The sequence below is a fragment of the Cololabis saira genome, chromosome 2 (assembly GCF_033807715.1).
Source record: "Cololabis saira isolate AMF1-May2022 chromosome 2, fColSai1.1, whole genome shotgun sequence".
NCBI lineage: Eukaryota > Metazoa > Chordata > Actinopteri > Beloniformes > Belonidae > Cololabis > Cololabis saira.
The window spans coordinates 51,138,609-51,282,787 of NC_084588.1; the positions used below are offsets into that span (position 1 = coordinate 51,138,609).

The 144,179-nt window shown below is 41.7% G+C and overlaps 1 protein-coding gene and 1 long non-coding RNA gene across 2 annotated transcripts; one reads left to right on the plus strand and one right to left on the minus strand.

Annotated features, from left to right (window-relative positions):
• Positions 1-11,025: 11,025 nt before the first annotated feature.
• Positions 11,026-100,782, plus strand: LOC133456739 (NT-3 growth factor receptor-like). Its single transcript, XM_061735300.1, has 3 exons — positions 11,026-11,414; positions 89,967-90,041; positions 100,707-100,782. Exons 1-3 carry the CDS (start codon positions 11,173-11,175, stop codon positions 100,780-100,782), a joined length of 393 nt encoding a protein of 130 aa, XP_061591284.1. The 5' UTR covers positions 11,026-11,172.
• Positions 100,783-126,233: 25,451 nt separating this feature from the next.
• LOC133464860 (uncharacterized) lies at positions 126,234-128,153 on the minus strand. Its single transcript, XR_009784499.1, has 5 exons — positions 127,737-128,153; positions 127,538-127,631; positions 127,243-127,323; positions 126,548-126,604; positions 126,234-126,341 (listed from the first exon to the last, which is right to left on the minus strand). It is a non-coding gene; the product is annotated as an uncharacterized LOC133464860 (long non-coding RNA).
• Positions 128,154-144,179: the final 16,026 nt, after the last annotated feature.

The following is a 144,179-nucleotide window of genomic DNA, read 5'->3' on the forward strand; positions in this document are numbered from 1 at the left end:
ATACATCATTTTGAAAAGACGGGGGGACATGTCCCCCCTGTTGCGCCGGGGAACTCACGGCGTTTAGCGCAGCAACGGCGTGCTGCCACTCACTCGCTTTATTTTATTGTATAGCCTACTATTTATATACTTATTCTAACTTTTACTGTGACCACCAAATAATGTGGTTTTCCTGTCCTCCACATCATATCTAGGTCTCCGTGAAAGTCAGTGTCACGGTGGCTGCTACTTCTCATTCTGACGCCAAACTATGGATCTGCGCCAAACAGGCTGCAGAAAGCCACTGCGCATGCTCAGCAGGCTCATCCATATGCATTTCTGGGCGTGATAGGAGGCGGATTCAGCTACGCAACCTTCCAGCTGGACTGCGTGGAAGTCTGCGTGCACATGGTTTTATTGATCCGGATTTTTTTTTGCGCCCGGCATTTTCGGCTTTTGAGAGTACGTGCACTTTTAGTATGAATTCTACGCACTCCATTTTAAATGAGGCCCCAGGATTCCTTGTTAACAGAGCATGTGCAGAAAACAAATTCATGTTCCGTTTGATGGGGATATTCCGTTTGGCGTTTACATGACCCAATATTCAGGTTTTAAAAGGAGTAACCCAGGGCTCATATTCAGGTTTTTAAAAACCCAAAGGTACTAGTGTAAAAGCGCCATAAGATCACTGATGATGTCTTTCCTCCTTGACGTTGTATTTACACACAAGACAAGACAACAGCAAATTCGGGTTATTCAAAGGGGTGTTTACATGGCCGTGCAAATTCAGGTTATTGCTAAGATTCGGGTTTTAAAAGGGTTATTGATGCATGGAAACGCAGTCAATGTTAAAAGGCTGTGTCCGACACATCATGAATAGAGAAAAAAACATAGCAAAAATACGCTATTAATATCAGCTGAACTGAAGGACGCTGAGTAGAAGGGAGTCTTGAACGAAGACTCGTCAAGGACCATATGATTGTTTTTTCCTTGTTTCCTGTCTGACATGGCTGAGAGCAGGAGAACTCAGACAGGTAAATAATATGGACGAGACTAAAAAATTACACGAACATGAACAGAGTGCAACAGGAAATAACTTCCACTGGATAATTCGATGCAAGGACTCCCTGGACTGATGGTGTTTCTAAACACTCAGTGAAGGATGAATCATCAGACTTCACTTTATTTTTCCAATTACAAGGACTCCGAAAGATACTTTTCATTAATTGTAGGCCATTATTCTCCACAGTGAGCTGCAACTTTCCAACAATCAGTGACGCACATTCAGGGTGTCATGGTCGTGGGATTTTGATTTTGGGTTTATTTCATTCATTTCTTCTCTTGTTTATCACACATTGGTGTTGGTTTTGTTGCATTCATCTTCGGCTTCCCCTCCGAGAGTTTTCCACCTTGGATTTGGTCTTGGATACCTTACTGAGTCAATTTTTTTATGTGTGTGTTTATTTGTTAGTTTTTAAGTGCCTAAATTGTTTATTGCTCCTGCTATTGTGATGCACGACGGAGTATTAGGACAAAAAAAAAATAAGACAAAAAAAATTGGAAATTACGAGCATAAAGTCATAATATAATGAGAATAAAGTCGTAATATTACGAGAATAAAGTCGTAATAGAATAAAGTCGTAATATTACGAGAATAAAGTCGTAATATTACGAGAATAAAGTCGTAATATTACGAGAATAAAGTCGTAATTTATGAGAATAAAGTCGTAAAATTACGAGAATAAAGTCGTAATATTACGAGAATAAAGTCGTAATTTATGAGAATAAAGTCGTAATATTACGAGAATAAAGTCGTAATTTATGAGAATAAAGTCGTAAAATTACGAGAATAAAGTCGTAATATTACGAGAATAAAGTCGTAATTTATGAGAATAAAGTCGTAAAATTACGAGAATAAAGTCGTAATTTATGAGAATAAAGTCGTAAAATTACGAGAATAAAGTCGTAATTTATGAGAGTAAAGTCGTAATATTACGATATATATATAAATACATAAATATAATTTATGAGATCTAACAGGAAGAGCTTCTTTTCCCTGTGTTAAAATGAGGAATATTGAGCTTTTTGTGAAGTTATATTTATATATTTATAATATATTTAATATTACGACTTTATTCTCGTAATATTATGACTTTATTCTCGTAATTTCCATTTTTTTAGTCTTAGTTTGGCCCTAATACTCCGTCGTAGTGATGTCTGCCTTTGAGTCCTTTTCCTGAGTACAAATATATCATCTCTTTTAGGTTCACTACACTTTAGTGCATCTCAAATATTTAACGGTGCACAGCTCTGAGCGCAGCCACCTACAATTGATGCTCGTCAGCAAGGAGACAGGACAAGAAAGATTGCTTAAACACCGACACAAGTCTAGAAGAGTGTCGTAAATAATGACAGATGTTTGTGCTGCTAGGTCTTTACGGCATCTGTAAACATAACCAGATTACGTGCAGAAACATCATGTATACACTATAGAAGCTGTTAGTTGGGTAAGCAGGCGAAAGGAAGCGTGATACTCTGCTGAACTTTTCAAGTCTTGCCTACCGCCGTTTTCTCTCCGGTGTGGAAGATTTCTGAGGGCACGTCGTCTTTTAAGTCGCTCAAGTTGGAGACGCGGCGGAGCGCTCCCTCAACTTAATTAGTCTTCAACAAGTCCACGCTCGGCTCATGCAGCCCCTTCATCTCCAGCTAGAGCCTTTGAAGAGCGTACAGGAACATCGGGGGTTCCTGACTGACTCTGGGAGGCAAGTTGAGCTGATGAAGGATGGCAGGGAGGTGCACGCGGCCACAAACTGTCATTTTGGCTTTAAAAACCAACACGGGATGATCATTAATAGAGCTGAAGTATGTAAGACGGAGGAGATATATTGGGCTGCAGAAGGCCTTGTTTTAGGTCATCTTCCCAGGGAGGATCTGGATGGAGGGCAGTACGTGATGGCGATGATTACAGTGATTTTCAGAGGAGATGCGTGCAACAGGAGCGTTGAAAGATGTTATTCATCGATAAGGTTTTCATGAAGATTTTAAAGCTTCATTGGTGGAAATATTACCACTGCAAGCAGAATTTTGTGAGTGGTTGACATTTCCCCCAGTTTGTTTCTGTTTTGCCCCCCCTGTCTTCCATCTGCCCTGATTGTTCACACCTGTGTCTCGTTAACCCCTTGTGTTTATCTGGTCGTGTCTTTCCCTTGATCCTGGTGGTTCTGTCCTGTTTCTTCCCTCCACGTGTCCTGCCAAGTTTTTGCTTAAGGTTTTTGATCCTGCTAAGCGCGGTATGTTTTTTGTAAAATAAACCCTTTTTTGTTGAACTCCTGCCTCTCGCTCTCCTGCATCTGGGTCCTCACCACACCAGCCTGACAAACTTCGGGTTGGGATTCAGATCTTGGGAGGTTTTGAGACATTGATCATTTTATAGTGCTCTGGACGAGACTTAAATGGATAAGTTAAAGAAAAATATTAAATTTGACTGAAACTTTAAATATTTTAGCTAAAACTTTACTTCACAACACTAAATGCAGCAAACTTAGAGCAGATATGAATTACATGAAATTAAAAATGAATTAAATGATTCAAACATGTACATAAAATAACATTTATACTGAATAAATGAACCATTAAGTCTTAATTCTTTAATTATGGATGTAATTTTCAGAGAATAAATGAACTTATAGTATCCATCGGCACTGATTGTTGTAACTGAACTAAATTTGAACTTTGGAGTTACTTCAATGTAATTTATTATCGATCTAACGGTATATACGTACTAACGTTCTTTCAAGACTGCTTGGCACAAAAAGACTTAAAACACGGATCCATTTCAAAAGCGGGTAGAAACTCTAGGTATCCTCAACCTGAACTAAGGCAACTCGTACTCGGTCTGTTACCACGGTAACTGACTCTGTGAACTAAGCCTGGTCAAGAACAGGTTTTCTTCAACATATCACAAGTTACTTTCTGTTTCTTCTCTCCTCAGTAGTTCACAATAACTACAACAAGCAAACAAGGACAGAGCCGAGGCCGCCAAGCAGACGAACCGGCAGAGAAAAGAGGAAAGCTCGGAGAATACAGTATTATACGCACAGGGCCCGACCGGACACGGGTGGGAACAATCGGGAGGGACTGGAACAAGCCAAGCCAAACCAGAACTTAACAGACCGAGAAACAGGTTTTTAAACTAAAACAGGACGATAAGTCACTCGGAAAATAACTTTCAAAGTTATACAGGAACTGAGTCAAGGAAAAACAAAGCAGAGGCTTCACAGGAAAACTCAAACTAAGAAAAACCAGAAAACACAAATAGTGCAGGAGATAACCAAAACAATCGTTCAGTTTGCGATACAAGCATGAAATTTGGTACACAAATAGCCAAAGGCATTCCAAAAATAATTGGACGTGGAGCCATCGTGAATTTCCAACATGGCCCCATGGCAGCCATTTTTCAAAATGGACGCCAGAAACAACTCTTTTTATATGACTTGGGGACATAGTATGATATTTTAGACATATTTACCACATATAGTACTTGGTAGATGTCTCTTGGATAATTGAAAAGTTGTCATTTAATATTCAAGATGGCCGCCATTTTTTAAAGATGGCAGCCATGATGCAGAAATCACATTTGAAACATTGGAATTGGCCAGAAGCTTCCTTCTACCTCAAAACTGAACATGACAAATGTTTCTTTCATGATAACAGCCGTATTAACAAAAATAAAATATATACCGTCATTTCATGAAAATAGATCTATTATACATAAAAACAAACTTTGAACTAATAAACCAAAAAAGATCCTCATATCTGCAAGAACTGAATCATCCAATGAATGGATAAGTAATATAGTGGATGTTGAAGCTCAGCCAGGGCAAAATGGAAACTCATTTCAACTAATCACTAATTAGAAAACACTTGTTTCTGGCGGCCATTTTGAAAAAGGGCTGCCATGGGCGCCATGTTGAAAATTCACGATGGCTCCACGTCCATATCTTTTGGGGAAACCTTTGGCTATCTGTGTACCAAATTTCATGCTTGTATCACAAACTGAACGATTCCTATACATTGTATAGCTAAACAGCTGGATTAAAAGCACAAACACTAAAACGGCAGCAGGCTAAAGAAAACAGGCAGAAGAAGGAGAAGAAAAGAAGACAGGGAAACCAAAAACCCAAGGAAAACCCCACATTATATGAGGCCCACTGTTCTGAACGAATCCTCGTTTCCAACGTGTGCGTTTCCAACCTGTACATCAACCGACATGAAACCACACTGACATATTCCACAGCAACCTTTCCTCACTCTTCCTTAGCCAGATTGGTTTTGTCGGAGCCTCTGGCCATGCAGGTATCCCTTTGCACCGCTGATTGCCACATTAAACGCTGACAGCAAACATTACTCTAAAGTGTTCATGACCAGGCGAGAAAGTCATCGTAAGCGGGACTAACGGGCATGTGGGGCAGAGTCACAACACCACAGGACGTGACTGCAGAAACATATTAGACCTAATCAAGCATGCGGGGGTCTCCTCTGCTCAGTCATTTCAGACATATTTTTATGTATTTCTTTATTTACACAGGTTGGTCTCACTGAGACGCGTCTTATTTTGAAGAGGGACCTGTTTTAGGCCTGATCTTTAGTAATGAATAGGTGCTCTCAGACCAACAGTTATTTGGACGTTGAGGGTAATGTGGATGGGGAGGCTCCCTGAGTGATCACATGCTGCCAGGGGACTCACCAGGTTGCATTTTACAGATTAGACAGTAATGATACATAACAGCAGGGTGTTAGACGAGTTAGGCGACTCAAAATCAGCACAGTCTCACAAAAAGATGTGTCTGTTCCAGATAGTCCAGATAGTCTGATCCAGATGAAGCGCCCATCACAATCCCTTAATATACATACATATACGCACATATATATATATATATATATATATATATATATATATATATATATATATATATATATATATATATATACATATGTACATATATATGTTATATATATGTATGTATTCAGGGCCGCCGCAAGGGGTGTGCGAACCGTGCGACCGCACGGGACCTCGCGCCCCAAGGGGCCTCGCGCTATGGGACGTTTTTTGTTTTTTTCCAAATTTTTTTCCATTTTTTCCCTTATAAATATCAACAGTTGCGTTCCATTACAGACGTAAATGTGTACTAGTCTGTGCATATCAAATAATATATGTGGAATGATGCGCGTGTCTGTTGTTCAATACAACTGATCAGACCAAGCGCAGACACAAGCTGCTCTGATCCAGACGGTGGAGTTGGAACAAACTGTCACACCATGTCGAGAGAACGAGACAGAATCAGGAAATTTCCATCAGGGGATGAAAAAAGAAAAAACTAAAGAAAATGGAAGAGTTTAATGCCTCTCTGAAAGGCTCGTTTGATACATTTGTTACAAAAGTCACCGATCTGACCGGGTCTCAAGCAGCCGTGGGGCCACGCGTCGAGGCAAGAGATGATGATGAGGCAGGGGAAGGTATCCAGTATTTTGATAATTGGAGAGTTAAAATTGCGCATATAGACACCCGATCCGACCTAAAAAACCCAAAGATTTCGCGAGGGCCCCGCCCGGCCATTGCGCACAGGGCCTTGTAAATCTCCCAGACGGCTCTGTATGTATTTATATATGCAATTAATTTGCAGCAAGTTCAAAAGTTCAGTCAAGTGGAGAAGTATTAAGACATTTTAATACCATGTGTTTTTTTCTGTGTTTAAAAAGATCTTTTATCTTTTCTATCAAATACAACCTCAGATGAACAATAACATCTTTTTTCCTCTCTGCCATTCATTATTTAAGAAAAGGGAAGTAAAATAAAAACACATGGAAAAACAAGATGGGCAATATTAAGTACTGTGTTACTGCTTCCATGGGAGTGAAGAGGGTAAGTTTCCATCACCCTGTATCACCACGGTGATGTTCATCACCATCACCCTGTATCACCACGGTGATGTTCATCACCACGGTGATGTTCATCACCATCACCCTGTATCACCACGGTGATGTTCATCACCATCACCCTGTATCACCACGGTGATGTTCATCACCACGGTGATGTTCATCACCATCACCCTGTATCACCACGGTGATGTTCATCACCATCACCCTGTATCACCACGGTGATGTTCATCACCATCACCCTGTATCACCACGGTGATGTTCATCACCACGGTGATGTTCATCACCAGCACTTCAGCAGCAGACGGGCACGCCTTCATAAAAGCAAATATTCTGAGAGTTTGCTTGTCAAAACACATCAGTGACCTCCTGACCCCGTACGAACCTTCATCTGGATCGTTTTTAATCTATTGTTCTTTTTTCTTTCTTTCTTTCAGTTTAAATTTTGAATCATGCTTTTATTTGTTTTAATGTCTCTGTAAAGCACTTTGAATCACCTTGTTGAATTGTGCTGTGTAAATAAACTTGTCTTGTCTGGAATGTTCGGATGCGTGCCAACATAATGCCAATAGGGACAGACGTAAGTGATAGTGTTGGAGAAGCAGCTGTTGATGCCCATCAATCTGGAAGCCCCATTTATAAACAATTAAAACCTAACGTTCCACATTGAGAAACCTTTTTCCATCCATCCATCCATCTACCCATCCATCCATCCATCCATCCATCCATCCATCTACCCATCCATCCATCCATCCATCCATCCATCCATCCATCCATCCATCCATCCATCCATCCATCCATCCATCCATCCATCCATCCATCCATCCATCTTCTTCCGCTTATCCGTTCCCGGGTCACGGGGGCAGCAGTCTCAGCAGAGATGCCCAGACTTCCTTCACCCCAGACACTTCCTCCATCTCTTCCTCCAGCTCTTCCTCCAGCTCTTCCTCCATCTCTTCCTCCAGCTCTTCCTCCATCTCTTCCTCCAGCTCTTCCTCCAACTCTTCCTCTATCTCTTCCTCCAGCTCTTCCTCCATCTCTTCCTCCAGCTCTTCCTCCAGCTCTTCCTCCAGCTCTTCCTCCATCTCTTCCTCCAGCTCTTCCTCCAACTCTTCCTCTATCTCTTCCTCCAGCTCTTCCTCCATCTCTTCCTCCAGCTCTTCCTCCAGCTCTTCCTCCATCTCTTCCTCCATCTCTTCCTCCAGCTCTTCCTCCATCTCTTCCTCCATCTCTTCCTCCAGCTCTTCCTCCAGCTCTTCCTCCATCTCTTCCTCCATCTCTTCCTCCATCTCTTCCTCCATCTCTTCCTTCAGCTCTTCCTCCATCTCTTCCTCCAGCTCTTCCTCCAGCTCTTCCCACCTCCCTAGGGAGGTGGGACATGCCTGGAACACCTCCATAGAGAGAGGAGGGACATGCCTGGAACACCTCCCTAGGGAGGCGTCCAGGAGGATCCGGTACAGAGGCCCAAGCCACCTCAGCTGACTCATCTCAATGTGGAGGAGCAGCGGCTCGACTCCGAGCTCCTCCCGGGTGACCGAACTCCTCACCCTCTCTCTAAGGGAGCGTCCAGCCACCCTGAGGAGGAAACTCATCTCTAAGGGAGCGTCCAGCCACCCTGCGGAGGAAACTCATCTCTAAGGGAGCGTCCAGCCACCCTGCGGAGGAAACTCATCTCTAAGGGAGCGTCCAGCCACCCTGCGGAGGAAACTCATCACTAAGGGAGGAAACTCATCTCTAAGGGAGGAAACTCATCTCTAAGGGAGCGTCCAGCCACCCTACGGAGGAAACTCATCTCTAAGGGAGGAAACTCATCTCGGCCGCTTGTATCCGTGATCTTGTCCTTTCGGTCACTACCCAAAGTTCATGACCATAGGTGAGGGTAGGTGCGTAGATTGACCGGTAAATCGAGAGCTTCGCCTTTTGACTCAGCTCCCTCTTCACCACGACGGTCCGGTACATCGACCGCATAACTGCGGACGCTGCACCGATCCGTCTGTCAATCTCCCGCTCCATCGTTCCCTCACTCGTGAACAAGACCCCGAGATACTTGAACCCTTTTTCATAAGTGGAAAGCGTGCAATACAGTTGCCGATCTTCTGAGAAACAAAGAAATTCACCTAAAGGTTTGAAAGTCCAACGATCAAAGAAATACAAAATAGTCCCAAAGACTTGCCTTTCAGACCCCAGAGGCCTCTGAACATGTTTAATTAGAAATTAAATGAAGAAAGGACCAGATTTCCTCAACAACATTGGTGACCGCTTCAAATTATTGCTGCCAAAGGTCGATCTACCAGCCACTCAGGGGGGTACTTAGTATTTTCCTTTTGTTTGTGTTGTTTTTCTTTTTGGTTTCCTTTTTTGTTCAATAAATAATGAAACTTTGAACTTCAGTTACACGTTGGTTTTTCTGGTGTTTTATTTGCCTAATAGGTCACACTATCCAAGTATTTTTTTTTCATTTTTTATTTTTTGTTTTTAAAGAAATGTACGGAAGAGTATTAGGGCCAGGCAGGAGAAAAATCTAAATAATATTTTAGAGGAGGAAGATTTTTTTTTCACTATGCACTTCGAGAAAAAAGTCGAAATGTCGAGAAAAAAGTAGAAATTTTGAGAAAAAAGTCAAAATGTCGAGAAAAAAGTCGAAATGTCGAGAAAAAAGTTGAAATGTCGAGACTAATGTTGAAGTACAATTTCGAGAAAAAAGTTTAAATGTATTTCAACTTTATTCTTGAAATTTCGACTTTATTCACGAAATTTCGACTATATTCACGAAATTTCGACTTTATTGTTGAAATTGTATTTCAACATTAATCTCGACATTTTGACTTTTTTCTCAAAATTGTATTTCAACAATATTCTCCACATTTCGATTTTTTCTCAAAATTGTATTTCAACATTATTCTCGACATTTCGACTTTTTTATCAACATTTCTTTTTTTTTCTTGAAGTGCATAATGAAAAAAAAATCTTCCTCCTCTAAAACATTATTTTTATTTTTTTCTCCTGCCTGGCCCTAATACTCTTCCGTAGAAATGGCTACTAACATTTTCACAATATTTTTATTAGAATATTAGAATACTTTATTGTCAATGTACCTGGGTACAGTGATATTGAAAGCAGCATCACCTCTCCAGTGCAAGACCAATAAGAACAATAGTGCAAACAATAAGAAATATAAGAATATAAGAAATATAAATAATATAAAAAATATAAAAAAGGTTAAGGTGCATTTCAATAGTGAAGACCTGAGATTCTATTATATTTACTTTTATTTTTTGTAACCTTCTTTCAAAATCATCATGAAAAAAAAGCATTAAGGGACTTTTGCATTTGTTCTGTGGTTTCACGCACATCGATATACATCATTAATGTAACGATTGCTCTGAAAAACCTTCGATAGACTCGATTCTCAGGGGCAGTGATACACATACACTAAAGGCTGATTTATGGTCCCGCGTTACACCGACGCAGAGCCTACGGCGTAGGGTACGCGGCGACGCGCGCCGTACGCCGTAACCCTACGGCGTCGATTTAACGCTGAACCATAATTCAGTTTTTATACACGATAGATCAATACATTTTTGAATGATACTATTTTCATTTTTATTTTTCTGAACCTCATAAATCCTCCTGGTTCCGTGCTGGCTCAAAGGCATGTGTGTGTGTGTGTTGGTTCAGTTGTAATCACTGTTGATTGCATGCAGCTTGTGCAGGTGTCAGTGCGACTGCAGCCAGTAGGAGGGACTTGCCGCTCCAACTTCTCGCCTGTGTGTGTGTGTGTTTTCTGCTCTCCAGCCTCCAGTCTGCTGGTCCTGCTCGGCTCGACGGCACCTCGGCTCTGCACCGGCAGCACCAGCATCATGATGCACCAGCTCGCAGCTCGAGCGGACGCTATGATTGCGCCTTCCCATTTTTGATTTGCGTTATCTCTCTCTCTGTTTTTTTTTTTTTTTTTTTTTTTACGTCTTGTCTTTCTTTCCACCCCCACCCCCCCTTTTTTTTTTTTTTTTTCCCTACCCAGTCTCTGACGCGCAAGGACATCCAGCATCCATCCCCATCCCCGGCCGAAGCGCTCACACAGAGCATCCTCTGTAAGACGCACCAGCAGCAGCAGCAGCAGCAGCATCCTCCTCCTCTTCCTCCCTTCCTCCCACTCTCCTCTTCTCCTCTTCTCTTCGTGCTGCTCAACCCTAGAGGACATCGGGACCCCCTTTTTCTATTTCCCACCCCCCCACACCCCCCACTTTGCCCGGAGACATGGATCTATGGTTTAATTCGATCCGGATTTGCTGGTGGAGGGTTTTGTTTCTCATGAGTATTTTCCAGGACTATCTGAGCTCCATGCTGGACTGCCCGCCGACCTGCAGCTGCTCTCAAACAGAGATCTATTGCAATAAGTCCGACAACGGCAGGTTTTTCCCTTTGCTCGCCCTGCAAGACACGGGCAGCAACGGGACCAGCGTGGACATAGCGGACTTATTCAAAAACATCACCACTATGTAAGTAGTTGCGGATTATGCTGCGCGTTTTTCTCTATCATTAATTCATCTCGTTCCCTGTGTGTGCTTTTCTAAATGTTTTTTTCTCTGCGCCGACTTGTTGGATTTTGGGTTTTATTCTGAGACTTTTTCCACTTGTCACAGTGTCTTTTATGGTAATCCATGTCTTTGGTAGGCGGTGGTAGAGCCTGGAATAACCGTGCGCATTCTTGCTGCCAGCGCGATGTCTCAAACAAACCTCTTCATCTTAAACCTTAAACCCGAGCCATCAAAAGCCATTTTCTCTCTGGCGGTGTTTCTGTTTCTCTGTTTCTCTTCCCACCCCCGTTTTCCCTCGTGTGTCCCTGTAAAGTTGCTCCTCCGCATCAGCAGCAGCCCCGCAGGCCTAGTGCACGGCCAAAGGGGGGTGTTGCAGAGACCCCGACATACATACATACATACATCCATCCCTCCATCCACACAGACCTCCACATCCATCCATCCAGCCACAGAGACCCCAACATACATACATCCATCCATCCATCCCTCCACGTCAGCAGAGACCCCCATATCTATCCATCCATCCATCCCTCCATCCACTCAGAATCCAACATCCCTCCATCCATCCACCCATCCATCCATCCACACAGTCCCCCATATCCATACATCCATCCATACATACATCCCTCCATCCCTCCATCCCTCCATCCATCCATCCCTCCATCCCTCCATCCATCCATCCATCAACAGAGACTCCAACATCCATCCCTCCATCCATCCATCCATCCACAGAGACCCCAACATACATCCATCCATCCATAGAGACCCCAACATCCATCCATCCATCCATCCATCCATCCATCCATCCATAGAGACCCCAACATCCATCCATCCATCCATCCATCCACAGAGACCCCAACATACATCCATCCATCCATAGAGACCCCAACATCCATCCATCCATCCATCCATCCACAGAGACCCCAACATACATCCATCCATCCACAGAGACCCCAACATACATCCATCCACAGATACCCCAACATCCATCCATCCATCCATCCATCCATCCACAGAGACCCCAACATACATCCATCCACAGAGACCCCAACATACATCCATCCACAGAGACCCCAACATACTGTACATCCATCCACAGAGACCCCAACATACATACATCCATCCACAGAGACCCCAACATCCATCCATCCACAGAGACCCCAACATACATACATCCATCCATCCATCCATCCACAGAGACCCCAACATACATCCATCCACAGAGACCCCAACATACATCCATCCACAGAGACCCCAACATACTGTACATCCATCCACAGAGACCCCAACATACATACATCCATCCACAGAGACCCCAACATCCATCCATCCACAGAGACCCCAACATACATACATCCATCCACAGAGACCCCAACATACATCCATCCACAGAGACCCCAACATACATACATCCATCCACAGAGACCCCGACATACATCCATCCATCCACACAGACCCCCACATACATCCATCCATCCATCCATCCATCCATCCACACCAGGCAGCCACTTGATTCTCGTCCTCCTCGCCAACACAAAGCCTCTTCACACTGGCTGTGCTAAATGAAAGGGAAATAAATGGTGCAGTAAGGTCAAGCAGTGAAATGTCAGCCTGCATCCGCTGAGAAGGATGCGAGGCTGCAAACTTTATCATGTCCGGATGATGCGAGGCGCGGACGCGGACGCGGACGCAGGGAACGCAGGGACGTCACTTGTGGCTCGTGTTTTCCACCGACCAACATCCTCATGTTACACCGTGTTAAACATATATTAAGATCTGTTTTTTAAAAAATGGCTTTAGGCTACTTAAAACAGAGGAGCTGTGATGACGGCAGACTACTGAAGCACCCCCTCCCCCTCGGCCGCACACTCCCACACACCCCCACAAGAGCTACATTTCCATTCTGCATCCTCCATCACTCCCTCCCTCCCTCCCTCTCTCCTTCTCTGGCATCGATCCTTCCTGCCAACATCAAAGCTTTCTTTCTTGAAAAGTCAAGGGAGGAAGAAAAGAAGGGGGTGAAAAAAAAGGGAGCCCAGGCCTCAAAATAAGACCTGTGGTTGTGGGAGACGCTCGATTTTGAGAGGAAAGACAGTCACACATCTGTCTCACGGAGCGGTGGTATTCCCGGCGCGGCTCCGCCGGCGGCGTCTTTTTACGCACAGAGGACTTTTCCTCCCGTCACTCCCGGTATCCCGTTCCTTCACCCTTTTATCCAGAGAAGGCAGACAACAACTTATTTTGGCGACACGCTCCATGGCCCTCCCGGGCCACTAGAGGGGGTCCTGGTTCCTGCTTCCTGTTCCCGGCTCCCTCTCTGCCTCTCGCCTCCACACAGGAAAGCATTTCCCCGACTGTCTTTAACAGGCAGGTTTGATCGCTCTCTGTCCGTCAGATCATGATTCAGCTGCGTTAAAGAGCATTTAGAAGTGTTTACTTGTATCTGAGCTCATTGGGTTTTCATTTAAATGCACATATTCTTTCCCCAAATGAGCACAAAGTCACGCACCGATCCGATCGCCTTCGTGTGCCTTTGAGAAAACCTAATGCAACTGACCCAAGACTAATTCTGTATTCGTGGCCAGTAAGCTCTTTTTTTTTTCTTCCTTTTTTCCCGCCTGCTCAGCATGGACAGCAGCGTCCAGCCCGCACCACCGGCAGCTCCCTGACAGCCTATCAGAGATCACACTGCCCCAATGTCACATCAGCTCCCATATCTGATTCACTTCTCTGGCTTGAAACTGTAGTACACGTTAGGAATGGGCGATATTTTACGGGTCACGATAAACCGTCAAAACAATTCCTGACGATAAGAATTTGTATCTCACGGTAAAAATGATAAATTCCTGTTGATGATGTTTTTGTGTAAAACTGATTTATGGTTCTGTGTTAAATCCACGCACAACGTACGTGAAGGAAGGAAGGAAGGAAGGAAGGAAGGAAGGAAGGAAGGGAGGGAGGAAGGGAGGGAGGGAGGGAGGAAGGAGAGAGCAGGAGGAAAGAAGGAAGGAAGGGAAAAAAGAAGGAAGGAAGGAAGGAAGGAAGGAAGGAAGGAAGGAAAGAAAGGGGAGAAGGAAGGGAGAAAACAAGGAAAGGAGGAAGGAAGGGAGAAAAGAGGAAGGAAGGAAATGCGCCAGAAAGAAAGAAAGAAAGAAAGAAAGAAAGAAAGAAAGAAAGAAGGATAAATTCCCGTTGATGAGGTTTTTGTGTAACAAACATGGCGGATCTGAGAGCGAGATAGATTTATAGTAAAAAAGATGGAGTTGAATTGGTATTTTTTTATCATCATTTTTATCGTTATCGGGATAAATGCCAGAAATTATCGTGATACATTTGTTAGTCCATACCGCCCATCCCTAGTACACAATAAATGACCGGCAGAGAATTAAGCTAAGTCCCACCTAATCTATTATTGTTATTATTGAAAAAGGGATGCGCCCTGAGAACGATGACCGGTATCCATAGTAATACGGAGCAGTAAGAGACAGACTGAGCTCACATACACCACAAGTGGTCCCTTGATCTTTTCTCTCCGTAAGCAGGAAGATGATTGTGTTTTGTTTGTGTTTTTCTGACAAAAATGGCCACGAACGAGATTCATCTAAAGAAACACATCAAAAGAATGGAAAATTGTAATATAGATAGAATCTAAAGCGAGGGCTCCATCGCAGCAATTGTGGAGGAGGAGGAAGATGATGGTGATGGTGAGGAGGAGAAGGAGGGAGAAAGGAAAGGAAAGGGAGGGGAGGGGAGGGGGTGGCTATTGGTCAGCCAAAGAAAACTGCCAAGTCTAGATATTAGTTTTCCAGCTCTCTCACATTAGGAATTCATCTCAAGCAGCATCATTGTGTGGGGCAGATAAGATAAGGCTGTGCTATGATTCTTGAGCAGGGATGAAAAAGGTTCTCCGAGACAAACGGAAGACGTTTAAGGGTTTCTGTAAGTGCCGCTATGAACCGAGTATAAGAATCCAATCAGCCTTCCCACTCCTGGAAATAATGTTCGGCCTCATTTAGTCATATTTTGTTCACATGCATATACTCAGGCTTTAGGAGGAGAGGGTGAAGGAAAGGGCCGACCCACACCTGGCACCTCACACTTCCCAGGCAGTGACTCATAAATGCTCACAAGTGGGAAAACGGCACATTCATGTAACGTCTGCTGCACATCCATGTTGGATAGACGGCCTAGCAAAGTCAGCTGTGCACCCTAGGGTGCTGCGTCGGGACTGAGATCCTGGTCAATAATAAACTGTGGCTACGTTTACATGCAGTCAAAATTTGGGTTATTGCTAATATTCCGACTGAAACATTCGGAATATTCCGTTTACATGCGTGAGCAAACAGAGTTATCCCTGTTTACATGGTGATTAATCATTCGGGATATCTCCATCAAACCAGCGACGCACGGAGAACGTCATGACGCAATTAGCGTCATTTCCGCTTCTTCTTCCTGTATCCAAAACAAATGCTGCTTCTTGTAAATCTGGCTATCCCGGTACTTTTTACCGTCTACAAATGCCAAAATGTTCATATCCTTCATTACATTTATGAAGTAATTAGTCTCCTCCTCACTCCAAAAGTGTGGCCGGGTCTTGCGTTTCTCCATGTTTAGAAGAACTTCCTGGACTCAAAATTTCTTGTGAACAGAGCATGTGCAGAAAACAAATTCCTGTTCCTTTTGATGGGGATATTCCGTTTGGCCCAATGACCATGACCCAATATTCAGGTTTTAAAAGGAGTAACCCAGGGCTCATATTCGGGTTTTTAAAAACCGGAATATGAGCAAATTCAGGTTATTCAAAGGGGTTATTGGTGTTTACATGGCCGTGCAAATTCGGGTTATTGCCAATATTCGGGTTTTAAAAGGGTTATTGATGCATGGAAACGCAGTAAGTGGCTATCTAAAGAAACACAGGGGCGTCGTCGACAAATGAGGTTCAGCGAAAAAACAATATTTGAATCTGTGAGACTATAGTAGAATGATTCAGCAAGTTAACATCGCTGCTTTCTAGTTATGGCTTTACAATGTTCAGTTGTTCAAGGCCGTCACTAGACAGATATTTAAATGTTGATTTGTTCTGAGCCTTCCTTTGTCACTGGAAATGATAAAAAATGTGAAAGTGAAGAATTTGCTTTTGCCTGTCACACCACGTTGAAGACTGGAGGAATAAACAATCGCAGCAATGTGTAATCGGACAGGAATTCAAGCAGGAGCAGACGGGAGAGTGGCACAAGGTTTTTACTTGGCATGTTGGGGAGAGGTAGAGCGAACTCTGTTGCAGCTGTGATGCCAGTGTGGTTGAACATGTGTGACCGGTGCCACCCGAGCATCGGTGTGCACCAAGGAAGCAAACTGAGACCCCTGGAGAAGGTTGGACCTCAGTCCAGACAGAACCAGACTGTCTTTCCAATCAGGTTTTGTTGTTTTTTTTCCATATTGTTTAGGTTTTTCTTTCCATCCCTCCCCGTGTTGAAACGTCAATGGGAATGCCAAACCAACCAGGATTTATATGCATCATTTTCTGCTTCAGTCCAGACCAAAAGTACCGTACTAGGCAAGGCAAGTTTATTTGTATAGCACAATTCAACACAAGGTAATTCAAAGTGCTTTACATCAACAAAGTGGAAAGACACAATTAAACAGTAAATAACAAATAAAATGGAATAAAATGATAAGAGAAGAGGTAAAATAATAAAAAGCACAAGTTGTTAAAAAGTAAGGGCAGTAGAGTACAGCAGGTACATCTCATTCTTAATTTTGGCAAGAATTACGTTTCTATACAGTCAAAACGTACAAAGACCGGGTCAAATACAGTATTACAAAAGTAATCTGTAACAATTCGTACAGTGAATTAGAACAATTTGACAATTCCATGCCACAATGCCTGTTTCCAGGTCTTATTTCACACAACTGACGAGAATTACGTTTCTATACGGTCAAACTACAGGTGCTGAAAGCATCCAGAAAATCCCCTTCGTACGGGACTGAAGTACAAATGAATCTGTGACGCGTCACCTTCCCAGTTTCATTTGTTATCATCTGTTTGTTTCATCGGTCAACTCAGGCTCGTCCCGGTTACAGCGCCCCCCGTTGGGACGGACTTCCTGTCAAGATGATTGAGAGTCGATGTGACAAATTTCCGTATTCGCTGTCACAACACTGTATGGGGTCGTCTTCTACTCGTGATGAAGTCAAGTTGTTGTTTGCACTCAAACAACAAAGGATAACAAGGGGTGGATGTCACGTTTCTACACTGGTCTCATTTTTTAGCAACCCCTCACGTGATTGATATGATCGGTGCGTCGTTAATTACCCTACGAACTGTGCAGAAGTGCACATTAAACATGAAGCTATACCAGTCAGAGAAAGTCCTCCTCTGCAGCACCACTGAGTCTCATTTGCTCAGTGCTTTTAATTATCAGAAAAGGTTTGTGCTGAAGGGTCTAGTTTAACCTGAAATCATTATCTTTTCCTGTAAATAATAGAAAAGGGGGAAGAAAAAAGCCCAGAACATGAGCATGTCCCTCAGAGTGCCTTGGCTCTCTCACATTCTGAATTCCACGCTATACGCTGCCTCGTCCACCCTCCATCACTGATCTGTATGGCCATTTCCTTTGCCTTCAGCTGCTTAACATCCATAACGTGTCCCAGACTCCTGCAGCTCACCCATCTTCTGTTGCTCTTTGATCCTTTTCTTCCAAGAATTGCATCCATGCAGTCGCCATCATTACAGGAGCTGCAGCAAAGCACAGCGTTCCACTGCAGACATTTGGACTTGCTGTTCCGGGGAAAGTACAGGTGTCAATCACGAGAATAACGGCCGCAATGCACTTAGAGAAGGTCCTTGATGCCGTGGCTGCCGGTTTATTGGAGCCCACTTAAAGGGGACACTTAATGGAGCCTGTTCTCTTCCTGCTCTGACAAGTTTGGGATATCTGCTGTGAAAAGGGTTGACAGAGAAATCCAATCTGTGAGCGTCTTTTAAAGGCAAAGTGTGAATATGTTCTTGTTTATGTGACGATAGCCAACCGAACCGTGATTCCTGTAGCATGATAATAACGGGTGATACATCCTGATATCAACCATTTTAGGACTCTTAAGGAAAATATTAAAACAAATCAAATCAAAAAACTCTCTTAAAACTGTCTTAAGCAGAGGTGGGTAGAGTAGCCAAAAATTGTACTCAAGTAAAAGTACTGTTACTTCAGAATCATATTACTCAAGTAGAAGTAAAAAGTAGTCATCCAAATAATTACTTGAGTAAAAGTAAAAAAGTACTTGGTGAAAAAACTACTCAAGTACTGAGTAACTGTCTGATTTATTTTTTTAACACAACCATTCAAACAGACAAAAGTACAAAATAATCATCTTCAGGCAAATTAAATCAATAAAATAATACAATAAATTTAAATTAATAAAAAATAAAAAATAGCTTAAATTAAAATAATCTTAAAGTAAATTCAAGTACTTTAATAAATAATAAAATAATTAAAATAATAACAGAATAAAAAAATAAAGTAAGCACAAGTAGCACAAAATGTCAAGCCTTTGTACTTTTCTTTTTTAACCAGCAGAACTAGAACAAACATGAACTCATAGAAACTCTGTGTGTGTTTGAGTCTGTGTAAATGTGACAAAACATGCAAAAACAAACATTTTTCCCAAAGAATCACCCAGTGATGTCATGAGATTGACGCGTACGTGGATAAAAGGGATAAAAGAAAAGTAACAGCTCAACGTAGCCTAATGTAGCGGAGTAAGAGGAACCGTTTCTTCTTCACAAATCTACTCAAGTAAAAGTAAAAAGTATAGTGATTCAAAACTACTCCTAAAAGTACAAAATTTCCCAAAACTTACTCAAGTAAATGTAAGGGAGTAAATGTAACTCGTTACTACCCACCTCTGGTCTTAAGTGACTACTAGATAAAAAAAAATACTCTCAACATAACCCGTCACTTAGTTTAGGGATTCTCAGCTTGAAAGTATGTACAGTAATTCAGTTAGCCGTTTCCACGGTACTGTGGCGTCACAGACTTGGAGTCGAGTCGTCCCATCTGCGAATCCTTTCATCCAACTAGAGTTACTCTGTGTTTGCTGTTCCTATAAATTGGCTGTAACATTCATTTAAAAAGCCACAGCTGAGCGGGCTGGACTCGTGTTTAGCGGCTGACTCAGCCTTTTAAAAGCGGCTACAAAATTTCCCAAAACACTCACGACAGATCCGTGATAGTTTTATGGAAATGTACAGATCCGTACGGTATTCACTATGTCTCATTCCCACAGGGATCCATAGTTGTTTATTAGTCACAGGTCTCCCCTTTAGGCATATTTCAGGACACAAAATGAGTAAAATTACAATCGTCTGGGTTCAGAAGGTTCTCGGTTGCAGACGACCTCGTCAGAACTGCTGACGCTCCGACATGAAAGCGACCAAGTTTTAGTTAAGGAGACGTATATAGAACATTTCTCATTCAATTCAATTCAATTCAATTCAATTTTATTCATATAGCGTCTAATACAGCAGATGTCTCTAGACGCTTTCCAGAGATCCAGAACATGAACATAGACATAAACATAAACATAAAACCCCGAGCAATTATTACATAAACAATGGCAGGTAAAAACTCCCATAGTGGGAGAAAAACCTTAAGCCAAACAGTGGCAAGAAAAACCCCCCTTTAGGAGGAAGAAACCTGGACCAGGACCTGGATCATAAGGGGGGACCCTCCTGCCGAAGGCACCGCAGGCCAGACCGCAGCTCCTGAAGCTCCGGCCTGCAAACATGCACAAAAGAGAAAAAAGGAGGGCCGGCACAAGAAACTGCAGGAACAATGGACAAAAATGATAGCTATGAGATACTTATAATAAATAAAAATGGTAATGGAGAAGAGAGGAAGGGAAAAGGAGAGGAGAAGAAGGGTGAGAGGCACCGCCCAGCGGATCATGTCGGTGCCCCCCTGCAGCATAAGCCTATAGCAGCAGATCTACCACCAAGCTATATTTGAGACTAACTATTATAGTCTTGTTCTATAGCTGCAACTACGACTACTGACTCTAACACACTAGAGTTTACACTACCTAGAGATGCTCATGCTCAAAGTTGAGAGCGCGTGCAAAGCCCCGTATTCTTTGATGTCTCATGATGTGATTCAAGCACAAATCATACGGTGTTTGTTTGTTGATTTTTAGTGCGACTCTCAAGTTGTTATTTGCTTCTTAAATGGATGCTTTTTAAAAATGTCATGACTCTTTTTTTTTTCCCCCTATGTGAATTTATGAGGAATGTAAAATTGCCATCTGTTTATCTGCAAACAAAAATGTGAGTCTTGCACTCTTAAATGGTTTACTAATTGCCCCTGTTGCAAGCTGATTGAGAAGCATCTTTAAAATCTTGAGCCCTCGCTCTATAAAAAAGTGTCCTCGTTTTCAAGAGCTTTAGCTCTCCTCTTTATCTTGATCAATCTTTTACTTTTAGAAAGGGACACCTCCAAACATTCAAAGTCATTTTTTGTGAGGAGAACTATCCCCCATGCATCCCTGCACTGCGTTAGCTGACTGTGTGTTTCATTAGTCTCATTAGACTTAAAGCTTCCTAAAATTTTCTTTTCTTTCTGCAATATTGACCCAGAAAAGCTCCATTTTGAATTATTGATTCCTGGACACCTTGAAGCTCACGGTTTATGTGAAACCAGCTTGCTGAAGCTGCCAAATAAACCTGTTTTATATCGAAATGCCTCCAAGGTCTGCTTAGGTGGCTTGCGTGGGCTGCAGATGTTTGTCCTCTGGTTCAGACACCGAGCATTACTGCATTACATAAACGCACTGTTTTCTTTGCCTCTCATAACTCATGTGCAGCCCACATACTGTACGTGTGTTACCGAAGCCAATAGCAACTCCACATTCAAATATGGGCTGTATAAATCTTTCGTAAGGGTTCTGAATGAAAATTGAAACATGGATTTTACAGAAATTTACCTTTTTGTAAGTTAGTGAAACCATATCAATAAGGATTACTTCATATGAACAAACCCAATAGTACGCACCCATAATGAGTGAACAGAATGGTGTCGTATCCCCCTGTAACATTCACAGATGTGAGGAAATGTGCTGCACAAGAACCAAAGCTTTAGACGTAAAGGCTGCAGACGTATATTTGCCTTTGCACACCGTGATGAAATTTCTGTTTGGAGAATGAAAGTCAAGGGATAAAACGTCAAGAACACAAGTTTCACTGGGAATGTTTCAGCGGAGCAGCAACGTAGCTGGAGATGCTCTTAAGTTAATGAATGGATGATTGACAGTAGCATCGCCACCCCTCCCCCCCAGAGTTTATTTCAAGTGTCACTATCAAACCGGTGTTCTGCCAATCCCTGCTACCTGCCGAGAAATGCTACTTTGTGGTTCTGCGCATGCGCACAGTCGATTTTCAAAGTTTGATTGGCACGTCCATGATTTCTTGCACGATGTAAAATTGATAATATGGGATGTTGAGTATTGGATCCTTCAAAATACTCTACCCATGACATGAATTGCATTACATAAAGAGATAAAGAGAAAAAAAACTACAATTCTATGGCTTTATTTGATATTCATTCAGTCATTGGCCTTTTTATTTAACCAGGCAGGTCATTAAGAACATTCTTATTTACAATAACGGCCTGGCAAGAGACAAGGACCACTTGGAGGGGAAAAGGAAGTGGTTTAGGGAGTAAAACACACTAAAGTTGTAGCTCTACAAAGGTACAAAACCATTAGGGAGCATTTTTTGGCAAAGGAGCAGAAATTGGCAGAACACCGGCATCCAAAAAGAGCAGAGCTCTGCTAGAACACCTGTTGTAGCTGGATGCAAACCGGGTTTAGTTGAGCAAAGCCCTCAGGGACGGCGGGCTGATTGACAGCTGGTCCCAGCAGAATTCTGCTGGAACCGTTCTGTTCTTGTTCAGTAACGGGGAGCTGGGGGAGTGTTGGGGGGGGCTGGACTTGAATGGTTGTGGATGTATATACAGTACACACTAAAAATTTGGACACACTTCCCCATTTGTTTGAATGAGAAGCTGTTTCCAAACTTTTGGTCTGTATCCTCTGTCTGTTTTTAGCCGATGCAGAATTAGCACGAGCTGCCTGGTGCTTAGCTAACCATTGCCCACCCACTGCCTGTCGCAGCGATCTGTTGTCACAATTAATAGCACTGTCATTACCAGATTTGAGACGCTACCCGGTTTGAGTCACGCATGCGCAGTCTTGTCCAACATCATCGGCCATCTTGGAAAGCGACATACGGCAACACCACTTGGACAAACTGTCATTACCCGATGTGAGTCGCTACCGCGCATGCGCCACTTTTCGTTGTGCATTTCAGCAGGAAATCAGTCAGTCAGTGGAGAAGTAGAGAGTGTTGTCATTACCCGATTATTGATTAAAATGAGCGACTTTAATGTTTTCCCTCAGCTCCATGCCTACATGGAATCTGGAAAGTTTCATCACAGTTTGGGAAAAGCTGACAAATGGAAGATTACTCGTTCTATGAGTAATTACATATCCAAACACACACACACTATATATATATATATATATATATATATATATATATATATATATATATATATATATATATATATATATATACATACTACTCACAATAAGTTAGGGATATTGTGAGAGACTATTTTTATTGTCTAAATTTTTAGGGTAATATTAAACTAATGAAAATGGTGTTTCTTCTCATTCATCATTAGTAATATCAAAGGGAACTTTTACTTATTGCATTAAAATTCAGACCAAATAGGAAAAGCAATCATGTAAATAATAACTGTAGTTTGTCCAAGTGGTGTTGCCGTATGTTGCTTTCCAATATGGCCGACGATGTTGGACGCGACTGCGCATGTGTGACTCAAATCGGGTAGTGACTCACATCGGGTAATGACAAGCACAACAAAATGCATTCTCTTTAAAATATGAAGGATTATATTATTGTTAGGCCAGTTGCAGCTCAGCGGCTGCTATCAGAAGTCAATACAGCGCTAACCGCTAGGTCGTGACAGCTAGCCTTCACCAATGCCATTCGTGAGCGTGTGTATATTCTACATTGGCCTCAACCCAGAAGTTACACCGTTGGCACTTTTGTGGCAAGGTGTTATTTTCATGTGAGGGTTATTGTGTCCCCAAAAGAAAAATGTGTTCAGAGAAATGATTTGTGATACCTGGCCGGTGTTTACACCACACGTCTCCGTATCTCTGCTTCTGTGTGCCTGAGGTTTGATTTTCTCAAGGAGAGAGTTGACACCGAACAAAGTACAGATATCAAACTTTACAGGTGTGTAAAAAGGATCAAGGTGAAGTTTGAAAATGAAAGGTTTGAAAATGTCTATGTTCTGGCCCTTGAGCGCTGAGGAGGGGAAGAGAAAAACCACCAGGAGTGAGCTGGGAGTGAGACGGGGCGGCGGCTTCTTTAAACGCCTGCCGCCTACACCCTTTTTCTTTCATTTGTAATATATTCATAATCTGTAATTAAATGGTTTTCATAAGTGACAAAAACAAGAAGGCGTCTCATGGTGGTTTGCATGAAGAGAAAAGCGGCAGCTCCCCCAGAGTACGCAGTGGTTGACGGTAGGAGTTTAGGAGTCAAATGTCCAGTAGGTTGAGCAGCATCTTGGTTTTATTAACCATTGTACTGTATTCGGGTCAAGGAAGGAGGAAGAGAAGAAGGGAGGAAGGAAGGAAGAATGAAAGGAAGGAAGGAAGGAAGGAAGGAAGGAAGGAAGGAAGGAAGGAAGGAAGGAAGGAAGGAAGGAAGGAAGGAAGGAAGGAAGGAAGGAAGGAAGGAAGGAAGGAAGGAAGGAAGGAAGGAAGGAAGGGAGAAAAGAGGAAGGGAAGAAGGAAGGAGAGAGCAGGAGGAAAGAAGGAAAGAAGGAAGAATGAAAAGAAGGAAAGAAAGAAGGAAGGAGGGAAGGAAGGAGAGAGCAGGAGGAAGGAAAGAAGTGAGAAAAGAGAAAGGGAAGAAGGAAGCAGAGGGCAGGAGGAAAGAAGGAAGGAAGGAAGGAAGGAAGGAAACAAGGAAAGAAAGAAGGAAGGGAGAAAAGAGGAAGGAAGGAAACAAGGAAAGAAGGGAGAAAAGAGGAAGGGAAGAAGGAAGGAGAGAGAAAGGAGGAAGGAAGGAAGGAAGGAAGGAAGGGAGGAAGGAAGGAAGGGAGAAAACAAGGAAAGAAGGAATGAAGGGAGAAAAGAGGAAGGGAAGAAGGAAGGAAAGAGCAGGAGGAAAGAAGGAAGGAAGGAAGGAAGGAAGGAAGGAAGGAAAGAAGTGAGAAAAGAGGAAGGGAAGGAGGAAGGAGAGAGCAGGAGGAAAGAAGGAAAGAAGGAAGAATGAAAAGAAGGAAAGAAAGAAGGAAGGAGGGAAGGAAGGAGAGAGCAGGAGGAAGGAAGGAAGGAAGGAAGGGAGAAAACAAGGAAAGAAGGAAGGAAGGGAGAAAAGAGGAATGGAAGAAGGAAGGAGAGAGCAGGAGGAAAGAAGGAAGGATAATTAGGTCATTTTGACCTGAAGACAGTACAAGGGTTAAAGGTTAATAGGGATGTCCTTGGCCGAGGAAATAACGATGCATATGCATCGTTATCTAAAGCCAGATTTTTGACAAGTAATAATGGCGACTGGTTGAAAAGTGTTGCTGGATTTTATGAAAAATGATGATTCTTATATTCCATCGGAAAAGTGCTGATTATTTCCGGGGTCTCCCATGTGCATTGAGTTGGAAGCGTTGGCACCTCCTTCACCGTAGCATGTGTGTGTGCACCCGGCTCACACCTTCGCTCTCACAAACACTCTCCTCCCTTCCTCTTCCCTCTGCAGATATATTTATTTATGTCCCTGCCACATCTCCTCTGTTCTTTATCCATTTCTTTGTCTTTGTTCTGAGCCGCGCGCTGTGAGGTTGCAATGTCTGAGTTTCTGATGCCCAGCTCCCCTGAATCTGTCATCTTGATTTAGTTTTGTTATCATCCTGATATCTCGCTTTGTGGTTTCCACATCATTGATTTTTTTTTTTTTTTTTTTTTGCTTCGTCTTTTACTCCTCTGGGGTGAGATGTGTTTACAAACCGAGTGGAAGGGATTTGTGTGATCTGCAGTTTTTTGGTGCACAAGTATAATTTGAAGACAGAAATAAAGCAGACCTAAAGCTCTCGTCCCCTCCCCTAACTCGCCCTAACTCGCCCCTACACCGATCTGCCATCAGTTTGTGCTTCGTATCAAAGTGCAGCTCCAAGAAAAATCTGAGTGCTCAGCACTTTTGCTCTTTCACTGCATTTCTTTGGAAGTGGGTGAATTGATTGGTTTGGCAGCATTAGGCTTTGTGTATTAGTTTTATTCTTGTTGATTGTACTTGTACTCTTGCTAGTCATAAGCTGATCAATGGCAACCCAATTAAAACGCTTCTCAGCAGAGCTTTGAAATCAAACTCCAAAATGATTTGCTGTGGAAGCTTTTTTTTCCGTTTTCTGAATAAAGAACCAGTAATGTGGTTCAACATTGAAATGTACTTTATAATATTTAGAAGTTGCAAAGAATGGCTACTAATAAGCAGGCGGATATTTGATTCAAGAGGCTGTGACTTGCCCACTCAGCCACTAAAATAACTTATACTTTAAATCCAAAGACTGCAGCGGCTGCAGCTCTCGGTGAAAGCACAATATCTGGAGGACCACATATTGTGTTCCTGTCACAGTAGTTTCATTAGAGAGCCGCTGAGGCGGAATAATGTAATATAAGCCCATCTCGAAATTTGACAGTGTGTCTTGAAATGGCTCTGAGAATTTTTTGATTCAAGCGATTCCAACGAGCCCCCAATAATCCCCTTGCATCTGTCGTCCCATGATGCATCAGCATCATCACCGCTGAAGCCGTTTAACCACACAGGGCCGAGCCGCTAACAAGCGCGAGTCGGTCGTCACCGCAGACCCCCGGCCGAGCCGCATCGCGACGCTCACCTCGGGTAGCGAGCGACGAGCTCCTCTGTTTTTAGGCATATCATCAAGTTTGCATGAGCCCGTCTTTTGTGGAAAGTAGGTCACGGCTGCCATCTGAGAATAAGGAGGAGTGAGGCGCCTCCGTTCGGATGCTCTGTATGCAGGGATGCTGCCGAGAGTCCCGGGCAATGTGACCGACCCAGCTTCTCCCACGCCCCCAACGCCTCTCACGCTGCATCTGCAGGCAGGCCCCGGGCTAGAAGAGCCGCATAGTAATGAAGCTCCCGCCTTTTTAACAGTCAAAAGATTCATTGATGATCAGTGGGTGAAGAAGAAACCAACAAAAAAAAAACCCTGAAGGCTCCGCTGCTTTAGGTAGGACTAGAAACAGCCTTTAAAGTCTCGCAGCAGCGTTCCAGGGACTAGAAACAGCCTTTAAAGTCTCGCAGCAGCGTTCCAGGGGGCGGCTGTTTGCATTCATTTGAGCTGTTGCTTTTAATGTGGCAGATTAGGACGGAGTTGCAGTTGTGTGAGATTAACCCTTATGCTGTCTTCAGGTCAAGGAAGGAAGGAAGGAAGGAAGGAAGGAAGGAAGGAAGGAAGGAAGGAAGGAAGGAAGGAAGGAAGGAAGGAAGGAAGGAAGGAAGGAAGGAAGGAAGGAAGGAAGGAAGGAAGGAAGGAAGGAAGGAAGGAAGGAAGGAAGACAAGAAGGAAGGAAGGGAGACAAGAAGGGAAGAAGGGAGGAAAGAAGAAAGGGAGGAAGGAAGGAAAGAAGGAAGAAGGGAGGAAAGAAGAAAAGAAGGAAGGAAGGAAAGAAGGAAGGAAGGGAGAAAAAAAGGAAGGAAAGAAGGAAGGAAGGGAGAAATGAAAGAAGGAAGGAAGGGAGAAAAGAAGGAAGGAAGGAAGGAAGGAAGGAAGGAAGGGAGAACAGAAGGAAGGAAGGGAGAAAAGAAGGAAGGAAGGGAGAAGGAAGGAGAGAGCAGACCCAAAAACACTACAAGGCTTAAGATTTAAGAGACGGGTGGGGGCGGGTTAGGGGGGTTAGGGTTAGGGGGGTTAGGGTTAGGGGGGTTAGGGTTAGGGTTAGGGTTTGGGGGTTAGGGTTAGGGTTACGGGGGTTAGGGTTAGGGTTACGGGGGTTAGGGTTAGGGGGGGTTAGGGTTAGGGGGTTAGGCTTAGGGTTGGGGTTAGGGGGGTTAGGGTTAGGGGGTTAGGGTCAGGGTTAGGGTTAGGGGGGTTAGGGTTAGGGTTAGGGGGGGTTAGGGTCATGTTTAGGGTTAGGGTTAGGGGGGGTTAGGGTTAGGGTTGGGGTTAGGGTTAGGGGGGTTAGGGGGGTCAGGGTTAGGGGGGTTAGGGTTAGGGTTAGGTTTGGGGTTAGGGGGGTTAGGGTTAGGGTGGTTAGGGTTAGGGGGGTTAGGGTTAGGTTTAGGGTTAGGGGGGTTAGGGTTAGGGGGGTTAGGGTTAGGGGGGTTAGGGCTAGGGGGGTTAGGGTTAGGGTTAGGTTTAGGGTTAGGTGGGGTTAGGTTTAGGGTTAAGGTTAGGGTTAGGGTTAGGTGGGGTTAGGTTTAGGGTTAAGGTTAGGGTTAGGGTTAGGGTTAGGGGGGATGGGGGGGCAACACCTTTCTACCTAACTGAACGGCCACCGGTTGCACGGACGGAGATGTGAGATGTTTCCCTGCGTTTCCTGAATCAGCTAACGCCCGTCTGCTTTTGCGCTTCGTGACGCTCCGTCTTTCTCCCGATGTGCATTGCACAGATAAACCCAAAGTTGTGAACACATGACTCTTCAATTTCACTTTTAATCAGGTAAAATGGGCTTTACTGAGGGGTTTATAACAGTTAAGCATGTTTAAACACGATATCTGAAGGCTTAGAGAGAAGCTGCACATAAAGCGGCCTAATTCCTTCTGTACATCGATGGATGGTTCACTTTATTCCTGCTCTTCACTTCTCTCTTTGCGCTCCTCTCTTTTTCCATTTCCCATCTCTCTCACACAATGATTGAATCCCAGGTGAAGATGTGCGTCTGTCCCTCACAGTGTCCGTCAAAGCAGACAAACAAACAGAGAGGTGTCGTCTGTCGCCCCCCCCTCCCCAGGACCTACCGCAGCTCCTGCTTATTATTCATGTAGGGTGTTTAGCGTTTGAAAAAACATCAGTCATCATGTTTTATCGAGTAGGCTGAGTCACCCGGCGTCCTGCATGTCAGCGATGACTGGCAGAGCTGCGATAATGCAGCTGTCTGGCTGCTCGCTGAGCTGCAGCCATGTTTCCTACACGCCGCGCATGTTGATGGACGCCGTTCCGCACCGCTCTCCTCCTCCGTCCTGAAACAGCCACATTCAGGAGGCTTTTTAAACATGTTCTTTACAAAGTTAGACACACAAGTGTTGAGAAATCTCATTGACTACGTTTACATGCAGTCAAAATTCAGGTTATTGCTAATATTCCGGTTACTGAAACATTCAGAATATTCCGTTTACATGGTAATTAATCATTTGGGATATCTGGATCAAACCAACGACGCACGGAGAACATCATGACGCAATTACCATCATTTCCACTTCTTCTTCCTGTATCCAAATTCAAAACAAATGCTGCTTCGCGCAACTTTTCTCTCACCTTCTTTAAATCTTCTATCCCGGTATTTTCTACCGTCTACAAATGCAGAAATGTCCTTCATTACATTTATGAAGTGATGACGTGTGTTGCTGGGATTGAAACGCATGTGTTGCACATGTGCAAAACTGCTTAAAAAGGCCTTAAAACTGCCTGGGTGCCTCTGTTTTACACTTGTAAATGATTTAGTCTGCATTTATTGCACGTTTCACTCACGTTTCGTGTTTTTATCAATACGGCAACACACCTGTCGACATTCGGTGACGCATGTGTCGATTTTTACGTAACACTTATTTCTGGCCAGATTAAACAACGAATGTTTTACATTTTGTATTTTCTTCATTTTAATCTACTGTGAACTGCACATTGATGAAATACTGATCACATTTGATGTCTTTCCTCACTGGAAATTGTCATATGTCTAACAAGGGCACTTTCTGGACAGTCGCTGCGGATTAAATGGTGACTCTTTCATTGCGCACCTGAAACGTTAGTGAACGCTTGTGACTCCGCCTGTCGTGGTCACCCTGGACGTCAGTCACAAACCCCAGGTGGATTCAACGCTGCAGCCCTTTCGGTTTTCGAGGTCATATTTTGGAATATGCAACGCATGTGGTGCATATTTGGGCTTTTCCCGGAAAAAATGACTCCATACAAAAATTATATGTTGATCGCGATCGGCTCGACGTGCAATATATAGATATGAGAAAATATCCCGGGCAGCTTTTTTTGGGTCAGGCTTGTGTTTCTCCGTATTTATAAGAACTTCCTGGACTCAAAAGACCAGGATTCCTTGTGAACAGAGCATGTGCAGAAAACAGATTCCTGTTCCGTTTGATGGGGATATTCCGTTTGGCGTTTACATGACTGAATATTCAGGTTTAAAAGGAGTAACCCAGGGGTCATATTCGGGTTTTTAAAAACCGGAATATGAGCAAATTCGGGTTATTCAAAGGGGTTATTGGTGTTTACATGGCCGTGCAAATTTGGGTTATTGCCAATATTCGGGTTTTAAAAGGGTTATTGATGCATGGAAACATAGTCATTTTCTTTACAAAGTTAGACACGAACTGTTAAGAAATCTCATTGATCTGCTGGGGAAGGAATTTGTCCAAAACCGCCCACATCACATTCACTTCCTCTGCGTCACCTCGGGTGGTTCTTCTTTTCAGTCAGTCGGCGGCTCATCCCGGCTTTGGATGGACTGATTTATTTATTTATTTATTTATTTATTCTTAATCAGCTGAATTATTTCCCGGGCCAAAGCCCTTTTGTTAATTATGAATGGGGAGCGTTGCAGAGAGAGTGCAGCGCGCTGCCCTTTCCCTGCCTGCATCCATCCATCAGCTTCACCGTCCCTGCACATTATGGAGATGCTGATGTTTGGGTGGTAAACACTTATCACGAATTAATGTCTCGTCAGTCCCCGCCGCTTATGCCTGAAATGCTTGATTCGCAAACGTCACAGGCGGTGAGAGAGTGAAGAATAACGCACAAAATGTACCTTCAGATTTTCCCAGAAAGCACAGGGACTCACGCAGGACTGTTTATCAAACGCTAAGAACTCTATTTGTATTCTCTGTGTTCCGTGGAGTATCGGTGCATATTGCACTACATCAAAATATTATGGACCCGGCCGGCTACTCACTCGTCCCCACTATCTCCGTCTCAGAGGGCTGGAGGTTTTTTGTTTTTTATTCTGTGCAGGCAGATGAGTACATTTTAAAAGTAAATGGTCCAACGGGGATCAGTTTCCGTCCCCGCTGGCGTCCCTGTTGCAGCGATGACCTTGCTCCCCGCTACAATAATCAGAGTATCACTCACTCCCTCTCGTCTCTCTAATACTCAGAAAGTCCCTGTGTCGGCAGAACACCTGACATCGCCCTCGTACTGCCCAGTTGCTCCTCCTCTTGTCCCGCCTGAATAATCCCCAAGTGTCGTATCCAGTATTTTGGAGTTGAGGGGGGATGAGGGGGGATGGCATCCCCCCCCTGAAATAAAAACAGTCCAAATCATCCCCCCCTGAAATAAAAACGGTCCGAATCATCCCCCCTGAATTAAAAACAGTCCAAATCATCCCCCCTGAAATAAAAACGGTCCAAATCATCCCCCCTGTAAAACTGCCATCCCTCCTTTCCATCCCTTATGTCATTTCATCAATGAATGTGGTTTTACTGCTATTTCAACATTTAGTCATCACCAGAAAAATAACACCACAAAAATAACTTATTTGACAATTTTCACCTGTTTCAAGTAAATTTTCACTTGAAATAAGTAGAAAAATCTGCCAGTGGGACAAGATTTATCTTCTCATTACAAGCAAAAAAATCTTGTTCCACTGGCAGATTTTTCTACTTATTTCAAGTGAAAATCTACTTGTAACAGGTGAAAATTGTTGTTTTTTCCAGTGATGAGTCTTGTTTTAAGTGTAATGAAATTCTTTTACTAAAATGAGACATTTTAACTAGAAATAGGACAAATATTCTTGTTAAGATTGTGAGTTTTTGCAGTGATCCATGTTACTTATCCTGTGAAGGACAGAGTCATATTGATAAGTTCAGAAAAGTGTTTTTTATTGTTGTGTTTTGATGTATTTGATGTAAGTCCAGTGGATATTTAAAGCTTACAGAAAGCTGCATTTAACTGCTGCTATGTCATTCCTGCAGTATTTCTGCAGCTGTTTTGGTCACTGCTATTATTTGTAATATATTATATTATTTGTAATCAGCACAAATTATCTGTCCCCATATGATCAAATCCACCATCCCCCCTGATTTATTTTACAACTCGAGTACTGGTCGTATCCCAGTTCCTCCAGAAAAACACAGATTTGTATGAACGTTCTTCTTTTTCTTTTTTAGTGCATCTGCTAATTTTCACACAACACCAACTTGTTTCCCTCACACGGAGCCGGGCGAGGTTTCCCTCCTCTCCCTCGCTGCTACATCAATATCTATCTATGTTATCTTGAGAGATACCAGTATACTCATTTGATTTGATTTGATTTGATTTGATTTGATTTGTATTTTGTACATGTAAAAGACAACAGTTAGAAAGAGTAGATAAGTAAACAAAACAAAGAATTTCATACTTTAACACTTAATATGTTAATTTACATGTGCAAAAAGGAGTAGGAAGAAGTATAAACCTATTTAATCCTACCCCCATTCATTTATATATATTTTATTCATCATTTATTAATGTAAGTATTTATGTATATATATGAAGTGTGTATATATATATATATATATATATATATATATATATATATATATATATATATTACACACACGCATACATACACGTATAATTAGCTGCCCATTTCTATACATAAATATAAACAAATCTACCCATTCACCATTCACTGTAACCTGGTGATATTAATATATTTGTGACACAAATTAATTTTTGTTCTCAAGATGTTTTTTTCAGCTTTTTCCTCACAGGTTTTTTTTATTTATGATGATCTGTATCTTGCAACAACTAATTTAAAGGTTTTGATATGTTGAAAACTTGCAAATATGGTAATGGCTGTAATAGAGGAGGATTCCTTCTGGGAGCCGGGGTTCTTTAATGTGAACTACTTTTTTTTTTGCTCTTTTTGTGGTAATCTGGGAATCGGTTACTAAGTCGTCGTACGGCATTAATATAACATGAGCGGGGACAGCGAGCGTTGTGTTGTATATGAAGCTGAGCAGCGTTGAATCTTCCGTGATTTTGTAGGACGATGGATGCCGTCTTCGTGATTTGGGTTAAAAGGAGGATCTTAATAGAGAAACATCTCTACGTATCTATATAATACAATGCAGGCAGGTGAGGAAGTAATTAACTAGAGGTTTGCATTCACTGCACTATTCCTACATGTGTGTTAGATTAAGACGTATTACATTAAACAACTCGCATCTGTTTAATCTTAGATATTCAATTCAATTCAATTCAATTTTATTTATATAGCATCTAATACAACAGATGTTGTCTCTAGAGGCTTTCCAGAGACCCAGAACATGAACATAAACATAAACATAAACCCCCGAGCAATTATTACATAAACAATGGCAGGTAAAAACTCCCCTAGTGGGAGAAAAACCTTAAGCCAAACAGTGGCAAGGAAAACTCCCCTTTAGGAGGAAGAAACCTGGACCAGGACCTGGATCATAAGGGGGGACCGTCCTGCCGAGGGCCAGACTGGGGGGGTCGGGGACGTCAGCAGCACAGCAGGCAGGTGGAAGCAGCAGCGGGATGACCAGGGATGGGGGGGGGGGGCGGGAACACAGGCCAGAACGCAGCTCCCGAGGCTCCGGCCTGCAAACATGCACAAAAAGAGAAAAAAGGGGGGCCAGCAATGGACAAAAAACGATAGCTATGAGATACTTGTAATAAATAAAAATGGAAATGGAGAAGAGAGGAAGGGAAAAGGAGAGGAGAAGAAGGGTGAGAGGCACCGCCCAGCGGATCATGTCGGTGCCCCCTGCAGCATAAGCCTATAGCAGCATATCTACCACCAAGCTATATTTGAGACTAACTATTATAGTCTTGTTCTATAGCTGCAACTATGACTACTGACTCTAACACACTAGAGTTTACACTACCTAGAGAGTTAGATATGAAGTCAAGGATAGTAGATGTCTATGACGATGAGACTCCTGAAGTGTGGACAAGGATGAATGTTAGAGCAGCATCACCAGCTCTGATGGTAAATAATAAACGAGGCGAGGAAACGAACCTCCCTCCAGCAGCAGGTTCCACGTGTGCCGGTGATACCTGGTTGGTAAGAAGAGGTCAGTCGCTAGGATCAATGCACCGGCTCATGGTTCGTTTTGATTAGCCGGTCAGTAGGATTTCTGACACTTGGACAAAGTTGTGTCGGACGATCTGTGGTCGTAAAAGCTTTTGAGACGACTGCGGTCAAACCGTTCACACTGTGCAGCGTAGGGGCCGCTGATTTGGACCTACAATAAAAGATTTAGTCCCGATCCGGTCTCAGAGGGCTCTTTTGTTCTCCGGAACAGCCCCAAATCATGCAGCGCATGCGGGGCACGAGATAAGTGAGCAGCACGGCACGTAATTTACCCAAAATCCCAGAGAATGTGCCTGAATTCAAAAAGGCAAAGCTTGGCAGGAACCAGAGATGCACAGCACAAGTTTCCACAACGGCAGTGAGACGAGGAACCTGCGGCAAGTTGAAAGTTAGGAGGCTTGTTGTTGAGTTTATTTTATAATGATATTAATAATAATAACTTGAGGCTAATTTCAGCGGGATAACTGACGTATTCGGACTGAATCCATCATCTTGGTTTGGTGCAACGGTCCTCAGGTTGTAGTCGTGGGAATAGTGAGATCCCCTTCTCAAGTCTGGGACTTCAGACTCTGGCTTTGTACAAACCCCAAATTCCCAAAAAGTTGGGACACTGTACAAATGGTGAATAAAAATAGAATGCAATTATGTGGAAGTTTCAAATTTCAATATAGTATTCAGAATACAACATAGATGACATATCAAATGTTCAAACTGAGGAAATGTATAATTTTAAGGTTAAAATATGTTGTTTCATGGCATCAACACATCTCAAAAAAGTTGGGACAAGCCCATGTTTACCGCTGTGTACAATTTGTACAGTGTCCCAACTTTTTTGGAATTGGGATTGTAGTCCGAAGATGTCCTTACTCTTTTAGAAATCTTTGTGAAAGGTTTCCAAAGCCCTTTAGTGTATTTGTCAACACAGAAACGCAGCACAGAACCCGACTCCAAAGAATAACGCGTCGGTCGGACGAGGATCGTCGGCCTTTAGCATAAATTATGGGGCACAAAAGGGGACGGAGAATCGAAACAGTGCTGATTTATTTCATTTCAAAGTGAGTCTTTATTACACTATTACGGTATTTTTTCTTGTTCTGTCAGACAGATGAATATTCATGGCCCTATAATGCCGAGCGAAGAGAAACTTGCGACCAATCCTGACCTCGAGCCGCTATAATCAGGACACAGGAGATGTCATCAAGTTGCATCAGCCCATATTTCATGCACTTCATGAAACTCAAAGGCTGGTGTATAATTTATTAATAACACAATCTCCCCCCGCCCGTCCCCCCACACACACATTATGCAGGTCGAGGTCAGCCGAGTCAACGGAGCTAAATAACAACAACAACTGAAAGCGAATAAATTACGGGCGGGAGTGGCACCGTCGGGAGCCGGACTCACTTCTCGTTTCGGCTCAAACGTCCACGAGGAAATCTGCCGTCTCTTCTCTGATGACACTTTGATGGAGAAACCGGTGGCGTGTCAGTCAAGAGAAGGGACTGGCGTTGACAGCTGTCTGCGCTTGACACTGTGAACTGTAGATTTGTGTATCCAGAGCAGAGGAAGCCGTCACACGTCACACGTCACTAATGTGTTTATTGTTTCTGGAAAGATCAACTTGTTCCCTCCAGTTATCTCAGATGGGAGACAGAGACGCAGCGTCAGTGTTGTGCACATTTCTTTGTATTTGAAGTCGCGTCTTTTGTTTCCCGACGGTTCTGCCGTGTACGAAGCAGCTGGGATGGAACACGAACATCTCAACATACGAGTAAGAAATGCAGAAATGAACACGAGCAGGACGACTCGTTAGCAGGTTTTCTTTTGTCACTTTTGTTGTCTCTTCTGGAAAGTTTTCTCTGCAGAAAAGAGGAAGGGGAGAAGGAAGGAAGGAAGGAAGGATGGAAGGATGGAAGGAAGGAAGGAAGGAAGGAAGGAAGGAAGGAAGGAAGGAAGGAAGGAAGGATGGAAGGATGGAAGGGAGAAAAGAAGGAAGGAAGGAAGGGAGGAAGGAAGGGAGGGAGGAAGGGAGAAAAGAAGGATGGAAGGAAAGAAGGAAGGGAGGAAGGATGGAAGGATGGAAGGAAGCAAGGTAGAAAAGAAGGATGGAAGGAAGGAAAGAAGGAAGGATGGAAGGGAGAAAAGAGGAAGGAAGGAAGGAAGGAAGGAAGGAAGGAAGGAAGGAAGGAAGGAAGGAAGGAAGGAAGGAAGGAAGGAAGGAAGGAAGGAAGGAAGGAAGGAAGGAAGGAAGGAAGGATGGAAGGAAAGAAGGAAGGATGGAAGGATGGAAGGAAGCAAGGTAGAAAAGAAGGATGGAAGGAAGGAAAGAAGGAAGGATGGAAGGGAGAAAAGAGGAAGGAAGGAAGGGAGGATGGAAGGAAAGAAGGAAGGATGGAAGGATGGAAGGAAGCAAGGTAGAAAAGAAGGATGGAAGGAAGGAAAGAAGGAAGGATGGAAGGGAGAAAAGAGGAAGGAAGGAAGGAAGGAAGGAAGGAAGGAAGGAAGGAAGGAAGGAAGGAAGGAAGGAAGGAAGGAAGGAAGGAAGGAAGGAAGGAAGGAAGGAAGGAAGGAAGGAAGGAAGGAAGGAAGGAAGGAAGGAAGGAAGGAAGGGGGAAAAGAGGAAGGGAAGAAGGAAGGAGAGATTTGGACGAAAGAAGGAAGTAAGGGTAAGAAGGAAGGAAGGAAGGAAGGAAAGAAGGAAGGAAGGAAGGAAAGAAGGAAGGAAGGGAGGAAAGAAGGAAGGAAGGAAGGAAAGAAGGAAGGAAGGGAGAAAGGAAGGGAGAAAGGAAGGAAGGAAGTAAGGGAGGAAAGAAGGAAGGACGAAGGAAGGGAGAAAAGAAGGAAAGAAGGAAGGAAGGGAGAAATGAAGGAAGGAAGGAAAGAAGGAAGGAAGGAAGGGAGAAAAGAAGGAAGGAAGGGAGGAAAGAAGGAAGGAAGGGAGGAAAGAAGGAAGGAAGGAAGGAAGGAAGGAAGGAAGGTGCATCTCTGTTTCCCGACGGTTCTGCCGTGTACGAAGCAGCTGGGATGGAATACGAACATCTCAACATACGAGTAAGAAATGCAGAAATGAACATGAGCAGGACGACTCGTTAGCAGGTTTTCTTTTTTCACTTTTGTCACTTTTGTCGTCTCTTGTGGAAAGTTTTCTCTGCAGAAAAGAGGAAGGGAAGAAGGAAGGAAGGAAGGAAGAAGGAAGGAGAGATTTGGACGAAAGAAGGAAGTAAGGGTAAGAAGGAAGGAAGGAAAGAAGGAAGGAAGGAAGGAAAGAAGGAAGGAAGGGAGGAAAGAAGGAAGGAAGGAAGGAAGGAAAGAAGGAAGGAAGGGAGAAAGGAAGGGAGAAAGGAAGGAAGGAAGGAAGGGAGGAAAGAAGGAAGGACGAAGGAAGGGAGAAAAGAAGGAAAGAAGGGAGGAAAGAAGGAAGGAAGGAAAGAAGGAAGGAAGGAAGGGAGAAAAGAAGGAAGGAAGGGAGGAAAGAAGGAAGGAAGGGAGAAAAGAAGGAAGGAAGGAAGGAAGGAAAGAAGGAAGGAAGGGAGAAAGGAAGGAAGGAAAGAAGGGAGGAAAGAAGGAAGGGAGAAAAGAAGGAAAGAAGGAAGGAAGGGAGAAAGGAAGGAAGGAAAGAAAGAAGGAAGGAAGGAAGGAAGGAAGGGAGAAAAGAAGGAAGGAAGGGAGTAAAGAAGGAAGGAAGGGAGGAAAGAAGGAAGGAAGGAAGGAAAGAAGGAAGGAAGGAAGGAAGGAAGGAAGGAAGGAAGGAAGGAAGGAAGGAAGGAAGGAAGGGAGAAAAGAAGGAAGGAAGGAAAGAAGGAAGGAATGAAGGGAGAAAAGAAGGAAGGAAGGGAGGAAAGAAGGAAGGAGGAAAGTTGTCTTTTCCGTCTCTTCTGGAAAGTTTTCAGTTATTTTGTAACTTATTAGCCACGTTTCTGGTGTTTATAATAAATCTGCACCACTTTATACTAGTTGTTTTGTTTTTCTTTGAAGTATTTTATTATCTTGTCTTATCTACTCTTTTGTAGCTTTTTTCTTTTTTTTCTCTTCACATTTGTTTTGCTTATCTTTGTAGTTTTTTGGAATCTTATTTTGAATCACCTTGCATCTCTTTGTTGCTTTAGGTCTGCAGTTCCCTCCGTCTTATTTGGGATCCATGGTCATTTTGCATCTTTGTAGTTCCTTTGAAGCCACGTTGCATCTTTGTAGATGCAATGTTTACCTCCATAGTTCATTTTCCTTTTAAGCACATTTAATTACACCTTTGAAAAGAAAGGTAGCGGTAAGTTTAGTTGCGGTTGTGCAGACCCGAGGGCCCCCTGACGTCCCTGACGTCCCTGGCGTCCCTGCCAGGGCGGCCTGTTAGTTCTGCTCCTCGTCAACCTCTCAGATCCTGCTTTACAAGGCTGCTCGTCTACAGGTAGAGCTTATGAAACGTGTCCTTGAGCTGCCGCGTCTGCTGTTTGGATTTAGACCGGGCTCACAGATCGTCATTTTAATAAAAAGAAGAAAAAAAAACTGAGATTGGATGTGTGAGAGAAAAGTGAGAGGAAGTGTGTTGATTTGAGTGTGAACAAGAGCAGTAGAGGCAGTTACTTAAATGGAATTGGAAAGAAAAATACCAAACAAATCAAATATGCAACAACCTTGGGCTCCGGCCCCCCCTTTCCTTCCCTTCCCCTCCCCTCCCTTCCCTTCCCTCCGCTCTACAGCTCAATCTCTCCTGCTGCAGGTAATTGGTTGGCACTGTGTACTTGTGTGAGAGCTGTTGAATACAAGGACGGGATGTTTCTGCTTTTCACATCACAGTCGGAGTACGAGAAGACAAATGTGAAGGAAACGTAACAATAACCTTGTGCATTGCTCGGCGCTCGGATTTCACCGAAACTGAGAACTTGACGTTTATTGACTTGTTCAGAGAGATTGATTTATGGAGGTGTAGTTTTGTTTTTTGTTTTTTAGAACTGCTATTTAAGATAATGTTTCAGCTTTTACACGAGCGAGCACTGCTCCAGCTAAAAACATGAGTAATTATAACTGTTAAAACCTTTTAAAAGAGGATAGCAGACGCCGTACTGCTCATACGCTCACAATAAAAATAATAAAATAAAAATATTTTATTATGTTCAAACTAATATTAATCAGAAAAGTATCAAAGACAAAATTTGTTTTTATTTTAATTTCAACTTATGATAAAATTAAATGAAAATGAAAAAAAAAAAAACTTTCTGTGTTTTATTTCACATACGAGGCAGCGAAGGGTTAACTTTGTGAGATTTAAAGTAATAAAATCTGAATGGAGGTTATAATTTGACGAGGAGTTCAGACACGGTCCTCTGTGCAGCAACATGAAAAAGACGACATGGAGAAACATCTCGCGCTGAATAAAGAACATGACTGGCTGTAAAACGAGCATATCACAGTCTGTCTGAAGCTAAGTTTTGGAGGAGTTCACCACTTGCTGGAAGACTTTCTCAAAGAAATGTTGCCAAGAATCTGGAGCTTTCATCATGTAAAGACATCTCATGAAAACATTAAACAGGCTAAAGGAATCTTTGGAGAACACAAATTGAAGAAGAGCAAAAACAGCAGTGGACGGCTGTAATCGTTGGGGAACGGTAATGCTCAGCAGAGAGCACAGCGTGGGCTCGCACACACCTCTGGGAAACCTATATGTTTTCGTTCCGAATGAGCCGAGGTGTGGCTGAAGCCCGGCTTGTGGTCCGACACATCCAAATTTGAGCTTATTCTTCTGAAATAAAGGATGCTGCGTCCTCTGGGCCGGAGAGGCACCGTCTGCCGTACATCGTTATCAGCACACAGTTCAAACGCAGCGTCGGCGGAGGTTTGGGAAGGCATTAGTGCACATGGCACGGGGGTATGTGCACATCTGTTAGGGCACCTTTAAGGCCGAACTATACGAACAGGTTACTGGCGGGACATATGCTGCCATCCAGATGGTGGTTTTATAGGGAAGGCCTTGCTTTTCTCAGCACGGTGATGCCAGACCTGCTCGTTCCCGCCTCGGCCGGGCTCTGTGATGTACAGTTGTTATTGTTGTTAAACCCTTTGGCTTTTTGGGGAGCATAGGTCATTCATGAACTTCTTCCAGCTGGTTCGGTGTTGAGCGATTTTCTCTGCTTCCGTCCAAGATGTTCCTTTCTCCTTGAGTTCTGACAGACCTTTTCTAGCTGTTTTTGGGTCTTCCCGGTTTTTTTTCCCCCTGAGGGTTCCAGGTTAAGGCCTGCCTGGTTGTGTTGGATGCTGGTTTTCTCAAGGTATGCCCGATCCAGCCCCATTTCCTACGTCTTATCTGGGTTTCTATTTGTTCTTGTTGTGTGGTTTGCCAGAGCTCTGTGTTTGTGATGGTGTTAGGCCAGTAAATTCCTAAGATGTGTCGTAGGCATTTGTTTATGAATGTTTTCAGTTTTTTGTTGTTGCTTTTGTGGTTCTCCATGTTTCCGCTCCATACAGTAAAACTGACTTGACGTTGGAATTGAAGATCCGGAGTTTGACTTGCGTGGAGATGAGTTTGGAGTTCCATACTTGCCGTAGTATTAGAAAAGCTGTTCTGGCTTTCCCTATTCTAGCTTGTATGTCTTTGTCGCTGCCTCCATCCCTCCCTAAGATGCTTCCCTGTGATGTACAGGTTCCGTATAAACCATGGACCTCGTCGCCGTGGGCTTCGTCCTTCGGCTCGGGCGCTGCCATTTTAAAGCCGGTGTTCTGTCCATCCATGCTACCCGTCATGAACTGCTACTTTGTGGTTTTTGCGCACAGACGATTTTCAAAGTGTGATTGCCACGCCCATCATTTCTTGCATCCCTTCAGTCCTGTTAGCAGACTCTTCTAGCTCTTCTATTATCTGCCTTTTACCCACTTTGTGATTATATTATCCACATTACTGATAATTATATATATAACACCTTCTTCTGGCTCTCGGTGAAGGCGGACGCTTTTCTGCTCCTCTCCCTCCCTATCTGCCCTGCTGCTGCTTTTTGTCCTGTCTTGTCTTTCAGAGCCTCTCTTTTTCACTCCTCCGAAATTCTACAATCATGGAATTGATTAACTGGTCTCTCAGCACAATTGACCAAATTTTTGCGACGAGAAGTCAGGGGGTAAGGGAGCCCTCTTGCCCCGATGGGACATTTTTTGCCGGATACACAATGGACTCCTATAAACATTGGAGGCCGTTATGTCTAGTGATCCTGTCTGTCGAGGACGTTGAAGATGCTTCATAATTGGATTTATGATAGCAGGATTTCTGCTAATTGGAGTGGGGGGATTCCTGGTCTATCGACAAACGCGTAAGTCGTCGACAGCTTTTCTGGCCCTTTCTGAGCTGCCCGATGTTGCTGAGGGGATAAGCTCTGCGACCAACACTCAGACTTTAACGTTGGGAGAGCAAAACCGCAAGCTGGATGCGATTCTTGAACAGAATCGCAGGCTAGCGGCGGCCTTTGAGCTCATTGACAAGATTGATAAGACCCTGGAGAAGTTGGAAGCTCGGCTTGGCGGAAATTGATCACAAATTCGTCTGTTTGGAGTCGCCATTGATGAACCAGAGACTTCACGCAGACGGAAAATTACTGGAGTCTGCCTGTTTCTTTTCAATACAATTGTTGATTCTATAATCTGACTTTGACAGAGCAGCTTGGCCGGCTGCTCTAGTCACAATCTCCCTGGTGGAATGTAAACAAGGGACTCTGCCCCCACTAACCCTCCCCTCTCCACGAACATCTGTGGACCTGTTTCAGAACTGTACCGGGCCATCTGATAACATCAAGGACATTGGCTGAGGAGTAGCTCTGGGGCGAAGTTCACAGACTTACCGCTCACACACTCACAATTACTGATAACCCTGATAACCACACCTCCCTCCTCTCAACGCCTTCCCGGCCCCTCCCTCTTATCAGCCCCCCCAACGCAGTCTCCGGGTTTCGAGCGCCACGAAGCCGCGGCGATCACTTGGATGCACTGTCTTATTATTTTATACTTATTATCAATCCAAAAATAGTGATTACAAAATAGATAAATTGAGGTGTGAGTATGCTGACATTCATCCTACAGTGGCAGTGAGTTGATTAGTCGTCTTACCTGAATGCATTAAGTGACGGGAGCATTATTTGATAGGAAGTTACTGGACTATCAAATTATGCTACCCCAGAAATATTTATTTAAAATTGATAATATGGGATGTTGAGTATCTGATCCTTCAAAATACACAACCCATGACATTAATTGCATTACACTTTGTGAACATTATACGATAAAGAGAAAAAAAAACCCAATCATATCGCTTTATTTGATATTCATTCAGTCATTCTCTTTTATTTAACCAGGCAGGTCATTAAGAACATTCTTATTTACAATAACGGCCTGGCAAGAGACAAGGAAGTGGTTTAGGGAGTAAAACACAGTAAAATTGTTGCTCCACAAAAGGAAAAAAGCATTAGGTAGCATTTTTTGATAGGGTAGCAAAAATCCATAGATAGTTGCTATCGGTTTATGCGGCGGTAGCATTTTTCGACAAAGCAGCAGAGATCTACAGAACTCCGGGAATTGAAGTGAAAGAAGGTTCTGATGAGGAACATCGTACCGTACAAAGAGAAACACACAAAGCAAATCTTCTATAATTATCTATTTTAGGGCCATAATTTACCAAAATGATGCCTTACTATATTTTCGAGACATGAAAGCAGCAATTTGGGCCATGAAGTCATTATGAAAAGGTCAACAGAGGTGATGAATCAAGTGAAAAACAGGGTCATTTTCTCGTTCACTTCCAGACAGACAGACTGCTTTTCTTCTCTTTTATATAATGACTCAGCCTCTCCAGCCCATTTTTATCTCCTTTCACGCCCCGAGGCTTTGTCCATCTCGTACCTCCAGCTCTCATTTGATCTGTCGTTGCACCTTAACGAAGTCTTTGTGAAAGTTGTCACAAAAGCACACAATTACAACCCATAAAACGAATGCAGCCTTCATGTGGATGCAGATTTGGGCAGGATTAGCGGTGCAGTGAAGTCTTCACGCCAGCGTGTGGAGCACTTTGTGCTGAACTGAGTGGTTTAATATTATCTTGCTGATGATGAATAGATTCTGATATGAACTGGGAGTTAACCGTGTTTTCAGACTGCTTGGCTGCAATCTCCTATTAATCTCTTCTTGAGGTGAGGTTTTATCCCGACGACACCTCTGAGCAGAAATCTTCACATCCGGTGTTTTCAGGAGGCGATACTGTTGCAGTATCCGGGCCTCTCCTCCCACCCCGTTAACCCCCTCGTTAACCAGCTCATCTGCCCCTGAAAACAACACTCGTGTTCCTTTAACACCTGGATAAACATCGCCAGGGATAAACCTGACTCAAGCTGTGAGTTTCTCTCCTCTGCAGGTGTGAATATTTTCAGAGTTCCGCAGCAACATGGAAATGCTAATTTAGCTGGAGCTCTAATTAACACAAAGGCTGGGGAAGAAGACGTGAAGCAGGCGTCGTTCAGTTTAACCCGTTTGGCTGCTTTTCCCTCAAGCTGGATTCCTGCTCGTCCTCGTAAACAACTCTGACGGGAAACTCTGTGTTCCAGCATCGTGTAACTCGCCTTCTGACACGTTCAGATCCGTGTTTCAGCACCGTGATTTTAGGAAGGAAGGAAGGAAGGAAGGAAGGAAGGAAGGAAGGAAGGAAGGAAGGAAGGAAGGAAGGAAGGAAGGAAGGAAGGAAGGAAGGAAGGAAGGAAGGAAGGAAGGAAGGAAGGAAGGAAGGAAGGAAGGGAGAAAAGAGGAAGGGAAGGAAGGAAGGGAGAAAAGAGGAAGGGGAGAAAGAAGGAAAGAGCAGGAGGAAAGAAGGAGGGAAGGAAGGAAGGAAGGAAGGAAGGAAGGAAGGAAGGAAGGAAGGAAGGAAGGAAGGAAGGAAGGAAGGAAGGAAGGAAGGAAGGAAGGAAGGAAGGAAGGAAGGAAGGAAGGAAGGAAGGAAGGAAGGAAGGAAGGAAGGAAGGAAGGAAGGAAGGAAGGAAGGAAGGAAGGAAGGAAGGACGGACGGACGGACGGACGGACGGACGGACGGACGGGAGAAAAGAGGAAGGAAGGGAAGAAGGAAGGAGAGAGCAGGAGGAAAGAAGGAAGGAAGGAAGGAAGGAAGGAAGGAAGGAAGGAAGGAAGGAAGGAAGGAAGGAAGGAAGGAAGGAAGGAAGGGAGAAAAGAGGAAAGGAAGAAGGAAGGAGAGAGCAGGAGGAAATAAGGAAGGAAGGGAGGAAGGAAGGAAGGGAGGGAGGGAGAAAGGAAGGAAGGAAGGAAGGAAGGAAGGAAGGAAGGAAGGAAGGAAGGAAGGAAGGAAGGAAGGAAGGAAGGAAGGAAGGAAGGAAGGAAGGAAGGAAGGAAGGAAGGAAGGAAGGAAGGAAGGAAGGAAGGAAGGAGAAACAGGAGAATTAGGTAATTTTGACCCGAAGACCGTACAAGCGTTAAACCTTCAGAGAACGTGTGAAGACAGTAGAGTATTTAATGTATTAATGTGTTTAATACTGACGTGAAGACAGTAGAATATTTAATGTACGCCGTGATTGTGATTCTGCAGCCAAACGTTCTCAGCCCCAGAGAGGCAGGAGCGACTGAGACTTATCTGTGTCACGATGACACGCCGTGTGAAGCCTGAACCGGAGCAGGCACCAGTTCAAAAGGCTTTTTCTCTTCTCCACATTCTGCATCCTCTTGTGTCTTTGTCTTTACCCTCTTAAATTAAACTGGGAGAATGAAGCAACAGTGTAGTTTTAATTGTAAGAGGACTGAAGGAAAGCGGAAAGGAAGGGAAAAGGGGAAAAAGATCTGCAAACTTCATTCAGTTTGTTCTTGTTCCACATAAGTACATTTTAATTTACATGTCATGTATTTATGCTTAAAGCTTGCATATTAAGATGATGTTTTCACTCAGGGAAAATATCAGTGGAGAGACATAAAGGATACTTCCCAAATATGCAAAAACTTAAGGCACTACAACATTTCTCAGTATTAAGAAGGTATATTAGCGAGATGTTTCTGTGCTCGTCCTCGACACAGAGATGACAACGTTGCCAAAACACATAACAAGCTTTTGATTTGTGTTATCATCAGATATCCACAGTTCTGTCCAACTATTTCCTGTTGATCACGTTTTCACGTTGGCACAGAAACCTTTACGTCCAAAGGGCTGTCTCCAGCGATCGCCGTCACCTCGGTGCGTGACGGTTTAACTGCGTGTCTAACCGGGTTACATACTGGATTTCAGCTCATGAGACGTGAGAAATTCACAAAAGCTTCACATCAAGCTGTGCCCTCTCCGGGGCTGGAAGGCTGAGCCGATGTAATTCCTGAAACGGCCACTTGATGGCGTCTCCGGAAGCGAGTGAAACTACTTTGTGTTCAGACTAGGGGTGGGTTAATACAAGTAACTCACGATTCAATACTGTGGCGATATGTGGCCCACGATAACGATAATATTACAATACACGATATTTGATATATTGTAAGAAATTTCATCAACGATATATCACGATATATGTGACTGAAAAAGAAAAAATACCCATAAAAAGGAAAACGTCTGTAGTTAAGTCATTTATTCAATGCCAAAACTTCCTACAATGTACAAAGAAAGTGCATTTGTATAAACCTCACTGCCTCCTAGACTTGTAAATGTAAACACTGTACAGCTGGACACATTAAAGTCCATGAACACAATAACATGTTTTATATAAACCAGGACAGTGCACTGCTTTGTTTCTAATACTGAAAAGACAGTAAGCAACTTAATTTTGCATAGTACCTCACTGCCTCCTAGTCTTTACAGCTGGACTAATTGAAGTGCATGAACAATAGTGCGGTGACAACCGCGTAAATCCATTATGTGTGTTGTAATAAAATATCGATATTTGCCATCAGTTTATCGATTATTTATTGCGACAGAGAACACAACAATATATTGCAATATCGATTTTTTTCCCCACCACTAGTTCAGACGTCCAGCTTTGGCGCGGAAGCGACACGTCAACAGCTTTGACTTTTCCCATCCGTGACATCTGCATAGCGGTGCATTTTGACATTACTCATCCACTTATAGTCACACATGTTGGTCCGCTGCAAGTATTTGTCATGTGGCAGCGACCCCGCGGAAACATGTCTGATGTCCTTGGGCTTTTCTCTGAGTCACTGATGACATGCCACTTGTTGCCTCAGTAACCAAATGATGATGAAGGAAAAAGCACAAACACCAGGCAGCACAATGACGATCTTACAAAATGTAACGGTGAAGCAATGGAGGCTGATCCTGCCCTACATATCTAATGGTGCTTTTACACTAGTACCTACTCAGTGTGACTCCACTCGCCTTGCCCTCGTTTCTTTTCGATACCCAGATGAGAAGAAGGAGGTTGGAGAAGCTGCTGTGACGTATTTGATTGTGTATCTAAACGAAGAAGACAACAACACTAAAGATGTAGAACCTGGAGGAGATGATAGATGTGCTGCTGGGTCTCTGGCTTGTATTCCATACCAAGTTAAAAAGTGAGAATGAGAGAAGTTTCAAGCGGCAACACTTTTTTTTAGTTTGTTTGTCTCGGCGCTGCTGAAAAGTCAGCTGGGAGCTGTGAGCAGCTATAAAGTGACAGAGCTCCTGGTAGATCTGGTCGTTCCTTATCGCCTCTAGATCCCTTTTTAATTCTCTCCTCAGCACCAGGTTTATGAACATCTGCACCTCAGAGTTGGATCATGAAACAGACGTTTGCGCTGCCATTGCTGGTGGAATAAAATGAAGAAGCCGTGAGCCGCTCTTGCGCTGATTCCCGCTTCCTGACTCAAACGTCTGACTCCAACCCCCCGACCAATCGGTGGCCTGTAGTGTGATGACGTCAGATACAGCCGACTCAGCCGTTTAGAACCTCGGCAGAATAGGTACAGAAAAATTATCAACCCAGCACGCCTCCACCCCTAGTGGAAAAGAGGAAAACCGGGGCGAGTCGAGTCGTGCTGAGTAGGTACTAGTGGAAAAAGCGCCATTTGTGTTCACATGTCCAGCTTTGGCGCGGAAGCGACACGTTAACAGCTTTGACTTTTCCCATCCGTGACATCGGCATAGCGGTGCGCTTTGACATTACTCATCCACTTAAAGTCACACATGGTGGTCGCTGCGAGTATGTGGCAGAGGACATGTCCGATGTCCTTGAGCTTTTCTCTGAGTCACCAATGACATCAGTAACCAAACGATGATGAAGGAAAAAGCACAAACACCAGGCAGCACAATGATGATCTTACAACTAGAGATGCACCGATCAGGATTTTGAGGGCCGATCACCGATCTCCAAAATCAGTGTCTGCCGATCCCAATATTGCCGATCACCGATCACAGCGAGGAATCTATAAATTCTTCAATATTGTTGTCTCATGTACAACACTGACATTGCATTATTAGGTATCAAAATTAGGAGATGAGAAAGTATCATGAATTGACCACCGCGTTACACCAACGCAGAGCCTACGGCATAGGGTACGCCGTAAGGCTGATTTATGGTTCCGTGTTACACCAACACAGAATGGTGCGCGTCACCGCGTACCCTACGCCGTAGGCTTCTTGCTGTTGTTGCTGTTGTTTATACTGTAGGCCTCTGTTACAGGTGAGTTAGCGGCGTTGCTGCACGATCCTGTTCTTTATAGTCCTTGACTTGAGAAACTTTCAAATGTCCTATCAGCTTTGTTGTGTTGAAATCCTTTTATAACATTCCTCCTCGGGGTATTTCCTTTGCACACAGCTTGCAAACTGTAAATGTGTTGTCCTTTTCGGACATTGTAAAACTCCCATAGGGCTTGGCCGGTCACGCCCCCTCAGGAGACCTGAGACTGAGATGCGGGAACGCAGCGTGGGCAGCGGTTTGTTGTTGTAAACGTCATCAGATCGGCTCGCTTTGAACTATTATTTTGAGAACTCCGATCAAAACCGATAGGGGCATTATCGGGCCGATACCGATCGGTTGTCGATCGATCGGGGTTCAGCTTCATACCCCTGCAGAGACGACACCTTGCAAGTAGCTTCAACACAGACTTGAACCACTAGAAGACCCTATGGGGTAATTTAGAACTTAGTGTCAGTCATGCCAAATGCCCGATAATGACATTTGGCCACATATCACATCTGACTGTAAATTGCTTTTCGTCTGTCACTTGACTTGTTGATTCCTGCCTTTTGTGCTTTGAACTTACTGTATAAAAGTCCTGTTGTCAAACCACTCTGGGTCGGCACACCAACCCAGCCATGCGCTGCGTGGGTCTGTTCACCACCGGCTTACTGAATAAAACTCACTACTCCACAGCGGACTTCTGAACTGTTTTTGATAATATTTCTCAACAATCTCTACTTACAAAACGTTTTGGTGAAGCGATGGAGGTTTCTGGCCATATCTACATATCTAAGAGGAGAGGACCGAACACGGTGTTGCAACGTCCCATCGTCCCTCGTCTCCTACATCTTCTCGTGCTGCATCACTGCTCGCGAGCTCAGGACTGGTCCTCATGGAGGCTCTCCACCGTAGTTCTACTTCTGTTTAAACTCTTAATGGAAACAGCTAGCAGTGTATCTGCATATTAACATATTTCCTGTAAAAACTAAAGCTTAGGAGAAAAAGAACAAGAGTCAGAGTCGGTGACTGGATCAGGCGCTGCTCACCAACCAATCTGCTCTGCTGCAAACTGAAACTCTGCTAAACACAATAGACTTTTGTGTGTTTGAGAAAGTAAAACACTCTGTTGCCGTTGAGGGAGTTACCCGCCAGAGTAAAAGAGAGTTACCCGCCAGAGTAAAAGTTTGTTGCTGCCAGACTGTTGAAGCATGTCGCCCGTGTCGCCGATGCCTCGCACTAACGCCTCAGTTCACGCCTTAGGTGCTGCAATTAATTTACTCCTCGCAAAAGCAATGAAGAAAAAGATAATCGTGGCATTCTGCTCCTCAAGGCTTACATAAATAATGTTGGGAAAATGCGAAAGAAAAACATTTGATGAAAGACAATTAATCATAAATTCACTGGGAAGCCTGACCCTGAGGCACGTTTTAACTTTCACGTCAGTCTTAAGAGTGATTAAGTCTCTCGCAATGGGTCATTGTTATATTTTAAATGTTACAATTATGCTTTAAAAAATGAAGAAAAGTTTAAAAGAATCCCAGCATAGACATGAAATGAAGAACCTTTCTCTATTTGGTGTTAGGAATGGGCGATATTTTACCGTTCACGATGAACCGTCAAAAAAATTCCCCACGGTAAGAATTTGTATCTCACGGTAAAAAGGATAAATTCCTGTTGATGATGTTTTTGTGTAAAACTGATTTATGATTCTGTGTTAAATCCACGCACAACGTACGTGAAGGAAGGAAGGAAGGAAGGAAGGAAGGAAGGAAGGAAGGAAGGAAGGAAGGAAGGAAGGAAGGAAGGAAGGAAGGAAGGAAGGAAGGAAGGAAGGAAGGAAGGAAGGAAGGAAGGAAGGAAGGAAGGAAGGAAGGAAGGAAGGAAGGGAAGAAGAAAGGAGAGAGCAGGAGGAAAGAAGGAAGGAAGGGAAAAAAGAAGGAAGGAAGGAAGGAAGGAAGGAAGGAAGGAAGGAAGGAAGGAAGGAAGGAAGGAAGGAAGGAAGGAAGGAAGGAAGGAAGGAAGGAAGGAAGGAAGGAAGGAAGGAAGGAAGGAAGGAAGGAAGGAAAGAGGAAGGGAAGAAGAAAGGAGAGAGCAGGAGGAAAGAAGGAAGGAAGGGAAAAAAGAAGGAAGGAAGGAAATGAGCCTGAAAGAAAGAAAGAAAGAAAGAAAGAAAGAAAGAAAGAAAGAAAGAAAGAAAGAAAGAAAGAAAGAAAGAAAGAAAGAAAGAAAGAAAGAAAGAAAGAAAGAAAGAAGGATAAATTCCCGTTAATTATGTTTTTGTGTAACAAACATGGCGGATCTGAGAGAGAGATAGATTTATAGTTACAAAGATGGAGTTGAATTGGTATTTTTTTTAATCATCATTTTTATCGTTATCGGGATAAATGCCAGAAATGATCGTGATACATTTTTTAGTCCATACCCATCCCTATTTGGTGTGTAATAAGCTGGGAGCTGCAGACAGACCCGGTGACTCCAGCTCCATCTCCAGCGTCCGAGTCCCTGGACGCCCAGACTTGAACTTGTGCATTTGAAAAACTAACGGCTAAAGTTTTAGAACCTGGAATAATACTTTAAAACTACTAGAGAAATGAAGCCTGAGGCGAGTTGAGGAAGACGGTGACCTGAGTATTCAGAGGTGTGGGCGCAGCCACTGGAGTGCCAGCCAAATGGTGATTGTGGTCCTTTTTTCATTTTTCCAAGGGTAACAAAGCAATCCTGCTCGAATGATCTCACCTGCAGATAAACTAGTGATGTGGAGAAGATGCGGGGGAATCTGCAATCTTGTGCAGGAGGTAGTTGAAAAGCCCTGAGCCCAGCGTGGAGGAGATAAACATCAGACGCCGGACAACAGCAATATTTCAAACCGCTCCACTTAATAGAGTTTCCTGCTAGATAATTATACAATTTCTACTTGCACATTAAGATCTTTGAGACTCTCTTTCAGGTCTTTGAACTGAAACACATCACAGAAACCTCTCTGCGTTTGTGTTACCAATGCAAATGTTTATCGACACGGCCCACCCAGAGCATATTTAACTTCTAATCTTGACGTGAGATATTTTAAAAGCAGAGTTATCGATCAGGACCAGAGTTGAAACCATCCGTCAAGTATTGCCGGGTTTGAAAAGGTCACGAAGCTTCCTTAAAGGTTATCTCCGTCCGTGTGATGCACTTCACTCCCCAGCCCTCAGCACTACAGTCTAATTCTGCATTTCAAACTTCTTTCATTTACAGTGATAGCCAGCGCTTTTAGGGCGACTTTAATGGCGCTTTTTTCTACTAGTACCTACTCAGCTCTACTCATCTCAACTCGACTCAACTCGGCCAAGTTTCTTTTCCACTATAATTCAGCACCTGGAGCAGAAGTAGGAGGTTGGAGAAACTGCTGTGACGTATTTGATTGTGTATCTAAACTAAGAAGACAACAACACTAAAGATGTAGAACCTGGAGGAGATGATAGATGTGCTGCTGGGTCTGTGGCTTGTGTTTGATATCAAGTTAAAAAATGAGAGTGAGAGAAGCTTCAAGTTTGTTAGTTTGTCTCTGTGCTGCTGAAAAGTCAGCTGGAGCCGTGAGCAGCTATGAAGAGACAGAGCTCCTGGTAGATCTGGTCGTTCCTTATCTCCCGTTTAGATCCCTTTTTTACCCTTGTGCTGTCTTTGGGTCAAGGAAGGAGGAAGGGAAGAAAGGAAGGAAAGAAGGAAGGGAGAAAAGAAGGAAGGAAGGAAGGAAGGAAGGAAGGAAGGAAGGAAGGAAGGAAGGAAGGAAGGAAGGAAGGAAGGAAGGAAGGAAGGAAGGAAGGAAGGAAGGAAGGAAGGAAGGAAGGAAGGAAGGAAGGAAGGAAGGAAGGAAGGAAGGGAAAAAAGGAAGGAAGGAAGGAAGGAAGGAAGGAAGGAAGGAAGGGAAAAAAGGAAGGAAGGAAGGAAGGAAGGAAGGAAGGAAGGAAGGAAGGAAGGAAGGAAGGAAGGAAGGAAGGAAGGAAGGAAGGAAGGAAGGAAGGAAGGAAGGAAGGAAGGAAGGAAGAGAGAAAAGAAGGAAGGAAGGAAGGAAGGAAGGAAAGAAGGGAAAAAAGGAAAAAAGGAAGGAAGGAAGGAAGGAAGGAAGGAAGGAAGGAAGGAAGGAAGGAAGGAAGGAAGGAAGGAAGGAAGGAAAGAAGGGAAAAAAGGAAGGAAGGAAGGAAGGGAGGAAGGGAAAAAAGGAAGGAAGGAAGGAAGGGAGGAAGGGAAAAAAGGAAGGAAGGAAAGGAAAAGACAAGGAAAGAATGTACGAGGGGAAAAAAGAAGGAAGGGAGAAAAGAGGAAGGGAGAAGGAAGGAGAGAGCAGGAGGAAAGAAGGAACAGGAGAATTAGGTAATTTTGACCCAAAGACAGTACCAGGTTAATTCTCTCCTCAGCACCAGGTTTATGAACATCTGCACCTCAGAGTTGGATCACCAAACAGACTTTTGCGCTGCCGTTGCTGCTGGAATAAAATGAACCAGAATCTCCGTCAGAGTCTCTTTCTCTGATGTCACATCCTGACTCAGACGTCTGACTCCAACCCCTCGACCAATCCCTGGCCTGTAGTGTGATGATGTCACAGCCCGACTCAGCAGCTTAGAACCTCGGCAGAGTAGAAACAGGAAAAGTATCTACTCGGCACGTTAGTCCCTAGTGGGAAAGAACCAAACCAAAGGCGAGGGGAGTCGGGCTGAGTAGGTTCTAGTGCAGGGGTCTTAGACTAGATCAGGCAGGGGGCCACATCTGCAAAAAGACTGTATGGAGAGGCCCGCACGGAACATTTGGGGGTTTTCAAAATGTATTTTGTACTCAAATAGGAAGATTTACGTATATATAATATATTTGTGCGCAGGAATGAGTGGGAGAATATCTGTCTAGTTTACATTGTAGTGGCCACTCACTAGCAGAACTGTTTAGTTTCAGTAGGTTAGAATTCACAAGAATCTAGCCGTTATTAATGATGACGATGTGTTTTCTGTTAATGTTCTGTTACCGTTGGTAACGGGCTGTTAAAAACGAGAGAATGAAATGTCAATGTCAATGTCAATTTTATTTATAAAGCACATTTAAAAACGACTGAGGTCGACCAAAGTGCTGTACAGTATACAACAAAATGAAACAATACCAAAAGAAAAACACAGTACACAGTGTAGAAACAATAAAACCACTAACATACTAAAATGATCAAGAAAATAGAGAATAGACGACAAAGAACAGACACATAAAGTGCACAATCACTTCACACAGATGTAGGGAACTAATTTGTCATACACTAAAAGCCAAAGAAAATAAATAAGTTTTCAAAGAAGACTTAAAAACCACTAGGGTCTGAGCAGATCTAACATTTAGTGGCAAACTATTCCACAGCTTAGGGCCGGCCACCGCAAAAGCTCGGTCAACTCTAGTTTCTAATATTCTATTCTAGTAGCGGAATACCGGTAAAGAAGTTTTTTCTTCGTCCACAAAAAGCCTACAGCATAATAATGATGTATTAATTGTCTCCAGATTTAATCATTGTGAATGTTAAATATAATATTCAGATAAAGAAATATTATTTTAAATCCATGTTCATTTTGAAACCATGCATTGTGCAAACTTAATGAAGTTGATATTGACCTACTTTTAATAAAACAAGCCATAATGACAAAGCACCACTTTCCACCAAGATTTCCTTATTTGAATATTATATTAAGCATTGAGCACAAGCATCGATCGATCGGGACAACACTACTTTCCCCTCCTTTTTTGAAATATGACCAGGGGCCACATAAAAGCTCCTGGGGGGCCGCAAGTGGCCCATGGGCCACCAGTTGAATATCCCAGAAGAGGATGAACTCTGAGCTTGGCCGGTCAAGTCACTGCGGTGACGGAGGAGGAACGGAGCGGCTCCTCACCGGGACTCTCCAATCAGCTCCCTCAGATCAACGCGATCCTCTGCTCTTTTCTTACCTAATTGAATTCTTCTGGAGAGATTTGCCTCTCAGCTGCAGATTGATCATATCCTGGAATTGGAGGAGACTCGCTCCATGAAGGACACGTGCTGAACATTTAATCCCCTCCTGGCGCCGTACGCCCGGCACCGTGAGCCGTCCCCCAGCGGGCCCTTGGCCTCCAGAGTCTCTGTGAACCGGGTCCAAAGGAGAAGCTGCTTCCAGACAGAACTCCAGTTGTAAAAATAAATCAGGGGGGATGGTGGATTTTATCATATGGGGACAGATAATTTGTGCTGATTACAAATAATATAATATATTACAAATAATAGCAGTGACCAAAACAGCTGCAGGAATACTGCAGGAATGACATAGCAGCAGTTAAATGCAGCCTTCTGTAAGCTTTAAATATCCACTGGGCTTACATCAAATACATCAAAACACAACAATAAAAAACACTTTTCTGAACTTATCAATATGACTCTGTCCTTCACAGGATAAGTAAAATGGATCACTGCAAAAACTCACAATCTTAACAAGAATATTTGTCTTATTTCTAGTTAAAATGTCTCATTTTAGTAAAAAAATATCTCATTACACTTAAAACAAGACTCATCACTGGAAAAAAACAACAATTTTCACCTGTTTCAAGTAGATTTTCACTTCACCGTTTTTATTTCAGGGGGATGCCATACCCCCTCATCCCCCTCAACTCCAGTTCTGCTTCCAGCCCACGTTAAACACGCTGCCCGTCACAAACAGCGACACCAGAATCTTAACAGATGGCGTCATAATCTATAATAAAAGCCCCTTAAATGCAGCTCAGTGTACAATATGTCCAGACGACATCTTTCTTTCCGCATATACATTTTCTAAACATGTTGGCGAGCCTTTCCTTTCCTCCCAACGTTGTGAAACAATGCAACATTTTCTAACTTTTTTTTCGTTAATAAGGCTCATAACGCCCTTGTTTTTGCTGAAGCTGATGATTTCCTGAAGTCTTACTGAATGTTCCACGAAACCCCTGAGATACGGTACGACCCGGCCCTCACTTCACAGCTCTGTAGTCCAGGGGCCACCGTTAGTCCAGGGGCCACCGTTAGTCCAGGGGCCACCGTTAGTCCAGGGGCCACCGTTAGTCCAGGGGCCACCGGTAGTCCAGGGGCCACCGTTAGTCCAGGGGCCACCGGTAGTCCAGGGGCCACCGGTAGTCCAGGGGCCACCGGTAGTCCAGGGGCCACCGGTAGTCCAGGGGCCAGAGCCAAACATTTCACTCATCAGCACCACTCGAGGTGACCAAACTTGCTTATAATTTTTGAAAAGATCTGTCTATAGATGATATTCTGGTATAAAACCTTCCTGAGTGGCAGCTGGATCAGAGTTATCAGCTCATGAAGTTCAGAAAATTACATTTTAGATGCTGCTGCATATCCTGGTTTAGACTCACGTACAGGAAATCTGTCAATGTTTCACTATATTGTCTTTGGTATCATTTTAACGGGGATCTTTAAAGCATTCATTCAAGCTAAGATGTGATACATTTCCTGAATCCTTATTAGTGATGCACCTATTGTTCGGTAACCGAAATTGTTCGGCCGAAAATGGCAAAAAAAACACTTTCGGTGTTCGGTGGAATTAATAACGGCGTTGTAAAATAAGGAAATAGACTGGCCGCTCCGTCCCGTAACGTTGCGCACTACATAAATCGTTGACCAACCAAAAACTAACCCCATAAGAATTTTACCAACATTCACCAGGAGGTGGAACCAAAACAACATAATGCTGGGAAATTTAAAAAAATTCATTTTTTTATGTTCAATAAATATTTTCTAGCTTGTAATTTTGTAAAAGATTGTTTTCTTTGAAAAGCATGCCTAAATCAAATTTATTTGATTTATGCAATGGTGAAAAAATTTGCAAAATAAATGAAAAACTGCTGAAGTGTTCATGTTCGGTATTGTTCCGTATTCGGCCAAGTGTTTATTATTATTTTCGGTTTCGGTTTCGGCCACAAATTTTCATTTCGGTGCATCACTAATCCTTATGCTCCTGTGAATATTCCAGTTTTTGTATTTTGTGTCTCTGTTGTTCTTAGATGACACAGGGATAAAGATAGTATATCATTTAGGCGAAAATGGTGTAAAAATGTGTGTTGTTTATAGTTTAAAGAGCTGCAGTGACCTCTATGTTGGTCAGAAAGATTCACGTCTTTGCTTGAATAAATGCTTAAAATGATACCAAAGACAATATAGTGAAACATTGACAGATTTCCTGAACATGAGTCTAAACCAGGATATGCAGCAGCATCTAAAATGTCATTTTCTGAACTTCATGAGCTGATAACTCTGATCCAGCTGCCACTCAGGAAGGTTTTCATACCAGAATATCATCTACAGACATGGATCTTTTCAAAAAGTATAAGCAAGTTGGTCACCTTGAGTGGTGCTGATATCTGATCTGTAACATGGACTACTGTTCATAGCAGCAGGTTTGAGTCCACAGCCTGCACCCCCTTTAAAACCGGTGCTACAGCTTTGTGCTTCACATTTCTGAGCAGCGTCAGATGCTGCACAGTGTCATGAATCATGAGCTGGATCGTTCATGTGATGCTGCAGAACCCTGCAAACCTGAATGACGTATTTTCAGACTCCACGTTCATCATTTTGAAAAGAAATGTCCTAATTAGATGGGTAGAAAGCCTTGATGACATTATTATATGAAATGTTTTGTTCATCTGAGTTTCCAGTTCGCTGGTTTGGTCAATTTCTTTCTCTAAAAGGAGCAATTTGAGGATGGCCGGCTGCCAAATGTTTCTGACTGACGTCAGAAATTGGACAAATAACCAGGATAACCAGGATGCATCTCTTTTCTTTTTTTTTTTTTTTTATTTTCTTTATTATTATTATTATTATCCTCACATCTTACATTACACAACTGGTGTACAATTGGTTTACAATTATTGTCGGGAAGAAAGAAAAACATCAGCATGTCCAAACATAGCTGTTGCCCTATAGTTGTGTGATGTTGAAAGAAACAAAACCTGCGTACATTTATATTTTTAAGGAAAAACAAACAAACAGAACTAACTAAAGACAAACAAACAAAAAAAAGGAACAATGATGAATCAAAACGGGATGTGTGGGCTTGGAACAGCGACTACATTCAGTCATAGGGAGACCAAACTACAATATTATAAGGGTTTGCATTAGCGATGGGCGGTATGGACTAAATAATTTATCACGATCATTTCTGTCATTTATCCTGATAACGATAAAAATGTAGATAAAAAAAATACCAATTCAACTCCATCTTTTTAACTATAAATCTATCTCGCTCTCAGATCCGCCATGTTTGTTACACAAAAACGTATCAACGGGAATTTATCTTTCTTTCTTTCTTTCTTTCTTTCTTTCTTTCTTTCTTTCTTTCTTTCTTTCTTTCTTTCTTTCTTTCTTTCTTTCTTTCTTTCTTTCTTTCTTTCTTTCTTTCTTTCTTTCTTTCTTTCTTTCTTTCTTTCTTTCTTTCTTTCTTTCTTTCATGCTCATTTCCTTCCTTCTTTCCTCCTGCTCTCCTTCCTTCCTTCCTTCCTTCCTTCCTTCCTTCCTTCCTTCCTTCCTTCCTTCCTTCCTTCCTTCCTTCCTTCCTTCCTTCCTTCCTTCCTTCCTTCCTTCCTTCCTTCACGTACGTTGTGCGTGGATTTAACGCAGAACCATAAATCAGTTTTACACAAAAACATCATCAACAGGAATTTATCATTTTTACCGTGAGATACAAATTCTTATCGTGGGGAATTTTTTTGACGGTTTATCATGAACGGTAAAATATCAACCATTCCTAGTTTGGATATACACACATACAAGTGGGTGGAAACAGTAATTTAGTTTCTAGGTAATTGTGACTCTTGTAGATAGGAGACCCATTTTGACCAAAGCATCTCTTTTCAAAGCCACATTTTTTCTTGTAAACTCAAAAATTGAGTATGTATATTTATAGATAAACAGGCAGAGAGAGTTGTGTTGGATCCCGGGGAGAGTGTAATTCTGGTGCTAGAGGTAAAAGCAAACGTGTATCTGAGTTAACCCGGCCCTGGTCCGGTCCCTCCATCCTCTTACTTTAAGCCACTTAGGAAACCAGAGCTGATGTTGCTCCTGGTTCTGAACGGGAACGACCCCGAAGGCCGAACAGTCTGATCCTCCACGGGAGGCAGGAATGGATCAGAGATGAGACGGTTAGATTTCCAGAGAGGAACAGCAACTTTTGCGCTAATATGACGCAACCAATACAGAGGTTCTTTTCAATTCAGGAGACTTGTTACAATCTTAGAGGTGTCTGCAATTTCACTGTACAAAAAGCTAAAAAAGGTCTGAAAAGGAGATGTGTCTCCATCACTGGAGTTAAATTCTGGAATGATGCCAACATACATTTAAAAACATGTCATTCTTTTGTTGTATTTAAGAAAATGGTTTGTAAAGCTATTTTTGAAGCTTATAAGTGCAATTGACCATCTGTAAATGTTTCTTTGCTTTTCTATTATTTATTTACCTTTTGTTGTTTCTTTGCTTTTCTATTCTCTTTTTGGTTTTCTGGAGGTTGGTAGCCAAAAATAGAAAGTTGGTACAATAGGATAGGCTTTTATAAGCATTTTGCTTCAGCCTATGCCTTTTCAGTTATTGTTCAACACATTGTTGTTGTTTTGTGTTTGTGTTGCAATGACTGAATAAACTTCATTCATTCAACTACTACGTGGCTCTAGCTACTCTACCGTTGGTCTCGATCTTCTCCTCTCCTGTTCTGTTCTCTTGTACTTTTGAATGAATGAATGAATGAATGAATGGTTTATTTCGGACAGAATACATTGAGACATTTACATTCATTTTACAAATAAAATAAAAGGTAAATAGAAATGTCTGAAAAAGGAGTAGGCTGAAGCCGAGGGCTTATTATAGCCTATCCTGGGCAGTGTGTATTCACACAATATGGCATCCGGTGGATGATAATACACAAATAAGAAGAGAAATATATAAAAAGAAAACAAAGAGAAACTGTCATTGCATTATATTATATAAAATAGTAATACCAATAATGCAAAAAGGGGTTTATAGTGGTGCTATTTTCATGTTAATCTATAATCGGCTATACCAACATAATTAACAGATTTCTTTATAACTGTTTATCATTTTATATTGAAAATTTTTTTTGAAAACATAAATTGAGGTACACATTCTTAAATCCTTATCACAGCAATTCCACAATTTGACACCTTTCACTCCCGTCCCATTGTATCCCGTAATAAACCTCTTTTTCTCACCACGCAATCACACAACGAGTCCACGGAACGAGAAGAGAAGAAACACGGACGTACACACTCCTCCGTCCTGCTGAGCGTGACAAAGATGAAGCAAACGAGTGAACGTCTAGTGCTGGATTTCTGCCAGAGAAGTGGCCGACCTTTAGAGACTTTAGAGACGCCGGCGACGTCCGGATCTGGAGATCTGGGGGAAAAACCAAGACCGGCCTGTTGTGACATTGAAACAAAGCTTAAGGTGATTCAAGAAGATCTAGCGTGAGGGCGGGGGTTTGGGGCTTTCATCAGCATTTATTCCAATTTAAATAATCACACATGTGTCCACATTGCATGTACTTTAATCACGCTGCGTATTCCTGCGCTAAAAGTCACATTTGCATGCAGTGCGGCCTTTCTGGCAGTAATCCAGTCCTATAAGATCACCTATTTGATTAAACATTGTTCTGCTCAGCAGGACGGAGGAGCTGTAAAGGGCGCTGACATATAACTGCTGACAGCAACAGAAAAACCTGGTGAACCTTGTGGACGCCACGATCTGCCCTCCATTAGTCCCAGATTAGGAGAACAGGTTTCCTTTGTCTCGGAGATAAACATCAAAATGTGGTCAAAACTTTTACACGTATGCAGAATATTCTGGCAGATTTAAAATGGCCTTTTTTGTCTTTATGCAACATTTTTTTTACTTTTTTTTCCATAAAGAAGGCTCATAATGAAACCCCTGAGACTGGTTTGAGTCCACATCCTGCACCTCCTTTAAAACCGGTGTTACGGCTTTGTGATTCATTTCTGAGGAGCATCAGATGCTGCACAGTCAAGAAGGATGGAGATAAATCATATAGATCAGTGGTCCCCAACCTTTTTTCCTTGTTCCCCCTACTTTTGTCTAAAACCAGCCGGGCCCCCGACCCGTACGTACTAGCACCAAAAGAGTAAAGTTATTCGTTACAAACCTTTAATTGAAAAAATTACCATTAATTGTGTTTTTTTTTGTATAGATATCTTTATTGAGGGCATTAAAAAAAGAAAAAAACAAGATTTACAATAACAATATAATTATCAATATTTTCCCCCCTTTTTTTTACTTTTCATAACATTAATTAAACCAAAATAAATAAATAATAAGAGAAAAAAAATAAGAAAAAGAAAAAATAAATTAAAAAAAGGAAAAAAATAAATAAATAAATAAGTAAATAAAAATAAAAACAACAGCATACCCCTCTCATTAATTGTGTTTTTTTTATACATTTCTCTTTTATTTACCCTGTACTTTGTTTTTCTCACCTTCCTTTTGTGTCACCAATGTATAAAATACGCACAAAAAATACAAAATACAAAAAAAAATATTTCTGAAAAATGTCTCTTTTAATATAAGAGCAACCTTTTTTTTAACATTTTTACTTTAACAACCTGTCGGAGTAGTAGTATGATTAAATGTTGAATAATGATATAATAATACGTTTTTAAGTTTTTATCCTGATAAATAACTTAGTATTTTAAAATGATTTTAAAATGAGTGGATTTATACAGACTTGGATTACTGTATTCCATTAGGTGTGTTATTATGATTTTTTATTTTTTATTATTTATAACATGTGCAAATATAATTTTTACCACTACATATCCTCAAAGCAGACAAAGTTTCGCGCCCCCCCAGGGGGGGCCCGGACCCCAGGTTGGGAGACACTGATTTAAATCATATGATGTCGCAGAACCTGCAAACGTGAATGATGTATTTTCAGACTCTACTTTTACATTTTGCAATGGAATTTCCTAATTAGATGGGTAGTAAGCCTTGATGACATTATTATATGAAATATTTTGTTCATCTGAGTTTCCAGTTCGCTGGTTTGGTCAATTTCTTTCAACAAAAGGAGGAAATTGAGGATGGCCGGCTGCCAAATGTTTCCCAGCGTCTCCAACCGCCCGGCTCTGCACGCCACCTGCTCCTGGAAACAGGCCCTAAAGGAGAGTTAATCTGAGTTAAATGTGCCAGGGGGACATGAATACAACTCAAAGGAAAGTTAATTTAGCTGTTTATAATATGTTACTTTGCCGGTGTTGTAGTTTCAGCAACAAGTGGCACAAAAAACCCCTTAGTCATTTTAAGTTAGAAAGACTGGATGAAGAGAAGGGATGGATGAGACAGAGGGATGGATGAGACAGAGGGATGGATGAGACAGAGGGATGGATGAGACAGAGGGATGGACCAGAGAGGAGATTTGTGAATGTGGTCAGAGAGGGTGGGCAGTGGTTTGGTGTGACGGAGGAATATTTAGAAGACAGGATGAGATGAAGAGATGAAGAGACCGATCCACTGCCGTGACCTCTAAAGTGAAGGGCCAAGTCACGGGAAAAGAAAAGAAAAGAAAAGAAAAGAAGAAACCCCAGAAAGGCCGACTGCTCAAACGTTAACCTTTCAGAGTTCCAGCATGTGGTGGTAAAAGGTCTTTGCTGCACTTAGAAAATAACCTGCATTCACAATTAAGGCCGTTTAAACGGTGCGACTGCATTGATGTGGTTTTTATCTCGCAGACAAAGTCGCGCGGGGTCAAACGTCACGCCGTCCACGTGCAGATCCCTCGCCTTTCCGAGCTGTTGCCGAGTAATTTCAGAGTGAGATGAATCTGGAGAGGATCAGAACTCAATGACACGAGGCAAAACCACTCGCTAATTATAGTCATTTTCATTTTGGGCAGAAAAGCTTGAGCTTATTCGTGTGTGAAATGTTGATACCTTTCAGAGCTCGGGCCGGTGCTCCCGCCGCGGTCGGCCCCGGCCAAATCCCCGCCGTGGGATTGGCTGAGCCCGTGGTGAACGGTGACACTCGGAGGGTTCGGTAGTTTCCAACCGGGGCCGGATCGGCAGCGCGGTGACACAGAACAGTCCGGGGGCAGACGTGCAAACGTGCAGCAGCAGATTCCTGGCTGGGAATGTTAGCGGCGGTAAAACACTCCGGGCCGGCGGCTCCAGGACCGGAGAGTAACTGGTAAACAGTTACTTTCACCTGGAGCAGCTTTTGGAGTCACGGGTGAGAGGCTGGAGAAGAACAACTATAAATAAATCACCAGCAGACGCAGGACCACAATTCATACTTTCAATACAGCAGAATATAGAAAGATTAGCTGAATGTGACTTCTGGAAATAAATAGATTTGATTTGATTTGATTTGAAGATTTTTTTTCGAACATGCATGATAAAAGAAAGAGTACAAAAAAGTAAAAAAAAAACAGAATACAAATATATATATGTGTGTACAGCACTTGGGGAGACCTCATGGATCCACCAACATGCTCGAAACAGAGTATGGAATGAAGTAAACTCTTATCCAGTCCTACCCCTGACATCTTACATCAGAATCAGAAAAAGCTTTATTGCCAAGTCAGACGTAAATCAGACGAGATAACTTGACTCCGGTTCACACCGATGGCACCATTTGTACGGACGCCATTTTTAGAGGAAGGATGACTCTGGGATGGGGGGAGGAGGGAAAAAAAGGCATCTTCACACTGTGTATTAAATACATAGTATCAAGGTGCAAAAAAACACCTCAGCACAGAAAAGCAACATACACACAACAAAACAACATCATAGATTGTGGGCAAGTCGGGGAGGGGGGGATCCTGGCACAGTTCATCCAAGTGAGGGCTGCGGCCTCCGTGGCACTCGAACTCGGCGTCCGTGTCAGGGGGGCTAATAAGAGGGGAGCCAGGGAAGGCGTTGAAGGTTGAAGATGAGGGGGGTGTGGTTATCAGTAAGTGTGTGTGTGTGAGCGGTAAGTCTGTGACACTTCGCCCAAGAGCTGCTCTCAGCCATTGTCCTTGATGTTATCAGACGGCCCGGTACAGTTCTGAAAACAGGTCCACAGATGTTTTGAAAGGGGAAGGCAAGTGGGGGCAGAGCCACTCGTTTACATTCCACCAGGGAGATTGTGACTGGAGCAGAGGGCCAAGCTGCTCTGTCAAGGTCAGATTGTAGAATCAACAATTGTATGAAAGACCGGCAGACTCCAGTAATTTTCCGTCTGCCGTTAAGTCTCTGATACCTCAATGCGACTCTAAACAGACGAATTTGTGATCAATTCCCGCCGAGCGCCGAGGTTCCAGCCTCTCCAAGATCTTCTCCATCTTGCAAATGAGCTCAAAGACCGCTGCCAGCCTACGATTCTGTTCAAGAATCGCATCTAGCTTGCGGCTTTGCTCTCCAAGCGTTAAAGTTTGAGTGCTTAACCCCTTGCTCATTCCTCCAGTAACGTCGGGCAGCTCAGAAAGGGCCAGGACGGCTGTCGCCGACTTCCGCGATTGTCGATAGGCCAGGAAAATCCCCACTCCAATTAGAAGAAATCCTGCTATCATAAATCCAATTATGAAGGCGTCTTCCACGTCCTCGACGGACATAATCTTGAGGCACAACGGCTTCCAATTTTTGTAGGAATCCATTGTGTATCCAGCAAAAAAAGTCCCGTCAGGACAGGAGGGCTCCCTTGTCCCCTGACTTCTCGTCGCAAAAATTTGGTCAATTGTGCTGAGAGACCAGTCAATCAATTCCATGATTATAGAGTTACATTCTTACATATAATAAGACGAGTTTCAATAAGCTTACTTGTAAAACACCCATACCTACTTTAATAGCTGTTCTATACAGTGATGTAATACTCAATTATATGTATATATAAATATAGTCAAAATCAAGGCAAACAAAAGAAAACAAAACAAACGCCCATCATTTAGTTGTGCTACTATGTATGTATGTACTAATAGAAGTAATTATAATGTATAGTATTACATTATCATTACTTTACTATAATACTACAATATAATAGAGAACAATAGACAGCAATTGTGTAACAATATACTTGAATAACTATATAAGTTTAGATATGCTATATATACATTGGTTAATATATTTACCTCCAATTACAGTATATCCATAAAAAATACTATAAATCTATATATCAACATATCTACATATAACTATAAATCAATATATATTAATAGAGATATAGATACACAAATACTGTATGTATTTGTAGGGCTGGGGATCGATTCAAATGTCAAGAATCGATTTGATTCCGATTCTTAAGATTCAGAATCGATTATCAAGATTTGATTCGATCCAATTCGATTTGATTCCGATATTGATTTGGGTTAGTGTTATTAAAACAGTTTTTTGAGCTGTTGCATGAATTATATGACTGTAGTTATGCAAAATATGAATACTATTATTATGTATTATATTGAGATTCAACAGCAAGTATTGGCAGCTAATGATGCTGTAAGGGCCAATCAGCTCCCAGAATGCTGATAGAACTGAAACAGAAACATATTTTTTCCCACATTCCGTTTAAATTTTTTCCATTTTCGGTCTATTTTGGTTTTTAATTTTTGAGCATTTGGTTTTTAGCATTTTTTGCAAATGTAACCCCAAGACAGTGTATAAAGTAATGAAATATAGACAATTTATGCAATCATAACTCTTTAATGTTTTCATACCTTTAAACATATTTAAAGGCAAAACACATAACACCAGTTATTCTCGTGTCCAACAAAACATTCCTTTTTTGGGGATAAACAAAAAAATAACCAAAAGTTGTAATGTAATGATAAAAAAAAATACAAAAATAAATAAAATTTAAAATAAAAAAAAAAACAAAAACCCAAAATAAAAAAAAAATCGATCTTTAGACATATGAATCGATTTTTAGGAATTAATATGAGAATCGATTTAGAATTGGGAAATCGATTTTTTTTCAACACAGACCTATGTATTTATAATATAGATGAATCCATGACTGCAGATGCGCAGCAACATGGAGAACATGCACAAAAGTGAAATAGATACTAAAATGCTCAAACATAAGAACATATTGTACAGAATGTGTTATATAAGGATTTGACATTCTCTCTATTCAGCGTATTCAGGAACAAACCTTGATATATTCACGGCTGTTGTGGAGAGAGACGCGGTTAAGGCCAGTAAAGGCCACGCAGGACGCACATGTAGCCATAATTTACTGAATACTATGATCACTATAAAGCATCTACAGGCCTTGTTGAAAAAATAATGGCCGGGTCCACAGAGAGCAGCACTTAGTAGAGGCAACTGCTTGACTGATCGGCCCATAATTCAGGTCATTCTTCCCCTGAGAGGATCCCTCCCTGGCAATTCTTTGATATCTCAAGCAATCAATGGAAATTTCATTCTCGCTATTTTTTTCATTTGGCTTTGAGGTCCCTTTGATAGAACCCCCCGTCTCCCACTCTCCCACTCTCTCCTTTTCTCCCTCAAGTTGCTCCTTTTCCCAAGGATTTTCACTTGCAGTTTGCTGGAAATCCATTGTGCTGAAATCCCCACAGCAGAAATCATCTTTGATACAACCGCAATTTGGTCAATTTCGCCTGTCCCTTTCTCTTTTTTTTTAATATCGGTCCGTTATTCTCCAGATCAATCTTGTGCTGTTAATTTTATTGAGGCAAACTGACTCAGGTTGCAGGATTTTTCACACTTACCCTGTCAAACGTGCAGCGGGAAGAACGTCCCCTGTTGTCTCCAGACTTTCTATCTGCAAAATGGATGCAGAATGATTTTTTTGCATTTCAGCTTAAGAATGTTGTTGGTACTGTAGGTTCCCTGAGCATGAATATACATCACGGGGATGAAATGAGGCAATAAAATGAGTTATGGGTTCTTTTATCTAGCCCACGCTTCCTGTGCGCAACACATGCTGGAACTCAGTGTTCATCACATGAATAAAAACCAATAAGTTTGAGGGAAAATGGGCCGAGCTGCTGATGGACGCGCTCCCTCCCGCCCTCCGCTCTTATCTGCTGCTGGAGAATTGGCCAAGAGAGTCTGCATTTACTTTTCATGCCTGGATTACGCTGTTAAAGTGTAGAAAGAGCAAAGACAGTGTACTTCATTACAATATTTACGATATAACGCGTCTCACTTAAGCTTATTCAGCAATGCTGTGCACAAATCAGATTATACGATTCTGACTCAGAATAAAGTTGGAAAAACAAAATAAAAAACCCTCTTTTAATAATAATAAAGGGGAATTGCATTTACTTTTCTTATCCAATTTTTCTCAACTTCATTTCATTTGTTCTGTTACATTAATTATCGCATTTCGAGCTTCATTAAAACAGTAAACAGTTTTTTGCGTTTTATACTAGCAGCCCCTCCCCTTCACATTAAAAAATATATATATATATACATATACATGTATATATGTATATATATATATATATATATATATATATATATATATATATATATATATATATATATATATAAAAATTAATATATATATATATATATATATATACACACACATTTTATTTATATAATTATTATATAATTATATATAATAAAATATATATATATATAATTTTACATATATAAAAATTAATATATATATATTAATTTTTTATTTATATATATATTTTATTTATATAATTATTATATAAATATATATAATAAAAAATATGATATATAATTTTATATCTATAAAAATTAATATATATAATTTTTTTATTTATTTATATATATATATATATATATATATATATATATATATATATATATATATATATATATATATATATATATATATATATATAAATAAATAAAATAAATATAATCCTAATATACCGGACCAATGTGTAAAGTGTAACGTGGAGAGGGGTACTTTGTTACATTATGCTTGGTATTTTATCCCAGATTATCACATTATATTCCTATTTGTCCACTATTGTGTATCTTAAGTATATTTCCTGATAACTTCAAAATAAACAGTGAAAAGAAGAGTATGATAACTTACTCTCTGCTCCAGGCGAAACATACGATAGCATTGTTTTGTTTTGGAAGAACCAGCCAAACCAGACATGAAGCAACGGAACAAAGAACTCTAGAACTGTCTGGCATTAGAGAAACATCTGCCATGAAAGGGAAATCTGTGACTTTTGGGAAATCTGGGGACAGTTTCTGCGTTTTATGAGGAGTAATCCATCGGGACCTGTACTGGATGATTCTGTTGAATGAAAATGGAGGGAGGATTCTGTTTTTTTGTTGTTTTGAGTTTTGTGTGCAATGTTTTTTATCTTTGTTGTTTTTGTCTCTGTATCTTTATGTCTGCTATGCTTGTGTGTTTTTTTCATTGTTTTTTTTATTTTATTGTACATTTTATTAACAGATATAACTGTATTGTTGTACTAATTGAAAAAATGTCAATAAACATAGTGTTAAAAAATATATATACATATATATGATATACAATATATATATATATATATATATATATATATATATATATATATATATATATATATATATATATATATATATATATGTCTCAGGTTTTTACCAACATGGTATTAACCATTAATATCTATGCAGACAAAAAAAAAACAGCAAATAAGACAGAAATGCCTTAATCTCCAATGCTAGATTTCCTTCCCACGATGATTTAAAGGAGCATGAGGCAGGATTGAGGCAGGATTTATGAGTAGTATACGTTTTAAGTTTTCTAGTAATAATGTCAGATGAAGCGTTCCAAACCCAAAAGAATGATTCCTCTAGTGTATCTCTCCGTTGCCTTGAACAGGCTGTGTGCTGCAAAATGTGCTGCAATTGTGGGGCCGAATTTCCCGCGCTGTCCTGCAGATGTGACGTCACATGACGCTGCATGCACGTTCTCCCGGTTCTCCCGTGCCGGCTTCACTGTTGGCTGCAGTACCCCCAACGGCCGTCGTGGTGAAGGGTGGCGCTAGAGAGTCTCATTTCTTAAAAGGAGCCTCATGCTCCTTTAAAGATTTCTGATGGAAGAGTTATGTTGTTCCATCTTTTTTGTCAGTGTATTTGTGTGTAGTGGTGTGTGATTGATAGATAGATAGATAGATAGATAGATAGATAGATAGATAGATAGATAGATAGATAGATAGATAGATAGATAGATAGATAGATAGATAGATAGATAGATAGATAGATAGATAGATAGATGTGTGATGGTGGGTGGCTAGAGGTCCGTCCACCAGCCGAGCGACCGCTGCTCCGCGTCAGCCTTGCCCTCCTAATGTGCACAATGTGGTTTTGCAGTAACGTTGTGGTCCAGGAGGCAGCACTTCCTGCTCTGATATATAACTGCATGTTTCTGAATCCATGAAGATGTCAGGGGTCGGTCGCGTCGCTGCCTCTCCAGCACTACATGGATGTAGTGGACTGTAGAACAAGAAATACCCAATATCATTTTCAGATCTTTTTCTTTTACACGTTTGCTCCTCAGACTCTCCTTTCATGGAACATGCCTTTGTTCCAAGAATGTGTTGCAATCACCTGTTGACGTCACTTCTCTGAAATAACGTCTTTGTTCTCGTACAAACTTATTTTGGAATATGATGAAATGTGATGAAATGAATGAATGAAATCAGGATGATGAGAAAAATGCATAAAATAACTTATTTTGTCTAAATACACAAAAGGTAAAAGTAAATCCAAGAATCGTGAGAATGCTGCCTTTATTTGTTTTCTAGCATTTTCATGAATTCTGCAAATGTTTTATGATTGAAGTTGTTTGACCGCATTGATATATAATTTCACATTTCATCAAAATTACCTTTAAGGAAGCGTGGTGACTTATTATTGCACTTTAACCCACATTCACCCACAGTCTGAGCTCTTGAATGTACATTTTCAAGTCATTACCATTTTGCACAGACACAGGGGGCGAAGGAGAGCGTCAGTTTAAGTGCTTCTTAATTTAGAAACTAATGATGGTTTGTGAAAAAGGCAGCTACATTTTTTCACCTGGTGCTTTAAAAGGGATTAGAAGACTGTAAAAGTTACTTAATCCTTTGGGTGATGTTTCTGAGGAGCATTTCCTCTCGCATGAACTCGTCTGTGCATAAAGGGGGGGGGCAGTGTAATGTACAGTATTTGTACGAGTTGCTGTTAGGGCTGAAACGATTCTTCCAATAATTTGAGTAATTCGATTACAAAAAATTATCAAGGAATTTTCTCTTCCTCGAGGAATCGTTTAATTTTGCAGCTCAAAGCATCGTATTTCGCCCGGACTACGTTTAATGCGGCACCACGCGCCGACGCCGCACATGTAAAGGAAGAAGAAAGAGGAGGATATGTTTGGTTTTAGTAACATGCCATGCTCAGGCGGGAGACACATGTAACTTTATGTTTAATCCACGCTATATAGGACTTGGTCACCAAGGTGCATTCTGGGTCGCGGCGGCCGTGTTGGATGCCTCGTGAGTGTAAACAAACAGTGTAGTAGCAGCGTAGTAGCACCAAGTGAACAGACGGAACACAAAAAAAAAGATGTTAAACTGCTGGAAAGGAACTGGAATTTACCGGGATACCTTAAACAAGGAAGCCAGGGAGCGGTATATGGAGAAAATAATGATTATTAACGGTTTAGATTCATATGAAATCCCTACTAGTAAGGACTTATTGCCGCAGTTCTGCACAACCGGCGTCTTCAGCTACCTTGTTTGCAAGTGTTTGGCAGCTGCTTTGGTAAATGGTTTGTGTGAGTGTTTGTGGTAAACTGTGGAAGGTTATGTTTGGTCATCTTACAGCCGCGATCCAAGCGAGCCGACGACTCTTTTACTGTTATATCAGATACTTGGTTGCTCTCATAATTTTATTTTGAACACTGCCAAAACCCAAACTTAAAACTTAACTAGAACTTAAAATGTGCTTGACACAAATGAAAGTTCAATTGAAACACGTGGGGAAAACACCTAACCTTTTAAGTGATGTGTGTTATCAGGTGTAATGGCATTTTTAGGTTAGAAATAAGAACATTTCTTGGTAAGATCCTTAGTTTTCTGAGTGAATCAGTGAATTTGGTCGGTTGGTGTAAGTTCAGGGTTTTTAAATGCATTTTAAATGCATTACCAACATGGTATTAACCATTAATATGTGTGCAGACAAGGTAAAAAAAAAATGCATAGCCATGAACCTACTGTATTAAATAATTTAGTCTTAGTGATGTCAATTAACATCTAACATCTTATGTATATTTATAATTGCTCTTTAACTAAACAAATATATGTTTTATCCAATTACTCGATTAATCGATGGAATTTTCAGTAGAATACTCGATTACTAAAGTATTGGATAGCTGCAGCCCTAGTTTCTGTCTTAACACGACTCCAGGGCTCCAGCTGAGCACGACCAACGAGAGATGAAGGTTCTTAGGCATCATAACTGCTAGAGACCTCAGAAATATTTGGTCTGAAGGTTTTTCTATTTACTGAATGCAAGAATGTCCCGATCGATTCGTTGGCGACTGCCGTCAGCTAGTTATTGTTCAGTCAAGACTGGTGATTACCCGATCATTTTCAGATATAACTGACTCAGTGCTCGTCAGATCTACAGCAGGTTCTCATCACGGCACCCCGACGGCAAGCCGTGTTAATATTTAACAGCTAGACTGGATATGTGTTGCAGATATCCACAATTCAATTCTTCCTAGTCAAAAAGAGCATTCCAGATATCTACAATTACATTCTTCCTATCCACAATTGTCATTTCAGAATATCTACAACGTCATTCTGCTTTTTCCATTCATGTGTGTTGGGTTTCTAATTACAGATATCTACAATTCAGTTGCAGATATCTGCCATGTGAATCACGGATATCTGCAACTGAATTACGACTAGCTGTAATTCCAGTTTCAGATATCTACAATTTAATTTTGACTAGTCATAATTCCAGTTCAAGATATCTTTAATTCCCCTCAATTCAAGATAAATCTACATCGTCCTTTTTAGATATCTTAAATTAAGTTTTGACTAGTCAGAATGACGTTGAAGTTGAAGTAGATATCTTGAACTGGAATTATGACTGGTCAAAATGACGTTGTAGATATCTCAAACTGGAATTACAGATAGTCATAATTTAATTGTAGATATCTAAAACCAAGTTATAGATATCTTGAAATGAATTTTAATTAGAGATACTGTATTTCAAATTGGAGATATCTTTAACTTCCATTCTATAGTCAAAATGTAATTACAGATATCTCGAATTAGAGTTTTGACTAGTCAAAATGACATTATAGATATATCTTGAATGACAATTCTGACTAGTCACAATGTTATTACGACTAGTCAAAATGCAGCAAAAAAAAAAAAATACATATGTATGTATGTATATATATATATATATATATATATATATATATATATATATATATATATATATATATATATATAAAATATATATATAAATATATTATTCAAATAAATATAATCCTAATATATCGGACCAATGTTTAAAGTGTAACGTGGAGAGGGCTATATTATAGCAATGCCCAGAGATCGTTTTGGAAAGACGTACTTGGTATTTTATCCCAGATTATCTCAGAAGATATTCCTATTTGTCCACAATTGTGTATCTTAGCTATATTTCCGGATAACTTCAAAATAAACAGTAAAAAGAAGAGTATGATAACTTACTCTCTTCTCCAGGCGAAACATACGATAGCATTGTTTTGTTTTGGAAGAACCAGACAAACCAGACATGAAGCAACAGAACAAAGAACTCTAGAATTGTATGTAATATGACTAGTCAAAATGCAGGTGTAGATATCTGCAACGTTAATTCTGGATAGTCAAACTTAGCCATTAAATGTTAAAACAGCACCATGGACAGCACCATGGACAGAATCAGCACCATGGACAGCACCATGGACAGCACCATGGACAGAATCAGCACCATGGACAGCACCATGGACAGCACCATGGACAGAATCAGCACCATGGACAGCACCATGGACAGAATCAGCACCATGGACAGCACCATGGACAGAATCAGCACCATGGACAGCACCACGGACAGAATCAGCACCATGGACAGCACCACGGACAGCACCAGCATCACGGACAGCAGATACAACACGCTGCAGCAGTAGACGTTTTAAATCATGTCACATTCAGTTTTTAAAGGATGTAACAAGAGCAGGCAGAAGCTGTAAATGAACAACAACAACAAAAAGAAAACCAAAACAACCAAAACCAACGTGGAGTCAAATAAATCTTACAACTAACATTCAGAAAAAGATGAGCAGCAGAGACTGAAACAGAGGAATGAGAGAGAGGATCTGGCAGAGAACAAATAAGAGCGAGACCCTTGTAAGCCAGCACTAACACGACGCAGGTGTGGAAGAAGAAGAAACGAGCTCAAAATAAAACAAGAAGTAAAGCTAAGACATTAGTCATGCAGATCCACGGGACGAGATTAACACTAAAACAAAGACACAAAGACAACACCAAAACCCATAATCCATGGCAAATTATGAATCGAGACAACAAAAAGCTTGTAGACTGTTTAGTTAGTTACACTCAGCTGAGTTTTCAATTTCCCACCCTGACAGAGAAAGAAGGTACTTCAGTTAATCGTATGTATCTGTGAAAAACAAAGTGCAGGATTATCAGGAAAGGGGCTGTGATTGATGGCGAGTCTGTAACGGCTAGGGGTGTAACGATACACTAATCTCACCATACGGTACGATACACGATACTGAGGTCACGATAACGATACGATATTATAGCAGTATTTTTTTAACAACCTTGAATGAGGAACATATGACTGGAAAAAATGGTCTTTTATTTGAAAGACACAAAAAACCAAACAATACTGTACGTTTGCACTATTGTTTCAGTTTGTAATGCTTTATAACTGTTTAAGTTTTAAAGAGAAAGCCAGGCCAACCTTTTTCCATAATCTGAACTAAAAGTAAATGTCAGGTTTGCATTATGATCTTCATTTTCATACAAGTACAAATATTTAGACACAAACTGAATAGTTTCTCTTATGTATGATTTGACTTTTTTCTTTTCCAGAAATTTAACAACTAAAATTAAATAAATAAAAGTAAATAAATACATACAATTTTACATCATAAAACAGATTGATTCATGCTCACCTTATAAGTGTAAGAGGAGATTTATTTTTGTTAAGAAGGTTATTTTGGTAATTCAGGGTTGATTATTTTATAAATATATTCTTTATATTCTGATGTAAATCAGGGACTATAATGACACTAGTCAGTTTATCTGTAGTGATTAGTCTGTTTTAGATTGGGCGGAGTGATACGCCACAGTACGGCACTAGGTGCTGTGTTGATGTTCTAAAATCCTACACTGTTGAGGGACATTAAAGTACACTGGAACTCAGCAGAAGTTTCCCCGTGTTTATCCTACTCACCACCCCAAAAAGGTTTAATTTAATAAGGTAAGACTTAACTCTACACCAGCCTTACATCAGTAAAAGTTCAGAGCTCAAAACCCTTACATTACTTTTACTTTTATACTTTAAGTAGTTTTGAAACCAACTTGGATGTACATTCCAATAAAGGTTAGGATAAATGATAACATGCCTCTGAAGTTTGACTTTTTGCACCATTACAATACTTATAGGCAACTAGTCATCATATCTGCTGCTCTCTGAAACACATGTTAATGCTCAATAGTACACATATATGCTTCTTTAATATATTTATATTAACACATGTTAATGCTCAATAGTACACATATATGCTTCTTTAATATATTTACATTATACTAAGATACATTCATTTTCAATGGATTTTGTCCTTAATGGCTTTTTTCCCCCTTACATTACTTTTACTTTTATACTTTAAGTAGTTTTGAAACCAGTACTTTTATACTTTTACTTGAGTTGATACTTCAACTTCTACAGGAGTATTTTTAAACTCTAGTATCTATACTTCTACCTGAGTAATGGATGTGAATACTGAAGACACCTCTGTCCAGAGGAAGTTGCAGCAGTCTGTCAGTTCATTTACCAGCACAGGAAGGATTATTGTTTTAACGCTCTGAAGATAAACAAAATCATTATCAGATTACTACGTTCAAAGGTCCGTCTGAGTTGACGATGCAAACTTAAACTCGGCGCTCCTCAGATTTTACTAGATTGTGCTTGGAAATGTATGTGTGCTGCTTTTATTCTTTAGTCCCTACATTTGCGTGTTTATAACAGTTTTATTTTGTTATGCTCAATTATTTGTATCCGATATTCATGTGATCTCCCATCCTGTCAAAGGGTTTAGCTCGTGTGTTAGTGTTAGTAATGTTAGTGAAACTTAGTAATGTTAGTGAAACAGAGAAGCCTCGGCCGACCCTCGGCCTCTCCGTTTCACTAACACGAAGCAACAAGCCTATTTGGAGCCACAGCGGGAAAATAAGTTCACTGTATGCTCCAATCGGCTTTGTATATTAATAGTGTCACGTATAATTGAGATTCTGCGCCGCAGATGGAAGGTGGATATCATTTCATAGGCTCCTGTATCAGGACGCACGCCGGTGCATCTGTCTGTCTGTGCATGTGATTACATTTGCATAGAAGTAACAGGCGTGAGTTTGTCTCGGAGAGTAAAACCACAGAGATTGTAATGCTTGATTCAATTGTACAAGCTTTGAATGCCAAATGTCCCTCACGATTGGCTCGGGAGATGAGTTGCTACCTCAAATCCTAGTTGCGGTAAACGCAGAGGGGAAATGATTTCCTCTTCCTCGGTTTTTCCTCCGTGTCCTTCTGGTGTTTCTTGTCTTTTTACGAGGCCGTCTTTGCAAACAGGCCAAAAAAGAAGAAAAAAAATGCAATAAAAACAAGGAAAACAGGTTATCTGATTGATGTTAGACTTGTGTTTTAATCTAGAGGAGTGCTACTTCACCAGCGCGTCCCCTCTCTGTTTGGGCTGCAGACGGGCTGCTTTGCCTTTATGAAAACAGAGGGAGGCAGAATGTAGATCAATATCCCAAGAACACACCAGAGACATTCTATTTTATTAAACATTTTCCCATTAAGGCTGCAGCCCGAGCTTTGTACATCATCCCAACAAAGTCGTAAATCACAGACAGACAGCGGCATTGGAAACAATAGGCGGAATCAGAGCAGATTACCAGCAAACAGAAGCTATTTGCCGCGCTGCTTCTGGGAACCTCGTGTATCTTGTTTTATACGGCACACACTGCAGCTGAGGGAACGCTTTAGTCATAGCTTTGCATCAAAATCATATCGTGTTCAATCAAATCGCAGCGCCAGATCTTTTGGTTCCGTCCCCGACTTTAAACACGAGCGGTTTCTGACGCCGTTACCCAACGGTAGCCGGCTGACGTCGCTGACGTCGCTCACATCGCTGCCCTTTCCAACTTTCCCAACGGCGGTGGACTGAGCAGTGACGGAGAATGAACCAGGTGCATATTCAGAGCTTAATTGTTTTTTTTTGTAGTTCGTGTGAATGTGAAAAGGGATTTGTGGAAAATCAAAATTCCCCCACGCTATGAAATATTCTGGCATTGTTCAGCTTTTTATTCACTGGCAGAAAGCCGTTGTCGGAGAATCCCGGCCGTGTTTCACATGAGAGAAATACCAGGAGCGTCGTCGTTACGTTCAGCGCCGCCCAAACCCTTCATCATCTCCTCTTCCTCAGCACTCGTCAGGCACGACGACGTCTGTCAGCGTCTCAGATATCAACCCAAGAAGCAACGACTGCACGAGTGAATGTGAATGGGTGAAACCCTGTTGGAGCTATTTGTCACTTTTGCATTATTTACCGTATTTTCTGGACTATAAGCCACTACTTTTTCCATAGGTTTTGAACCGTGCAGCTTATACAAAGGTGCGGCTATTCTGTGGATTTTCTTCCACCACTCGGGGCGCTCTAACCGGAATTAGAATCAAAACTAAGACAAAATAAATGCAAAGAAGAATACGCTACTTCTTCTTTAGCAGATAGAAGTAGAAGCAGATTTCAAACAGATAAATAGATAAATAAATAGCGGTTATTTTCTCTTGGTTCTGTCCCGTTTTAATCAGCAAAGTTGCTGCCGTGTTAAAAGACGCTGTTAGGAAAGGATCTATTTAGGTACAAACATGTACATCATTTACAGTTCAAAATCCTTCTGTACATGTAGTAAATATCTAATCTAACAACATAAATATCTGCGGCTGAAATATCTTTATTTTTAAATAGAGTGGATGCGGCTTGTATGCAGGTGCAGCTTATAGTCCAGAAAATATGGTAATCATTTATTATTTAGTTAGTTTTTGTGGTTTAGTTTTGGGAACACACCTTTAGTTTGTATATGATATTTAGTAGTGCTGTCAGGCGATTAAAAAAAATTATCTAATTAATTACAGGATTTATAATTAATGAATCTAATTAATCACATTAGAATCTCATATCTGCTAAAGGTCCCCAAATAAAGAATTTGAATTCTAGGACATTGCAAAATTGCAGTGCATGACTAATCAAATACACTAAGAAGAGAAGATTTGAAATCCACATTTTTATTGGTGAAGTGTGTTTCATAAATGAAATTCAAAAGAAAAAGCTCAAGCACATCAGCAAACCAATTAGGCCAGCTGCATTATTCAAAAATGCAATACAAATACAGTTAAAACTTCATCGTGGACGACTTCTACTCTGCAGATATTTTCAACAGAGTTTCAGTCCGGATTCATAACTGTCCTCTTGATAAACTCAAGGCTCTCGTGTTAGACCCAGTGTTTTCATGCTGGATACTGCTTTTTCCTGCAAAAGTGCCATTCCTTGAATGCCACTACTGCCAGGGAGAGCAGGATGAATCCGCAGCATCAAAGCGTTCACCAGACTAGGTATCGCTTTAGTTATTTCTTCATCTCTTCACATATAAATTTGTCGTTGGCAGTGGTTGCACCTTTTGTAGCTTCCAAGCATGGTGTCCCTGTTTCCTGTCACGTGCTGATGCCACGACGCCTCCAAACTGCTTTATGATGGCACAGCTGTCAGTGACTGTTATACTGTATACACAGAGCTGGGTAGTAATGAGTTACATTTACTCCGTTACATTTACTTGAGTAAGTTTTGGGAAATGTTGTACTTTTAGGAGTAGTTTTGAATCACTATACTTTTTACTTTTACTTGAGTAGATTTGTGAAGAAGAAACTGTTCCTCTTACTCCGCTACATTAGGCTACGTTGAGCTGAAATAGCTGAAAAAACATTTTTAATAACACTAACCCAAATCGATATCGGAATCGAATCGGATTGAATCAAAGCGTGATAATCGATTCTGAATCTTGAGAATCGGAATCGATTCTTGACATTTGAATGGATCCCCATCCCCGGTCACGGCAGGTTCAGAACCATCGGCGACGTCAGAGCTGCTGTTGTTGGGTCATGAAACCAGTGCAGTTTGCTTTTTCTTGTTTTTCCAGGGCAGGTAATGGTCGACTAGAAACACTGGTGGTATATTTGTCCTCTGCGGTGTTTGAGTTGTTTCTTGTTCAACAACAGACCAAACACACGGCGAGCGCGTGAGCCAGCAGAGCTCAGTGAATATCACGTGTAACGTCACGTATTCTTTCCCAGATTTGCCAAAGGAAAGCAGGATACGGGTGACGGCGTGATTCTTTCACATCAACGGACAGTATTTCACAGGCTTTACAGCATTCCTTAGTGTAAAATCCTACGAAGGAACTTTTTCAATTTGAAACTTTGAATCTTCTGAACGGGGGGGTAAATTCCCTCGCTTGATCTGTCTCTCATTTCCTCTGCTGTCATTAGTTTCTTAGAGTCTCTTAGCTATTCAGACTGTTTTTTGGTTTATTTCTGTTGATGGCAGGGAGAGAACACACATATCTGCATAGAAATAACCAAATCAAAGAGTGCACATGACAACAAAAAAACACACTGCTCAAATATCAAATGCCCCACAATGTTCTCTTCTTCAAAACTAATTCACAACAAAGGGAAAAGAATTACTCCATGCACTCCATTCCCCCAAAGATATTAGAGCTCAGACTAGTCGTGCATTGATTTGTCATTACTAAACCTCCGGATTCTGGTCGTCATCCAAACACTTTCTATCGCTGGAATGAACCTGTAGTTGCTGCTTAATTAGTTGTGTTTTACCTATGAAGCCGTGAAAGTCCGTCCTCCGTTTGTTGCTCGTATTGCTTGTTTTCTGATTTAACTCTGAGCGAGATAGCAGGTAGGGGTTGAGTGTGAAGCCCGGGGCCACTTGAGCACGACAGATGGCTGTAGCTGAGATGGAATCTGTTCCCGTTTGCTTCCAGGGTGTTCTCCTCGAGCGCCGGACCGCCCCTTCAACCGAGTTCAGCCCGCACTTTGTTGGAGGCCATTTTCTAAAGCAGATGGAAGATGGCTGTGATTTCAGAGGCGTGCATGTTCAAGAGCAAGCCTGCCTGCCTGAACAATTTGTTCTGATACCGCCGTTTACTTTGTACAGCATCGCTTCATTTGTTCATGCAACAGGAAATGTATTTAGAGAGCACTTTACTTCAGACAGCCGGGATCATAAAATCCTGTTGCGTGAAGACAACAAAAGCACATAAAGAAGAGCCGTTTCCGATCATTTCACAAAGATTTATTTCCCTTTTTTCTTCCTCTTTTGTCTCTTATCTCTTTTCCTCTCGGTTGGTATTCATGTTGAAAGTTGGATTGTGTCTTGCTTGACCGACTGAAATGTAAACACGACGGTCTGCACGGCTTTTCTCCGATTGCGACGGCCTCGTTCTGGAGCGGTTTCTTTGTGCGTCCTCCGGAGGATCGGCGGATAACAGGACGGAGATTGAAAGCTCCTGTGCCATCGCAGCATCTTTGTTATTCATATCCATCTTTTCAGAGCAGCCTAATCCACATGCATATTCAGCGCGCCGCGGTCAATCAGAGGTTCGGAGCAGACAATGGTACCGAGTCTGCAGGGAGGTGTCGCCTCCTCGGGGCTGTTTGTGGATGACGATGTGAAGAAGAAAAAAGGGGATCATGCTAAATGCCATGGAGCAATAATCCATGCTGAACATAAAAAAACATTGTGTAGATGGAAAAATTACAGGACTGTCTCAGAAAATTAGAATATTGTGATAAAGTCCTTTATTTTCTGTAATGCTAAAATGTCATACATTCTGGATTCATTACAAATCAACTGAAATATTGCAAGCCTTTTATTATTTTAATATTGCTGATCATGGTTTACAGCTTAAGAAAACTCAAATATCCTATCTCAAAAAATTAGAATATTCTGGGAATCTTAACTTTTTTTTTGTAGAGATATCTTTATTGAGGACAATAAAAAAAGAAAAAGAAAATAAAATTTACAATAACAATATAATTATCAATATTCCCCCCCCCCTTTTTACTTTTCATAACATTAATTAAACCAAAATAAATAAATAATAATAATAATAATAATAATAAGAGGAAAAAAATAAGAAAAAGAAAAAAAATAAATAAATAACTAAATAAAAATAAATACAACAACACACCGCTCGCCCCTCAAATATCCTATCTCAAAAAATTTGAATATTCTGGGAATCTTAATCTTAAACTGTAAGCCATAATCAGCAATATTAAAATAATAAAAGGCTTGCAATATTTCAGTTGATTTGTAATGAATCCAGAATGTATGACTTTTTAGTTTTTTTAATTGCATTACAGAAAATAAAGAACTTTATCACAATATTCTAACTTTCTGACACAGTCCTGTATATTGCATCGGTAGTTTCTAACAAAATAAAAGCTGAATTACTGCAGATTCAACCTGATCGGGAATTCAGACCTTTAAAAGCAAAATGTATGCTAAAATGTTTACAATAACACACGTTCAAACCTCATAAATGTTTCAGCACATCAAATTAACCTGTAACAACAGATATGTTGCATATAGAAGGTCTGCATTGACGTCACTTTCTCACTGGACCAGCACCCTTACTCTCACTAGTGGCAGAAATGGCTGCAACTAGTGGAGAAGACGGGATAACAGCTGATTATCGGCTTAAATTAAAGGCAGTTGGACTTGACAGTGACCCGTACAGTTACCCCAAGAACCAGTGGTCCATGGACATTAATATTTGGTACAGTTACCAAGAACCAGTGGTCCATGGACATTAATATTTGGTACAGTTACCAAGAACCAGTGGTCCATGGACATTAATATTTGGTACAGTTACCAAGAACCAGTGGTCCATGGACATTAATATTTGGCCACCAATCCAGTTTCCTGATATTTATATGTACTTAATTTCTACGCCGGGGAAATACACGAAGCAAAGCTTGAAGGCTTACAAAAGTCTTGACGCTTGGTCCGACTTCAAGGCAGGATTTGTTGGAGAAATTAAAGTGATGAGGACACCGAACTTTATGATTTGACCGTTTAACGTTAGCTACCCAAAAATCCAGCATTACCTGATACAAAATGGGAACCACAAATCCACGTTTCGGTGTCTGGAATCCAGTTGTTTCTGTGAATTGCAGCGATCCATTTGTCTCTCTTAAGCTTAAGTCTGTAAAACGATAACTCTGATTTGTTGCTAAATCTATGAGTACAGTCGATCGCACAACAGTTCTTTCCCATTTTAGATGTTTTCCAGTTGCTCAAACTGAAAGTTTACGCTGACACTCAGTCTTTCTGACACTCAGTCTTTCTGACACTCAGTCTTTCTGACACTCAGTGGGCAGAACCCTCTGTGGAGTCGCATCTGTAACGTCATGCACATTCCCTCTATTCAAAATGCTGCATTTCTTTCCTGACACATGCGTCTTCAGATTCTTCAGAAGCTTCAGAGTTTTCCAGAAAGCCGCCAGGCCTGCGGGAGACGAACCCGAGGGCGCCGTGCGTAAACGGCAGCGTCGACGCTCCGGCCGTTTCCCACTCTTTTCCCGAACGCCTCACAAACCTTCCATACATCTTGATTCAAACAGCCTTTCACACGTTTAAATTGAATTCATCTGTCTGTGAGGTGCACAAGCAGCAGAAGTAATGACATTTGACGTGACAGCTGCGCGCTGCACTGTGTAAGATTTATGGCCAACAACTCTTTAATTCATCTTCAGCTTCTACACATTTATATCCCTTCATTTTTCTCTCTTTTTTTTTAGTCAAACTTACACTATCCTATTAAGTCCAATAAAATCTACTTTGAATTTTATCGTCATTTGTTTTGCACAATTTCAAAGATTTATGTCACTTTTTAACATGTTCAACTTTTGTAATTTTTTTTTATTTTAAATTAGATCTGATTCAAATAAAACTCTCTACTTTGGATTCATGTCACTTTGCTAATAATAGTAAGATGAATTTTGTTCGTTCACACTCAAATCCGTGAGTGTTGTTTTGTCGGAGGTCCTGCAGGAAATAAAAGAAGAAGCGATGATCCTGGTTCTTTACTGCGGCGTCGTTGAGCAGGCCTCTAAACCAGTGATATCCAACCCCCGGGCCCCGGACCGCTACCGGGCCGTGGGTCATTCGGTACCGGGCCGCACAGAGAGAAAAAATAATTTCTGTAGAATCCCTGACTGATGATGGTTGACTCTCAAACTGATGGTTCACGATGTTTTTATTCCTTGGATGTAAATACACTGCAAACACACCGTAAGAGCTATAAAGGAATAAAATAAAATAGAGTTAGTCTTTCTACATTCATATAAGTTTCATTTAACTTAAATACAGACCAACGCAGCTGCTCGCTCGGTAATAAAGCTACCGTTAACCACAATACATGAGTAACCATGGCAACCAAACTCAAGCTGGACATAAATACGGCATAAAATTTACAAAGAAAACAAATCCTTATCAGCAGGTGGTTTTCGTGTCATTTAGGCTCCACTTTAGCACTTTAGCATTCAAGTCACTAGTTTAGTCTTTCAGACACACTTTCTACTGCCGTTAAACTTTTACCATTAAAGTCCGAAGCGCCGGATGTTTACAAGGTCTCAGTGGGACGCCTTCAAAATAAAATCACTAAATATCGGTCTCCTTAATAACAAATAAAATAAAAGCCTGGCTTTAAATAACATTAATGAGACATAAAAACATAAAAACACATTGATTGTGAGAATCTGCTGCAGCGACGGCAGGCGAGTAATTTTTATTATATTTTTTCGAAAATGACTTTTATTGTTATTATAATAATAGAGAAAATCCCACATTTTTTTATGCCGATCTTGTCATTTTATTTAGTTTTTATCAACTACACCTTTAGATTGGGCCGTGAAAATATTGTCAGAAAATATTCTGCACCGTTCCGCGGTGCAGAAAAGGTTGGGGACCACTGCTCTAAAGCTCTTCTCAGGAGGAGAAACGAGGCCACACACTCAGGGCCGGCGGAGACAGCAGCGTTTCACAGCCCACGATGGAAAAAGTTCCTGTTCACACTCACGAATCCCAGTGTGAGAATCTGCTGCAGCGACGGCTGGCGAGTCCAGAAACACCTCACAGTTTTGCAGGAAGCCTTGGAAGGCTGAAGAAGACCGAGGACGACGGCCGATCAGACACTCAGGCCCCGTTTTCACGTAGCAAAAACGGTGGTGTTTTCATGCGTTTTGGTCGTTCGTTTACACGAAAACGGAGTCTCCAAAAACGATCATTTCTGAAAACTCCGGCCAAAGTGGACATTGTCAAAAACTCCGTCTTCACGTTTGCTTGTAAACGGAGAGAAACGGAGATTTAGGCTTCAGAACGTCACATTATGCAACAGAAACGTCACCAGCGTCATGAGTGACACCTGTGTTTACAATTTGTTTGGCCACCGTCAATATTTTCTTGTATTTTACCTGTTTTATATTCTAAAGTCACACTTAAAAGTAACTCCACTTCTCTGTCACTCCAAACGAAAGACTCTCCTTCCATCTTGGAAGTAAAGACTGAATTATGGTCCCGCGTTAAATCGACGCAGAGCCTACGGCGTAGGGTACGCGGCGACGCGCGCCGTACGGTGTGCGTCGCCGCGTAGCCTACGCCGTAGGCTCTGCGTTGGTGTAACGCGGAACCACAAATCAGCCTGGACTGGAAGTTACACGTGTCATTTGTTGATGTTTTTTCCAGGATTCTGATTGGCTAGCATGACTTTATCTTCTTGTTACACTGCCCCCTGCACTTTAACAGCGTATTCATGCAGGTTCGTGTAAATGAAGAGATTTTGAAAACTATCTCGTGTAAATGATGGAATTTTTCAAAACGTACAGGGGGAAATATCAGTTTTTGTAAATACCCGGCTATGTGTAAACGTGGCCTCAGACACTCAGACAGAGAAGGCTAAACAACTATGCCCGATTATTCCCTGGAAACATGTCACGGTTGTAACGGCAGCGGGATCAGATCAAACGCAGCACTTTGCCGTTCATGCAAACGTTTCAGAGGGAGTTAATATCAGCATTTGTGATTCAAAATCACAAATGTTTTTGAAGTTTGGCCAGATGTGTCTGGCTGTGTCGATCACAGTTAGTTTATTTGCTTGTGTGTCGCTGCTGTTCATCAGTATCACAGCTGATGCTGATGAAAGGGGGGAAGAGTAGTGGCTAATTCATCCCGTAGATAAACACATCCCAGTCATCACTTCCCTTCAGACACCGACGGTAATCCCACTCTGTTGTAGGGCTGGGGATCGATTCAAATGTCAAGAATCGATTTGATTCTGATTCTTAAGATTCAGAATCGATTATCAAGATTTGATTCGATCCGATTTGATTCCGATATTGATTTGGGTTAGTGTTATTAAAACTGTTTTTTCAGCTGTTGCATGAATTATATGACTGTAGTTATGCAACATATTACTACTAGTATTATATTGAGATTCAACAGCAAGTATTGGCAGCTAAAGATGCTGTAAGGACCAATCAGCTCCCAGAATGCTGTTATAACTGCTTTCCTGCAAGACCTTGGAGAAGTTGGAAGCTCGGCTTGGCGGAAATTGATCACAAATTCGTCTGATTGGAGTCGCCATTGATGAACCACAGACTAAAAGGCAGAAGGAAAATTGCTGAGGCTGCCTGTTCTTGCAATATAATTGTTGATTCTATAATCTGGCCTTGACAGGGCGGTTTTTTCGGCCGATCGCTCTGGTCACAATCTTCCTGGTGGAATGTAAACAAGGTGACTCTGCCCCCACTAACCCTCCCCTCTCCCACGAACACCTGTGGATCCCTGTTTTCAGAACTGTACCGCCTGATAAGATCAAGGACATTGGCTGAGAGCAGCTCTGAGGCGAAGTTCACGACTTATCGCTACACACACACTTACTGATAAACACACCTCCCTCAATTCAACGCCTTCCTCGGCCCCTCCCTCTTATCAGCCCCCCCCGACAGTCTCCGGGTTTCGAGCGCCACAAAGTTGCGGCGATCACTTGGATGTACTGTGCCGGGACCCGCAACCTGAATTATTATTCCATTAATGTGGATGAAAATAATTATTCCATGAAAAGTAAACGCCCTGCTGCTGTACAAATAGTAGAGCTGTGTTTCCTGTGCTCTTGCTGTGTGAGAGGAACGTCGTGGTCCGTGAAGAGCCCGGGGTCGGGACTCACCTTCCTCTGAGCCGTTCCCGTCTCTCCGGGGCGGAGGGAACAAGGCGATCGTCTCCAGGGGCCTCGGCCCTTTCAGCTCGCAGGTCACATTAGTGACTCAGCTCAGCCTTCAGATCCAGCTGCCCCCGTTTCCCCGCTGATCTCTGCAGCAGCGTGACTCTGCCGTCTCCGCCAGACCGAGCCGGTTACGGCTGCAACATCACTTTTCATTTGCACTCGGCGGTTCGCTATTAGCACTTTTGCCGTGATGGCTATGATTGACTGTGTGATTCACTTCAACACTAAATTACCTTGAAGCTGCAGATGCTCGCTCAGGTTTTCCTGAGTAAACTCCAGTCAGTCATCTTCTAGTCAGATGAGGACTTTTAATTTCATCCGTTTCATCAGTATGTCCAAACAGTTAGTGATGTCTGGAGACATGTCAGCACTTTCTTACTTACAGGACTGTCTCAGAAAATTAGAATATTGTGATAAAGTTCTTTATTTTCTATAATGCAATTAAAAAAAGAAAAATGTCATACATTCTGGATTCATTACACATCAACTGAAATATTGCAAGCCTTTTATTATTTTAATCAGAATCAGAGTCAGAATCATCTTTATTGGTTTCCAGGTTCGAACATTGTCCAACAAGGAATTTGACTCCGGTAATTTCGCTCTTTGGTGATAAAATAAAATAAACAATAAAACAAATGTGGAATTTCTATGATACAGAATAAACAGTATAAACATATAAGGTGCAGCAGTTTGAGGTAGAGAGAGAAAAGAAAAGAAAAAGAAAAAGGGACAGTTCTGAATAAAAATAAACATAACCTATTTACAATTTTACAATTGTACAGGTCAATTATACAAAAAAAATACAAAAATACAAAATAATATTGCTGATTATGGCTTACAGTTTAAGATTAAGATTCCCGGAATATTCTAATTTTTTGAGATAGGATACTTGAGTTTTCTTAAACTGTAAACCATGATCAGCAATATTAAAATAATAAAAGGCTTGCAATATTTCAGTTGATTTGTAATGAATCCAGAATGTATGACATTTTTTTTTTATTGCATTACAGAAAATCACAATATTCATTTTTCTGAGACAGTCCTGTTCTGTTGAAGAATGCAGCTCTGAATTATTTTATCTGATACTTCTGGATACCTCTTATTAGTGCTCATCTGGTCATTAGCTATTGATCAGCTGTTGATCAATGACAGGTCTTGATGCAGCGGTATCTGAGGAATTGGCCGTCACAGATGTCCGGATCAACCTCGCACCCTTGAAATCCCTCCAGAATCCAGGAATCTTGAGTTGTTTTGCTCTGTAGACAGAGAAATACGCAAATCCTGTCTGACTTTTCTTTTGAGGAGCAGTGTTTTAGATATTACACTGATTTTTCATCTATCTATCTATTACAAAGGAACTAAAAGTTAGCAATTTTCTAACTAGATATAAGAATCAATGTTTTTCCATCCTCCTCATCATATCAACTCGCTCTGATGAAGGATTGTATTTCAGCGTGACGTTTCTTTCTTCCATGTTTCCGTGTTTTGCAGATAAAGAAAGATGTTCTGTTTTTGACATTTTTACAAATTAAAAATCTCTGCGGTGAAACCGGCTGATTCTCAGTCCGACCGAGTCTGAACAGCGATCAGAGAAACCAATCAGGGTCAGGATTTATTTATTTATCTATTATTTCTTTCTTCAAGTGGACATACCGTGCACATAGCAACAGCTACGCACAATCACTGTTGAAGTTTCTTTCAACTTTGGGAAATCAAGGCCAGTAATTTGTAATAAAATGTTCAAAAACAGTATCCGGTGAAGTGTTAGAGGCTACAAAAGAAATGGAAAAAACAGTACGTTATCAAGTACCTACCTACAAGCAAGCAAAGGATGGCAGATGTGGCGCGGTTAAAGTAGCAGCCGAATCAAATCAAATCAAACTTTATTTGTGTAGCGCTTTTCATTCAAATAAAAAATGCAACGCAAAGTGCTTTACATAAAACATGAAACTGCCAAACTGTTGATCAGAGTGAAGTTTCTGATCCCTGACCAGCGGCTCAGAACCAACTTTGCCTTTCTCACCACAGCACTTTGGGCTGAAGGAGGGACGTTCCCTTGGTTGTATTTTGCAGCTTGTGCCACCAGATGTCACTATATCCCACACAACTGACAACATGAAACACTTTACAGAAGCTGTAGATCAAGGGTCAGCAAACCAAAATGTGGAAAGAGCCATATTGGACCAAAAACACAAAAAACAAATATGTGTGGAGCCGCAAAAAATGACAAGTTTTGTATCAGCCTTAGAATGAAGGCAAATGGCGAAAGGCGAAATGTCGAAAAAAAAGTCAAAATTTCGAGAAAAAAGTTGAAATGTCGAGATTAATGTTGAAGTACAATCTTGAGAAAAAAGTCGAAATGTCGAGAAAAAAGTCGAAATGTCGAAAAAAAAGTCAAAATTTCGAGAAAAAAGTCGAAATGTCGAGATTAATGTTGAAGTGCAATCTTGAGAAAAAAGTCGAAATGTCGAGGAAATAATCAAAATTTTGTGAAAAAAGTCGAAATGTTGAGAAAAAAGTCAAAATGTCGAGAAAAAGGTCGAAATGTCCAAGATTAAAAAGGAAAAAAGAAAAAAGGAAAAAAAGAAGAAAAAAGAAAAAAAAAGAAAAAAAGAGAAAGAAAAGAGAAAAACAGAACAAAAAAAGAAAAAAAAAGGTCAAACATTTTTGAAAAAGCTCCAGGAGCCACTAGGGCGGCACCAAAGAGCCACATGCGGCTCTAGAGCCACGGGTTGGCCAACCTTCTGAAAGCACAACTGGGCACAAGTTTACCAATGGGTGGAATTTGGATGACAGTAAAGCAGTGTGGGTGAAACAGGGTGACATCAGACTTTTAGCCTGAAAGCTGCCAAAGAGACAGTACTGAGGCTCTTTTTTTGTTGTTTTTTTTCCAATACATCATAAGGGGCCGCCCAAGTCCCAGTAAAAAGACCACTACACAGCAGGTTCTTTGTGCAAGTATTTGCTAATTTGAAGCTTGATTTCCCCGGTCTCAGCTCGCATTACTGTCCAAGCTGCTGCTGTTCATGATGTAATTGAAACTGTAAAAGCCAATTACTGGAAAAATATCCAGGAAGAGTGTCACATGTTCTCTAATTGCTAACGGCGCTCATCTGGCAGGCTGCGCGGCAGAAACTGGCTCGCCTGTGAGCTAAAGTCCTGCACGGTGACGTTCCAGCAGAGACGGTTGCGTTTGGCAGATCCGGCCTCCTGGTTCCGCAGCTCGCAGCTAACGCAGCACACGGCGACCGGTGCACGTAAAGAGTCCCGGGTCTGGTTGTGTCATCGTCCACCAGATGCACAGGGGTTTTATTTTCCAGCTCATGTCTCATTAACCCACGCTGGTCTTCGGCTGCATGAGCGTCTTTGTGCAGATGAATGAGGAAGTATTTACAGGACTGTCTCAGAAAATTAGAATATTGTGATAAAGTCCTTTATTTTCTGTAATGCAATTAAAAAAACAAAAATGTCATACATTCTGGATTCATTACAAATCAACTGAAATATTGCAAGCCTTTTATTATTTTAATATTGCTGATTATGGTTTACACTTTAAGATTAAGATTCCCAGAATATTCAAATTTTTTGAGATAGGATATTTGAGTTTTCTTAAGTTGTAAGCCATGATCAGCAATATTAAAATAATACAAGGCTTGCAATATTTCAGTTGATTCAATATTTCAGTTGATTTGTAATGAATCCAGAATATATGATTTTTTTTTAATTGCATTACAGAAAATAAATAACTTTATCACAATATTTTAATTTTCTGAGACAGTCCCGTATGTTTTATCTTAAGATGTTTATGTTTTTGTGTACATTTATTTATTTATTTATTTATTTATTTATTTAGATTCTTTATTTCATTCATTAAAAGAAAAACAAAACAGTTCAATATAATTACAAAAAATCTCTTTCCTTGAATGAAAGGGAACAGAAAGAAGCTTATTTTATCTGTCCCTTTTTCCTAAGAAATCAAATTTCAATGAATTTAATAATAAAAAAAAAATTACATATTATGCAATTTAAAAAAAACATACACTATCCAATAATCGTAATTTAAAGGGTGCCTATTATGGCATCTAATACCTATTTTAAACGGGCCTTGAATGTCTTTAAAAACAAGCTTTTGTCTTTATCATCCCATTCTCTAACCTCATTATCTATGCAGGATTCTGAGTGGGCGGGGCTATGATAATGAGGCTCTGTGCTGATTGGCTGAATGAATGACGTGTAGAAAATGGAGGAAGCTCTGGCCGGTGGAGTTAGTTGTGGGCGTGGTTTCACATATCGGAGGCCAAACTATGTAAATCGCACTTTTGGTTCCGTAACTTTGGGGAGCAGAATCTTATTGGCTCGTAGATCCACATCACACTGGACGATCATCCGGGCGGCTGTACAGACACTGCAGAATTTGGTTGCCTTCTCTGAGTTGCTGAGGGGAGACCACTTTATATATGTTAAAGCAAGAAAAAAACACTTTATATATGTTAAAGCAGGAAAAAACCTGTTTTTCATAATAGATCCCCTTTAATCTAGATATTTCAACTTTTTTCTCGACATTTCGACTTTTTTTCTCGAGATTTCAACTTTTTTTGTTGACATTTTGACTTTTTTTCTTGACATTTTGACTTTTTTTCTCGACATTTCAACTTTTTTTCTCAACATTTTGACTTTTTTCTCGAAATTGTACTTCAACATTAATTTCGACATTTCGACTTTTTCTCGACATTTCCACTTTTTTTCGACATTTCCACTTTTTTTCTCAACATTTCGACTTTTTTCTCGACATTTCGACTTTTCTCGACATTTCAACTTTTTTTCGACTGGCAGAGTTGTTGTTGTTGTTCCGGCCAGAGTTAGTTGTGGTTTCACGCATTGCTCCCGTGGTTCCGTAACTTTGAGGAGCAGAATCTTATTGTCTCGTAGATCCACATCACACTGGACGATCATCCGGGCGGCTGTACAGACACTGCAGAATCTGGTTTCTTTCCTCCTTCTCTGAGTTGTCAGGCTGAGGGGAACACAAAATAGCTGTCGTCAAACACAGATAGTCATATTCTTTTTTGATTCAAAGAAACAAAATATGACAATGGTGCTAAAAAGAGAGAGAGGAAAAAAAGAAAACCCACCTAACTTAACAATTATCATGATATTTCTTCATCAAACTGGCTTTTATTATTCTTTTAAATGTAATGTTTGATTTGCATTCCTTGGCTTCTGTATCCAGATGTATGTGAGTTTATCAATCATTCTCTGCATGCGTCTAGCGGGTCGGCTCGTCCAGTTCACTTGATATTTCACTTTCAGGATAAAGTCTAAATAAGCTTTTGAAAATATGTTCTGTTTTTCCCAAATATACCTTGATTTCCCCGAGCGTCGCGGAGCCGTCGCCCCTCCTGCAGGTTGTCCATCTCCAAACCGTAACAAACACTTTTATTTTTAGATGGCCTTTTTCAGAGAGCTAATTTAAAAGGCACCGGCTCCACTTTTCCTTATCCCGGCGCACAGAAAGACTTTTCTCCCCGTGGAGACTGACAGCGCTAACAGAAGTAAACTCATCTTGCAGTGTTTATGAGGTCTATCCCCCTTACATTTCCCTTCCATAGATTAAACCTCAGAAGCTGCTTCTTGGCAATTAAATCTAACTGAGGGCAGCGGAGAGCGCTCCGTCAGAGCCGTTCCAGTAATTGCAGTTTAAATGAATGTAGACTCAAAAACTTTTGACAACACACAGCCAGTTAATTTGCAACCTGGAACTTACAAAAAAAAAGAGTTTTTTTCCCCCTCCCTGTCACGTCTAACTGGTTTGCCTCCCTTTCTCATCAGAGGAACAAGGTGTCTCATGTTCTCTCCTCTTTCCTCCTTCTTGCTGTTTGCAGACACATAGAGAACTGGACGGGATTGCAGACTCTGAGAGACGTGGATATGGCGCTCTACACCGGACTGCAGAGACTGTGAGTGTTGATGCTTTTATCTGCGGGAGAAGTGTGTTTGGGGGGTTGGGGGGGGGGGGGGGGGGGGGGGGGGGGGGGGTTGAGGCTACGGAAGAGTATTAGGGCCACTTAAAAATAAAAAGAATTCTGACTTTTTTCTCAGAATTCTTTTAATTTTTGAGAAAAAAGTCAGAATTCTGACTTTTTTCTCAGAATTCTGATTTTTTTCTCAGAATTATTAATTTTTTTTTTTAGTGGCCTAGAATTCTGACTTTTTTCTCAGAATTCTGAGATTAAAGTCAGAATTCTGACTTTTTTCTCAGAATTCTGACTTTTTTCTCAGAATTATTATTATTTTTTTTTAGTGGCCTAGAATTCTGACTTTTTTCTCAGAATTCTGAGATTAAAGTCAGAATTCTGACTTTTTTTCTCAGAATTCTGAGATTTAAGTCAGAATTCTGACTTTTTTCTAAGAATTCTGAGATTAAAGTCTGAATTCTGACTTTTTTCTCAGAATTCTTTTTATTTTTTTTAAGTGGCCCTAATACTCTTCCGTATGAGGCAGACGTGTCATTGTTTTTTTTTTTTGTGATCAAATTTTTATTTCTTTTTTCCTTTTTCTGAAAAAACAACATGGGGCATGTATATGATATTTTAACAAAAAAACACCAATACATAACAACAACAAATGAATAGATAAATGTAATAACAAAAAAAAAACAAAAAAAAAAAAAAAGTAATGCCCATATTATTAAGTATAACACTGCAAAATTAACACATACAAGGGCAAAAATAAATAAATATATAAATAAATAAAAATAAAATCATAACCCCAGACATTACCCACCCACCCTCTGGATCCTATTGAACAAACTCCATTAAGTAGTTTTATTTTTTGCTTATTGAGGTAAAAGGGGGATTTTAGTTATACATTTGTTTTTTTTCTGTTTTTTGTTTTTTGTTCTTGCTATTATTTCAATACAATGTATTTTCAATACAATGTATCTTCTTGGTGAGAACTTTGAATGAGCCCATTTAGGGCTTCCTTTCTCACCTGCACATATTTTCATGCTTTTATGTTCATTTAAACTTTTGTACCGTTTTTTTTTATGTTGTGCAAATAAACAAATCAAATAAAACATTTTAAGCATAACTGGATAACATGAATGTTTCACATCAGTAAAGCGATACCTAAAGAACCTTAACCACATTCAAATTATGTATGACATTAATTTATATGCAACATCTCCCAAAATAACCTATGATTCCTGAGAATATGAACCCATAAATGTTATAGTCAAAGTTCCTCTGGTTAGTTTTGGGTGCAAATTTCTCAAGAAAAGCAAATTTACATAAGAGATGGCAGTTACTACCAAGTCATTTAGACAGACCACTAGGAAATAAAAAATGACTACAAAAGTGAAAAATATAAATATGAACGTTTAGTAATGCACATAACCAAGAGATTTAAAGTTATTGCTGACTAATTTAAATCTAGGCTTTAACAAGTAACATTAAACATAAAAGAGCCTAAACAAATCCTAAAATGACTTGAAGGGAGTCATTAGTCGGCTTGCTTTGCTCTTTTGCAGATGTGGACACCTTAGGAGCCTCTTTTAGTAAATCATCCATGGCTCTAGGCTGCTTTGTGTCGTTGTTTAGTATTCACGCTGTGGAGATGTGGAGATGTGGAGAAGGGCAGTGGAGCCTCCACCGCCGTTAACCCCCGTCTTCTATCAGGTTTCCTCATTACCGAGGGATCCAGAACACGGGCTGCAGCTTTGGGGGTTCAAAGCCCAGGATGGCACGTTAAGCCGGGCAGGCACCGTGCGATTATCGGCTCGTTTTCAGCCGATTTTCAAGTCGTGCGACTTTTTTTTGGATCGGGCCGGATTTCGACCCAATCGTTGGTCGTGCCTCGTGCAGTAAATGTGGGGTAACGACGAGAGATTAACAGCTCACGACGAGAGATTAACACCTCACGAGCTCCCGATCACAAATCGTGTGCTTGCAAGAAAATCTAACGTGTTTGAAATCCTGGTCACTCCTCGTAAAGGAATCTCACAGTAGAAGCAGCTACGACCCGATTGGACTCATCCTTTCGCAGAGAGCATGCGCAATCTCTGATGTCACGTTAGGGCTGGGCGATATGGACCAAAAGTCATATTTCGATATTTTCTAGCTGAATGGCGATACTCGATACATATCGATATTTTTTCTTTGCCATAATTGTGGTTTCCCCCAAAGCATTATAGCATAGCATCTCTGTTAGCATCTCTGTTAGCATCTCTGTTAGCATCTCTGTTAGCTTCATTTTTTCTGAGGCAAACCCTTAAAAAACAGTCAGTTTTATTACAATGTCGTGCCAAATGTCACACAGGTTCCTTTATTAACAGAGGTCTGCACAATATCAAAATGTATAAAACAAATGAAATAAAAATAAACTGCCTGCATATATAGAATAAAAATGCTTCTTGAATAAAATAAAACAAATATCCCTTTCCTGCATAACAATTAAATTAAAATACGCTGTGCAATTAATACAATGTAGACAGTAACGGGTGGACTTTTCCACTGAGGTTGACAGTTGTGCAAATAACAAAACATTTGTGCAAATCTCAAATAAAACATTCAAATCCATTTCTCACAAAATAAGCTATATCAAAATCGTAAAAAAAAAAAAAAAAAAAAACATTTTTTTTTTAAATCGATATAAACGATATTGTCTCGTACCATATTGCGTTTGAAAATATATCGATATATATTAAAATCTCGATATATCGCCCAGCCCTATGTCACGTCAAAAACTATTATTTGTAGTTTAAAGTGTTTCAAATTCACATTACAAATCATGTTTTAATAGCAGAAAAAAAAGACGGCATTTCCCACGTCTGCCCAACCATACGCATAGGGTAGGGTTAGGGCGTAGGTAACGCGGCGACCCGCACCGTACGGGGCGCGACGCCGTGTACCCTACACCGTAGGCTCTGCGTTGGTGTAACGCGGAACCATAAATCAGCTTCAGTGTGCCTCTGTCTGCTGTTCTGAACACTTCTCTTCTCTGTTTCTCATTTTGCTGGGATGCCGGTCCCTCCGCCGAGACACAACTTTTGCGGTATGCGTTCATTGTTGTGCCTAAAAATGATGCGCAGTGCCCACCCAATCAGAAACGGTACAGATATTCTGTGATATTTTTTTATATTAATAAAAACATTTATTTATAAAAAAAAAAAAAGATCCCCATAACCTTTGATCGGGTGGGCAGGACACACGTTTGGGTGGGAACAGCCCACCCCTGCCCCAAAACCGGCCTCCAGTTCCAGTAACAGAGGTCCAACGTGAGGATTATGATCATATAGTGTGAGCAGAGCAGAGGGAGCAGAGCGTCTAGAGAACTAGAGGCTAAATTTCTGATCCTTGCACACATTTACATTTTTTTTTTAAACTCTTTATTTAGTTATTTTTGTATATATATACATGTAACAGTACATAACATAAAATAAAGTAAAATAGTACAAGAGGGGGCATACCAATCCTCATTAAGTTGAGTGAGCATTGTCTTTGTCTTTGAATAATGTCAATTTTCTCCAGTTTTGTGTAAAGTCACCGCTTTTATTCGCAGATGAAAGGTCATTTTTTCCATCGCGTAGATTCTCCTCCATAATCTCCATCCGATGTCCTTGTTGAGCACACGTTTAAATTTAAATTCAAACAATCACATTTCTGGTCGAACGTCCCCTTTCTTTCTCTTTAGCTTCATTTGTCAACAGTGCTAAGCATCAGCAGCGCCGGCCGGGCCGCCGCCGTGTCCAAACCTCTTCCTCTTTCTCATTCCTCTCCTCTGCAGAAGGAACCCCATCTCATTTGCCCGACAGAGTCAGAGTTTCCTTGTCCCTTATCCCTCATCAGGGAGGCCGAGAGCAGAATCTCCAACTCTCAGTTAGCAGGAGTCAGAGCTGAAAAGAGAGAAAAAAACTTTATGTTAAAGCAAGAGAAAACCTTGTTTTCATAATAGGTCCCCTTTAATCTCCACATTTTGACTTTTTTCTTGACATTTCATCTTTTTTTCTCGACATTTTGACTTTTTTTCTCAACATTTTGACTTTTTTTCTCTACCTTTTGACTTTTTTTCTCTACCTTTTGACATTTTTTCTCAAAATTTTGACTTTTTTCTCAACATTTTGACTTTTTTCTTGAAATTTCGACTTTTTTCTTGACATTTCAACTTTTTTTCTTGACATTTCATCTTTTTTTCTCGACATTTTGACTTTTTTCTCGACATTTTGACTTTTTTTCTCAACATTTTGACTTTTCTTGACATTTCAACTTTTTTTCTTGACATTTCATCTTTTTTTCTTGACATTTCATCTTTTTTTCTCAACATTTTGACTTTTTTCTTGACATTTCAACTTTTTTTCTTGACATTTCAACTTTTTTTCTTGACATTTCATCTTTTTTTCTCTGCATTTTGACTTTTTTCTCAAAGAGCTGGAGTCAGAGATGGAGTCAGAGCTGGAGTCAGAGCTGGAGTCAGAGCTGGAGTCAGAGCTGGAGTCAGAGCTGGAGTCAGAGATGGAGTCAGAGCTGGAGTCAGAGCTGGAGGAGTCAGAGCTGGAGTCAGAGCTGGAGTCAGAGCTGGAGTCAGAGCTGGAGTCAGAGCTGGAGTCAGAGATGGAGTCAGAGCTGGAGTCAGAGCTGGAGTCAGAGATGGAGTCAGAGCTGGAGTCAGAGCTGGAGTCAGAGATGGAGTCAGAGCTGGAGTCAGAGCTGGAGTCAGAGATGGAGTCAGAGCTGGAGTCAGAGCTGGAGTCAGAGCTGGAGGAGTCAGAGCTGGAGTCAGAGCTGGAGTCAGAGATGGAGTCAGAGATGGAGTCAGAGCTGGAGTCAGAGCTGGAGTCAGAGCTGGAGTCAGAGCTGGAGTCAGAGCTGGAGGAGTCAGAGCTGGAGTCAGAGATGGAGTCAGAGATGGAGTCAGAGCTGGAGTCAGAGCTGGAGTCAGAGCTGGAGGAGTCAGAGCTGGAGTCAGAGATGGAGTCAGAGATGGAGTCAGAGCTGGAGGAGTCAGAGCTGGAGTCAGAGCTGGAGTCAGAGCTGGAGTCAGAGCTGGAGTCAGAGATGGAGTCAGAGCTGGAGTCGGAGCTGCAGCTCTGCTGCGGCGGCGGCGGCGGGCGGATGAGGGCGGATGAGGGGGGAAGAGTCACTCTAGCATGTCTACCATCCACTCATTTTACATATGACCTCATCATCACTGTCTTTATGATGAATATTGGATTATTAAAGATGGTATGCGGCTGCCAAGGCTGTGCATTAACTCTTCCCGGGATGCGGTGACCTCTGCAAAGGCTTTCCAGTCGGCTTCACCTGACGAGCGAGGGGAAGCGGGGCGTGGGAGGCAACGCTGCGTCCTGCAGATTACACGGCTCTGATGGATGGCCCTGATTCCAGTCTTTCCAAAGTTATTATCTTTACAATTTGCCAGACCTTAAGTAAAGAATAATTTCCTTTCTCAAACAAAAAATTAATTATAGACTTTTTCTCAGAAAAAAGAAAAAGACTCCTTTATTTAAAGGATATTTCTCCCAGATCCTCCGTTTCCCCCGACACGAAGGACGTCCTGACGGCCTGAAACAAACCTGGACACCTAAACGTTTCACCTGCTGCCCCAAAGACTCCAGCAGTCACAACCCACGACTAAAGCTGGGCAGACACTGTGTGATATTTTAAATGGTTTGATTCAGCCCCATCTCAAACTGCACGACTAGATCTCTGAGTTCAAAAGTTCACAGCTCACGATTTATGGTCTCACACTGTACTGATGCTCGGATGCTCCGTCTGCTCACACTATACCATCATAATCCTCACGTTGGACTTCTGTTACTGGAACTGCAACGTCAAAAAGAAGTGGAAGAGGAGGAACCCCGAAGTGGGAGACACCGAAGATGTTCAGCAAAAACAAACGCGCTGCCTTAAACCTGATTTATGGTTCTGCGTTAAATCGACGGCATAACTTTACGGTGCGTGTCGCCGCGTACCCTACGCCGTAGGCTCTGCGTTGGTGTAACGCGGAACCATAAATCAGCCTTTAGCAATTTGTGGCATTCTGTGTGGCGATAAATTAAAAAAGATTAGACAACGTCGTGATTGGACAAGGAATTGGCTGGGCAGACGTGGGAAATGCCGTCTTTTTTTTCTGCTATTAAAACATGATTTGTAATGTGAATTTGCAACACTTAAAACTACAAATAATAGTTTTTGACGTGACATCAGAGATTGTGCATGCTGTCTGTGAAAGGATGAGGTGAATCGGGTCGCAGCACGACCAGGATTTCAAACACGCTTGATTTTCTTGCGAGCACACGATTTGTGATCGGGAGCTCGTCGTGAGGTGTTAATCTCTCGTCGTGAGGTGTTAATCTCTCGTCGTTACCCCACGTTTACTGCAAGAGGCACGAGCAACGATTGGGTCAAAATCCGGCCCGATCCAGAAAATAGTCGCACGGCTGGAAAATCGGTTCAAAACGAGCCGATAATCGCACAATGTCTGCCCGGCTTAACACATCTAGACTACTCAGCATTTATTTCATGAATCTTCTGGTCACTGTTTAGTGGGATGATTGGCAGAATTACTTATCTCCTAAATGTCAGTTCTGCTAATCTAAACAAAGAAAATGTTCTAAATGCCACAGAAATAAATGAATTGATCAGAAAATCAGTTCAGTCATCAAATGGAAAGTTCTACAGTTCTACATAATAAATTAATCCTGACAGCGAGACCTGATTTCTCTGTTTTCCAAATATCTCCTTCCTGAAATATATTAAAACAATGTTTTGGAGAATTGTGTCAAGGTTTCAGTGTGCGGGTACACTCCAGTACACGGAGGAGCTTTTAGTCCAGAACAACATATATCCTACTACTGATAACATTAATGCAATATTTGTAGGCATTTAGTGAGAAAGAAACAACAGAAAACCTCTTAAAATAGATAAATGATGATAACTGTCATAATATGTTGATTATGATTATATTGGATATAACTTATAGATTTTATTCTGTGTGTAAATATATTTTAAACCAGTGAACTCACCTTTGAATAATTCAATCAAGTTTGGATTTGTTTTGTTTGATTATGCTCGAAAGCTAAGACTGTTTACTTTATGCAAACATATGGAAACGATTTAAACGGCTCCTTGCTACGTCACGTAAAATCTGCAGTTTCCTCTGTGTTGCACGTGCGGCACCGTCTCTTTCCCGCCACACAAATACCAGTTTTCAGTTTTCAGTGTTCCTGGTGGAGCAGGTTTGATAGCGAGACTCAACAAGGACGGTGTCGTGTGCAGTGGACGCATGTACGTGTACATGTACATGTACGTGTACGACATCTGCAGCAGCAGAATGGGCTTTATTCTTAGGATAGCAAGTAAATCCACTTTAGTACCAAATATTGGGCGGCTGGTGGTAGGTTGATATTCCACCACGGGGCCAAACGGAGCCAAACGGGGCCAAACGGGGCCAAACAGGGCCAAACTAGGGGCCAAACTAGGGGCCAAACTAGGGGCCAAACTAGGGGCCAAACTAGGGGCCAAACTAGGGGGCAAACTAGGGGCCAAACAGGGCCAAACTAGGGGCCAAACGGAGCCAAACTAGGGGCCAAACTAGGGGCCAAACACAGGGCCAAACTAGGGACCAAACGGGGCCAAACTAGGGGCCAAACTAGGGGCCAAACTAGGGGCCAAACGGGGCCAAACTAAGGGCCAAACGGGGCCAAACCGAGCAGAAACAGGGCCAAACTAGGGACCAAACAGGGCCAAACTAGGGACCAAACTAGGGGCCAAACTAGGGGCCAAAACGGGGCCAAACTAGGGGCCAAACTAGGGGCCAAACTAGGGGCCAAACTAGGGGCCAAAACGGGGCCAAACTAGGGGCCAAACTAGGGGCCAAACTAGGGGCCAAACTAGGGGCCAAACTAGGGGCCAAACTAGGGGCCAAACTAGGGGCCACATGGGGCCAAACTAGGGGCCAAACTAGGGGCCAAACGGGGCCAAACTAGGGGCCAAACAGGGCCAAACTAGGGGCCAAACTGAGCCAAACTAGGGGCCAAACTAGGGGCCAAACACAGGGCCAAACTAGGGGCCAAACGGGGCCAAATTAGGGGCCAAACTAGGGGCCAAACTAGGGGCCAAACGGGGCCAAACTAAGGGCCAAACGGGGCCAAACCGAGCCAAAACAGGGCCAAACTAGGGGCCAAACAGAACCAAAATGGGGCCAAAACGGGTCCAAACTAGGGGCCAAACGAGACAGACAATGAAAACTATTACAAGGAAGTAAATGTTCAGTTTTGTTCTCCTCAGTTTCCAAATGCTCACAGCATGTAAAGACGGAGGGAAGCATTTCAAATCACACTCAGCACTACCTGAAGAGCTCATATTGAATATTAAAAACTCCTATTCAGCCATGTTTACAGGATAATTAGAGTTAGGAGCTGTCTGCTGTTACTGCAGGGGGGAAACATCAAAGCTCCACAGTCATCTCTGCAGACGTCATTGTCCTAATCCCCAGATAGAGAAATAATATGAAATGACTGAGGTTAATTTCCTCTGAGGAATTAATTGTAAGATGCCCTCCAGGACCTTCGGAATAACCCCCTCAAGGACCTTTGAAACTTCCGTGTGATGGCAAATCTCCGTCAGACAGTCAGAAGCCGCGGATCTGATTTGTGGACGGTAATTGGCACCACCAGCCGGGTATAATCAGCTCAGTGCATTACGGGGCGCTCACTGATGATGTCAGCCACTTCTTTGCAAAGGAGACATCTGTGATTACAAGATTAGAAGTCATTACAATTGTAGCCCAGAACAGTGGATCCCGCACCGGGAGCGCTGGGAATTCCAGGAGTCCTTGAGGGGATTCCATTGAGTCCCCGGCTAAATGAGGATTAGTTTCATTTCACATTTGGCTTCCATGCAAGTTAGCACAATAAGAAAAAGCCCGGCTCCTCCAACAAAGAGGTCTGACTCAGGTTTACAAGGGCAGATGCACAAGTTCAAAGCTTTAAATGGTGTTTGGAGTAAAATCCTGAGAAAGAGCGGGAACTATTGCTGCACATTTCTAGAGAACAGCGCGAGGTCGGCGCTGTTAAACGGATAAAACGGATAAAACCACTGAATCTTGTTGCAACCAAAATGTTTACAAAGTGGAACATGCAAACGTTTAAAACCTTCTGAAGCTTAAACAGATGGAAATGAGGAGAAATGTTCAACGCACGTTGATGGCCACGGCGGCTCAAAGCCCAGGACAGACGGCAGACGCTGCAGGAGAAGCCACACCTATGACTACATGCAGTCAAAATTCGGGTTATTGCTAATATTCCGGTTACTAAGACATTCGGAATATTCCATTTACATGGTGATTAATCATTCAGGATATCTGGATCAAACCAGCGACGCACGGAGAACGTGATGACGCAATTCCCGTCATTTCTGCTTCTTCTTCCTGTATCCAAATTCAAAACAAATGCTGCTTCAGCAACTTTTCTCTCACCTTCTTGTAAATCTTCTATCCCGGTACTTTCTACCGTCTACAAATGCAGAAATGTTCATATCCTTCATTACATTTATGAAGTGATTAGTCTCCTCCTGAACTTCCTGGACTCAAAAGACCAGGATTCCTTGTGAACAGAGCATGTGCAGAAAACAAATTCCTGTTCCGTTTGATGGGGATATTCCGTTTGGCGTTTACATGACCCAATATTCAGGTTTTAACCCTTGTACTGTCTTTGGGTCAAAATGACCCAATTCTTCTATCCTTCTTTCCTCCTGCTCTCTCCTTCCTTCTTCCTTTCCTCTTTTCCTCCTTTTTTACCCTCCTTTACTCCTTTTTCTTCCTACCTCCCTTTCGTCATTCGTTCCTTTTTTACCTTCTTTGCTTTTCCTTCCTTCCTTCTTTCCTTATTTTCTGCATTCCTTCCTTCTTCCCTTCTTTCTTTCTTTCCTTTTCTCCCTTCTTTCCTTTCTTTCTCCCTCCCTTCCATCTTTTCTCCCTTCCTTCCTTCCTTCCATCTTTTCTCCCTTCCTTACTCCCTTTCCTACTTCCTTTCTTCTTTCCATCTTTTCTCCCTTCCTTACTCCCTTTCCTACTTCCTTCCTTCTTTCCTTCCTTCCTTCCATCTTTTCTCCCTTCCTTCCTTCTTCCCTCCCTTCTTTCTTTCCTTTTCTCCATTCCTTCCTCCCTGTCTTCTTTCCTTTTCTCCCTTCTTTCCTTTCATTCTCCCTCCCTTCCATCTTTTCTCCCTTCCTTACTCCCTTTTCCTACTTCCTTCCTTCCTTCCTTCTGGAGTAAAAACCTGAGAAAGAGCGGGAACTATTGCTGCACATTTCTAGAGAACAGCACGAGGTTGACGCCGTTAAACGGATAAAACCACTGAATCTTGTTGCCCCAAAATGTTTACAAAGTGGAACATGCAAACGTTTTAAACCTTCTGAAGCTTAAACAGATGGAAATGAGGAGAAATGTTCAACATCAAATGCAAACAAAGACGACCACGTTGCCTTTGTGTAGCTACAGCATGTGCTAACTGTAGACGCCTGCCGTTGTACACGCCTGCCGTTGTACACGGCCGCATTTGCACGGCTCATTCTTCCCTTTGTTTCCACACAGCCTCAAACATTATCTTTATTTCTTTATTCCAGAACCATCGTGAATTGTAACCTGAAGGTGATCCAGCCTCGTGCGTTTGCTCAGAACCTCCACCTACGCTACATGTGAGTAAATAAATCTACCCTTGAAACCTTGTTTTCCGTGTCTTCAAAAGATTTATTGTGATCCGTGCGGCCTGACAGCTCGCAGCGTACGGCCGTATATGAGTTGGTGCGGAACGGAAGATGATGCACTTGATTGAGACTGGCTCCAGGAAAATTGTGGCACCTCCACTACCGTCGCAAACAGCGGCACATCTTAAATGAGACATCCATTATTTGCCTTGGATAATTGGATTCCTATCTGCCCCGGTTTCTTTGTGCCGCGGCGCAGCAACACGCCGCGGACGCACTTCCATTTAGACGGCACTCACCAAATGGACAATTTGTCCATGAGGCCGAGCATCAGAGAGCCCGGGAGAAGAGCAAGTAATTTCTCTAACAAAGGCTGATGTGTCAGCGTATGGCAGCCCTGTTATTCCCCAATTTTCCAGCAGTAAACACCTCCAAGAAACTCACTGACACAGTCTGAACACCTGAACACCAGCCATTTGAAACTTCCAGCTGTTGATCGATGGGCGGTTTGAAATCTTTTCCACTGCAGACGGCTCCAACTAGGAATGGGTGATGTTTTACCGTTCACGATAAACCGTCAAAAAAATTCCCCACTGTAAGAATTTGTCATTTCACGGTAAAAACGATAAATTCCCGTTGATGATGTTTTTGTGTAAAACTGATTCTGGTTCTGTGTTAAATCCACGCACAACGTACGTGAAGGAAGGAAGGAAGGAAGGAAGGAAGGAAGGAAGGAAGGAAGGAAGGAAGGAAGGAAGGAAGGAAGGAAGGAAGGAAGGAAGGAAGGAAGGAAGGAAGGAAGGAAGGAAGGAAGGAAGGAAGGAAGGAAGGAAGGAAGGAAGGAAGGAAGGAAGGAAGGAAGGAAAGACAGAAATGAGAAAGGAAGGAAGGAAGGAAGGAAGGAAGGAAGGAAGGAAGGAAGGATATGAGCCAGAAAGCAAGGAAGGAAGGAAGGAAGGAAGGAAGGAAGGAAGGAAGGAAGGAAGGAAGGAAGGAAGGAAGGAAGGAAGGAAGGAAGGAAGGAAGGAAGGAAGGAAGGAAGGAAGGAAGGAAGGAAGGAAGGAAGGAAGGAAGGAGGGAGGAAGGAAACAAAGAAACAAGGAAGGAAGGGAGAAAAGAGGATGGGAAGGAGAGAGCAGGAGGAAAGAAGGAAGGAAGGAAGGAAGGAAGGAAGGAAGGAAGGAAGGAAGGAAGGAAGGAAGGAAGGGGGAGAAGGAAGGGAGAAAAGAGGAAGGGAAGAAGGAAGGAAGGAAGGAAGGAAGGAAGGAAGGAAGGAAGGAAGGGAAAAAAGAAGGAAGGAAGGAAGGAAGGAAGGAAGGAAGGAAGGAAGGAAGGAAGGAAGGAAGGAAGGAAGGAAGGAAGGAAGGAAGGAAGGAAGGGAAAAAAGAAGGAAGGAAGGAAGGAAGGAAGGAAGGAAGGAGGGAGGAAGGAAACAAAGAAACAAGGAAGGAAGGGAGAAAAGAGGAAGGGAAGGAGAGAGCAGGAGGAAAGAAGGAAGGAAGGAAGGAAGGAAGGAAGGAAGGAAGGAAGGAAACAAAGAAACAAGGAAGGAAGGAAGGAAGGAAGGAAGGAGGGAGGAAGGAAACAAAGAAACAAGGAAGGAAGGGAGAAAAGAGGATGGGAAGGAGAGAGCAGGAGGAAAGAAGGAAGGAAGGAAGGAAGGAAGGAAGGAAGGAAGGAAGGAAGGAAGGAAGGAAGGAAGGAAGGAAGGAAGGAAGGAAGGAAGGAAGGAAGGAAGGAAAGACAGAAATGAGAAAGGAAGGAAGGAAGGAAGGAAGGAAGGAAGGAAGGAAGGATATGAGCCAGAAAGCAAGGAAGGAAGGAAGGAAGGAAGGAAGGAAGGAAGGAAGGAAGGAAGGAAGGAAGGAAGGAAGGAAGGAAGGAAGGAAGGAAGGAAGGAAGGAAGGAAGGAAGGAAGGAAGGAGGGAGGAAGGAAACAAAGAAACAAGGAAGGAAGGGAGAAAAGAGGATGGGAAGGAGAGAGCAGGAGGAAAGAAGGAAGGAAGGAAGGAAGGAAGGAAGGAAGGAAGGAAGGAAGGAAGGAAGGAAGGAAGGAAGGAAGGGGGAGAAGGAAGGGAGAAAAGAGGAAGGGAAGAAGGAAGGAAGGAAGGAAGGAAGGAAGGAAGGAAGGAAGGAAGGAAGGGAAAAAAGAAGGAAGGAAGGAAGGAAGGAAGGAAGGAAGGAAGGAAGGAAGGAAGGAAGGAAGGAAGGAAGGAAGGAAGGAAGGAAGGAAGGAAGGGAAAAAGAAGGAAGGAAGGAAGGAAGGAAGGAAGGAGGGAGGAAGGAAACAAAGAAACAAGGAAGGAAGGGAGAAAAGAGGAAGGGAAGGAGAGAGCAGGAGGAAAGAAGGAAGGAAGGAAGGAAGGAAGGAAGGAAGGAAGGAAGGAAGGAAGGAAGGAAACAAAGAAACAAGGAAGGAAGGAAGGAAGGAAGGAAGGAGGGAGGAAGGAAACAAAGAAACAAGGAAGGAAGGGAGAAAAGAGGATGGGAAGGAGAGAGCAGGAGGAAAGAAGGAAGGAAGGAAGGAAGGAAGGAAGGAAGGAAGGAAGGAAGGAAACAAAGAAACAAGGAAGGAAGGAAGGAAGGAAGGAAGGAAGGAAGGAGGGAGGAAGGAAACAAAGAAACAAGGAAGGAAGGGAGAAAAGAGGATGGGAAGGAGAGAGCAGGAGGAAAGAAGGAAGGAAGGAAGGAAGGAAGGAAGGAAGGAAGGGAAAAAAGAAGGAAGGAAGGAAGGAAGGAAGGAAGGAAGGAAGGAAGGAAGGAAGGAAGGAAGGAAGGAAGGAAGGAAGGAAGGAAGGAAGGAAGGGAAAAAAGAAGGAAGGAAGGAAGGAAGGAAGGAGGGAGGAAGGAAACAAAGAAACAAGGAAGGAAGGGAGAAAAGAGGAAGGGAAGGAGAGAGCAGGAGGAAAGAAGGAAGGAAGGAAGGAAGGAAGGAAGGAAGGAAGGAAGGAAGGAAGGAAGGAAGGAAGGAAGGAAGGAAGGAAGGGAGAAAAGAGGAAGGGAAGGAGAGCGCAGGAGGAAAGAAGGAAGGAAGGAAGGAAGGAAGGAAGGGAGGAAGGGAGGGAGAGAGGAAGGAAGGAAGGAAGGAAGGAAGGAAGGAAGAAAAGAGGAAGGGAAGGAGAGCGCAGGAGGAAAGAAGGAAGGAAGGAAGGAAGGAAGGAAGGAAGGAAGGAAGGATATGAGCCTGAAAGAAATGAGGCTGAAAGAAAGAAAGAAAGAAAGAAAGAAAGAAAGAAAGAAAGAAAGAAAGAAAGACAGACAGACAGACAGACAGACAGACAGACAGACAGACAGACAGACAGACAGACAGACAGACAGACAGACAGACAGACAGACAGACAGACAGACAGACAGACAGACAGACAGACAGACAGACAGACAGACAGACAGACAGACAGACAGAAAGAAAGAAAGAAAGAAAGAAAGAAAGAAAGAAAGAAAGAAAGAAAGAAAGAAAGAAAGAAAGAAAGAAAGAAAGAAAGAAAGAAAGATAAATTCCTGTTGATGAGGTTTTTGTGTAACAAACATGGCGGATCTGAGTCATTACATTATTAGTTACAAAGATGGAGTTGAATCGGTATTTTTTTTATCGTAATTTTTATCGTTATTGGGATAAATGCCAGAAATGATCTACATTTTTTTGTCCATACCGCCCATCCCTAGCTCCGACCCGCGCATGTGTGAGCCAGACAGAAGGACTGTGGGCACAAGAAAAGAAAAAAAATGCAATATTGCTCCTTTGACAACTTAATCTTGCCTGTTAGTGATGCAGAAAATGCCGGTTAGACGAGGCTGTCAAACATACTTGTTCATGAAAGTCCCCGAGTGCTCGCACTTTCCTGTGTTTTGCATGTAGACGTCTGGAGAAAAGTCAGTCTTGCTTCTCTCCTTATGAAGTTAGGTGATTGGTGGAGCTAATGGAGCCATCAACATTTAATGAAAGTTATTTAAATCCTGCCTTTGCCTTAATTTTCACTCCACAAGACGGATTTTCACAAGACTGAAAGACTCAACACAACTAACAAATGACTGCAAGCTTTTCTTTTTTAGTCCCTCTCTAAGTACGCTGCACAAGGTGCCAGGGAATCTAAAATACTGCAGGTGTTTATTTTACTACACTGATTCATTTTACTACTTACCTCCCCCAACCGTTTTTCATTTTCTCTGCTGCACTTTGACTTGAGTCTATTTATAATAAGAAACAAAAACTGCACACTATTCATTTATGCTACATTAGTATCACCAACTATTTATTATATAGTACTTTCTATGTTTATACTACACTTATTCAGTTCATAGCAGGGCTGGGGATCCATTCAAATGTCAAGAATTGATTCAATTCTGATTCTTAATATTCAGAATCGATTATCAAGATTTAATTTGATTCGATTCTGATATTGATTTGGGTTAGTGTTATTAAAACAGTTTTTTGAGCTGTTGCATGAATTATATGACTCTAGTTATGCAACGTGTTAATACTAGTATTATATTGAGATTCAACAGCAAGTATTGGCAGCTAAAGATGCTGTAAGGACCAATCAGCTCCCAGAATGCTGATAGAACTGCTTCCCTGCAAGACCTTAGGAGAAGTTGGAAGCTCGGCTTGGCGGAAATTGATCACAAATTCGTCTGATTGGAGTCGCCATTGATGAACCAGAGACTAAAAGACGGAAAATTATTGAGGCTGCCTGTTTTTGCAATATAATTGTTGATACTATAATCTGGCCTTGACAGGGCGGTTTTTGGCCGATTGCTCTGGTCACAATCTTCCTGGTGGAATGTAAACAAGGTGACTCTGTCCCCACTAACCCTCCGCTCTCTCACGCACGAACATCTGCAGACCTGTTTTCAGAACTGTACCGAGCCGCCTGATAACATCAAGGACATTGGCTGAGAGCAGCTCTGAGAGAAGTTCACGACTTATCGCTACACACACTTACTGATAACCACACCTGATGCTGTAAGGACCAATCAGCTCCCAGAAAGAGGAAATCGTGTGGCGGGAATTATCAAACAGATCCAGGGCAGCAAACAGAGACGGATGAAATCGGTTTTATTTTTTCCCACATTCCATTTAAATTTTTTCCATTTTCGGCCTATTTCGGTTTTTAATTTTTGAAAATTTGGTTTTTAGCATTTTATGGAAATTTAACCCCAAGACAGTATATAAAGTAATTAAATATAGACAATTTATGCCATTATAACTGAAAACTTTAATGTGTTCATACTTTTAAACATATTTAAAGGCAAGAACATGGCGCCAGTTATTCTTGTGTCCAACAAAACATTCCTTTTTTTGGGCATAAACGAAAAAATACCAAAAGTTGTAATGTAATGATGGAGAGAAAAAAAAAGATCTTTAGATGTACGAATCGATTTTTAGGAATTAATTTGAGAATCGATTTAGAATCGGAAAATTTATTATTTTTTTTCAACACAGGCTTAGTTTGTAGTACACTTATTCAGTTTCTATTTTACTTTTTTTTTTATATTTTTCATACTTCTAAATCATATTTATTGTTTATTTAGTCTGAGCCCTTAACATGTATCTGACTTTGAGCTGCTGTGACACCTGAATTTATCAAGATAGTCCTATCAAGAAAGGACTATCTTATCTTATCTTATCTTATCTTATCTTATCTTATCTTATCTTATCTTATCTTATCTTATCTTATCTTATCTTACTATAAAAGGTGTAATGTGCAAGAGGAGATCAGGGGAATTACATGTATGTGAGGTCAAACAAGTGTGATCATTTTAAGGTATTCAATTACAACTAAAATTCAGAACTCAGAGTGTTAATGTATTCTTTTCTCTCTTTAAAATCCCTCTGCTCTGCGTGCCTTCAAATCTTCTGTAGATTCAGATTGTAAATGTGTCACATCTGCTCCGGCAGCAGAAGGCACTGAGGGAGTCGGCCTCACGTTTCCACGGTAACCGGCGGGCGTCCTCTCAGGACCGTGTGTGACAGAACTCTGTAGTCGCACCACTAACGCCGGCGGGCCGTTGCTAGGTGACAGCGTGGATGATGATGTCAAAGAGCATTAATTACGGCCGGTGCTCGGCCTCTGAGGACGGAGCACGTTGATGGCCGTGTCACGCCGGCTCAAAGCCCAGGACGGACGGCAGACGCTCGGCCGGTCGCTCTCCTGCAGGAGAAACCACGCCACTGACTACATTTACATGCAGTCAAAATTAGGGTTGTTGCTAATATTCCGGTTACTGAAACATTGGGAATATTCCGTTTACATGGTAATTAATCATTCGGGATATCTGGATCAAACCAGCGACGCACGGAGAACATCATGACGCAATTCCCGTCATTTCTGCTTCTTCTTCCTGTATCCAAATTCAAAACAAATGCTGCTTCGCTCAACTTTTCTCTCACCTTCTTGTAAATCTTCTATCCCGGTACTTTCTACCGTCTACAAATGCAGAAATGTTCATATCCTTCATTACATTTATGAAGTGATTAGTCTCCTCCTGGTCTTGTTTCTCCGTGTTTATAAGAACTTCCTGGACTCAAAAGACCAGGATTCCTTGTGAACAGAGCATGTGCAGAAAACAACTTCCTGTTCCGTTTGATGGGGATATTCTGTTAGACGTTTACATGACCCAATATTCGGGTTTTAACCCTTGTACTGTCTTTGGGTCAAAATGACCCAATTCTTCCTTCTTTCTCTCCTCCTGCCATGCTTTCTACTTCCTTCTTCCTTTCCTCTTTTCCTCCTTTTTTACCCTCCTTTACTCCTTTTTCTTCCTTCCTCCCTTTCGTCATTCGTTCCTTTATTACCTTCTTTGCTTTTCCTTCTTTCTTTCCTTATTTTCTCCATTCCTTCCTTCCTCCCTCCCTTATTTCCTTTCCTCCCTTATTTCCTTTCTTTCTCCCTCCCTTCCATCTTTTCTCCCTTCCATACTCCCTTTCCTACTTCCTTCCTTATTTCCTTCTTTTCTCTTTTCTTCCTTACTTCCTTCTTTCCTCCCTTCCATCTTTTCTCCCTTCCTTACTCCATTTCCTACTTCCTTCCTTCTTTCCTTCTTTTCTCCTTTCTTCCTTCCTTCCATCTTTCCTCCCTTCCTTACTCCCTTTCCTACTTCCTTCCTTCTTTCCTTCATTCCTTCTTTTCTCCCTTCACCCTCCCTTGACCCAAAGACAGCACAAGGGTTAAAAGGAGTACCCCAGGGCTCATATTCAGGTTTTTAAAAAACCGGAACATGAGCAAATTCGGGTTATTCCAAGGGGTTATTGGTGTTTACATGGCTGTGCAAATGCGGGTTATTGCTAATATTCGGGTTTTAAAAGGGTTATTGATGCTGGAAACACAGTCATGGTCTCCGTCACATGTTTGGGCCAAAAACCACCTCAATTAGCTGCAGTGAAGATACCGTTAATTCCACGTGTTGTAGACATGATGGCTGTAATTAACACCCACCCCGGATATGCGCTCCTTCAAATTTGTATTCACTTGCTCTATTTTAATATATGTATTATGCATGGCGGTGTTTAGCATGCATCACAGTATACTGAGGCAGTTGTGCGTGCACAGCAAAAAAACAGCACTTCTGACTCCCAGCAACGCTCTTATTTTGATATATAAACATGTTTTACATCTAGCTTTTTAGTACGTGTAGGCTGGTGCTCGCTAAAGGAGACATGACCTGATATGACCTGACGAGCAACTTCAACCTCATTTTAGTAATTTCTCTTTACAGTATTTACATTTATTTGGATTGTTACATTGTTTATGAACCTGTATCCTGATTCCTCTTATGACGTAAAGCTCAATCACTGCCACTCTGTTGTAAGGTTGATGCTATATTAGCAACTAGCACATACTGAGCGATCGACACTTTCATCACTCTCTCATGCCACACACAGGAAAAATCATTAACATCCCATCTTAAAAAGAAAATAGAAGTTAAGATGAAGAGACTTATCCACTCTTAGATGTGCCAGGTTGTTAAAGCGTTGCTTTCATCTGGTCTATAGACGCAGCGTTCCACGAGGACATGAAGGAGCATCCAGAAGTAGAGAGGGTTTTTGTGCAGGTCAAATGTCTCCTCTCACAGGGCCGTTAATGCCATTATTATAATATCTATATCTATATGTATATGTATATATATTGACATTCTTGAATGCGTTATCACTTTATTTCTATGTTTAACCCTATAAGAAGATTTGGACCGCACCGATGATCAAAGAAGGAAAAAGGAAAAGTTTTATACAAACCAGAAAATTACAACAATAAATAAATAAATATGAAGCAACTAATTTAAAAAAAAACAACATAAACTTACCTAATGTAAATATTCATTACTTGTATTTTGCGCCGTGGGTCAGAGAGGACTGTAATTCAATTGTCTTGTATCTTGAACATACAGTATAGCATCTTACAATAAAACTTGATACTTGAAACTAATGCATTTATAATAATAGGAAAAATAATTATCTAGAAATGAAATACAAAATTAGAAGTGTTTTTGATTTTAATCTATAAGTAACACTTCAAATAAATTAAAAAAAAAAGCATTTTTTAACATTTCAGGCATTAAAGTGGTTAAAACCTGGGGCGTCTTATGTAAGTTTGCTTATTTGGTAAATGGTGACAGAAATAAGTTAAAAAGCTCAAATCAACCCTGAATGATACGTGGAGACAGATCTTGGAGGCTCCGTGAGCGGATCGGTGAATATGAGCGTCGTTTATTCATTCACCTTTCATTAAACAAGGTTGCGTGTCTGTGTCGAAACGTTGAAACGTGGGAAGACGCAGCTTCAGGAGATTCACGTGGCTGATGCAGGTTTGTCCTGACATCACGTATCCACTGAGGACAGACTCAGTGGTGCTCTGTCTCTGCTCTGTCTCTGCTCTGTCTCTGCTCTGTCTCTGCTCTGTCTCTGCTCTGTCTCTGCTCTGTCTCTGCTCTGTCTCTGTCTCTGCTCTGTCTCTGCTCGGTCTCTGCTCTGTCTCTGCTCTGTCTCTGTCTCTGCTCTGTCTCTGCTCTGTCTCTGCTCTGTCTCTGCTCTGTCTCTGTCTCTGCTCTGTCTCTGCTCGGTCTCTGCTCTGTCTCTGCTCTGTCTCTGTCTCTGCTCTGTCTCTGCTCTGTCTCTGTCTCTGTTCCTGTCTCTTCTGTCCATACAGTTATTCACAGTGCTTTAAATGGACTAAAATAAGTGCCGGTACTCCCCTTATTCAACTGATGTCAGGTAAATTAGGCGATGGGTAACAGCAGATGATTAAGTGATATATTTAAATACTAGGACATGATCCTGATTTTTGAAAAGAAAATAGTTTTATTGAATTTTCCAAACAGATTATGTGTACACAAGGGAGGTCTTCAGGGGGGTGGCCCTCAGGTAGCAGAGAGGCTGATGCACAACCCAACTAACTGATGCACAACCGAACTAACTGATGCACAACCCAACTAACTGATGCACAACCGAACTAACTGATGCACAACCCAACTAACTGATGCGCAACCAAACTAACTGATGCACAACCCAACTAACTGATGCACAACCAAACTAACTGATGCACAACTGATGAAGCATTGTTACAGTTTGGGCCCCCTGCAGGGACACAACGACGCCTTGCAGATTGCTCAAGCCTCATATACCCCTTAAGACATAGACATGCAGGTTCCAGTCCCTGAAGACCCCTGCCGGGACATTGTCACACAAGGTCCGGCGTCTTGCATCCCTGCCGAGACTTCCAGCCCCCACAGAGACAAAACCATATATGGACTTCCTGATCCCTCAGGGGTGGTCCCAATGCTTAAGGATCACACCTTTGACTGTCTCTCACTGACTTGTTATTCCTGCCGTTTGTTCTTGTATAAAAAGCTTGTTACAAAATCACTCGATGTCAGCCCACCGACCAAGACACTGCGTCTGTGTTGGTCTGCTGAACGCCGGCTGAATAAAATCTCTCACCACAAAGCGGACTTCTGAACTGGTTTGATAAATTCCTCAACACAACCCAACTAACTGATGCACAACCCAACTAACTGATGCACAACTGAACTAACTGATGGACAACCGAACCAACTGGACCTAGAGTTCCCTGTGGACGGACACATGAGAGACACACAGAGATCAAATATGGAGACAAGGCATGGAGAAAATTGGAGAAGCGAGGTACGCCGTAGGGTACGCGGCGACGCACATGTACGTTGTGTGTCGCCGCGTACCCTACGACGTAGGCTCTGCGTCGATTTAGCGCGGAACCATAAATCAGGCTTTGCGAGTGAACGTCTCGCGAGCGGCGAGAGTCACGTTGTCATGGCGGTTCCTAAATCAACATACATAAATTAATAACTTAGGAAAGACACAGAGACTGTAGAATGATCTTTAAAGGCCCTTCTGCGCAGAAGTGAAGCAAAGTCGGAGCCCTGCAGAGCAACATGGCTCTCTGGCTTTCGCCGAAATGCTTGCTGGCTTCTTCATTGCATCAGGTATTTATTGAAAAACTGACAGGAACTACCATATTTGAGACAACCAATGGTAGACAGTGGATGGACAATGGGAGGAAACAAACAGATAAACAGGACATTTCAGTTGAAGAGCAACTAATCTATGTTATGCAGAGCAAACAGACATCTGTTGAGGCTTTTCCAACAGAATTGTCCAACTGACCACGAGACAGTTGTGGACCAGCCCAAACCCCTGAGTAGTTTAGTGAGTGGCTGTTGTAACTGGTAACATGTGACAAGCCTTGTGAACAAACACAGTCAGTTCTCTGACTTAATTCTGTTTTTCTTAAGGACAAAACTAATTCTGGTAGTTTCACAAGGACGAAACAAGTTCAAAAAGGTTGATTAACCTGACAATGGCGACGCCACTGTATAGCCAAATGGCAAGGAGAGAACAGAGTACTATGAGCTCATGAGAAGTCCCGGTACGCCGTAAAACGTCCCGGTACGCTGTAAAACGTCCCGGTATGCTGTAAAAAGTCCCGGTACGCCAGAGCTAATATTGAGAAGTGCGGGTACTCCGTACCGGTGCGTACCGGCCCACTTAAAGCACTGGTTATTCAGGAATTCTGCCATGAGCCGGGTTGACTTGTGTCGAAGGTGTCGTTTTGTTAAGATCACAAAATAAATACTAAATGAGTGCAAACAAAACGAAATAAAGGAATAGAAATAATAGGCTCATATTTCTGCTTCTCAAGTCCCTTCAGGTCACTTTTTATTCCTTTGTCATTCAATTTTAATGTCTTTTACTGGTAACATAATTTATTATTAATTTATTTAGATCATTCAAATTAGCAAGCTCTTGATGTGTTATTCAGATTGACTTATTTTATCATTTTTTATTGCAAATTTTTCTCCCTTTTCTCCAAGCTTGATATATATTTTAGTTTTATTTCGTGATGCATTTTTTAAACCAACTTGTTTTATTTTAAAGATGTTTTTATTGTTGTATCACAACCTCCCTCCATTTTCTGCTTCTATTTAATTCCCAAAGTGTGTTTATTTCTGGGCCTCCTCTCCACGTTTCCTTCAACCAATAGGTGTAGCAGAGATCCACGTGCAGAAATAACCACGCTGGGGGAAATGAATGGGTGCAGAAAACAAAATATACTACAGACATGAATATATTAGAAACAAACAAACAACAAATCAAAGAAAAGGAAAAATACAATGTGAAGTTAAAATAACAGAGATGAATGAATGGAAAATAAAAAATGTACAGGACTGTCTCAGAAAATTTGAATATTGTGATAAAGTTCTTTATTTTCTGTAATGCAATTAAAAAAAAAAAAAAATGTCATACATTCTGGATTCATTACAAATCAACTGAAATATTGCAAGCCTTTTATTATTTTAATATTGCTGATCATGGTTTACAGTTTAAGATTTTTGGTAGGTTTTGAGATAGGATATTTGAGTTTTCTTAAGCTGTAAACCATGATCATCAATATTAAAATAATAAAAGGCTTGCAATATTTCAGTTGATTTGTAATGAATCCAGAATGTATGACATTTTTGCATTACAGAAAATAAAGGACTTTATCACAATATTCTAATTTTCTGAGACAGTATATATATATATATATATATATATATATATATATATATATATATATATATATATATATATATATATATATATATATCAAAAATTAAATAAAATCACAAAGTTAAATGAATTATGTTGAAAAGTTTTAGATTAAGACATTTCTGTCTGACATCTGTTGTTATTTTGAACTAAACATAACAAGCTATCTAATTAAAATTAAGAATGAAAAAATTTGTTTGCAGTTTTCATAAATTAGACGGACTGAAATGTTCCAGGAAGCTGGTATCCATGGTAACGTCTGGATAGATTACTGGCAGGTAAACCTGGCAGACGACGGCTCTCTGTGTTGCTCTGTGCTATCGGAGGCGCCAAAAAACCAACCAGTCGTTTTACCGGCCGCTAACTCGTCCTCCGACATCGTTTCTGAACGTCTTACAGATATGAGAAATCGCTAGCTTTGGATCTGCTTAGCTCTAGCTCTTAAAAAACCTTCACACGGGCAAAGGTTTGTAGTAACGAGTTACATTTACTTGAGTAAGTTTTGGGAAATGTTGTACTTTTAGGAGTAGTTTTGAATCACTATACTTTTTACTTTTACTTGATTAGATTTGTGAAGAAGAAACTGTTCCTCTTACTCCGCTACATTAGGCTACGTTGAGCTGTTACTTTTCTTTTATCCCTTTTATCCGCGTACGTATCAATCTCATGACATCACTGGGTGATTCTTTGGGAAAAATGTTTGTTTTTGCATGTTTTGTCACATTTACACAGACTCAAACACACACAGAGTTTCTATGAGTTCATGTTTGTTCTAGTTCTGCCTGGTTAAAAAAGAAAAGTACAAAGGCTTGACATTTTGTGCTACTTTTGCTTAATTTATTTTTTTATTCTGTTACTATTTTATTTATTTTATTATTTATTAAAGTACTTGAATTTACTTTAAGATTATTTTAATTTAAGCTATTTTTTATTAATTTTAATTTATTTTATTATTTTATTGATTTAATTTGCCTGAAGATGATTATTTTGTACTTTTGTCTGTTTGAATGGTTGTGTTAAAAAAATAAATCAGACGTTACTCAACAGTTACTCAGTACTTGAGTAGTTTTTTCACCAAGTACTTTTTTACTTTTACTCAAGTAATTATTTGGATGATACTTTTTACTTCTACTTGAGTCATATTATTCTGAAGTAACAGTACTTTTACTTGAGTACGGTTTTTGGCTCCTCTACCAGCTCTGCACACCAGCAATGTTTCTGTCCGTTACTATGTGCATGTTAAACTCTGATCTGTCAGTCCCAGACGAGCAGGGAATCCATCCCTTGTGTCGTTCACTCGCACAGGGTCCCCGTCAAAACCAAAGAAAGTTCACATTATCTATCTGGCTCCGTGCAAAAAAAGACAAAAATGAAGATGAATCAATAAAAGTCCTCCTGGTCCGTCCGAGCCACCTAGCGCCTCCATTAGAAGAGCACACAGACGTATTTAAGGAGCTTTCTGTTGTCCTGCTCAATTTCACCACAGCTTTTGTCAGCTCCATCATTATCAGGAACCGCCTCTGTGGGCCAACTCTTTTTTTGTGGGAGCTCAAAATAAGCTCAGTAGTACGCCATAGCCCGAGAGAGTAATTTATTCTGATCAGTGGGATGTTGCACTCCATTTCAGAGGCAAAGAGATTTAATCCACATAGCAAGCGATGCATTAACCCTGTATCCTGCTGATACGTCTACGCTGATGTGCGTGACACAGATTGGATGTTTTTCTTCCAGAGATGAGCGATCAGGTGGATGATGCCAAGTTAAAACATGTGAGGTTTGAGAACGGGACTAGTTTTGTAGCTTTTAACACGTGTACCGTAGATGAATAACAGAACTCTGGATAAATATATATATAAATACAAAACCAACAAACTGTCCAAACATTAAACCAACACATGATCCGGGAGCAAAGTTACACTAACCCTGGTGCTGTCCTAGGGTCAAGGAAGGAGGAAGGGAAGAAGGGAGGAAAGAAGGAAAGATGGAAGGAAGGAAGGAAGGAAGGAAGGAAGGAAGGAAGGAAGGAAGGAAGGAAGGAAGGAAGGAAGGAAGGAAGGAAGGAAGGAAGGAAGGAAGGAAGGAAGGAAGGAAGGAAGGAAGGAAGGAAGGAAGGAAGGAAGGAAAGAAGGAAAGAAGGGAGAAAGGAAAGACGGAAGGGAGAATAGAAGGAAGGAAGGAAGGAAGAAAGGAAAGACGGAAGGGAGAAACGAAGGAAGGAAGGAAAGAAGGAAGGAAGGGAGAAAAGAAGGAAGGAAGGAAAGAAGGAAGGAAGGAAGAAAGGAAAGACGGAAGGGAGAAAAGAAGGAAGGAAGGAAAGAAGGAAGGAAGGGAGAAAAGAAGGAAGGAAGGAAAGAAGGAAGGAAGGAAGGAAGAAAGGAAAGACGGAAGGGAGAATAGAAGGAAGGAAGGAAAGAAGGAAGGAAGGAAGGGAGGAAAGAAGGAAGGAAGGGAGGAAGGAAGGAAGGAAGGAAGGAAGGAAGGAAGGAAGGAAGGAAGGAAGGAAGGAAGGAAGGAAGGAAGGAAGGGAGAAAAGAAGGAAGGAAAGAAGGGAGAAAAGAAGGAAGGAAAGAAGGGAGAAAGGAAAGACGGAAGGGAGAATAGAAGGAAGGAAGGAAAGAAGGAAGGAAGGGAGAAAAGAAGGAAGGAAGGAAAGAAGGAAGGAAGGAAGAAAGGAAAGACGGAAGGGAGAAAAGAAGGAAGGAAGGAAAGAAGGAAGGAAGGGAGAAAAGAAGGAAGGAAGGAAAGAAGGAAGGAAGGAAGAAAGGAAAGACGGAAGGGAGAAAAGAAGGAAGGAAGGAAAGAAGGAAGGAAGGGAGAAAAGAAGGAAGGAAGGAAAGAAGGAAGGAAGGAAGGAAGGAAGAAAGGAAAGACGGAAGGGAGAATAGAAGGAAGGAAGGGAGGAAGGAAGGAAGGAAGGAAAGAAGGAAGGAAGGAAGGGAGGAAAGAAGGAAGGAAGGGAGGAAGGAAGGAAGGGAGGAAAGAAGGAAGGAAGGAAGGAAGGAAGGAAGGAAGGAAGGAAGGAAGGGAGGAAAGAAGGAAGGAAGGAAGGAAGGAAGGAAGGGAGGAAAGAAGGAAGGAAGGAAGGAAGGGAGGAAAGAAGGAAGGAAGGGAGGAAGGAAGGAAGGGAGGAAAGAAGGAAGGAAGGAAAGAAGGAAGGAAGGGAGAAAAGAAGGAAGGAAGGAAAGAAGGAAGGAAGGGAGAAAAGAAGGAAGGAAGGAAAGAAGGAAGGAAGGGAGAAAAGAAGGAAGGAAGGAAAGAAGGAAGGAAGGGAGAAAAGAAGGAAGGAAGGAAAGAGGAAGGAAGGAAGGAAGGAAGGAAGGAAGGAAGGAAGGAAGGAAGGAAGGAAGGAAGGAAGGAAGGAAGGAAGGAAGGAAGGAAGGAAGGAAGGAAGGAAGGAAGGAAGGAAGGAAGGAAGGAAGAAAAGAAGGAATGAAGGGAGAAAAGAAGGAAGGAAGGAAGGAAGAAAAGAAGGAATGAAGGGAGAAAAGAAGGAAGGAAGGAAGAAAAGAAGGAATGAAGGGAGAAAAGAAGGAATGAAGGGAGAAAAGAAGGAATGAAGGAAAGAAGGGAGGAAGGGGAAAAAATAAGTAAGGAAGGGAGGAAAGAAGGTAATTTTGAATGAGGTCATTTTGACCCAAAGACGGTACCAGGTTAAGGTCAAAAGGCCAGACGTTACGATGCTAAACAGAAACACTAAATGTGACGCATGAATGATATGAATGGTGGATGATGAAACCTGTAAATAAAACACTGTAAATAACAGCGTCAGAGACACTTCTACAGGATAAACAACATTATTTATCACAGCGGTGGGCCTTATTTCCTGAAAGTCAGAAAAGATTTACCTTAACAAACATATGTCGCCCCAGCTTCAGCTTCAGCTTCAGCTTCAGCGCAGCCACCGTTACTCTATTAAAATAAAACTGAAAGCTTCTACGAGCAGTGGAATAATGTCTCGGTGGGATATCTGTCTTAGAAAGATATGTCCTCAAGTAAACATATTAGTGTGTTTGTCTCGGTGCTAGCAGTGACTTAGCTGCAAATCCCATCTCTCCAATTGTTGTGGCTGGACAAAACTGGTGAAACAGATTTAAAACTCTTAAGTACCATAAGTGGGACACTAAGGGGGAAAGAAATCAGCAATGTTTTGGACGGCTGCTGCAGAAAATAAACGTTTCCATTGCCAGTGTGTCATCAGTTATCCATCACTGCAGACGTAGGAAGAGTAAATAAGCAGACAGTTCTCCGTCCATGCAGACTCTGAATGCTCCCAGACGACCCTGCATATCTGTCATCAAACTTTGCCTCCGTGCATTAAATCACGGGCGGTAAGAAGCAACAACCCCACGAGGAAAATGTCTCGGTATAGGCCGCTTTTTTAATGTCCCACCAGAGAGGAGGAAGTATGTTAAACATTTTCTTTAGTGGTCTCTTTGTACCGGGTTCAGGGTATCGGGAAAAAGGTTTCAGGTTTGCTTTTTGTTGCTGTTCACTCACCTGTAGCGGAGGCTGCTCAGCACATGTGGAATTAATATCAGTATGAAAACGGCCGTCAATAAGCCACGGCCGGGTCTGCGTCGTCTCAGAGCTGCAAATCTGAACAACAAATTTGACTTAAAGGTATAGTCTGTAATCGTATTCAAAAACATTTATTGTTATACTGGGTGAAATGGTCCTTCCATCAGGGCCGCCGCAAGGGATGTGCGAACCGTGCACGGGGCCTCGCGCTATGGGCCGTTTTTTTTTTTTTTTTTTCAATATTTTTTTTTTTTTTCGTTTTTTTTTTCGTTTTTTCCCTTATAAATATCAACAGTCACGTTCCATTACAGACCTAAATGTGTACTAGTCTGTGCATATCAATAAATATATGTGCAATGATGCGCGTGTCTGTTGTTCAATACAACTGATCAGACCAAGCGCAGACACAAGCTGCTCTGATCCAGACGGTGGATTTGGAACAAACTGTCACACAATGTCGAGAGAACGAGACAGAATCAGGAAATTTCCATCAGGGGATGAAAAAAGAAAAACACTAAAGAAAATGGAAGAGTTTAATGCCTCTCTGAAAGGCTCGTTTGATAAATTTGTTACAAAAATCACTGATCCGGCCAGGTCTCAAGCAGCCGTGGGGCCCCGCGTCGAGGCAAGCCCAGATGATGATGAGGCAGGGGAAGGTATCCAGTATTTTGCCACTTGGAGAGTTAAAATTGCGCATATAGACACCCGATCCGACCCGAAAACCCAAATAATTTTGCGAGGGCCCCCCCAGCCATTTCGCACAGGGCCTCGCAAATCTCCCAGGCAGCTCTGCCTTCCATCCTGAAAGTATCCAGTGAATAATGTGTTCAGAAAAAGGAAAGAAAAAAATCTGACCAATCTGTTATTTGCGCTCCGAATGGCAAGGATTGGTCAAAGGATCTCCTCGGCTCAGAGTGTCCCAGTGTAACCCCCCCCGCTCCTCCAGACCGCCTGGCAACCCCGGCCTGACATCGGAGTGCCCCCGCCGCTCCCGGATTCACCGCCGGCTCGCGGTCGGGCGGTCACATCGAATGTAACGGCTCGCCCTGCTAAAAAGGCTAAAAAAAAGAAAGCCAAAGTGCAATTCTGCGGCGCAGGTTGTCCGCTACTGGGGGTCTGCCACGGACCCCCAGTAGCGGAGCGCCGGTGTGCGGGTGGCCGTGTCTGCGGTGCTGCGGTGCCCTGCAGGCTCTGGAGGCACGGCTACGGCATAGGCTACGGCATAGGCTACGGCGTAGGGTACGGCTAGGGTACGCGGCGACGCGCACCATTCTGCGTTGGTGTAACGTGGAACCTTAAATCAGCTTCAGTGTGTCTCTGTCTGTTATTCTGAACTTCTCTGTGTCTCATTTTGCTGGGACGTCGGGTTCCTCCGCCGAGACACAACTTTTGCGGTATGCGTTCATTGTTGTGTCTAAAAATGATGCGCAGTGCCCACCCAATCAAAAAACGGTACAGATATTCTGTGATATTTTTTTATATTTATAAAAAAATAAAATTATAAAAAAATAAGTTCCCCATAACTTTGATTGGGTGGGCAGGACGCACGTTTGGGTGGGCACAGCCCCCTCCTGCCCCCCCCCCCACCTAAAACCGGCCTCGCTTACAGGTGAATGAGACATGGGGTAGTTTTTTTGAAAATGTGCTGTCCAAAATGTCCTGGAAAACTGGACTCCTACAAATGCACGTTCCCCAAAGTTTGTGGGGGCGTGGCTTTGGACGGAGCGCTGACGGGAGGGGGCGGGGCTTAGAGGAGGGGGCGGGGCTTAGAGGAGGTGCCGCTTTCAAATCTTGCTAGCTCTCCAAAATCAGGGACTATACCTTTAAGTTACACACCGGTGTTGTGGCTTCATGAGTTCAGACTTCAGTCACCCAAATATTAATTAATGAATATAGACACAACTCATTCATCTGTAGAAATGCATCAGTTTGGCATGTTGGACGGATGAGAGCACGTGCAGAAAGGACGATCCAGCAATTAGTTTTCCTACCGTCTATTAAAGCGTTAAAAGGCTGGATCACAAAGGTCAAAGCAAGTTTGACAGTGATTTTAAGTATCTCTACTGCAAATCTGGAGACATTAAAGGCATTTTTGAGATTCTGGCACTAGAACACGTGCCTGTAATGAAGGACAGAAAGACGTGGTGGATGACGGAGTCTCTGCAGGTGAATGGTCTGTTGCACGTCTGCTGTGATAGCGACGCTACATAAAAGCTCACGTGCAACGTCTCCCGATAACAGTAATTGTATGAAAACGTTAAGGTTCTTTTCTCTCATGAAATACGCCCGCCCTCCCCACGAATCCATCACCGGCAAGAACCGGAGTGATTACAGGAAAGGACATCTCCGGTGCTCTTTCTTTTACTGAAAGTAATTGTGTCTTTGTCAGAAGGGCCGTGGAAACGAGGTGGGCTCGCGTCGTTATTAAATCATTATTGTTTACGGCCTGCTCCGGTTCAGTCCCGCCCACCGGTATCTGAAGAGGGGGACGACGACCTTGTGTTTGTCGACCGGGGAAACGGGAAACATTCAAATCAAAGATGAGCTTCTCCTCCAGCAGTTGGACCGTGTTCCTCTCTTCTTCTTTTTCTTTCATTTACGAAAGAAAAACCAATGTCCTTCTGACACATAAATACGAAACCAACAAACTGTCCAAACATTAAACCAACACGTGATCCGGGAGGACAAAAGTTACACTAACCCTGGTGCTGTGTTCAGGTCAAGGAAGGAGGAAGGGAAGAAGGGAGGAAAGAAGGGAGGAAGGAAGGGAGGGAGAAAAGAAGGAAGGAAGGAAAGAAGGGAGAAAAGAAGGAAGGAAGGAAAGAAGGGAAGAAGGGAGGAAAGAAGGAAAGAAGGAAGGAAGGGGAAAAAGAAGGAATGAAGGGAGGAAAGAAGGAAGGGAGGAAAGAAGGAAGGAAGGAAAGAAGGGAGAAAGGAAGGAAGGAAGGAAGGAAGGAAGGAAGGAAGGGAGGAAAAAAGGAAGGAAGGAAGGAAGGAAGGAAGGAAGGAAGGAAGGAAGGAAGGAAGGAAGGAAGGAAGGAAGGAAGGAAGGAAGGAAGGAAGGAAGGAAGGAAGGAAGGGAGACAGGAAGGAAGGAAGGAAAGAAGGGAGGAAAGAAGGAAGGAAGGGAGGAAAGAAGGAAGGAAGGAAGGAAGGGAGAAAAGAAGGAAGGAAGGGAAGAAGGAAGGAAGGGAGAAAAGAAGGAAGGAAAGAAGGAAGGAAGGAAGGAAGGAAGGAAGGAAGGAAGGAAGGAAGGGAGACAGGAAGGAAGGAAGGAAAGAAGGGAGGAAAGAAGGAAGGAAGGGAGGAAGGAAGGAAGGAAGGAAGGAAGGAAGGAAGGAAGGAAGGAAGGAAGGAAGGAAGGAAGGAAGGAAGGAAGGAAGGAAGGAAGGAAGGAAGGAAGGAAGGAAGGAAGGAAGGGAGACAGGAAGGAAGGAAGGAAAGAAGGGAGGAAGGAAGGAAGGAAGGAAGGAAGGAAGGAAGGAAGGAAGGAAGGAAGGAAGGAAGGAAGGAAGGAAGGAAGGAAGGGAGGGAAGAAGGGAGGAAGGGAGACAGGAAGGAAGGAAGGAAGGAAGGGTGAAAGGAAGGAAGGGAGAAACGAAGGAAGGAGAGAGCAGGAGGAAAGAAGGATAGGAGAATTAGGACTAGACTAGAATGTGACGCATGAATGATAGTAGATGATGAAACGTGTAAATATATAATAACAGCGTAAGAGAAACTTCTACAGGATAAAGAACATTATTTATCACAGCAGTCTGCCTTATTTCCTGAAAGTCAGAAAAGATTTACCTTAACAAACATATGTCGCCCCAGCTTCAGATTAAAGATTCTTCTCCTCCAGCAGCTGGACCATGTTCCTCTTTTCTTCTTTTTCTTTCATTTACAACAACATTTGCACACGAGCACCGATGCTTTAAGCATCATGTTTGTGGGCCCAACTGTGAAATAATTCTCTACATAAATATAAGATGATGGCGTCGAGCCTTAATACGTCACATATAATATGTACATAGTTGAATTAGAACGTGTCTAGGTTTGTTTATCCTTGAAGCGTATTCCGAGGGCTTTATCTTAAGGTGAAACATTAAACTTTTAGTCCTTTTCGCTCGGCTGTGAGTCACACGCTCGTGCTACGTTGTCTCTTTTACGTGAAATCCTCTGACATCCGTACCGTGAGGCTCGTCCGGCTGATAAATGATTTGCTTCAGCTATAAATATCGGCAGATAATCATGACTCATGTTCACTCAGATAAATTTATGTGGCGGCGGAATGAGCCGTGGAAGATATCAGGAGAGTCTTGTAGTAAATCCAACTCTTATCAATGCTCAAAACACATTAAGGATGGCCTTAAACCACGGGTGTCAAACTCTTTTTGCTTGGCCGGGCCGGATTTGACCAATTTTTTTCTCGTGGGCTCAAAATAACAAAAATGGTGCAAATTTTTTTTTTCCTAATTCTTTTTTTTTACTATTGTTATCTAATCCAATATCAGTTTAGTTAATTTTAAAGGAAATATGCACTTTGTTTACACTCTAATTATGTAAAATATATTTCTTCAGGATCTTTTCGTGAAATTTCTCGTTTTTTTTCAAATTATGTAAAATACTTTTAATATCATTTTACAAAGATAAACAGAAACAAGTATGTTTTTTTGTTATATTTCGCTTTTTTATAGGAAATTTAATTAAAAACAAAATCTTTATTACATTACGTTTCTTTCTGATTTAGAGATTTTTCCAGTACAATTAAGTGTATTTATTTTTAAAAATTGGTGTGCCGAAAAAGTCAGCACTTCTCTTTTTTTTTTTTTTTCCCTTGTCTGCACACATATTAATGATTGATACCATGACGGTAGAAACCAAAAGTATATATATATGTGCATTATTACTATATTTAATATATACACATATATATACGCATACATATGTGTACACATACATAAATATACACATACAAACCCAGTGATTTTATTTTTTATTTTTTGGGGGGGGGGGGGTGACGACATCCACTGCCAATCCAGGAAGGGCCCAAGACCCAGGCATCCCATTCATTCATCCATTCAACTATCCGATATCTATACTAATAATAATATGATATACTATACATAATAATAATACTAATAATAATAATAATAATAACCATCTTTGTATAATATAATATTGATAAATTATTAAATGTAGTTGTCCTGCCAATGGAGGCTCAAATCCTCCATGGTAGGACCCTTCCATACCGCATTCTCACCGACACAGACACACAATCACGCACCGTTTCCCCCTCCCCGGAGGGGTCCAGCACAGCCCCCGGGTCTGGCAGTCAGAAGGCGCGCCGATTTCTTCCAGTGGCCAACCGCGGTACTGCAACCAAAAATCCCATGCGGCCCAGAAAGCTTTTTTCCCATAGACCGCAATAGTAAAAGAGAAGCCTCTAAAACTGTTCACAGGACACCTCCAGCTGTAATCCCCGGCAATTACTAATCTTTGTATTCTATATTTTTAAGTCATGGACTTTATATCCGTCAAAAATGTTTTATAACGGCCAGAAAAGTAAAAGAAAAGTCTCTTTCTGGGCGTGACGTCACGGCTGACGTCACAGCCGTGTCCGTGCATTCCACGGATGTTTTATATTAATATATATTATATATTTATATTATATTAATACATTAATAATATATGTAATGCTATAGATGTAATAATATACATTAATTAATATATTATATTAATACATATTATATTAATATTCGCGTCATTGCCCCGGGGCATGATGGGAGGCCCCAGAGCATCATGGGAGGTGACTCAACTGCGCATGCTCTATGGGCCGCTGTATGCGGAAGTAAACCCGGAAGTCAGAGATTTTTTCGGCGGATGCGCTGGCTGAGCAGAATGCATTGAAATGAATGGGCGGCCATTTTTGACGTCCGATCCAGTTATTATTATAGATCCATGGTCCAGCACCGCCAGAAGGCACCCCAGGCTGCACGGCGAGCCCCGCCAGTATGGAAGCATATGAGGGACTATATTCAAATTAAAATGCATTTGCGGAAATGCTTTTTCATTTTAAGAATGTGCCCGCATTATTTGAGTCAAAAATGAAATTGATAATATATAATCCGATTTGCATTTTAATTTTCGTATTCAACACTGCTTATTCTTGTACTTAATTCAAATTAAAAAGAAAAAGACGTTTGAGATTTAATTTTCAAATCATGCCTCAGCAAATAGTTCACAATATTCAATTTTAAATCTAAAATTTGAAAATTAAAATGCATTTGCAGAAATGCTTTTTCATTTTAAGAATGTAGCTGCATTATTTGAGTCAAAAATAAAATTGATAATATATAATCCGAATTGCATTTTAATTTTCGTATTCAACACTGCTCATTCTTGTACTTAATTAAAATTAAAAAGAAAAAGACGTTTGAGATTTAATTTTCAAATCATGCCTCAGCAAATAGTTCACAATATTCAATTTTAAATCTAAAATTTGAAAATTAAAATGCATTTGCAGAAATGCTTTTTCATTTTAAGAATGTAGCTGCATTATTTGAGTCAAAAATAAAATTGATAATATATAATCCGAATTGCATTTTAATTTTCGTATTCAACACTGCTCATTCTTGTACTTAATTCAAATTAAAAAGAAAAAGACGTTTGAGATTTAATTTTCAAATCATGCCTCAGCAAATAGTTCACAATATTCAATTTTAAATCTAAAATTTGAAAATTAAAATGCATTTGCAGAAATGCTTTTTCATTTTAAGAATGTAGCTGCATTATTTGAGTCAAAAATAAAATTGATAATATATAATCCAAATTGCATTTTAATTTTATTCTTTACGCTGCACATTTTATGTCATAATCAAAAAGAAAACAAAGAAGACATTGCTTTTTCTTTTTCATGCTCTGCCCGCAAAAAAGTGTACAATATTCAAAATGAATTCGCAATCCCAGCGGCGCAGGAGAGTGACGTCACGGCTTCTCCTGTTCTCCAGCTGCAGCCCAGAAACCCTGGAAAATGCTCACGTTTTTTAAGGTGACATCGTATTTTGCCGATTTCCCAAAGTCTGTTAGAAAAGGTCTGATTTCCTACAACTCTAACAGAGTTCTAGATGTCAACATGAGACACAGACAGCAGCGTTTCTCTACACGGAGCGCTGGTGCCGGGCTGACTCCTCCTATTCAGACACGTGTGTTTGTTTACAACCTATGGAGCACGAAATGCAAAGAGGAGCAACGTCGACCGACAAGGTACAGTAATATTACCGGATTTTGCCACAAAAATGACTTTACTAGCATTTTCGCTTGTTTTTAGCATAATGTTTGCATGTTGAGCATGTTATTTTATAAAGAAATGTTGGCTTGATGTGTGCAGATCACATCTAACTTACATCACTGCATTTACAATCGAGAGGGTAATTTATTACTTGCAGGTAAACGTGTTTCTAAGGGTCAAAAAATAAGGTTTGGCTGTGGAAAGACAATTACAAAGGCAACTCTCTGGCGTAACATTTATTTATTTGTTAGCTGGGTTAGATAACTCATGTCATCCAGGAAATCTCGTAATGCAATCTCGTACAATAACATAAAATATCAAATAAATGCTTTATGTGTAGGATAACCTCACAGCCCTGACTCCTCCACAGATGAAAACCTTTCTGGGGCAGGTCGTGACCAGACTGCCAGGCCTGGTGTTTGATGTGATGGCGTTACTTGAGCGTCCAAGTCCAGGTGGTCCAGATGAACCCCAGCTGCACTGGTGCATCTGCACAAACTGCAGGGACATGCCCACAGACCTGGAGAAGCTCTGCATAAGTAATCATATGGCACACATGCAGTATTTTATTTTAGAAGAGGGGGTTTTGTGGCCGGCCCGGGCTGCCTGGAACAACATCTTCGCCACGATGACCACCAGAAGCCTGGAGTGGAGCTGAGAGTTGCGGCATGCGGAAGGAAATCAGGTTGTCATCCCAAGCTGTGTAGTTTGGGTCAGGAAACCTATCTGTAATCTTCCAAACAACCAGTACACCGTATTTTTTTTTGCACTGGCTGGTGTGAATAACAGTGTTTAGCTGGGTTACACTTTCAATGTAAATAGTTTTTATTTTTATACATTTTATTATGTACAAGTCAGAAATGTTGAGTTCTGTCCTTGTTTACAGAATAAAAAATATATATATCTTTCCGATTCCGAATTATATTCATTGTGAAAAACACCAAATGCAGAGAATCTCCCAGAGATTTTGATTCAAGTGAGAAGTTATGAGAAAATAGGTTATGATAATCAGATCATTTGCAATTACAGCTACATTTATTTAGGGATTGTGACAAGACATGAACAAGAAATTATGTCAGTGAATTATTTTACTCTGTCCTGAAATCCTGGAGCTTTGCTCCCGAGTATTGAGACAGATATAACAACAGGCAATCAAAGTTTTAGCTGTCATCACGAGGACCTGTATCTCCACGTGACACCTTAGTTTTTACCAGTCCATGTGTAAGAGGTGGCTGTGATATGGCAGCAGACCCAGGGGCCTTGGATCTCCAGGCCTCAGACTGTCTCCTGGGAAGGCCCTTTCCACTCTGAAGCCTCTTTGAAAGAGTGGCCTTCTGTAGTTCAGGGATGTACAGTAGCCATAGTCCTTTTTCTCTTTCAGGGTACCGGTATACACACTCCAGCTCTTCAAGTTTTTATTGTAGAACCATCGGTAACTTGAGAAAAAACAACAACATAATTTAAAACGATTTCATAACGAGATATGGTAACAGTGCTAAGAATCTATTGGGGTGTCAGACAACTATGATATAAAAAACCCCAACAACTTACATCTTGTGTCCCATCACGGTTTCGTGCAGGGAGGCGGTGGTTGTAACCAAGTGTTACAAGCAATGTCTGAGCTGTGTATACAGGTGGGCTAAAGCCAAAATGCTTTCCTGCAAACATCAGGATGTGATTTTGGAAGTTCTCGAAGTCTGAAGTTGTCCTGTTAGTTGAGAAAAAAACAACAGCTCTGTTACTGTCACATTACTCACTTTTATATCATATAGTGTTAATAGTATTTTATCATTTCAAATAAAATCTGTACTATACATATTACAGTATATGTATATGATATGTATATATCATAATACATATGTACTTTTATACATTTTCTAAATACTTGATATACAACCAATAAGTAAAGCATACCATAAACAAAGGTGAGGAATATATTCCTCATCAGAGCCGTCTCCTTTTCCTGAACCTCTGACCAGGATCATCGATGAGCATACATAAACACATAAGAATGGAATTACATACCAGTAAAATAAATAGGAGACAATGCACTCAACTGTGTGCTGAATTCTGGCAAACAATTCAAGGCATTCGCAGGTACATTTAATTTTGAATCAACCACAAAATGAAGCGTACCTGAAATCTAGGCTCAAAACTAGAGGTGACCGAGCTTTTGCGGTGGCCGGCCCTAAGCTGTGGAATAGTTTGCCACTAAATGTTAGATCTGCCCAGACCCTAGTGGTTTTTAAGTCTTCTTTGAAAACTTATTTATTTTCTTTGGCTTTTAGTGTGTGACAACTTAGTTCCCCACATCTGTGTGAAGTGATTGTGCACTGTATGTGTACTGTTATGTTTTTTATTACTATTTTATTGATCATTTTAGTATGTTAGTGATTTTATTGTTTCTACACTGTGTACTGTGTTTTTCTTTTGGTATTGTTTTATTTTCTTGTATGCTGTACAGCACTTTGGTCGACCTCGGTCGTTTTTAAATGTGCTTTATAAATAAAATTGACATTGACATTGACATTGCAAGTGCCTTGAATACTTTGCCAATTACACACGAGTAAAACAAAACAAGACAAAAAGACTCACAAACATTCACTTACATTGTTTTTCTCAAATAATTGATCTCCTCCTCATCTGGAGACTCATGCTGCTCCTCAGCAGTCATTTTCAGGAAATGCATGCTATAACCAGGACCAAAACATACAATTTAGATTAGAGTAAATATTTAGCCATAAAAATTTACCTGGACTCTAAAACATTTTCTGGCTCCTCAGTCAGTGGTATGCCTGTATGCCAAACTCTGCTCTCCAAATTCAGAAAACAATAATAATCACATCTGACCATGCAATGAAGTGTACTTTTGAGAAGTGACAACTTTACTGTATGAAAAAATACCGTTGACGGTCAGACTGTCACGCTGGACAACGACAGGGGTAGAATGTCTGCGTGTCCCTTGCCTGGACTTGATGCAACTCGTCTATGTACAAAGCTGGAATAAATAAATAACATGCTCAACATACAAACATTATGCTAAAAACAAGCAAAAATGCTAGTAAAGTCATTTTTGTGGCAAAATCCGGTAATATTACTGTACCTTGTCGGTCGACGTTGCTCCTCTTTGCATTTCGTGCTCCATAGGTTGTAAACAAACACACGTGTCTGAATAGGAGGAGTCAGCCCGGCACCAGCGCTCCGTGTAGAGAAACGCTGCTGTCTGTGTCTCATGTTGACATCTAGAACTCTGTTAGAGTTGTAGGAAATCAGACCTTTTCTAACAGACTTTGGGAAATCGGCAAAATACGATGTCACCTTAAAAAACGTGAGCATTTTCCAGGGTTTCTGGGCTGCAGCTGGAGAACAGGAGAAGCCGTGACGTCACTCTCCTGCGCCGCTGGGATTGCGAATTCATTTTGAATATTGTACACTTTTTTGCGGGCAGAGCATGAAAAAGAAAAAGCAATGTCTTCTTTGTTTTCTTTTTGATTATGACATAAAATGTGCAGCGTAAAGAATAAAATTAAAATGCAATTTGGATTATATATTATCAATTTTATTTTTGACTCAAATAATGCAGCTACATTCTTAAAATGAAAAAGCATTTCTGCAAATGCATTTTAATTTTCAAATTTTAGATTTAAAATTGAATATTGTGAACTATTTGCTGAGGCATGATTTGAAAATTAAATCTCAAACGTCTTTTTCTTTTTAATTTGAATTAAGTACAAGAATGAGCAGTGTTGAATACGAAAATTAAAATGCAATTCGGATTATATATTATCAATTTTATTTTTGACTCAAATAATGCAGCTACATTCTTAAAATGAAAAAGCATTTCTGCAAATGCATTTTAATTTTCAAATTTTAGATTTAAAATTGAATATTGTGAACTATTTGCTGAGGCATGATTTGAAAATTAAATCTCAAACGTCTTTTTCTTTTTAATTTTAATTAAGTACAAGAATGAGCAGTGTTGAATACGAAAATTAAAATGCAATTCGGATTATATATTATCAATTTTATTTTTGACTCAAATAATGCAGCTACATTCTTAAAATGAAAAAGCATTTCTGCAAATGCATTTTAATTTTCAAATTTTAGATTTAAAATTGAATATTGTGAACTATTTGCTGAGGCATGATTTGAAAATTAAATCTCAAACGTCTTTTTCTTTTTAATTTGAATTAAGTACAAGAATAAGCAGTGTTGAATACGAAAATTAAAATGCAAATCGGATTATATATTATCAATTTCATTTTTGACTCAAATAATGCGGGCACATTCTTAAAATGAAAAAGCATTTCCGCAAATGCATTTTAATTTGAATATAGTCCCTCATATGCTTCCATACGCCAGGCCCGGGTATCCCGACCCACCTATCCCAGGCTGGTGAGGGAACGCGGGTGATGTGGGACCCCCTCCCGCCCCTGGTGTTGAGTGCATGTGATTAATGCCATAAAAACATGGCAGCACTTCTCTTTTAACTGTTCTCTTTTAACTGTTTTACTTTGTCACTATCCTCGTATTCAAAACTGAAATTCTCCGAATAAATATCTTCTATCATCTTTTTTAGCAGTGTTATTTTTCCTGCGAAAATATATAATAGTAGTCAGTTAATAAAAATAAACGACCATCTACAAATAAATAAAATCGGCAAATGCATTCTAGAAAACAAAAAAAATGTCAAACTGCTCTATTTGTGGAATAACAATGGATTTGTAGAAGAAATATATTATTGGATATGCTGCGATTCAAGGCAATTATTTATGCTTTCCTTTTTAGTAAATTAACATTTCGTTTTTTTGCGTTGGAAACTTCTCGCGGGCCGCATGAAAACCTCTCTCGGGCCGCACATTTGACACCCCTGCCTTAAAGAAACGTCCTCGCCTTAGTAACCTGGACATCCAGCGTCAGGGCGGAGGCGCTCTCTCCGGTGACGTCGCGTCTGCTGATGGTTCATCTATTAGTCACGCCAACTGGGCTGGAATAAGTAGAGCCGAGGTGAAATGAGGATAAATCCTGGTGTATCAAAGCATGTTGACCATTACCTCTCTGCAGAAATGATTATCTGCAGTTGTTGAGCTTAAAATCATTCCTTTGATCGTTTTCAAATAGTAAACGCTAAGACAGAACGATATAACTCCAGGGAATTGATTCACACAATTTAAAAATATATGTCTTTCTCTTTTTTTCCCATTTAGAAAAATATACAGAGGTGTCTTCAGTATTCACATTCATTACTCAGGTAGAAGTATAGATACTAGAGTTTAAAAATACTCCTGTAGAAGTTGAAGTATCAACTCAAGTTTTTTACTCAAGTAAAAGTATAAAAGTACTGGTTTCAAAACTACTTAAAGTATAAAAGTAAAAGTAATGTAAGGGGGAAAAAAGCCATTAAGGACAAAAGCCATTGAAAATGAATGTATCTTAGTATAATGCAAATATATTAAAGAAGCATATATGTGTACTATTGAGCATTAACATGTGTTAATATAAATATATTAAAGAAGCATATATGTGTACTATTGAGCATTAACATGTGTTTCAGAGAGCAGGAGATATGATGACTAGTTGTCTATAAGTATTGTAATGGTGCAAAAAGTCAAACTTCATGTTCATGTTATCATTTATCCTAACCTTTATTGGAATGTACATCCAAGTTTAGTTGCAGGAATCTGAGGGAACGGATGTAAGAACAAAACTGGACAAGAACATCTGAAACAACCACAACCAAATTCACTCTATCCGGATGGAGCAATTTAACTGGATAGTTTTTATTAAAGGCTGAAATGAAATAGAGTAATGAGGCTGTTTTTAAAATGTAAGGAGTAAAAAGTAAAAAGTCGTCTGAAAAATAATTACTCCAGTGAAGTATAGATAACCAAAATTTCTACTTAAGTAAGGTAACAAAGTATTTGTACTTCGTTACTTGAAACCTCTGGTAATATACAGCTGGAATCATTGGGATGGAAGTGACAGGCTGGTAAAGTTAGTTACAGGTTTCTGGGAAACTGTTGGCTCCTGTGTCTAGAGGACGTTTGATTAAGCAACTTTAATCAATAAAGAGCAGCAATTAGTTCAGCAGGAAATGCAGCCACTTCTGTCTTCCTGTACAGCAATGGTGCATTCAGGCGCATCCTGTATTGTGCAGCGTTCTGGGGAAGAAGTCACTCTTCTAGTTTTCACAGTTTGCAAAAACTGAAAATGAAGTAAGTTGACAAACACTGTTGGTTCTCATCCTTGCAGCCGAAACCAAAGGCTTAGCTTTTTGAGGACGAGTTGGCGTACATGTACGTTGTTGTGTTGTTGCGTTGTGTTGTCATCACGGGGGAAGCTTAGCCAGGTATGAAGCCCAACATTTACTGCCAAAGTTAGAGCAGATGCTGCAGTATTTACACACATGATCAGGAAACATATGCTCCGTGATTGCTTGGCCCACATTTCACATACCTTTATAATAGTTTCATAGTTTATGTGTTAAAAAAACAACAACCTTTCAGCACAGCCGCGTATGAATTAATCACATCATAAGGGAGGAAGCCTCGCTTATAAATATGTATGAGTGGGGTCTTTTTTCTGCACAGAGAGCAGTGTTGTAGCATATAATTAAATAGATATCCAACACTATACTTGGCATTTGCTTTGACATGGATTTGATGTCTTTTTTGTCATTTTTTAATTTACAAAACCTTTTATCATTGTGAAGAAAGAAGCTTTGGCCGAATCATTTCATTTGTGTATGTATTTCAATCAGTGTAAACATTCTACCTTTTGTTAAATCTTTTTTAAAGCTTCATACATAATACAATCCTGTCACTTTGTCTTGAGCGCCCGGAGAATCTCTGACTCAGTGAGCCGTTCAGATTTCTGTGACATCAGAGTTCAGCTCTGAGTAGAATTACATCCTTACGTCATGATGCATTCGCTGTTGCTTAGAAGTGGCTGTGCAAAGGAAAGACAAAGCAGTGGGTCATGTGACCCATTGCTTTCTGAAAAAGCCCTTTTGAGCCTCTTTTTCTTCACACAGGGAGCAGCTTTGTTGCTCGAGAAGCCGTTAGGGACAATGTCAGCTTTGGTAGTTAGCGTTGCCACCAGCTGATGAGCACAGATGTGGCAGCGATAACGGCTAGCCATCGATTACCGTATTTTCTGGACTATAAGCCGCTACTTTTTCCATAGGTTTTCAACCGTGCAGCTTATACAAAGGTGCAGCTATTCTGTGGATTTTTCTTCCACCGCTCGGGGCGCTCTAACCGGAATTAGAATCAAAACTAAGACAAAATAAATGCAAAGAAGAATACGCTACTTCTTCTTTAGCAGATAGAAGTAGAAGCAGATTTCAAACAGATAAATAGATAAATAAATACCGGTTATTTTCTCTTGGTTCTGTCCCGTTTTAATCAGCAAAGTTGCTGCCGTGTTAAAAGACACTGTTAGGAAAGATCTATTTAGGTACAAACATGTACATCATTTACAGTTCAAAATCCTTCTGTACATGTAGTAAATATCTGATCTAACAACATAAATATCTGCGGCTAAATATCTTTTTTTTTTAAATAGAGCGGATGCGGCTTATATTCAGGTGCGGTTATAGTCCAGAAAACACAGTACTTTAGATATAAATGTATTGCTTTATATCAATTCCTGGCGTGGCAGAAAAATATTCAACCACCTCAGAGTTGTCGTGGGTGTGAAATCAAACGATTGAGACCTAAACAGTTTTTTGAACCAGGCTGTAAATGTGTTTATTTCTGCTCTAAAGTTGGACATTTTAACATGGAGGTTAGGGCTGGGGTTCGATTCCGTTTCTTAAGATTCAGAATCGATTATCAAGATTTTATTCGATCCGATTCCACTCAATCCAATATTGATTTGGGTTAGTGTTATTAAAACAGTTTTTTGAGCTGTTGCATGAATGATATGACTGTAGTTCTGCAACATATTACTACTAGTATTATATTGAGATTCAACAGCAAGTATTAGCAGCTAATGATGCTGTAAGGACCAATCAGCTCCCAGAATGCTGATAGAACTGAAACAGAAACATCGTGGGGGAGAATACCAAAAGTTGCAATGTAATGATGAACAAAAATCGACCTTTAGACATACGAATCGATTTTTAGGAATTAATATAAGAATCGATTTAGAATCGGAAAATACATTTTTTTCAACACAGGCCTAATAGAGGTCGATGGAGTTTGACTCACTTTTGGTGCCCGCCTCTAGTGGCCAGTCGAGGAACTGCAACGCTACGTTGTTCCACGTGAGCCTCAACCCGGACATTACATGGTTGGTGGTTGGTTCAAAGCTTTATAGCTGAATGGTGCCCACCTTAGAGAGGAGAGGGGTGGAGTCGAGTCAGGTGGTGAACCAGCTGATGTAAACTCTATTGGTTCTTTTCCACTAGGGGTCTAACGTGCCGAGTAGATCAGAATCAGAATCAGAAAGCCTTTATTGTCACTGGGCTGGCGTCCCTGCACAGTGAAATTTGGACCAGTACAACCCATCAAGACAACAAACAAAACAAATAACAACATGAGACATGAGTCAACTGGCGCTTAAATCAGAACAGAGAAAGGATGATATTGGGGATGGGTGAGGGAAAAAAGGCATTTTCACACTGTGTATGAATACACAGTGTGAAAGTGCAAAAAAACCACCTCAGCACAGAAAGCAACATAACAATTTAACATCATCATCACAAGACTTGCACATGTGTGTGGGGGGTGGTTCTAGGGGCGGGGGGGATCCCGGCACACAGAGCCGCCTGGGAGATCTGCGAGGCCCTGTGCGAAATGGCTGGGGGGGGCCCTCGCGCAAATTTTTTTGGGTTTTTCGGGTCGTATCGGGTGTCTATATGCGCAATTTTAACTCTCCAATTAGCAAAATACTGGATACCTTCCCCTGCCTCATTATCATTTGGCTTGCCTCGATGCGGGGCCCCACGGCTGCTGGAGACCCGGTCGGATCGGTGATTTTTGTAACAAATTTATCAAACGAGCCTTTCAGAGAGGCATTAAACTCTTCCATTTTCTTTAGTTTTTTTCTTTTTTCATCCCCTGATGCAAATTTCCTGAATCTGTCTCGTTTTCTCGACATTGTGTGACAGTTTGTTCCACAATCCACCGTCTGGATCAGAGCAGCTTGTGTCTGCGCTTGGTCTGATCAGTTGTATTGAACAACAGACACGCGCATCATTGCACATATATTTATTGATATGCACAGACTAGTACACATTTAGGTCTGTAATGGAACGTGACTGTTGATATTTATAAGGGAAAAAACGAAAAAAAAAAAAATTTGAAAAAAAAAAAAAGCGCGAGGCCCCTTGGGCCGCAAGGCCCCGTGCGGTCGCACGGTTCGCACACCCCTTGCGGCGGCCCTGCCGGCACAGTAACCCAAGTGAGCACTGCAGCCATTGGCGCGGCTCTCAAACCTGTTGACTGTGTTGGGGGGGCTGATAAGATGGGGGGGGGGGGGGGGGGGGCGAAGGCGTTCACTTTGGAGGGAGGTGTGGTTATCAGCAAGTGTGAGTATGAGCGGTAAGTCTGTGAACCTTTGCCCCAGAGCTGCTCCTCAGCCAATGTCCTTGATGTTATCAGGCGGCTCGGTCAGTTCTGAAACAGGTCCACAGATGTTCCTGGGAGAGGGGAGGGTTAGTTAGGGTTAGGGTTAGATACTTTTCTGGTGGAGGTTCTTAGCGGCTGAGTTGTGCTGCATCTGATGTCATCACACTACATGCCACCGATTGGTCAGGCGGTTGGCCAATCAGATGTCTGAGTCAGTATGTGACATCGTTTCAAGAGCGACTCGCGGCTTCTTGTTCATTTTTGTTGAAGAACAGTGGCCGTACAGAAATCTGTTCCGTGGTCAAATTCCGAATTGGAGACCTTCTTAAACCTTGTGGCTGAGTAAAATATCCAGAGAGAGCTAGATGGGGCCATGAGGAATGAAAAAAATATACCAAGAGCTTTCTCAGTCCATGTCTGCTCAAGGCTACAAACGTCACAGCAGCTTCGCTCCAACCTCCTACTTCTGATCTGGGTGTTGAAAAGAAACGAGGGCAAGTCGAGTCGAGTTGGGCTGAGTAGGTACTAGTGTAAACTAGAGTAGGTACTAGTGTAAAAGCGCCATAAGGCTCGGTTGAACAAGGAGCTTTTGTACTCTATCTCTGTGGTATTTTCACAGAAGACTCTCACAGATGTTGGTTTAGAACTCTGGCTATTGGGGCAACTTTTGAAAACTAAACAAAACAAAAAAGTCATATGTCCCATTTAAGACGTTGCAACTTGTATGTCTGATAAAGATGCAGACAATAGTGTCAGTTCAGGGATCATTCTTTCGTATATCTGCACGTGCTGCGATGCGAGTCCCCAGCGTTCTTGTGCCGCTGCGATGACATTCATCTCCTCGCCTTTTATCCCACGCACAAACCGCGAGGGGGAATGAAGTCAATCAGCGAAGGCGCCGCTCCGAGGTCTTTCAAACCAGCGCCGCCACCGCCGGGTCCGGCTCTCCCTTTGATGCCGCCGGCCCGGCCAGGTGCTGCGCGGCTCGCTCGTGCCCGCCTGTGTCACGTAAAAGGTCAGCGTCTGGACAGTGAAGCAACTCTCTCTTTATTCTAAAGCTGCCGAGGGAGAGGCCCAATAAATCTGGAGGGAGCGTTGTCGCCGGGGAGTCAGAAAGGTCACTCCCCACCGGCGGAGGGAAGTGGAGAGACTCTCACTCATTAAATCTTCTTGGCTGTGTTCTCTCTCTCTCTTTTTTATTCCTAAATGTCACTTTCATACTCGGGTCAGCTGGGCAGCGAGCCCGAGACCACCTTTAATTAGCAGTCTTCTCCTTCTCTGTTTACCTTGTCAAGTCTTTTAAACTCTGGGTCTTTTTCCTCCAACATTCCTCAATGAAACAGCATTCCCTTCTCTTCCTCTACATCTGTTTCTGAGAGTTGCTCACTCACCGCGGAAACTCGGTTCATTTCCGGTGGCGGCTTTACTGGAAGATGAAACGGTTACCCAGATGACACCTGCAGTCTCTGTAGTCTTCGGTAAACATGCAAAAATAGAGCAGCAATCTGGCGCAGAAAACCCTCGGAAACACTCTTGTGTCGAGCCTCTTTACAGTCACACTCAAGGCAATTAGCCAACACCATTACCCGCGGAGCGCTGGCACCGTTCTCTTGTCATGTTAGATGCTATCGCGGCCGAACATGGCGCTGTCTCCTCTCACCAGTCGCTGAAGGGAAGGATTCCTTCCTCCTTTAATTTTCCTTTTCACATATTTTTGACTACTTGTGTGTTTCTGAGGTTTTTCCAGTTGGACGGGACGGTCCAAATGTCCCACATCCAGTCACAGCAAAACCCCAATAATCCAGGGGTCAGAGCCCAAAATGTCACTTGTCAGCACCACTCAAGGTGACCAAACTTGCTTATAATTTTTGAAAATATCCACGTCTGTAGATGATATTTTGGTATGAAAACCTTCCTGAGTGGCAGCTGGATCAGAGTTATCAGCTCATGAAGTTCAGAAAATTACATTTTAGATGCTGCTGCATATCCTGGTTTAGACTCATGTACAGGATATCTGTCAATGTTTCACTATATTGTCTTTGGTATCATTTTAAAGGGACCTTTAAAACATTCATTCAAGCTAAGATGTGATACATTTCCTGAATCCTTATGCTCCTGTGAGCATTCCAATTTTTGTATTTTGTGTCTCTGTTGTTCCTAGATGACACAGGGATAAAAGATAGTATATCATTGAAGGAAGGAAAAATAAGTTTTGTGTCCTGAAATGTCCTTCATTCTCAAAACAGTCATATCAGCTAGGCATCTGTTGTTTATTGTAACTGTGAGAGAAGCGCTTGTTCTCCTGTGTGAACCAAGGCTTGGACTTAGTGTGAGAACTGGCAGGCGGGGGTTGAAGCGGCAACCCCTTCCGCGAGAAAGGTATAAAAGACAGAGAGCCGGAAGTGCCGGTGAGAGTCTGCTGTGGGTCTAGTGCACAACGCCCAGCCAGGGTTTTTGATGGCTGCCTCTGCCTGGACTGTCCGGCTCTCCCAGTCCTCTGTGTTAAGGTAAGAGTTTATCAAGGCCTAGCCCCTATGTGATTGTATGTTGCTCTGTCATTTGCGGGGGATAACTTGACACAGAGTTATCCTAGCAAAAGGGCAGGTGTGTGTGAGTCTTCTTGTGTGCACTGCTTGTTTGCTAATAAATGTATTCATATCTTATAGCAAAAGCGAGTGTGTGTCTGATTCATTTTTGCACAGCCGACCCCTCTAGAACCTAAGTGAGATTTCTACCAAAATAATCATTTAGGCGAAAATTGTGTAAAAATGTGTGTTGTTTATAGTTTAAAGAGCTGCAGTGACATCTATGTTGGTCAGAAAGATTCACATCTTAGCTTGAATGAATGCTTAAAAGGTCTCCTTTAAAATGATACCAAAGACAATATAGTGAAACATTGACAGATTTCCTGTACATGAGTCTAAACCAGGATATGCAGCAGCATCTAAAATGTAATTTTCTGAACTTCATGAGCTGATAACTCTGATCCAGCTGCCACTCAGGAAGGTTTTCATACCAAAACATCATCTACAGACGTGGATCTTTTCAAAAATTATAAGCAAGTTTGGTCACCTTGAGTGGTGCTGACAAGTGACATTTTGGCCTCTGACCCCTGGATTATTGGGGTTCTGCTGTGACTGGATGTGGGACTTTTGTACCTTGAGTGGTGCTGATCTCTGGTCTGGAACATTGACTACAAACCAGAAAAACACATCACACACCGTCTACGAACGAGCTGCTTCCGAGTCACTCCAAGTGACGATCAAACCGCCCTCGTTGTGTTTTGACTCTTAATTAGAGCTCATTTGAAGCGAGCGCTAGCTCCTCAAACACATGCTCGTGTTTTGCTCCACAGCAAAGGTTGACACATTTTACCTTCAGGAAACAGGACTAGTGTTGATTTAACTGCAGAATTTTCCTTTAACAGCAAATTTCTCCACTATTAGAGGAGCTATTTCAGTCTGTCCTCCATCTCGGGGTATTTACATACATTTGCATTGTATAAATGTAAATGTTAAACCCTTCTGACAAAACACCTTGTGGGTTTTTTTTTTTTAAAGCAAGCCTTCTTCAAACTATTCCTGAAATCATTATATTCTTCAGAGCTTATACGGCAAACGCTCGGTTGCAGAAGAAGAGGAACATTGGGAAAGGGCATGATTACCACGACACCTATTTTCTGAACGTATGCTTAGTTTTCTGAATATGTATCAGTAAAAGGGGGCACTGAAATAACCAGTCATGTGGCTGCAAAGCTCCGAGGGTGAATTGGAGGATGTGGGGCTTCTTGAACTGTTTCGCTTCAGTGGGAGTTCATCTGATGATTCCCGATCCTTTAAGGTCTAGAGCGTCTGTTTGTTTCCTTCCCTCCTCCCCTCTCCCGGTTTAGCTCTGGAGGAGGGGGTTCCTCCTACACTCCCTGTGCCCTTCAGGGACCCACACTGCTCGTTCCACTGAGCTTTCATTTCCACCAGAATACGTATACATCATTAAGTTGCTCGCACGCTTGATATATACGGGCGCTGGATGCACCTACTTTGCATTGCATTGCAGAATCCATCCTTGAATCAACAGTAATTCAGCTGAGATCACATTCTGACAGTTTCTGCCTCTGTGCTCTGTGTGTGTGGGCGACTTTCTGCTTTGGGAGTGTGTTAAATTGGAAGTTGGCGTTTTCTGTGCGGGTGAAGGTTGCACGGCCTGCTGCTTCACTCTGCCAGGGATGAAGCCGTACGACTATAGGAGGTGAAGAGACTCCAGGATCTCCTTCTAACATTAGATTTTGTAGTAGGGCCACCCACAATGCACCACTTACATACATACATATATATATATATATATATATATATATATATATATATATATATATATATATATATATATATATATATATATATATGTATATATGTATATGTATGTAAGTGGTGCATTATATATATATATATATGTATGTATGGCACCACATGAAGTCATTGCTCACTGACGGGGATCTGCTCGGCCAGTGGGTCGCCTTCCTTCCTTCCTTCCTTCCTTCCTTCCTTCCTTCCTTCCTTCCTTCCTTCCTTCCTTCCTTCCTTCCTTCCTTCCTTCCTTCCTTCCTCCCTTCTTTCCTCCATCTTCCTTCCTTCCTTCCTTCCTTCCTTCCTCCCTTCTTTCCTCCATCTTCCTTCCTTCCTTCCTTCCTTCCTTCCTCCCTTCTTTCCTCCATCTTCCTTCCTTCCTTCCTTCCTTCCTCCCTTCCTTCCTCCCTTCCTTCCTTCCTTCCTTCCTTCCTTCCTTCCTTCCTTCCTCCCTTCTTTCCTCCATCTTCCTTCCTCCCTTCCTTCCTTCCTTCCTTCCTTCCTTCCTTCCTTCCTTCCTCCCTTCTTTCCTCCATCTTCCTTCCTTCCTTCCTTCCTTCCTTCCTCCCTTCCTTCCTTCCTTCCTTCCTTCCTTCCTTCCTTCCTTCCTTCCTTCCTTCCTTCCTCCCTCCCTCCCTTCCTTCCTTCCTTCCTTCCTTCCTTCCTCCCTTCCTTCCTTCTTTCCTCCATCTTCCTTCCTTCCTTCCTTCCTTCCTTCCTTCCTCCCCTCTCCCTCCCTCCCTCCCTCCCTCCCTCCCTTCCTTCCTTCCTTCCTTCCTTCCTTCCTTCCTTCCTTCCTTCCTTCCTTCCTTCCTTCCTTCCTTCCTTCCTTCCTCCCTTCCTTCCTCCCTTCTTTCCTCCATCTTCCTTCCTTCCTTCCTTCCTTCCTTCCTCCCTTCTTTCCTCCATCTTCCTTCCTTCCTTCCTTCCTTACTTCCTTCCTTCCTTCCTTCCTTCCTCCCTTCTTTCCTCCATCTTCCTTCCTTCCTTCCTTCCTTCCTTCCTTCCTCCCTTCTTTCCTCCATCTTCCTTCCTTCCTCCCTTCCTCTGCTTTGTGATTTATCAGGTTTTATTAAGCCGGCGGTGAGCACGTCGACACAGACCAGGGGTCTGGATGAAATGCTGACCCAGATTGATTTGGCTACAGGGTTTTTATACAAAAGTTCAATCAACAATGAGAGGAATAAACCAGCCCAGTGAGAGCCAGTCAGAGGTGTGACTCTTAAGCTTTGGGACCACCCCTGAGGGATCAGGAAGTCCATATATGGTTTTGTCTCTGTAGCGGCTGGAAGTCGAATCCACTCCCCTGGTGCCTGTCTCAGCAGGGATGCAAGACGCAGGAACTTGTGTGAGACAATAGGCCACAGACGAAAATCACCCCATGTGGTGCTCTAGTGTTCCAAGTCTGTTTGAGGCAACCTCCAAGGTGTGATAGGAAGTTGAAGCTACTTAAAAGGTGTTGAGTCCAGTTCAAAGCCCTGCAGGAGGTAGGACTGGGGCAACCTGCCCCTGCAGGGGGCCCAAGCTGTCACAATGCTTCATCACTTCCTTCCTCCATCTTCCTTCCTTCCTTCCTCCATCTTCCTTCCTTCCTTCCTTCCTTCCTTCCTTCCTTCCTTCCTTCCTTCCTTCCTCCATCTTCCTTCCTTCCTTCCTTCCTTCCTTCCTTCCTTCCTTCCTTCCTTCCTTTAACACTCTGCTGTAAGTATTCAAATGGAATTTCACCATTTTGTGATAATGCCGGTTGAATTCTTCCAGCAACCTCGGTTGTTTTGTGCACTTGGTTCGTTTATTCTCTCCTTTTTGAGCTTAGTTGTTCAGGATCTCCTTCTAACATTAGATTTTGTAGTAGGGCCACCCACGCCTCAAAGCTTCACCACCCACAATGCACCACAGGAAGTCATTGCTCACTGGACGGGGATCTGCTCGGCCGGTGGGTCGACCAGCGTGAAGCGGGTTAATACCGGTTGCTTAGCGCTCCGGATGCAACGCTGCAGCGGGTGCAAATGGATTTCTCCAGCGGAGAAAAAGTGAACTTTTTTGAACAATCGGAGACAAACACATTAGTTGCGGCAGTTACGTAGGGTCATATAGTACCGTTTATTTCCCAGACGTGGCGCTTTGAAAAGGCAAACAAGCAGTTTAAATTGAATTAGCACATTCATAGATTCATACTGTGCTCAAATTTACTTTCCATCCTCATGCTCGAGTGCGTGGATGTGTGTGCAGCTAATATCACTGCAAACATGAGCGCGGGGGACCGCCACCCTGGGAAAGTGGTGTCTGGGAGAAACGGTGCCCACTGGCTGTGCAGAGCGCACACATCAACGCTCCGGTGCTCGCCGTCTGGCGGCTGCAGCGGCTCAACCCTGAACCGCCTGCAGGTTTCTGACTACAGTGTGTGTTTGTTAAGAAACTTCAGAAGAAGAGTCTAACCGTTGATCCATCCTGTCAGCGGTGAAATCTGACTAACGATGACTGTCTGCTAGGGATGGGCCGTATGGACTAAAACATTTATCACGATAATTTCTGGCATTTATCCCGATAACGATAAAAATGACGCTAAAAAAAATACCAATTCAACTCCACCTTTGTAACTATAAATCTATCACCACATTCAGTCTTTGGAGCCAAATCACTGCTGTAAAAGATACTAAATACTAAACTACACCAATTACATTGAATTGATAAAAACCAATTAAATTAGTTTCACCTGTACTGCAAAACTGTAATGACTCAGATCCTCCATGTTTGTTACACAAACACGTATCAACGGGAATTGATCTTTCTTTCTTTCTTTCTTTCTTTCTTTCTTTCTTTCTTTCTTTCTTTCTTTCTTTCTTTCTTTCTTTCTTTCTTTCTTTCTTTCTTTCTTTCTTTCTTTCTTTCTTTCTTTCTTTCTTTCTTTCTTTCTTTCTTTCTTTCTTTTTCTTTCTGACTTCCTTCCTTCCTTCCTTCCTTCCTTCCTTCCTTCCTTCCTTCCTTCCTTCCTTCCTTCCTTCCTTCCTCCATATTCCTTCCTTCTTTCCTTCCTCCCTTCCTCCATCTTTCTTCCTTCCTTCTTCCATATTCCTTCCTTCCTTCCTTCCTTCCTTCCTTCCTTCCTTCCTTCCTTCCTTCCTTCCTTCCTTCCTTCCTTCCTTCCTTCCTTCCTTCCTTCCTTCCTTCCTTAACACTCCGCTGTAAGTATTCAAATGGAATTTCACCATTGTTGTGACCGGTTGAATTCTTCCAGCAACCTTGGTTGTTTTGTGCACTCGGTTCGTTTATTCTCTTCTTTTTGAGCTTAGTTTTTATCAAAATTGGATGCAAGTTCTAGTTTTGGGAGCTGGAGATTAAATTGCTTTGCTTTGCGTTGCTGTTGTTTTTGTTTCCCCTGCGAAGTTTGAGGTTGATGCGCGGCTGTTAAATAAAGTCAAACCCCCGCTGTGCTGCAGAAGCTGCAGAGACAGGAGTTTCTCTGAGTAGCTGTCCAAGCAAAGACAAAGATTAAAAGGCTTTTACTGACACACAAAGCCTCCACGAGGTGCCCATTGTGCATCCTCTCTGCCAGATCTTTAAATCGGCATTTCCCTGCGTACTTAACATGCTGATGAATCAAATGTTTGTTAATCTGTTCATTTTTACACCGCATTTAACAAAGGAAACGCTTGGATGCAGAAACATAACACTGCTTAAACAAACCAAAGCATAAAAGGACTTTAAACTCTCTATTGGCAAACTCATATCTTTTTTTTTTCTTTTTGGGGAAATGAAAACATCTGTACTTGTAATCCCTCATTGCACTGAAACAGAGTTCATACCTGTTTGCCTTGATTTTGCTCAAGTTTTGTTTAACTTGGCGGCACTTTTTTTTGCCTTCTCAAATGTCAGCAATTATTTGAGAGTATAGTCCTACGTAAAATCGATCGAATCGAAGTTTGTGTAGACCTGGAAAAAGAAAAAAAGTACAATCCAATCTCCTGTGGGTCTGCTTGTTTTTGGCTCATTTTACCTCCAGGTTGTCCAGAATCAATGCATCTGCAAGGCACCCAGCTACCGGTGTGTGTTGGAGTGTGTGTGCCTCAGGGTCAGTGCTTCTTATCTATCTCGGTACACTCAGTTAACGATCTGATGCGACCGACTGATGCAGGAGCCGATGCAGGAGCCGATGCAGGAGCCGTGCAGGAGCCGTGCATGGCTGCGAGGAGCTCTGGCATCGCTTACACAAACATATTGTAATGATGCATTACTCATGAAGGGGTTGTGCTCTGATCTAACAGATGGTTATTTGACACTAAGTCAGGCTTTGACACAGGAGTTAGAGAGAATAAAAGAGAGATTGTTCGGAAACCAAACACGAGGCAGAGAAAGCAGCTCAAACCAAGCTTGAAAACTGAGTGGAGAGAGAAATTGAGTTTGACGGAAGCGAGCGGAAAGAGAGATTCAAGAACAGAGACTGTAAGACATGAAGCGCACCAGATAATGGCGGGAAGACCAAGCACATGACAAAGAAATTGGGCATGAAAGCACTGCCACAGGAGAAGTCTTTCACCCTAAGGCCCATTGAGAGAGCCATGTTGTGGGTGCGATCATTATATTGATAATCCTAGCGCTCTAGCCGAACATAATGCCTCATGATGGCTGTGCTGATCCTGACGGGATCCTGGCGGTGGCTGCTTATGGGTCACGGTGAACCACAGGAATAATTGCTTCTGTTAATCGGCAGTACGGGACGTTCGGTCTTGTTGAAGAATAATATAAAATCCAGTCAACTGTTGTGTAGTGAGTTTTATTCAGTAAGCCGGCGGTGAGCAGATCTACGCAGAGCGTGTCTGGGTTGGTGTGCCGACCACGAATGATTTGAAATCATGACTTTTATACAGTAAGTAGTGCTGGGCGGTATGACCAAAAATTTATATCACGGTATTTTTCAAAATTATATCGGTTTCACGGTATATCACGGTATTTTTTTTTTTCATGCACAACTGGGTGTTAACCACATTTTCTAATGATTTGGAAAGGAATTGCTGCAGTAAATTGGCCTAGAATGGCCTATTTTACTGTCATGAGGAGGAAATATTGTAGAAAAACATTAATGTCCACACTAGTATAAATACAGGTTTGCATGGCCGGCACTTCTGATTCTAATGAAGTGAGAGAATCAGTCAGACAACACTTAAAGACTTTAAGTGTTGTCTGACTGATCTTTTACAAAATTACAAGGTGGAAAATATTTATTGAACATAAAAAACTGAACATTTTTTCCCAGCATTATGTTGTTTTGGTTCCACTTCCTGGTGAATGTTAGGTAAAATTCTTATGTGGTTACTTTTTGGTTGGCCAACGATTTATGTTTGTGGTGCGCAATATATTATATATTATTTTACAACGCCGTTATTAATTGTTCGGTTTTTTTCCCACTTATTCCACCAAACACCGAAAGTGTTTTTTTTGCCATTTTCGGCCGAACAATTTCGGTTACCGAACAATCGGTGCATCACTACTGCTAAACAGTCCCCTCACAAACAGTGTCCAGCGGCGCGGTGGAACGTAGCGCTGCGCGGCGTTCCCAATGTTGTGTACGCTACTGTACATACTCACCGGTATTACGGTATATGAAAAATTCATATCATAAGAAAAATAAACACC

Excerpts from the sequence above, each read along its gene's own strand:
- LOC133456739 (XM_061735300.1), top strand. The coding sequence starts at position 11,173 with ATGGATCTATGGTTTAATTCGATCCGGATTTGCTGGTGGAGGGTTTTG. Across the intron at positions 11,415-89,966 it reads TTCAAAAACATCACCACTAT|ACACATAGAGAACTGGACGG; the intron begins GTAAGTAGTTGC and ends TGCTGTTTGCAG. Across the intron at positions 90,042-100,706 it reads TACACCGGACTGCAGAGACT|AACCATCGTGAATTGTAACC; the intron begins GTGAGTGTTGAT and ends TCTTTATTCCAG.